At 55.9% G+C, this 138,075-nt stretch overlaps 6 protein-coding genes across 13 annotated transcripts; 3 read left to right on the top strand and 3 right to left on the bottom strand.

Moving 5' to 3' along the window:
* Positions 1-1,839: 1,839 nt before the first annotated feature.
* On the top strand, positions 1,840-26,006 carry ATAT1 (alpha tubulin acetyltransferase 1). 4 transcript variants are annotated; one of them, XM_073311166.2, is made up of 12 exons: positions 1,840-2,003; positions 4,709-4,769; positions 5,141-5,232; positions 7,559-7,619; positions 8,344-8,457; positions 10,077-10,178; positions 10,783-10,828; positions 15,415-15,486; positions 16,878-17,097; positions 23,750-23,862; positions 24,308-24,353; positions 24,732-26,006. In XM_073311166.2, the coding sequence occupies exons 1-12, from the start codon at positions 1,894-1,896 to the stop codon at positions 25,066-25,068; spliced, it is 1,374 nt and encodes a 457-aa protein (XP_073167267.2). In that variant the 5' UTR covers positions 1,840-1,893; the 3' UTR covers positions 25,069-26,006. The 4 variants fall into 4 exon arrangements, with proteins under 4 accessions (XP_073167267.2, XP_073167268.2, XP_073167271.2 ...); XM_073311167.2 differs by lacking the exon at positions 23,750-23,862 and having other exon boundaries at positions 24,732-24,898; XM_073311170.2 differs by lacking the exons at positions 23,750-23,862; positions 24,308-24,353; positions 24,732-26,006 and adding exons at positions 12,874-12,919; positions 19,310-22,562 and having other exon boundaries at positions 15,392-15,486.
* A 4,152-nt stretch (positions 26,007-30,158) lies between these two features.
* Positions 30,159-39,509, top strand: C14H6orf136 (chromosome 14 C6orf136 homolog). Of its 2 annotated transcripts, XM_073311154.2 has the most exons (6): positions 30,166-30,974; positions 32,116-32,625; positions 33,529-33,617; positions 34,045-34,245; positions 35,246-35,315; positions 35,448-39,509. In XM_073311154.2, exons 1-6 carry the CDS (start codon positions 30,408-30,410, stop codon positions 35,646-35,648), a joined length of 1,638 nt encoding a protein of 545 aa, XP_073167255.2. In that variant the 5' UTR covers positions 30,166-30,407; the 3' UTR covers positions 35,649-39,509. The 2 variants fall into 2 exon arrangements, with proteins under 2 accessions (XP_073167254.2, XP_073167255.2); XM_073311153.2 differs by having other exon boundaries at positions 30,159-30,974; positions 35,246-39,509.
* On the bottom strand, positions 36,512-49,022 carry DHX16 (DEAH-box helicase 16). 4 transcript variants are annotated; one of them, XM_073311116.2, is made up of 20 exons: positions 48,747-49,022; positions 47,835-48,076; positions 47,558-47,714; positions 46,909-46,965; positions 46,283-46,537; positions 45,169-45,393; positions 44,425-44,613; positions 43,891-44,001; positions 43,225-43,340; positions 42,862-43,072; positions 42,165-42,263; positions 41,920-42,072; positions 41,112-41,252; positions 40,581-40,743; positions 38,917-39,035; positions 38,553-38,620; positions 38,169-38,331; positions 37,574-37,735; positions 37,322-37,495; positions 36,512-36,777 (listed from the first exon to the last, which is right to left on the bottom strand). In XM_073311116.2, the coding sequence occupies exons 1-20, from the start codon at positions 48,945-48,947 to the stop codon at positions 36,649-36,651; spliced, it is 3,135 nt and encodes a 1,044-aa protein (XP_073167217.1). In that variant the 5' UTR covers positions 48,948-49,022; the 3' UTR covers positions 36,512-36,648. The 4 variants fall into 4 exon arrangements, 3 of the variants coding, with proteins under 3 accessions (XP_073167217.1, XP_073167219.1, XP_073167218.1); XR_012154856.2 differs by lacking the exons at positions 36,512-36,777; positions 37,322-37,495; positions 38,553-38,620 and having other exon boundaries at positions 37,650-37,735; XM_073311117.2 differs by lacking the exons at positions 36,512-36,777; positions 37,322-37,495; positions 37,574-37,735; positions 38,553-38,620 and having other exon boundaries at positions 38,163-38,331.
* Positions 49,023-52,313: 3,291 nt separating this feature from the next.
* PPP1R18 (protein phosphatase 1 regulatory subunit 18) lies at positions 52,314-75,055 on the bottom strand. Its single transcript, XM_073311131.1, has 4 exons — positions 74,390-75,055; positions 71,089-73,731; positions 53,864-54,071; positions 52,314-53,148 (listed from the first exon to the last, which is right to left on the bottom strand). Exons 2-4 carry the CDS (start codon positions 73,141-73,143, stop codon positions 53,129-53,131), a joined length of 2,283 nt encoding a protein of 760 aa, XP_073167232.1. The 5' UTR covers positions 73,144-73,731; positions 74,390-75,055; the 3' UTR covers positions 52,314-53,128.
* Positions 75,056-78,539: 3,484 nt separating this feature from the next.
* NRM (nurim) lies at positions 78,540-82,345 on the bottom strand. Its single transcript, XM_073311203.2, has 4 exons — positions 81,947-82,345; positions 80,776-80,978; positions 80,420-80,596; positions 78,540-80,173 (listed from the first exon to the last, which is right to left on the bottom strand). The coding sequence occupies exons 1-4, from the start codon at positions 82,068-82,070 to the stop codon at positions 79,853-79,855; spliced, it is 825 nt and encodes a 274-aa protein (XP_073167304.1). The 5' UTR covers positions 82,071-82,345; the 3' UTR covers positions 78,540-79,852.
* Positions 82,346-91,479: 9,134 nt separating this feature from the next.
* LOC140897911 (uncharacterized) lies at positions 91,480-96,389 on the top strand. The gene is made up of 2 exons (XM_073311187.2): positions 91,480-91,596; positions 94,340-96,389. The coding sequence occupies exons 1-2, from the start codon at positions 91,518-91,520 to the stop codon at positions 95,542-95,544; spliced, it is 1,284 nt and encodes a 427-aa protein (XP_073167288.2). The 5' UTR covers positions 91,480-91,517; the 3' UTR covers positions 95,545-96,389.
* The last annotated feature ends 41,686 nt before the right edge of the window (positions 96,390-138,075 follow it).

Here is a 138,075-nt window from a genome sequence, read left to right on the forward strand (position 1 = left end):
CACGCCTGCCTGCCTGTTCACAGATATGTAGCCTGCCTACAGGGCACCTATCCACAGTTGCCTCAACTGAGATCAGGGCCCTGTTGTGCCGGGCGCTGCCCAGACACACAGCGAGAGACAGTCGCTGCCTGAAAGCTCTTGCAGGCTGAACAGAAGAGGTAGAGGAAGGCTCATCCCCATTTTACAGATAGGGAACCTGAGGCTTCTAAAGGTACAAGGGCTTGCCCAGAGAGTCTGTCAGAGTTGGGAATTGAACCCCAATCTCGAGTCCCCAGCCTGCAGCTCCCCTCTGCTGTCATAGTGTTGCCTGTCCTAACCCCCTCAGTGGGCTAGGGAACCCCTTCTATCAGGGTTCTCCCTTTCCATGCCAGATGCTCCCATAAATCCTAGGCAGCTGGGATCCCAGATGCCACAGTGATGGCCATAGTATAAAATAGGAGATGGGTCAGAAAAGTCTTTTGGGGGGGTGGCCTATAGAGACTCCCATTCTGTGGTACTGAGCTCCCTCTTGCAGCCTGATCTGGGGGCTATGCTCTCTTTAGGGATGGGGACAGTGGTGTTGCCATGATATTCCCCCTGCCCTGGTCACTGCAGCCTATCCTGAAGTGGGGGAATCTATCTGTGGGTGGGAGGGGAGGTCCCCACAATTGCCTCTTCCCCTTCCCCAACCACCGTGGTTGACAGGAGGTGCCCTCTTCTTTAATTGTGAGGGGTGGAATGGCTGGCCCTTTACAATATTCCTCCCTCATCCTGGTGACCAGCCCGGAGGTGGGGGTGTCCCCCAGGATTGGATGGGTCACCTCTATAATACACCCTTGGATGAAACAGATCAGGGTTGGGAGTGGAAGGTCTGTTACTGAGGGACCAGTGTTATTATGGGGGAGACAGACTGAGGGGGCCCTTCCACTGGGAGATCCAGACTAAGAGTGTCTCATCATTTGAGGGGATGTCAGACTGTTATAAGTGGCTCTCCAATATTGGGGGACTAGACTGTAAGGGGGTTCTTACGGGGGGTGGCAGGTTGGGGGAGGTGCTTATGGTAGCGGATAGTCCTTGGGGTTCCCTGTGATGGGGGAGCCATTGTTTTGGGGGTCTTGTATAATGGTGGGACCAGATGGGGGGGGTTCCTATGGAGTGAGGGGGAAGGCAGAATGAGGAGGGCAGTCCAGGGGGTCCCTATCATAGGTTAGGCAGCTTCAGGGAGCAGAAGGACTTGTTTATTGGGAGGATCCCTATGATGGAGACCAGATTAGGGTGTCCTGTCCATTGGAGGAGGCAGAGGTAGTTCCTTATCTGAGCCAGATTAAATGGGTCCTCTCATTAGAAGGGTGAGCCTTTGGAGTTGGGGGAGTCCCCTAAATTGCCGATCATAAATTGGTGGGCCCCTCTATTTGGAGGGCAGCCTATGGGAAGCCCCCTTTAATGGGAGGCAGATTAGGTGGATCCCGTAGTTTGAGGGTGATGAGGCTTTGGGTGCTCCTGGATATTGGGCGGACTTGGATTTGGGGGACAGCTATTGGGATCTTATGATGCCCTGGGGCAAAAATGATGAGCACCCCTTACCCATCAGGGTCTGGGGCAGGGGTGATGGGCACTTATTACTCATCATGCTCTGGGACAAGGATCAGAAATTGCCCGTCGTGCCTTCGGGCAGGAGTGAGAGGCGCCCATGGCCCTTTTTGGGGGGAGGGAGCAGAGTGAGAGAGGGGGCGGAGCAAGCTCAAGCCCGTGGTTGCTAGGGAGGCCCGGTTGCTAGGGGCGGGACCAGGCGTGGGACGCTTGCCACGGAAGCGGGGCGTCGCTAGGGGGCGGGGCGCGCGTTGCTAGACGGGCGCCGCGCGCCGGAGGACGGGGCGGGGGGGGCGAGCAGCAGGACCCGGATGCCGGCGGGCGATGGAGTTCCCTTTCGATGTGGACGCGCTGCTTGGGGAGCGGGTCACGGCGGTGGACCAGCACCTCCAGCCGCCGGGCCGCCGGGGGCCCGGCTACACCGCGGCCCACAGGTAACCATGGCAACGGCCTGGCACCCCGCCCGGCGCGGGGCCGCTCAGGGGTCATGGCAGCCGGCACGGGGGGGGCCCTAGGGCACGATGGGTAACGGGTGCCCATCACCCCTGCCCCAGGGCACCTTGGGTAAGGGGAGGGCCCTGCCCCGGGGGACCCTGCCCCAGGGCACCACGGGTAACGGGTGCCCATCACCCCTGCCCCAGGGCACGATGGGTAAGGGCGGGACCCTGCCCCAGAGCACCTTGGGTAGTGGGTGCCCATTACCTCTGCCCCAGGGCACGATGGGTAAGGATGGGACCCTGCCCCAGGGCACCATGGGTAACAGGAGGTGTCTCCTGCCTCAGGACATGATAGGTACCGGGAGGATCCCATAGGTAATGGGTGCCCATCACCCCGCCCCAGGGCATGAGAGGTGCTCCTTCCCCAGTGTGTGGTGGGAAGGGGATGCCTGTCACCACTGCCCCAAAACTGCAGCCAGGACGTGGTGTTGTCACTTATCCCGACTAATGGCACTGGAGTAGGGGTGTAGATGGGGGCCCTGCACCAGGCAGCAGGTGAGGGTTTGCCATAGCGCTCTCCCCATGCACAGTTGGGGTCAGTCCTTAGCTTCCCCCTGGTCAGCCTGTGTCCAGGCTTTGCCAGGCTGGCTTTCGCTGGATTTAGAGCACCCCAGAGTGTCCAACTGAGGGCGGCACCAGGGTGGAGTTGTTTTGGAGAGCCTGGGTCCGTTAGGATCATTGGCATTTCCCCCCCATTTGGTTCCTCTGGAGTCTTCCACAATGGTGTTTTGGGGATATAGGAGGCAAAGACTCCAGGGATGATGGGTAATAGCTATTCTCTGCCCTGGGGTGTGATGGGTAATAGCTATCCCTCATTGTTGCCCCCAGATATGATGGGTATTAGGCACCCTTGTCCTGGGGAATGATGGGTAATAGCTGTTCATGTGATTGGACTTTGGTGCAGCTGGGTAAAAGGGGCATGCTGGGTAAATTGCACCACCTGTGCTGGGTATAATCTGCCACCCCTTGCCTGTGGAACATGCTGGGTAATTGCCACCACTTCCTCACGAAGTCACTTCTTTAAATGGCCTCTGGAGTGTTTTGCTGACTTTTGAACTATGGGGCGGAGGTAGAGGAAGGGCCAGAACCCCACATATTGTAAACTACAACCCACAGTTCCACTAGTGAGCCATGGGCCTTGCATCTCCAGGTGGCCACGTATCTGCACAGCAGTGCCATGTATCTGTGCCACAGTGTACCTGGAGTGATGTAACCCTGGCTATGGAAGAGTGTGGTCCCTCCCAGTGAAGGACTGAGAAACATAGGCTGGGGATTGGGGTGTGTGGGGCACTCCTGGGTTCCATTCCCAGCTCAAGAAGGGGAGTGGGCTCTAGTGGGTTAGAGTGAGGGGGAGGGGGGGCTGGGAGTCAGGACTCCTGGGTTCTAGCTCCAGCTCAGGGTGGGTTGGGGGCGGAGTGGGGTCTAGTGGTTAGAGCAGGGGGGACTGGGGATCAGGACTGCTGGGTCCTATCCCTGGCTCTGGGTGGGGAGTGAAGTCTAGTGGTTAGAGCGGGGGGCTGGAGGTCAGGATTCCTGGGTTCTGTCCCTGACTCTGGGAGGGGAGTGGGTCTAGTGGGCTAGAACTAGGGTGATCAGATGTCCCGATTTTATAGGGACAGTCACAATTTTGAGGTCTTTTTCTTATATAGGCTCCTATTACCCCCCACCTCCTGTCCCTATTTTTCACACTTGCTGTTTGGTCACCTTAGCTAGAACAGATCTTGGTGTTTAGTTGTAAACAGCGGGGGAAGGAGTAACAGAATTCAGCAGAAGGCAAAACTCCGTTGGATTCCATCAACTCCAGCCCCAGACGGGCTGGGCAGCATTGATCCCTACATTCTATTTCTCCAGGCCTTTGTCCAGACCGAGGTCAAAATATCTTCAGTGCTCACACTCTGCCCTCCTCCCTTGGAGAGACACTTGCATAGGCTCAAAGATCTGCCCAGCGCTAGGGGATGGGCCCTGATACCCAGTTGGAGAGGCCCTCCCCATCCCTCTTAGCTCCCCCCTCCATCCTCTAAAGAATCCTCCTCCCTTCAGACACTCACTGTTAGACAGTTTTTGCACTGGGAGCTGGGGAGAGGCTGTCAGCAACATACAGCCGATTAAATCTTTCCTCTCTGCTGCTGCTGCTTCGTGTCTGCATTGCCTAATGGACTGCACCAGAGTGCAGTGGGTTGTGAGAGTCCCTCACGATCCCCTGAGGCCCTTCCATTGTGGCTTACATGGGGTTTTTATGTTAAAGGACTGAGGGGGTGGGCTGGTGGGGAGAGCAGGTGGCCAGGGCATTACAGCCACCCTTCCAGGGGTTCTACCCCCAGCTGGGAGAGGGGTGGGGTCCAGTGGGTTCATGAGAGGGCTGGGAGCCAGGGCTCCTGGGTTCTATTCCAGCTCTGGGAGGGGAGTGGGGGTAGTCTTAAGCAGAGGAGGCTGGTAGCTGGAGAACAATAAGGTATGGTCTTGCTGATGTTTTTCCATGTGAATGCGTCTCAGACACAGCCTGACCTCCTGCGGCCCTCCCACCCCGTATGGCATTTAGGGGCTCAGACCCCTTTCCCTCAGCAAAGGTTGGGCACAGTCCCTCCTTCTGTGGGTGGCTCAGACTCCAGCGAGTCCTAACTCCTTTGCTCTCCTCTGCTCAGGGTGGATCTGCAGCAGCAGCTCATGACCATCATAGACGAGATGGGCAAGGCCTCGGCCAAGGTAAGGCAGAGTTTGGAAACCGAGGAGTTAATGGCACGTGGGATGGGATTAGGCTCTGGGGTGGGGGGAAATAGGGGTACCAGGGTCAGCCAGATGTGAGCTCTTCCACCCTTGTTTACCCCGCCCTGTTATTTGAAGATGAAGGCTCATCAGTGAGCTAGAAAATGGGTGAGCTCAGGAGAGTGGCGAATGGGACAGGGCGGGGGCTTTACCCTCTAGGGGGCGCTGACTTCGACGTGGCCCCAGGGCAGGGTACAGGCTGGCTTAGAGGGCCAGGAGGCACTGGGTCCGATCCAGGGCTGAGCTGTGGTAGTTCTCCTCCCCAGCACAGCTTTGCCCTCTGCTCCAGCTCACCCCAAATCTGTTTCTAGGCCCAGAACCTGCCGGCCCCAATTACCAGTGCCTCGCGGATGCAGACAAACCACCACGTTCTCTACATCCTGAAGGACAATGAAGTGAAGACGTGAGTCCCTTTGCGACCCGGGTTTGGTTCCCGAGCCATCCCTGTGGAGAAGGGCACGTCATTCTGCATCAGACCAGTGGGCTGTTCTGGTTTATTAGCTGGCCTCCCCAGATCAGACCCATGGGCCCATCTAGCCTGGTATCCTGCCTTCCCAGATCAAACCATTGGCACAATCTAGCCCAGTATCCCACCTCCATTGATCAGACTGATGAGCCCATCTAGCCTGGTATCCTGCCTCCTTGCATGAGACCCATGGGCCCATCTAGCCCGATATCCTGCCTCTCTGCATCAGACTCATGGGCTCATCTACCCCAGTATCCTCATCAGCGCAATGAACACTTTGGTTCTGCCCCTCACAGCAACTAGTGCTGGGTACTTCTGAGAAAGTTATAAACTTCCCCCAATGCTCCCCACTGGGCAGTACCCTCAGATGATGAGAGATTCCTTCTTGGCCCCCACCCCCTTCCTCAGGTGGGCATCAACTCCTGTCCTGAAGCCTGAGGATTGGATGTGTCTACACCTGTCTGCTCCCCTACCTGCCTCATTCCATAAGCGCCGACTCTGTGGGTGCTCCAGGGCAGGAGCTCCCACAGGGAAAAATTGGTGGGTGTTCTGCACCCACCGGCAGCTCCCCGCCCCCCTGCCCTCCTCCATCACCCCCATCACCTCCGCCTCCTCCCCTGAGCACGCCGCGTGCCCGCTGTAATGATGCTGGTTCTGGTGGGATCCAACTGAGAGTGCCAATTCAGGACAAATTGCTTAAAGCAAGGCAGTAACAGCCCAAGGCTGGGGTTTTTCCACCTCTAAGGCAAACCAAACCAGCCAGACAGAGAGGACTTTGGTTTTTCCCCACTGGCTAACCACAAGTCACACAAGAAATTCCCTTGGACGCTCCAGTTTCCTAGTATCACCACCAGTGCCACTCGTTAGGGAGATAAATGATTATGGAAACCAATACCCCAGTAAAAGAAAAAAGGTTCTCTCGATCCCAAAGGACCAAGCCCCAGACCTAGGTCAATATACAAATCAGATCTTACCCACAAATCACACTGTTGCCAATCCTTTTAGAATCTAAAGGTTTATTCATAAAAGGAAAAAGATATAGATGAGAGCTAGAATTGGTTAAATGGAATCAATGACACACAGTTATGGCAAAGTCCTTGGTTCAGGCTTGCAGCAGTGGTAGAATAAACTGCAGGTTCAAATCAAGTCTCTGGAGTACATCCACAGCTGGGATGGGTCTTTCAGTCCTTGGTTCAAAGCTTCAGTGTAGCAAAGTTCCTCCCGAGGTATGAAGCAGGCCTGAAGACAAGACGGAGGAGCTGCAGCAGCTTTTTATATTCTCTTGCCATGTGGTCTTTCTTTCTTTGTCCTAAAGACAAGCTGTCCATCACATGGCCTGGAAAAACCTCAGAGTTCTGTCCATAGGCATGTCCCTGCATACCTTGCTAAGTCACCAAGGTGTGTCTGCCTTCTCTCAAAGGGTCTGTTGTATAGCTGATGGTCTTTAATGGGCCATCAAGCAGGCTAGGCAGAGCTGACACCAACTTGTCTGGGGTGTCACCCAGAAGAATAGCATAAGTTTGAAATATAGACAGTATAGAGCCAATATTCATAACTTTAACTACAAAAATGATACACACATATAGACAGCATAATCATAACCAGCAAACCATAACCTTGTCTGAGACACCTTATTTGACCCCCTTTATACAAGCTTTGGTGCCACTACAGGACCCTGGTTGCAACAATGATCTATACGGTCCCAGTTCATGTCAATAACGTCACACCTGCTTTTTCCCCCTAGCTCCCAGCACTTGCGCTGCAAAACAGGTGTTCTGCGCAGCTGGGAGGGAGGGGGGAGGAGGGGGAATGTGGCATGCTTGGGGAAGAGGTGGAGCTGGGGCGGGGATTTGGGGAAGGGATCCAATAGCGGCAGGGAGGGGGCGGAGTTGGGGCGGGGACTTTGGGGAAAGGGTTGGAGTGAGGGCGGGGGAGGGCGAGCACCCACCGGTGCCAGGGAAAGTTGGCGCCTATGCCTCATTCAGCTCTTTGACAGGGTAATGTCCTGCAGCAGTGAGTTTCACAGGTTCTCATTCCCTCCCCCTCTACATTCACCATACCATAGATATTGGAGGATTAGATGGGACCTTCGCTCACCTGTCCATGGCTCCTCTGACCCTATGAAGCTGGTACCATAGAGACTAGAGGAACTTCATGCACAGAGAGGACAATCGTGGCTTCCCATCAGTGTGTGTCTCCTCTGTCTCCTCTCTCCCAACTTGATGCCTTCGCTAATGTCCCCTCTTTTCCTCCCCCATTGCAGAGCAGGGAAAGGGGCCATAATCGGCTTCCTCAAGGTCGGCTACAAGAAGCTCTTCCTGCTGGTGAGTTGCTGTAATGCAGCTCTGAACTGGAGACCCAATAGGAGATGCGCTCCCCTCTCAGTCAGCGCTGACCCAATGCTCCAGTGCGGCACTAGGGGGTGCTATGCTGCACGAAGCAGAGTGGATGGCTCAGTAGGGGGCACTGTCCCCTCACAGTCTGTGCTAACCTCAGTGGTGTGCTGTCTAACTGGCCTTTTGTGTTCCATTCACATTGCGATCCTTGTTACTTGGATCAATTTCAGCATCAGGGGAAAAACCTCTGTTGGAAAAGTTTCACCCAGCTTTAATCAGGACTCCTGGGTTCTATCCCTGGCTCTGGGAAGAGAGTGGGTTCTAGTGGGTTAGAATGGGGCGTGGGTGGGGGCTGGGAGTCAGGACTCCTGGGTTCTATCCCTGGCTCTGTGGAGGGAGTTGGGGTCTAGTGGGTTCGGCGGGAGCTAGGAGTCAGGACTCCTGGGTTCTAACCCTGGCTCTGGGAGGGGAGTGGGTTCTAGTGGGTTAGAATGGGGGGGGGGTCGGGCGGGGGGGGCTGGGAGTCAGGACTCCTGGGTTCTATCCCTGGCTCTGGGAGGAGAGTGGGGTCTAGTGGGTTAGAGCAGGGGTGTCCATGAGCCAGGACTCCCAGGTTCCCTGACTTTTCAGGGCAGGTCACCTATTCTGGGGGCCCCCTGGTTATTCAGCACTGCCTGCATATTCCCTCCCTCTTCCCGCCCCCCCTTCCCAGGATCGCCATGGGGCTCACAACGAGGTGGAGCCGCTGTGCGTGCTGGACTTCTATATCCATGAGTCGCTGCAGAGGCACGGCTATGGCAAGGAGCTCTTCCAGTGCATGTTACAGGTGAGAGCAGGGGCCCAAGGGAATTGCTCTGTCTGGGAGGGTCCCTCTCACCCCTTTCCTGCCTCCCTACCATGCCGGGTGGGAGGGTTTGGGGATCACCCAGACCAGTGAGGGGGTCTGGCACCACCTGCCTTGTAAATTCAGGTGCCATCATGCCCATACGGCTCGGAGCTCTGATTCCAGGCATAAAGGTCTCACCCTGGCTTCCACCAACCTAGTTACTCCTTGCAAGGTGGCCCCATTAGCCCAAGTCGTCATGTCGTCCCCGTCCCCCCCAAAAAAAACCTGTCTCTCTGAATTACCCCCCCCCCTTCCCCCCCCAAAGGGGTGAAATCTGCCCCCAGTTATCAGTTCCCTTTGTCGCACAGGCTGCATCCTAGAGCCCGGCTTGGAGGAGAAATAAGGGGAAAAGTTGATTGAATAGAGAAATCGCAGTGCCAAAGGGGAAATAGTGAGGGAAAGCCAACGTGGATGAGCTCCGCGGAAAATAAAGACGCTGTCTCAGGCTTCACGCTTCTCTGTTAGCCAAATTCCCTTTCCTGATGCCAGTTACCTGAACGGTTTCCCAGCACGCCCTCTGTTCTAGTGGGCCACAGACAGCACCCTCCTTAGATGCCAGCCCTGGACAGCCTTCACTTCCTCAAGCCTTCTTCCCTTTGGACAGGCTTTATGGGTTTCATGTTCCCCCCGCCCAGACTGTGGGAATTTACAGAGTGCGGGAAACTCCCTCCTCACCTAGTTTTCCAAGACTGGGGTTTTCTTGTCAGTTTCAGTGTTTTTCCATTAACTCCAGTAATCCCCCATGAGCTTTCCCTGGGCAGGCCAATGCTTGGTGCCCCTGCCTGCCTGATTGCTTCACACCCCTGTCGGGAGGTGATGCTGTAGTTGAATCCTGGTTACAGTTACAATGTTCTGAACATACGTGCATATGGTCATCACCAGAGCCTGTACACAGATTTCCTCATGGCCACAAAGTTCAGGTCACTACAAGCTTTCATTAAAGACCACCCTTGACATATATTGATATACAGTAATATTGTCCACAACCAATTGATTCAGTCACTTATTCTGGCGGGTTCAAACCCCCTGTTCTCCCCTTGGGGTGTCTGGATCCTGACTGTCACAATGCGTGACCCCATTGATTCATCTGGACCTGTATTCCCACATCTTTGGGGGACCCCATTGGTCCATCTGAGCCTGGATTCCAGACCAGTGGTCGGTCTGGTATCCGGAGTCTGTGACCAGGCCTGAGGCTGCTGGGAAGTGGCCAGTTAGAGGTGGTGGTTTTGACCAGGAACTGGGTTTGTGCTCACCAACTGCTTTCACATGTGGGCCAACAGATGGGAACAACCTTCAGCAGCTACTGACCTGGAGCTGGAGTGGAATTGGTGCCCCCTAGAGGCGAAAGGCCCTGTGTCCCATTCCCTGCCCCCCTGACCCAGCCAGACTCCCAACCAGGGACCAGATTGGAGCTGTGAATTTGGTAGGGCCCCACCCATTCCCCACCCCCTGCGCCAGCCAGTCCCTTAGCTGAAGATGTTGCTTGTACCGTGGGTGTGTTTAATCTTGACCCTGTGACCTTGACTAGTCCCCGATTGTGTCTCCTCTCCGGCTGTCAGCGTGAGCGAGTGCAGCCCCACCAGCTGGCCGTGGATCGCCCCTCGGAGAAACTCCTCTGCTTCCTCCACAAGCATTACAACCTCCAGGGGACCATCCCCCAGGTGAGTCGCACCCTCTGGCTCCTCCCATCATCCTCCGGGGGTGAGGGACGGATACACCCCATTGTGCCGTTGGGGCGGCGGAGGGCATGTACTGAGTGATTTATCAGGAGCAGCTACTTTCTCAGCTGCCAGCCATGCCAGGGAGCTGCAGAGGAGAAGGCTCTTGCCACGTTGGAGGGCCAGAGGGGCTGATTCTCAGCTCCCCCGCTCCTGGGCTTGGATGTGGCTTCAGGCCACCTTTGTCCTCCTGGAGCAGCAGGGGCCTGAGCATGACTGGGCAGGGCAAAGAGGAGGCTGGCGAAGGGCAGGCATATGAGGGTATCGGGGGGGAGGGGGAGCTGGCTGGTGCTAGGGGAATGGGGGTGGGGGAGGCTGGCACTGGGGAGTAAAGGAAGGGAGGAGGGGGGACTGGTGCTGGGGCACAATGGGGTTGGCGGGGAGTTAGGGGAGGAGCTGTCTCTGGGGCGGAATGGGGGCAGCGGGGATGGGGAAGGCGGCTGGTACTGGGGTGTTGGGGGCTGGCGCCAGGCGGGGGAGTGGGAGTGGGGGCAGGAGGCGTCAGAGGCAGGAGTTTCTCATCGTCCATGGCCTTCGCTTCTCCCAGGTGAACAACTTTGTGATCTTCGAGGGCTTCTTTGCTGACCAGCACGGTGAGTGGCCTGGCCGTGGGTGGCCCTCCCTCTCCGTCAGCAGGGGGCGCTCCCCTAACATGTAGCCCATACCCTGCCCAGGGACATCCCTGAGTCACAGCCGCCAGCTGGGGGCTGCTTTGATGGCAGCTGCAAAGCCCAGCCTGCCCCCTAGGGGTCAGCGTCAGTCCTGCTACCCCATTGCATAGGCAGGGCTACCCCAGAGGCCTGGGGTTTAGACCAGGGGCTAAGACAACAAATCTGGAGGGCAAGTGGCAGCCCCGAGGGGGTAGCAAACACCCCTAATCGGAGCGATAACAGCACCACTCAGTCCTGCTTTCTGCCTGGTGGGTCCTGTCTTTCCACTGCCTTGTGGGGCTTCAGGCCTGAAGCAAAAGAGGGAGGTGGTCTTCACCCCTTCCCGGCCAGCTGGGCCAGCTAGCCTGGGTGGCGAGCAAACGGGAAACAAAAATTGGGGTTTGGCCCCTTTAAGGCCAGGTGCATTCTGGGAGTTGTAGTCCCCCAAGAAGGAGCTACAGCTAGACTTGCGGGGAAGGAACAGGACCTCTGCTGTATCCTGCTTCTCACCCGGACAAAGGGCAGAATGGGAAACTGAGGCACCGAGCAGTGAAGTGACTCACCCAGCAGGCCAGGTGGCAGTGCAGGGAATAGAATCCAGGTGTCCTGTGTCCCGGCCCACTGCTCTAACCCTTAGGCAACCCTGCCTGTGTTTGAATCCTGTTAAGCTCCAGGCCTCAGGACTCTCCCGTGTCCGTGAGTTCCACAGGCTCATGCTGACTTCATTCATATCAGTGGGATTTAACCCTTTGTGCTGCCTTCGTCTCCTCCTCCCGCTGCTGATCGTCCCAGAGCTGCGGTGGAGGGGTGGGGGGCAGTGTTACCGAATGCCTCTGGAACTTAACCTCGCCCTTTTTTCCCCCTCATGCTCGGGCCCATCTCATATAGAGAGCTGGTGCATTCTTAGCATGCCTAGATCCTCCCTGCCTGAGGTTCCTGGCCCCCATGCTGCCATGCCTTCCGTTGCCCTGGGGGTGGCATTCTCTCTAAGCAGCATCAATGCAGTAAGGAACTCGTACCTCTCCCTGAGTGTCTCCTCCCCTGCATCTCGCCCTGAACCCCACACAGAAGCCCACTCTTCTCCTCTGTCCTGTGATGACCCCCCGAACCTCGGCTGATCTGACCCCATCTTGTCAGCTTCCCTACCGCCGCTTCGGCACCTCCATGTGCAGAGCAAGTGGCACATTACAGCTTGTTGCTGTCTACATGGCACGTTCATCTCTGTGCAGATTGACAGGCTGTTACCTCATGCAAGCATTATTTCAACCACAGCTGTAACGCAGCCACCTCTGGGGTGGGCCGCGGCAGCTCCTTAACAGCCAGGCAGCAAGATTTCACAGAGATCCTCAGCCTAGTACTGAAATGCAGCCACTTCTGGGTGGGGCAGCTGATGAACAGCCATGCAACAGCACCACCCAGAGATGGCTTAACCAGCGCTGAAATGCTGCCACCTCTGGGGTGGGGCAATTGGATAACAGCCACGCAGGAACACAGGGATTGCTCACCTACCACTGACCCGTGTTGGGGGTGGGGCATAGCAGCTGTTTAATACTCATACCAGAGCATAAGGCCAGATATGACGAATACAGTTACTAGCAGCTGTTTGGGACAGGAAGTGAAGAAGAATTTTTCTTCAGTTACTCCATTAAAAGTGTAGGAAAGCTCGTGGAAGTGGGACTAGGAGGAGAAGAATGAAGAATGAGTGCCTGATTGAATGTGAGTGATTGGCACCTTGAAAGGACACTGGGTCAGCACTTACTGACTATGGGTCAGCACTTACTGAGGGGAGTGCGCCCCCTACTGAGCCCCCACCCTGCTCCCTGCAGCACAGCACCCCCTAGTGCTGCTCTGGGGCATTGGGGTCAGCACAGCACTCCCTCCTGAGCCCCCACCCTGCTCCCTACAGCACAGCACCCTCTAGTGCCACACCGGGGCATGGGGGTTGAGTCTTCCACCCTCCCATCATTCATCCAGTACCATGCTCTGAGCGCCAACCTATAGCAGCATCAGGAGCAGGCTGGCCAATGCAGCAGCGCTCTGTCGCCCTCTTGAGGCAACTCAACCACACCACGCCCTGCCGCCCTAATCCATTCTGTGCCAGGGTTGAAAGCCGTCACTGAAAGGCAGCATGCGGGATCGAGCTCTGCAATTTGCCCTGCTTTGCGGGGAGGGGACGCTACGTTCCAAGCCGGGGACTTGCAGAGACCGATTGAATCAGCGTCCCTATCTAGACGCCTTTATCCCTGTCACACGATTTCCATTCCCTTGTGTTTTCAAAAGCCTGCCCAGCTGGAACAAAGAGAGTCCTTTGTCTCCCACATGCATCGAGCGGGGAGCTCGGGACAGCTGCCATCTCCTACTGGTTACACCCCCAGGCCATCATATCAAATGGCCTCTGATTTCCAGCCCCTTGGTCATGGGCTGCCTGACTCCAGACACCTCCAGCCTGGCTCTCAGAGGTGCTGATCACGCACAATGCCACTCATAGACAGTGGGAAATGTGGATCCTTGGGCAAATCACTTTAGCTGAGCACAGAGAAGGTGAAGGGGTGACTTGATCCTAGGTTGACCAGATGGCAAGCATGAAAAATCAGGACACTTCTTTTTCGGGGGCGACGGATAGAGTTGCCTATTTAAGACAGAGCCCCTAATCTTGGGACATCTGGTCAGCCTACTTGATCACTGTCTAGCAGTACCTGCATGGGGAAGAGAAATCTGATAGTAGGGGGTTCTTCAGTCTAGCACAGGGGTTCTCAAACTTTTTTTGCTGGGCCCCCCTTTGAAAATATTTCAGGCTGTGCCAACCCACCTCACTCTTGGTACCAGACATAGCTTTCGCAACATGAGTGCAGATCCCTACAAAGCTAAGTAACCGTACTATGCCCCCCCCTTACTTCTGTGCTGCTGCTGCTGGCGGCGCTGCCTTTAGAGCTGGGTGCCTGGCCAGCTGCAGTCACTTTCTGGCCGCTCAGCATGGTACGGTATTGCCACCCTTACTTCTGTGCTGCTGCTGATGGCAGTGCTGCCTTCAGAACTGTGTGGCCGGAGAGCGACAGCAGCTGGCCGGGCACCCAGCTCTGAAGACAAGGAAAAATGACGAGCAAGAGAAAATTACGGACATTTGTTTGTATTTCAAAAATCCACCCAGACGGAGCTTGGAGGACCAAAAAGAAGGTCATATCTGGGAAAACTCAGACGTTTGGTCACCCTATAATTTGTGTGATCTCGCGACTGCCCTACAATAGTCTTGAGATCCCCTTTTGTGTTGGGACCCCCAGTTTGAGAAACGCTGGTCTAGCAGACAGAGGTCTAACGAGATTCAACGGCTGGAAGATTGAGACTGGTATATTTTTACCAGTGAAGGGTATTAATGGTTGGCCCAGCTGTGCTGTGCTGGATTCTCCATCACTGGAGATTTTAAAATCAAGAACGGGTCTTTTTTTTTTCCCCATAAAAGATCTGCTCTGGTTCAACCAGGGATCAATCCAGAGCCGTTCTGTGGTCTGGCTTATCCTGGAGCTCAGATTACAAGTGTCCCATCTGCCTTTAAAATCTAGAAAGCGGATCCTAGGCGACAGGGGCCCAAATATGCAAGGGAGACTACAGTCAGAGGCTGCTCTTGGATAGGTTGGCCCAAGCGTCTCTGAAAACAGGGAGCATCTCTCTGTTCTGGGTTTGGACAGCTGCTGAGCAGTGACTGGGTGGTAGGGGAATGCAGATATAATAGCGACGAATGTTGCTTCTGCTCCAACTGGACCCCTCCTGGTAGAAATGCTAATGCCTCATGGGGCCGCATCCCATTCAGTGATGGGTTGGTGCCCTACACGCTGCTTTGTAGGGCTTTGCCGAGTCTAGCAATCAGTGTTTCAAGCACTAGGGTACCTGCCCCTTTCTTCCATGGTGGGGCAGCTGGGGAACAGCTGCATATTAGCGCTGCACAGGGATTGCTCGTCAGACACTGAGATGCAACCGCCTCTGGGGAGGGGCAGGAAGGGAACAGCTGCACAGTGATGCTGCACAAGGATTGCTCATCCAGGGATGAAATGCAGCCATCTCTGGGGTGCGGTAGTTGGAGAACAGATGCACAGCAACTTGGCACAGGGATCAATCAGCCAGTGCTGAGATGCAGCCACCTCTGGGATGGGGTGCAGCATCCATTTAACGGCGAACAGCAACAGTGCATGTTTTGGAAAGGAAAGGAAACCTACAGGGTGTGGTGCTTAGAGAGGCAGTACAATGCAATCAGCCATAGTGAGATTGGGCCAGGACCCTGGGGTGCGTTTGCTGCAGTAGCGCCTACTAGCCCAGGCACAGCCCAGGACCCCGTTGTGCTTGGCACTGTACAGACCCAGACCAAAGCGACCGGCCCTGCCCCGAAGAGCTGGCAATCAAAGTTAGGCCAGGAGTGCTCCGGTGAGCCCAGGACGGGTTTGAAACCTCCAGCTCTGGGATGTGGTAGTTACGATCTGGGCCAACCCCTTCTGGCCTCTGCCTTTCTGGGACTGACCTTTCTCACCCTCTCCCTGCAGCTCCGGTGAGGAAGTTGCCTCCAAAACGTGCTGAGGAGGAGATAAAACCCTACTCTCTGACAGACCGAGAGTGTAAGAGACCCGTTGTGCCGGCCCAGGGTGGGGGGCAGGGACTGGGACATGGGGCCTTTCCCCTCTAGGGGGCGCTGGCTCTGATCCAGCCTGTGGATGGGGGACTGGCTGGCTGGGGAATGAGACACAGGGCCTTTCCCCTGTAGGGGGTGCCGACTCTGATCCAGCCCGGGGGGAGGGGCGGAGCAGTCTGGTTGGCTCAGGGGGTGGGGAATGGGATGGGGGCGCTGGCTGTGATCCAGCCTGTGGATGGGGGACTGGCTGGCTCAGGAGTATCCCCACCTAGGATGTGCCCCTCTGCCCCCAAACAATCCTAGGAGGTTTGGTGTGGCGCCCCAGTGGCTGAGAAGAGGCAGCACTTGGCTGTAATGAACATCAAAGGGGGGTTGAGACTGCTGGACCCTGTGGGCCCTTAACCTGACTAACCCAGCCTGCACTGCCTAGTGTCACCACACAGGGACTCAGCAGGGCTGTGACAGGGGGTCCCCTGAAATGAGGCTGCTGGCTCGTGTGGTTTTCAGTATGGCCCTCCGTTTGCTTTGACTGGAATGGGGGCTAGAATGATTCCCCTTTCCCTTCTGCCCCCAGCCCAGCTGCTGCACTGCCCACTCCCCTTCTGCTTCCTTCTTTGCTTCCCTCACCCAGCGCACCCCCCGAGGGTTCTTTACTGCCCTGCACAATGATCGCACTGCACCCACCAATCAGCCGTCAACCACACTGCCCTCTCCAGGAGCCGCTCCCACAGCTGTTGTGGGGGAAGCCACCTCCCCTCTGATGGGGAAGGGCAGATCCCCACCCCCCACTTTGCAGAGAGGACAGAATGGACCCCCCCCCCCACACACACACACTGCTAGCTGGAGGGGTTCATCCCATTGCTACCGCCACACAGCATAGGCAGATGGACTGGACTGTCCGTATTATGTTCTATCAATCTTATCTAGCCTCCATCATCATAGGATCTGAGCACCTCACAGTAGCCCTGGGAAGCAGGGCCCTGCTATTAGCTGCCTTCTGCAAATGGGGAAACTGAGGCACATGGCGGCTAAGTGACTTTCCCAAGGTCATTCAGGGAGTTTGGGGCAGAACCGGGAATAGATCCTGGGTTTGCCGAGGCCCAGACAAGCACCCTTACCACTGGGCCATCCCTAGACAAGAGAGGCTGAGAGCTGGAAAACAACCTGGGCCCGTCTTTCTTAACGTGCCCCTTTGTCACACATCTTGGACCTCTCTAGCAACAGGAGGCCCCAGAACTCTATGACTTTGCAAGGTTCACTCCCTTCCCCTTTGTTAATCCAGGATCCCCAGGGCCCCCAGGCTGTACCTGGGTTAGGAAGGGGGGTGGGGGGCACAGAGCAGGGCCAGAGGGCCTGATCCTGGGCATCTCCCTTCAGTCCTGAAGGAGGAGGTGGAGCCACCCTGGCCCTTCAACCAGTCGCACTCGCTGACCCGCTCCAGCAGCCTGGGGAACTCGCCGGTTCGCACCTGCCTCAAGCCCTTCCTCAACGAGCAGGAGCTGCTGCGGAACCTGCGCCTCTGCCCCCCGCATGCGGCCGCCCACCACCTGCTCAACGGCGAGCCGGGCGGGCCGGCCGCCCAGAGGCGAAGAACCAGGTACGGGACGGGGGACGTTGCCACTCTAACCCTGATGGACCCAGCCAGCATTGCGCCTAGGAGCCTGGGCCCTTTTACGGAGGGCATCCTGCTGGGTAGTGCCCGGTCACAGGGATCTGGGCGGCATCCGATTACAGGTGGTTTCCATTAGCGGGGATCTTGGCTGCTGGGCAGCACCTGCTCCTGGGGATTTGGGATCTGAGCTGCCAGGCGGTGTGCGGTTCTGGAGATCTGGGTCGCAGGGCTGTTGGATGGCATCCAATCCCATGAGATCTTGAGGATCCAGAACACAGGCTGGCCTCTGATCCTACAGATCTTGGATCTGGGCTGCTGGTTGACGTCTGGTCCTGGCAATCTGGGGGATGTGGGTGCAGGGTGGTATCTTCTCACTCAGCCAAGAACCAGAGGAGAGAGCAGGTAAGGGGAAGCATGACCCTCTTCCTCATTCTCCTGGTCCTATGTTTTGAACTGCGTTAATGCACAGCTGCTCAGCTCTGTCCCCTCCCGCAGTTACCCGGAGAGGGCAGCTGCAGACTGGATGTGGGGCCTCCCTGCTCTGGGCCAGACTCAGTGGGGCTGTGAATGAGGGGGAGTTGCTCAGCACTGGGGAGGTGGAAGCAGCTGTTGCGTCGTTTGGCGAGCCCTGGCTGGACCACCTGCATTGCACGCTTATCCTGATCATCCACGTCTTGCACGTCCACCCCAAGTGCTGCCTTGGGGGGGAGTTGGCCTTATTTTGCACAAACTGCCAGCCCTCGGTTTGTGCGCCCATGCCAAACTTTTCCCCTTCTCCGGGCTGCACACGCTGCCGCTGAGGCCCAGATCCCCACCCACTAGCGTCGCATATTCGCTCTAGTAGCAAGTCAGTGCAGATTGTCCTCGATTTGCACTGGCCAGGTGTCAAACTGGTGCTGTTTCCCCTGCTTCCGCACGTCCGCATTGAGTGCTAGATTGGTGCCTCCCGTTCGCAGCGAGTCCCAGATCGGTGCAAGGTGCACTAGTTTTGTGGGTGAGTGCCGGATCCGTGCAAGGAGACCACCTTTTGTATGTTCCCACCGAGCGCTGCACTGGCCCATGTTATACTCATGTTGCACACTGTGGTGTGGGATCTGTGCAGACCATACTGATTTTGCATGCCAGGTTGGAGCCATGTGATTTTGCACACTTATGTTGCACACCACCATGTTGCATCCATGCAAATTGCTCTGATTTTGCTTGCTCACCCTTTGCAGGTCAGGTGTTGGATTTGTGTGAGCTGCACTGTTTTTACATGCTCACTGTTTGCACACACACATGTTGGATCTCTGCATACCTCACTGATTTTGCATGCTCACTTGTTGCACATTCAGATGCTGGATGTGTGCGAGATGCATTGATTTTGCACACTCAGAGGTTGGATTTGTGTGAGCCAGTCTGAATTTGCACACTCAACCTTTGCAAGCTCAGATGTTGGACTAGCCAACTAGTTTTGCACACCCACCCTTTGCACACCAGCATGTTGGACCTGTGTGAGCCATACCACTTTTCCATACTTGTGCTTTGCACACCAGGTTGGATCCACATCAGCTATGCTGCTTTTGCATGCTTGTGTTGCACACGATAGTGTTGGGTCCATGCAAAGTTTTCTGATTTTGCACACTCACACTTTGCCTGCTCAGCGTGTTGGATCCATGAGGGGTGCACTGATTTTGCAGGTTCACCATTTACATGGCCGGGGCCAGCTCAATGCAACCCCCACTGGTTTTGTACGCTCATGATTTGTACCCACAGCTGGATCCATGCAAGCTGCACTAACTTTTGCACACTCATGCTTTGCATACCCAGGTCTGGATCAGTGCAAGCCACGCTCCGAGCTGCTCTCACTTGACACCACTGCCAGCCAGTTCAGCTCTGGGCTAGTCACCCAGCTTTGTCCCTTGCCCCCTGCTTTCCAGCCAGTTGAGGGTGTGGGGGGGTCATTCCCACTTTTTCCTGCGCTGCTGAATTTGGCCCAGCAGAACCAACACCTGGTGCCTTTAGCCATTCCCACTGCGCCCCCAGAACCACACAGTAGCTCAGGAGACCAGGCGGGATAAGAACCAGAAGTCACCAGCCATCTCTTTTTGGGTGAGGGGGGGAAAGGGATCTTGCTTGGTCACATTTCCCCCAGCCTGCCTGGGATCTAACCTGTCTTCTCTCTGTCTTTCTCTCTGCCCCCTCCTCCCCATCCCAGCTCCCTCACCCGCTCGGAAAAAAACAGCTATTGACGTCGCCGCTGTGTCCCCCACCCCCGCCCCGGCTTGGTCGTCCATTTGTGTCTTGAGATCTCAGGCGGCGAGAGGGGGGGTTTCAGCCCCATCGTTCCTCCACAGCCCTTTTTTATAGGCTTCGGTGGGGCTGGCGCAGATGCTGGGTTATTTCCGGGGCTCAGTGGGTGTTTTTCCTGGGCTGCTTGTTTTTCTATGGAATGATCCTAAAACTCCCTCCGAAGAGGGATCCGGTCCCATTAGCACGGTAGTTCCCCCCCACCCCCTTTTTTTAAATATGCATATGTTGTACTTTGGATCCAAAGCTCTCAGAGGTTTACAGTGGGAAATCTGGTTCTGATCATCCCTCCCGTGCCGGATCTCGAAATGGGATCTGCTGCTTGGTGCCAGATCAGATCCTCCCCTTGTGTTTGTCTGTAGGTGGATTTAAAGAAAAGGATCCACTGCAAATTGGCAACTGCAGACTCAGAAATAGGACCCCCTTGTTTGTCTTGGGATCTAACTGGGATCCACTATAGATTGCCAGTGGACTTAAACTAGATCTCGTCAATCCACTCTAGAACCAGGTCCCCTTGCGTGTCATCGTTGCTGGGTCTACTTGCAGATCACCAGTGGCTGACTTAAGGATAGAATCCATGTGTATTCCTTAGTGGGTGGATCTAAAAGCAATCCACTAATTTGCTGACTTAAAGGGATCCCTTTATTTTTCTCAGTGGCTGGATCTAAAAAGGATAATAAAATACTAATCTCATCATCATAAAAAGGATCCCCTTATGTTTCTCGGTAGATCTAAGTGGGATCCAGTGTGCGTGGAGTCTAGAGCAAGGTGCCCCTTGTGGTTCATGCTTGCTGGGTTTAAAGGATCTACTGCTGATCACCAATTACTGGTTATGTTTCTTAATTGGTGGATCTAAAAGGGATCAGCTGCAGGTCACCAATTCCTGGTTTTAAAATGAGATCCCATGTGATTTGCAGTCGGTAGATTTAAAAAGATCCACTCTGGCCCACTAACAGAAGACTCTGAAATAAAGTCCCTTTGTCTTGTGTGGTTGCTGGATCTAAAAGGGATTTGCTGCCGATTACCAGTTGCTGGCTTCAAAATATGACACGTTCCTTGTTTCCCAGTGGCTGGATCTAAAAGAGATCCAGTGCAGATCACCAGTACTGACTCCAGAATAAGATCTGCTTCTCTATTCTCTTGAGTAGGTTAGAAAGGGATCTACTTCATGCTGCCAACCACTGAAACCAAACTAAGATTGAGTTGCATTCTTTGACTGGTGCATCTGAAAAGGGGCCTGCCTTAGCAACACCCAAAACCGACAGGCTACTGGGTCCTCCAAAGGTGATCTACTACATGTTGCCAATTGCTAAATCCAACAAATAGAGTCCGCCCCCAGCTTCCTGATTGCCTGGGTTGCCACATGGCTCCATTACAAATGCCTCCTAAAAAGGTTGTCTACAAATTGCCAATGGCTAGAGCCTCAGGAGGGATCCACTGTTGACTGCCAGATCCCTCCGAGGGGTCCCTTCAGCTGACAGATCCATGGTAGAGATCTACAGAGGATGTGGCCAGTACCCAGATGCCCCCAAAGGGAACCACTGTTAATGACTTCTCAGTTGCTTTTGCTCCCGTTCCCCTGAAGGCGTCACAGCTGTTCATGGGCAGAGGAGTCTAATGGGTTAAAGCAGCGGGGCCTGGGAGCCAGGACTCCTGGGTTCTATCCCCAGTTCTGAGAGCTGAGGAGGGGCCTAGCAGGTTACAACAGGGGAGCTGGGAGTAAGGAATCTTGGGTTCTATCCCCAGCTCTGGGAGGGCAGTGGGGCCAAGTGGGTTAAAGTAGGACGGCTGGGAGTAGAGATCCCTGAGTCTCTTCACAAACTCGCTATGTGAAACTGGGCAAGTCCTTTCACCACTCTGTGCCTCAGTTTCCCCATCTGTAAAAAAGTATAAAATTAGGGCATCTCCCAGGGATGTCATGAGGCTTAATGAAAGTGTTAATTAGTTAATAATTATTAACACTGGAAAACTTTGGTTCAAAACCTCCCTGCCCTGAATCTGGTGCAGTTATTTTTAAATTATATTAAAACCTGAAGGCCCAGCTGAGATCAGGGCCCTGTTGTGCCAAGCACTGCACAGACACACAGGGAGAGACAGTCCCTGCCCTAGCTGAGATCAGGTCCCCGTTGTGCCCTGCCCCAAAGAACTGACAATCAGACCAGGCATATAAGGGAAGGATTGTTCTCTCCATTTTACAGATGGGGAAACTGAGGCCAGAGAAATTCATGCCTAGATCCTCAAAGGTATTTGTAGATACCTGTGATGAAGTGGGAATGTTCTATGGTAGTTATATGAGACGTCTGTATGCCTCAGTTTCCCCATACTCCGTGCTTCCCGTCAATACTGTGACAATGGCAGCCTTTTTGAAACAAGGTAACCATTGGTTAGTCACCCTGCACACGGCAGCTGGCGGTTCTTAGGTCAGCGTGGAGGAAAGAAGGTTCAAGCACAGCAAACTCCATGATCAGGCTCTGTCTCTCAGGCCGACCTCCTTCCTCCGCTCCCAGCTTCCCCCCCCGGAAGCCAGAACTCCTCCCCCACCTGTCACTCGTTTGTTCTGGGCTTTTTGCTCAGCTTCCTGGCAGAGTGGCAGGGAAATCCATGAGGCCCTGGAGCTCGGTCGCTGGCCCCCTTATTATTCTGGGTCAGTTCCTTCAGGGCTCTCGGCTCCACCCAGGCAGGGAGGGGACCCCCACCTATGTCTCTTAGCCTGCCGTGAGTGCAAATTTAAATCAGTGTTCCTCCTCTGGGTACCAGTGCCACATGCAGGGGAAACTGAGGCACACAGGCCTCCATACAAATACGACAGAAAGTCCCCTCTCCGTCACAATGCCCACTGAACTCACTGTTACGCACCTAGATACCTGGGAGGATCTGCATCTCCAGGACTTGCCGAAGGTCACACCCGCTCAGTGGTAGAGCTGGAAACTGAGCCCAGAGCTCCTCGTTCCCAGCCCAGGGTCTTGTCCACCAGCCTTCGAGCGCACAGCTAGCTCACTGGGTTGACAATGTCTTTCTTTGATCTCTGCCCCCGTTTGTCCCTTCCCAGCTGCCCAGGGCTCTGAGCTGCCTTCGGTCGTTAGCGTTCAATGCGGGAACGTGAGCTTTTGTTTACATTTCAATAAAGTTTGGAGATTTTTTTTATTATTATTCAAAACGTTCCATGGAAGCTTTTGTCGTTTATTGTTGCACCGCAGGGGCCGAGGGCAGCTGCACTGCTCTGCCCGTCTCAGCTCTGGAACCATCTTATGGAGCTGTGCCATCAGGAGGGGAGTGGGGTCTAGTGGTTAGGGTAGGGAGGGCTGGGAGCCAGGTCACCTGGGTTCTATCCCCATCTCTGGGAGAGGAGTGGGGTCTAGTGGTTAGAACTGGGTGGGGGTCAGAGTCAGGACTTCTGGGTTCTATCCCTGGCTCTGGGAGGGGAGTTGGGTTTAGTGGTTAGAGCAGGGGGGGCTGAGAGCCAAGACTCCTGGGTTCTATGCCCAGCTCTGGGAAGGGAGTTGGGTCTTGCGGATTGAATCTCATCGATCCCTGCAGGTATGCAGCACATTGCCGAGGGTGGGTCTGTCTGGGGGTACAGAACCACTAGTGGTTGCCTAGCCAGCCCCTTTCACCAGCTACTGGGTACCCTGAATAATAAGCTAAGCGCAGCAGTTTGATTGAACCCCTCCTGAAGGTCTGCGCAGAACCAGCCAGGGTCCCTTGGTGCTGCCTGGCTCTGGAGTATAAACCAGGATGGGTTTGCCAGGCGCTGTCCTCGCTGCTTTGTATCAGCTGGGATCCTCTCAGGCCAGTAGACTGATCACTTACATGGCTACCATCTTGCACCTCCAAGGATCCCAGAGTGATTTCCACCTCTACTGAAATGCAGCCACCTCTGGGGTGGGGCAGCTGGAGAACAGCCGCAGAGGGACTCTGCAGCCATTTAGGACAGGAAGTGAAGTGGGTCAGTGGATCCTGTAGGGGGAAAGGGCACGGAGGTGAAATGCAGGTGTCAGAGTTGGGATTTGGACAGGGTCCTGTGCAAAGCAGGCCTTTCAAGATCACGAGGGTTGTCAGGAACAAGGGCATCGAGATCAGGACTGAGTGCAAGGGGGAGTGCCCCAGGCCGAGCTGCCATCCTGTTCCCTTCAGCACGGTGCGGGCCAGGGTGTCAGCACCACCTGTGAGGGGAGAGTGCCCCCTGCTGAACCCCCCACCTTAATTCCATTCCATCACGTTGTCTGTGCTCCCGTCCCATGAGACTCCATGCCATGTCTGCCCTCCCAGCTTGGCATCCCCCCCACCCCTCACCTTCCACCTCCTCCTCATCACGCCCCACCCCCGTCTCCTCCCCTCTTTCCTCCAGGAGGAGCGCTGTGGGGCAGGACGGCCTTGTGGCTCAGCGGAGTTCCTACAGCCGCTACGGGAACCCTGCCCCATTGCCTGACGGGGTGGCCGGCGGCGCTGAGAGGAGAGCGGGTGAGTGGGGTGGGCGCAGGGCCCCACCCCGAGCTGGACTGGGGTTTCCACCTCTCACTGTGGGCGGGGTTGGGTGTGTCTGGGCTGGGATCGGTTCTTGGCATCCTGGCAGGTGGACATCTTGCTGCTCTCGCCCATTGCCTCGAAGCCCAGCACTCAGGCTGCAGCTGCCCCCAGAGTCTGGCAGTTCAGGGGGTCCTGTCCTAGCCCCCTGGAGCCAGCTGGAGTCCTGCCACATCTTCGCTGGTCTCCTCTTGCTGATCCTCTATCCCTCACCCTGCTGCACTGGGCATTGGGGTCAGCACTGACTGCCAGGTGCACTGAGCCCCCCACTTCCTCCCTGCTCCCTGCAGTCCCGAGGTGGCGAGGGTTGGGGGGACTGGGAGCGACTATCAGGGACGTTACAAGAATTGCTGCTCACTCCCCATTTTGCTCCTTGACCCAGAGAGCAGCCGAGAGCCACTAAGGAGACTCCAGGACTCAGAAGGCCGGTAAGATTCGTGCTTCCGCTGCCTGCCTCTGGGACACCTCCAGGACACCCTCTACCTCCACAACCTGCTCTCCCCCCACTTCTAGGACCCCATCATGACCCCCCTCCAACCCACATTCCCCACACCACCTGCCTCCCCTCTGCTGGGATCCCTCCCCGGGCACCCCATGCCACCAGCACCCCAACTTCTCGGACTCCTCTGTGATCCTTCCTCCTCTGGCTTTTGTTCCTCACATGGCCCACCTCCCTCGTTGCTGGGAGCCCTCCCCTCCCCCGATCCTTGGCTTGTGCTCCCCACGTCTACCCCCCACCACACTCTAGCAGTATTCGAGGGGACACCCCCCCGGCACTGACTGGTGCCTCCCTCTCTCTACGTCAGGTTGGACAGCACAATGATCACCAGCCAGGACACATCACATCCAGCTCCCCTACCCCAGCCAAGTGGGACGGTCCGTTACTCTGAGGGCACCTCCCTTCCCACTGAGCCGGCCCTGACAGACAGGACTAAGGACCCAGGCGTCCGGGCGGCCCCGGAGTCAAAGCCCTCTGGCCTAGGAGATCCTGTGGACTGCCTCCCTCCACGGCCCAGCAACAGGTGGTACGACCCAGCCGGGGTGCCATGGGGGAAGCAGCCATCTTGGACGGTAGCGGGAGTGTCACGGGATGCCCAATGGATCCGCTACAAGCAGGAGTATCGCAACACCAGGCCCTGGTGAGCAGGGGGGCAGCTAGCACTAAGCCAGCATGGCTGCAGAACCCCACACCTACGGGCCCATCTAGCCCGGTATCCTGGCTCCTCCCTGCTGGGACCAATGGGCCCATGTCGCTTGATATCCCAGTATAAGCTTGATCTTCTACTGGCTGGCATGATTCCCCTGAAATTCTACCTGGTCCATCCCAGCCCTTGGTGGCTTTGGTCTGGAAAGTTTATGAAGGGGTGTCACATGAGGTTTTGGAGAGAGAAAAGGAGGCCCCTTGCCCAGGCACCAGCCTCCTTCCCCTCTCCCCCGTGGTGTTTTCACAGGGGTGGTTGGCAAGGAGAGAGGAGCCAGGGAGGGGGGTCACTGCATGGAGGGCTCAGAGCTGGAGACATCAGGGAGCTGGGCAGTGGGAAATGTTCTTTCTAAACTCATGTTTGGATGGGAAATTGGGTTTTCGACGAGATGGAATTGTTCCGTGAAAAGTGACTGCACCTTGTGGGGAATTTCCATTCCCTCCCCCCAACACCTCAAAAAAACCTGAAAATATTTCAGTTCTGCAAGGCTGCCACAGTGCCTCATGGGTGTTGTAGTTCAGTTTACTTCTGTCCCCATTGTTGACTATGGACCAGGCTCCCTGGCTGGACTATGCCTCCGATGATGCATCTGCCTCTCTTCCCCAAGAGACTGTGGTGAATCATGGGAGATGTAGTCCTATTAGGAAGCCCAACCTAGGGAAGAACCTGGGGGCATGAGACACCTGAACTACGATTCCCATTATGCAGCATGACCAGGGGCTCCCATGATGCAACCGCCTTCCCTCTCGAAGAGCTCACGGTTAAGGCTGCGTGTCTGTCATGGTCATGGAGGTCATGGAAGTCACAGTGTCTTTTGCAGTGGCCTGTGTTGCTGGCTCAGGGGCTGCCCTTGGCCAGCAGCAGTTTGGGTGTGGGAGAGGGCTCAGGGCTGGGTCAGGGGGTTGGGTTGCGGCACTTATCTCGGGTGGGGGGACTCCCCAAAAGCAGCCAGGATGTTCCTCCAGCTCCTCGGCAGAGGGGCCAGGGGGCTCTGCACGCCACCCCTGCTTGCAGGCACCACCTCTGCCGCTCCCACTGGCTGCAGTTCCCGGCCAATGGGAGCTGCAGAGCCAGAGCTTGTGGCAGGTGCAGCACATGGAGCCCCCTGCCCTTCCTTCCCCCTTGCAGCTGCAGGGACATGCAGGCTACTTCCGGGGAGCTGCGCGGAGCCAGGTAGGGAGCCTGCCAGCCCTTCCAACCCCCGGGGCACCAGCGAGGATCCCAGGCTGTGCGCTGTCACCCACCCACCCCAGCACCCATGTGGGTCCCAAGCCACGCCACCAGCACCTCCAGTGCCCCCGGATCGCCCCCCCGCAAAGCACCTGCAGAGCCCCGGCCCAAATTTTAGTTAGGGTTATAGTACAGGTCATGGACAGGTCACAGATAGTAAATAAAAATACATGGCCCGTGACCTGTCCATGGCTTTTACTAAAAATACCCATGTCCAAAAGCTAGCCGTATTCATGGTACGTCATGGGAGATGTGTACACTGGCGGCCTAGCCTACAGCAGAATAACCCTTCTGAATGGCAACTCCCATGATGCATCTCCCTGAGAGACTGGTGCATCATAGGAGATGTAGTCCAACCAGGTAGCTGGGCCTAAAGACACCCGAACTACAACTCCCATGAGGCACTGTAACAGCTTGTCCAAATCAAAATATTTCACTTTTCAGACTAAATGTTTCCTATTTGAACTTTTGCTGAAAGATTGAATGTTTTCACAGGGAACTGCCTCTCTCCCCCACCCCCCTCATTTTCCAACTAATTCTGGGTCAAATTCTGCCATGGGTCATAGCGGAGAACCCAACTGCCCTGCCCAAGATACATTCCTATGGGGGTGGGACATCTATGGGGAGGAGCTCCCCCTGCCTTCCTGCTCTCTGTCTTTCATCCCTCATCTAGACACCATCATTCATCTCTTTCTCCGTCTCTCTCTCTCCTCCAAGCCTCTCAATGCCCCCCCCCAGCCCGCTCCCAGACCCCCCACTCCCTGGCTGCTCCTTGTGGGGCATTAGAGTCAACATTAATGGAGAGGGGTGGGGCCAGAGATGGAAGGGGCGGGGTCAATGGAAGGTTCTCAGGATAGGGGCTATGACCCTGACCAGACAGCAGAGAGCCACTGCCTCTTTCCATGGTGCTGTGGATTCCAGGCAGAAAGGAGTGGGATCCCAGTACAGAAAAGGCCAAGCCCCAGTAGGTTGTTTGCATATCCTGGTTATTTAGTGCCATGGGGGTTTTACATTTCCCATCCCGCCGGTTCTGGCCTCTGCACCTGTACGATGGTTTTAACAGCGGCAGGGTGTCGGGCCTTTTAAAGAGAATGAAGTAAACAAACCCGTGAGCAGATGGATCTGCAACCGTCCCCCATGATGAGTGAGAGATCTTGTTATTAACCTGAAGCACAAGCACCCACTAACTTCATTAAGCATGTGCTCGCTGCTTCTTGCTTGCAGCATCGTAACGGTTTGATTAAAGCAATTACGGGCAGGATCCTGAGAATGGGATCAGGCAAAAACCCTGGCAGAGTCTTCAAGAGTGGCTTTGAACAGGCACTTGACACAGGATTTGAGTTAGAAGATGGTATTGATGGATTTCTTCAGAGCAGGAGTTGAGTGGCATTGTGTGCCAAGGAGCACTTTTTTAGAGGACTGGGATTTTGTGCAGTTTTAGGTTTCTCGCTAACTATTTTGGTCATTTTCAGGTATTTGCTATTTTAATAGATACCTGTATTATCAGATGAAGCCATGATTTATGGGCAAGCATGCCATTAAAAAAAGAATTTCAGGTCAGAAATCAGCTCTTTTTAAAAAAAATTAAACGGTGTCACGGACTCACAGGACTCGTGCTCTCTCTCGGCTCTGTACAGTCCCTGGGAGGAACCCCCTACAGTGTGACAGCCCTTCTTGGGGGTCCACTCTCTCTCGGGGGTTAAGCCGTAGGCCCCTCCACCTCCTGGAAGCACACCTCTCTGAGCCTTCAGCATGCCTGTCTCTCACTGTGGGCCCCCTCAAGGAGTCCACTCACTCTGGACACCTGGGGCCTCCCCACCCAGAAGGAATAATGGATGCATAAGGATGCATCCCTGATCTCCAGCCTGCAGTGACTCTCAGCCAGCATAAAACAGGAGGGTTTACTGAGCGTCTGAACACAGCATAGGAAACTCTCAGGGCCTTCCTCAGCACAGTTCATCTCTGTCTCTCCTGCATCCTGGTGGCTCTGGCTGCTCTCTCCCCAGTCCAGAAGCCCCCTCCTTCCAGCCGACCATCCTATATCATCTCCCCCAACAGCTCCTCCCCTATCCTTTGTCTTCGGTCCCAGACAAACAGGTTGCCTGGGCCTCCTCTCTTCTGACCTTTGTTCCCCACTGGCTGGAACCAGTGGAGTCAGGCACTGGGGTCCTCTCTCCTTAGCCCTTTGTCCTCCCACTGGCCAGAACTGGCTGACTGCCAAGCTGGAGTGGTCCTCCTGGTCACCAGTCGCTAGGATCTCCCATCTCCAGGCAGTTGTATGGGGTCTCAACTGCTAGGCAAGGTCACACCTGGTCCTCTGTAACAACAACCCCCCCTCTCCCACCACTTTGTTAAGCACACAGGGAAACTGAGACCCACACAGTATTCATGCAAAACTCTTAAGAAAATCCCCCACTTCATCACACAGATGTGGTGTGTGTGATTGTGTGTCCCTGATGCTCCATGCTGGAGGGACTGAGACCTGCTCTCTCTCTCTCTCTCTCTCTCTGTGTGTGCACGCGTGCACCAACTGCAGTGTTATTATTGTTTATTAATTGTATTGTGGTGTCACCCCATCGGGCCAGGTTGCACACGCACATGATGGAAAGACAGCCCCTGCCCCGAAGGGGTCACCACCCAAGTCTATGATGCAACAGCCAACCCGGGGGGCTGGGACAGGCAGTGCAAGATGATAGTGAAAAGATGGTGATCAGTCTGATACAGGCAGCTGTCACAACACAGAAGGCACTTGGCTGTTCCCATGGCTCTGCAGGGAGTTGAGGGGGAGGATGGCAGGGTGGAGGGGTAGGAGCGTGAGCTGTGGTGCTGGGGGTTCTGTCTGTGGTCTGCGGACAGAGAGAAGCTACTGTTAGGGCCGCATCCTGCAATTATTTTAATCCTCCTCCTTGGTGGGGGTTTAAGGCCATGTGTTTGTACAGCGCCTGGCACAGGCAAGTCATGGGTTATGAAAGGAAACCCAGGATGCTGCCACAATATATGAAGACTACATTAATTATTATAATGATGAGTGGGAGTCTCGTTCCCAGAGGGGGCCCGGTCACGGAGTGTGGGGGAGTCAGGGCCCTGCACCCACCACTTCCTGGCTTACTTCTCAGCCAGCTAATAAAACAGAAGGTTTATTAGATGATAGGAACACAGTCAAAACAGAGCTTGTAGGTACAGAAAACAGGCCCCCTCAGTCAGGTCCATCTTCGGGGGTAGGGAGGCCAGACCCAAGTTCTGGGCCTCCCCCTGTCTCCCCAGCCAGCTCCAAACTGAAACTCCCTCCAGCAGTCTCACGCCCCGGCTCCTCCTCCAGCCTTTGTCCAGTTTCCTGGGCAGAAGGTATCACCTGGCCCCAACCCCCTCCTGAGCTCAGGTTACGAAGGGCCAGCCTTTACGGGCTGGCCCTCCAGTATCATCCCTCAGTGAAGTCACACCCTTATCTCCCATCACCATCTAGTATTAATGCAGACGGTAAACTAATAAAACTCCCGTGCAACATTATCAGGATAATACTCCCTATGCTGCCACAGGCCCCTCCTCAGGGAGGGGGACCACACATGGGTGGGATTCAACTCCCAGGCCACCCATAGGGAGACCTGGGGGAAGGATGGAATGAGATCTACAGCAGCAGCCAGTTGAGGCTCCTCCCTCCCCCTCCAATGAAGTCCCGCCCACCATGAGTTAAGCTCCACCCCATGGGCTAAACCCCTCCCTCCAATGAGGCCCCACCTCTGAGTGGTCCTGCCCCAACTAAGCCCCTCCCTCTTTGGGAGGTAAGCCCCGCCCTCTAATGTGGCCCCTCCCTTTGTGTGTTTTAAGCCCCTCACTCCAATGAGGCTCCACCTCTGAGTGGCCCATGCCCTGCCCCAAATGAGCCCCTCCCCCTTTGGGAGGTAAGACTGCCCGCCGATGTGGCCCCGCCCACTGAGCCAGTTAAGCCCCTCCCACCAATATGTCCCCTCCCCTATTATGGCTAATCTTCCCCCCTGCATGGATTAAATCCCTCCTCCTAGCTGAGGCGCCTTGCGGTGACCACTGTCTCTAATGCGCATGCGTACAAGCCCGCACTTTCCTCCCCTTTTCCGCCTGGGAGGTGTCAGTGCGGACGCGCAAATCTTTTGGACGCCCAGCTTCCTTCGTGCGCATGTGCTGATCTGCTCATGCGCAGGCGCCAGCAGGACAGCCAACGGGTTTTGTTTTTTTTTAATCAGCCCCCCCTCCGTGCGCATGCGCTATCTGGTCGCCGGACGGTCACCTTCCCGGCGCGAGGAAGAACCGCTCTCCTGCCCCGGCGCGTGCGTAGTGCGGAGAGACCGCTGCGTGGGCGGGGCGGCGCGTGCGCATGGCGCCTTTCCGGACGCTCGGGCTTTTCTGTGCGCCTGTGCGCCGCGCCCGTTGGTGGCGGCGGCGCGTGCGCAGTGGTCTCGCCGGCTGAGCGGAGCGAGGGAGCAGCCGGGGCCGCCCCGCGTGTCCGCCATGTACCAGCGGAGCCGAGCCGTGGCCGGGCGCCTGGGCCCCGCCGCCCGCTGCTGGGGGCCGGGCTGCCGCTGGGGCGGGGCCCGGTGGGGACAGGGCGAGTCCCCGCGCTGCGGCTACCGGGCTCGGCAGCAAGTGAGTGACGGACGGGGCGGGGCCAAAGGCGGGGGGCGGGGCCAAAGGCGGGGGGCGGGGCCAAAGGCGGGGGGCGGGGCTAGGGACGGCCTGAGGTCAGGGGGCGGGGCTGCGATGCTGGGGTGAGGAGGGGGCGCAGGGCAGGGCTGGGGCGGCCTAGGCTGGGGCGACGGAGGGTACATGGGCTGGGGGCTGGGTCTATATAGGACGCATTGGCTGGGCGCTGTGTCTGTGGAGGATGATTGGGCGGAGGGGTGCGTGGGCTGTGGGATACAGGATGCATAACTGGGAACTGGGAGTGCATAGGCTGGGGAGTGCAGGGGAGAGCAGAGTGCAGAAGTTGGGGGCTGGGGGGGGGGTGCCAAGGCTGGGGGCTGGGGGTTTGGAGGATGCTTGGTCTGTGGGGCTGTAGGGGACTGGGGGGGTTGCGTGGGCTTGGAGAGGTGGAGGGTCTGGGGTTTGTGCGTGGGCTGAGGGATGCAGAGGTTGAGGACTGCAGAGTGCAGAAGCTGGGACCTGGGTGGGGGGCAGGGTGCAGAGGCTGAGGTTAGTCATTGCATGTGGTGAGGGATGCAGAATGCATGGTTGGGGCCTGGGGGTGCAGAGAACTGCAGACTTTAGGGGATGCAGGGCTGTGGTGGGTGCAGGGGCTGGGACTGTAGGGTGATGTGGAGGGGCATAAGACCTGGGGGTTGGGGTGGGAGCCAGAGGAGTGGAGGGGCAGTGGTGGTGACTTTGAGTGTTGAGGATACAAGGGTAAGGTCTGTGGTTTGGCTGGGAATGTGGGAAGCAGGGTTGTGAAATCCATTCCTCTCTAGATTAGAGCTAGAGCTCTAGAGAGAGCTAAAGGTATAAATGTTTTCACTCTTTCCCCCCTGGTTATGTGTTGGCCCCACCCCAGGATTTTGGGGAGGGTTTGGGGGTGCACGTGAGATTGTTCAGTAGGGGATCACACTGGAAGAGAGGGAGATTGTCTATCTTGGGGGTAGGGAAAGGGGATGTGGAGCCTTTTCCCTCTTGGAAGCGCTGGCTCCAATCTGCCCCCAGGTCAGGGGCACTGGGAGATGGGGTCCTTACAAGGGAAAGGTCCCAACAGAATCTCTGAGTGGTGTCAGTCCCTCTAATCCCTTCTCCCTTCCAGGACCTGGTCTCCTGCTGTGAGAAGGCCCCCCAGGCGCTGGGCCCACCCATGGCCCTGAAGTTCCACTTGACACTGGTGGAGCAGCAGGTGGAAGCTGCCAGGACTTTGCTGTTGCCCCCGCCAGGGGCCGACCTGGTGGGTGGTACTTTCCCGAGTGCATCGGAGCAGAAGCTGAGCCTGCACGAGCTGCTGCAGGGTCTGGAGCAGGGGCTCCCCTGCCGGCCTGCTGCCCTCTCCCCTCTGGAGGGCATGGAGGCCTCTGTCACCACAGTGGATGGGCAGCGGGAGGACGATATCACTGTGCAGGAGGGCACTGGCTTGGACAGCTCCTCCCTGGACTCTCTGTACAGCCTGTTTTACGGCAAGCCCTGCTGGATGCCCTGCCAGGCCCTCGCCCCCTTCCAGGCCACTGCTGGCACAGCCAACAATGCCACCTCTGGCTCACCTGGGAACCATGACCCCAGCATGGAGGAGCACCTGGCTGTCATGTATGAGAAGCTGCAGCATGAGGTACGCCACGGCCCGGATGCCTGTCCCCTGCCTTTCCGGTGGGTGGGCTGCCTGGATCCTCCACCCCTCATTCCCTGTTCTCCCCTGCCTGCGTGCCTGGCTTCTCCGTCCCTCGTTTCCCCTGCCTGCTGCCCGGATGCCTGGGTTTTCTTCCCATCTCTGCTGGACACTTTTCCTGCTAGCATTTGCCAGCCCCAGGCCTGTAGGGCGGCTCCTATTTCTGTTCCTCCTTACACAGCTGAACCTTCCAGCCATCTGGGCTCTCCATAGCAGCACCATGTGACCTGCCGGCTGCTTTGAGGGGTCACACAGCTGCAAGGGTCCTCTGAGCTCAGCCTGAATGAGGAACTGGCAGGAGCCTTGCACTCCAGGCTAGGGAGACCCCTTCCCTCCTGGGGGCAAAGGGAATCCATTGTTGGGGCAGAGAGGGCATTCCTGGCAGGGTAACCCCTCCCCATGCAGCACCCCCTGCCAATCTGCTTCAGCCCTGCACTTCAACATGTGCCCTTTAGGGGGCAGAGGAGAGCGCACATCAGTCCCTGGCCTGTCTGCTGAGGCTGCTAGAGGGGGTCGGCTAGGGCGGCTTTCCTATACACAGGCCCCATGTGCCACTGTGGGATCTTAACTCTGTCAGAGCATCCCCTGAACCAGCCAGTAGGGGGCATCTTGCCAGGGTAGGAGTATGGCATGATCACTTGTATTACAGTAACACCTAGAAGGCCCACCCGATCAAAGGGAGGATTATTCTCCCCATGGTCCGGGGAACCGATGCCCAGAGATTCGTGTCTTGCCCAACAGCACAATGAGTCGGTGGTTGAGCTGGGACTCGAACCTGGCTCTCCTGGCTCCCCGCCTGGTGCCTTCCCGTGGCCCACCTTCACTCTCCCCCTCGTCCTCCCGCAGCTGCCGCATTTCTTCCTGAAGGTACCTGACTACGGGATCTACTCCCAGGACGTGGAGTTTGTCAACGAGATCCTGCACTTGAGAACTCGGTCAGTGCCAAGTTGGGGGTGGGCTGTGGACCAAGCCTCTCGTCTTGGGGGTTGGGTGGCAGGTGGGATCAGCCCATTTTTTCCCATGGGGGGGGAGTGGAGGTTAGGGGCTGTGCTACCACCCTTGCCGTGGGGGAGTGGTGGGACCGTCCCACTTTCCCTTGGGAGGGAGGATTGACTCAGTTCCTCCCACGGAGGAAGGATGTTGGGGTGGCAGGGAGACGAGACTATGGCCCTCTGAGAAGGGTTAGGCCTGTCCCACTCTTGTCCTGGGGGCGGGTGGGACCGGCCCATTCTTCCCACGGGCTGGGAGGGCTTGGACTGGCCCATGTTTCACTTGGCCCAGGGGTGGGTGCCACATTGGGATCCCCTCAATCCGGAGGCCCCAGCCTTAGCCTGACGGCCCTCCCCCTCCCCCCCCCACCAGGGGCCGAGCCATGTACCAGCTGGCACTGACCCTGTGCCGCCTCGTGGCCTGGAACTACTTCGCCAACATGCGGCTGGAGGTGCTGAAGCTGACGCAGCACCCCGAGAACTGGAGCATCCAGGCCCGCTGGCGCATCACGGGGCTCCCCTTCCACGTCCTCATGCTGCGCTTCTACAAGAGGGACAAGAGAGAGCTGTACAGGTGAGAGCCCGGCTTGGGACTCTGCCCCCAGCCTCCCTCAGTGGGTGTGGTGGGCATGGCTTGGCTGGGGGGGCTGTTGTACAGTGCGCCCTGCTCCTCTCTCAGTTCTCATGAGCTGTGCAGCCACTCCTGGGAACTGCCCTTTCTCCTTCCCTGCTGGGCTTTGCAGGGCCATGACCTCCCTGAGCCAGGGCTAGGGCCTGTTTAACCTCAGCACAAAGCAATGCCCCTGCTGACCTCAGAGATGGGGGAACTTCCCAACCCCAAGGACTGCTCCCCTGGCTAATGGGGTCTTCCCCGGCTGCTCCCAGTGTGTGTGGGGTATTCTCTCTGCCTCCCAGAGCCACTGCCTCTGAGCTGCTTGAAGCCCTAGGATTTGGTATTCCCATGGACTAAGTCCCAGCATCCTCCTCTCCTACCCCCCCCCCCCCATGGCCCATAGAGCAGAGGTTCTCAAACCGGAGGGCAGGCCCTTTTGGGGGGGGAGTTATAGGTGGGGGAAAAAGGCCTTACTGCACATGTTTTATCCACAGCAGTGAGTAACTAGCAAAGCTGATTCAGTGGTTCTCAAGTTGTGGCCCACTTGCGGCCCACATGACATCCTTAGGGCCATAGAGGTAGTACTGGATGCGGCCCACACTGGTAAATAGGTTGAGAACCACTGCTCCAGACATATCAGGCCCTCAGCTGGCGCTGTGCATTGTGACAGATTTCTGTTCAGCTCGCTGCCATCTGTATGTTAACTCGTTTGCTACAAGGTGGCATGCACGTTTAATTGTCAGCATGGGCCACAATCGCAGGTTTGCATTTGCTCTTATTACAATGGATCGTTGGCTCATTTGTGCAACAGATACAAAAACCTCAAGTGACAAGGCGTGATCACAAAAGTTTTGAGAACAGCTGCCTTAGAGATGCAGTGCCCCCCACCCAACCAGGCCCAGAACCTCCCCGGTAAGCCTTGCACTAGAGCTGACTGTCCTTTATTCTACTCCACTTCCAGGACCTATGATGCCTATTCCACTTTCTTCTTGGACTCCAGAGGGCTGATCCGCTGTCACCGGATAGACAAGGTGAGTGCCGGGGCAGGTGGCTTTGCTGTCTCTGGGAGCAGAGCCAGGGCACTACTGTGCAGGGTCCTGGCAGATGACCCACAAAAACAGCTGCCCCAGTGTTTAATGCCTGCCCATCTCCCCTCCATGCAGCTGATGCCATCCCAGCCGCCTGTGGCCAAGGTGAAGAAGCTGCTGGTGGCCGCCCTGGTTGGCTTGGGCCTGTTGGAACACAGACCTTCCCTGCAGCTGCTCTTATCTGCCCTGGCTGGCAAACAGCAGGGGGGTGCCAGCGGGCTACAGGGACAGCTGAGCCAGCCCCAGAGGAAGCCAGGCTCAGCCTGGATGTTGTGACTCTTGTGAGCTGATGTTGCCTCGAGGCACAAAGCCCAGCCCACTGCATGGTCTGTGCCCTGCTCCCTCCTTGCCAAGCACTGTAAAGAACCACTTGTAACTTAAACTGTACATAATAAAGCCCTGTGGAGAGATGGCTGGGCTGGGGCCAGCTGGGGGGGCATCTAGGCCTGGAGAGAGCAGGTGCTGTGGAGTCATAGGGAAGCTGTGGGACACCAGCATCTCGGTAGTGAATGGGGGAGCTGGAATTCAACACATAGGGAGGGCTCATGGCTGAGGAAGCACCTGGGGTGAGAATGGGGCCTGTTTAATCCCACTACAAAGCAATGCTCCCTGCTGACCCCAGAGACAAGGCAACTTCCTTGCCCCTAGGGCTACCCCTCCCCTGGTGGGATCTTCCCACATGGGTGGGAGAAAAGGGTTGACTGCTGAGAGCACATGGCAACCCCCTGCTGGGTGCCTCTTACAGTAGCCCCAACACAGCTGTAAACTCCTTGACCCCACTCCCCTCAGGGCCCAGGAGTCCTGATTCCCACCCCCCACTGGAAAATTACAAACAAGCTCAAACCTCTGCAGAGAGCAACCCCCTGGCAACGATAGAGCCTGGGGGGCTGACAACAGCTGCCCTCAGGTGAATTCCAGGGCCATGGGGAGAGAGAACCCACCAGTGGGGCAACGAGGCAGCAGGAAACTCACAGGCAAGCACAGGGCTCAACTGTCATTTGTGACGGGCAGCCTGGGTAGGGTGTCCATTAAAAGCTGGAAGTCCTCTTGCCTTAAACTTACACCGCACCAAGAAGCCAGGTGGTCTCCCAAGGGTGGCCCAGCTCTGAGCGTGAGGAGGGGAGACGACCAGGTCTGGCTTAATTAAAAAATCGCTTTGTTTCTGCTGCCCTCCTTGGGCAGAAAATGCTATACAGCTGTACAGAGTCCATAGAAAGGGGATAGTTTCCCCCCAAATAACCCAGTCCTGGGGGGCCAGCTTTGGCCTCCAGGGCCTCTAGCCCAGCTCCTCCCGTGTCTTGCCCATTTTCTTGGGCAGCTTCTTAGCAGAGGCATCCTCCAACTCCTTCGCCTTATAGTAATGAGGGGCCACCTCCAGCAGCCATGTGCTGTCAATCTCTATGACCTGCAGGAGGGAGACAAGGGGTCAGCAAGTGCCCCCTTTGGTGCAGCGCCCCCTAGTGGACGAGGGTACAACCAGAGGGAGCTGGGCAGTAGTCCAAAATGCCAGGACTAGCCCTTTAAATAAATCTGAGACTTCATTAGTGTAAAAGAGGTGGAGCTTTTAGCCCAACTCTGCCCTCAGCAGGAAGTGGAAGGGGCTAACACTGATCAGAGGTCCCACAGCAGGGGCTACCCCTCTTCAGTGTGTCCCCTCCCCAGAGGACAGAACAGGAAGGGGACCCTCTGGTGGCTGGAGGGTAGGGTGCAGCAATACTAAGTATAGGGCTGGCTTCCCCAGCCATCCTGTATGGCCCCAGCTGGAGTAAGCTCTACCCAAGCCCTGCTGCCCATGGTCTCTCCTTGGCACCATCGTACCAGGGCTATAAGCCCCTCCCCTCTAGGCCCAGGCTGGGGAAGCATCCCACAATGTTTTGGGCTACCCCACTCCAGGCTCCTGCCCCGGAGACGGGAGGCCCAGCATGTCCCACTGCGGCCAGCAGGTGTACCTGTCTCATGAACTCTTTGGTGGTGAAGACCAGTTCGTGGTAGATGAGCCAGCGGGGCTGCTCCTCGAAGAGGCAGCTGTTGGGGTGGACGAAGACAGTCTGCTGGTGCTTGACCGTCTTGTAGCCGGTGCGGGTCAGGCGGGCCGTGTGGTAGAAGAAGCCAGCGGTGATGGCCTGGGAAGGAGAGCAGGGAGGGTCAGCGAGGGTCAGGGAAGGTGAAGGTGGGGCAGGGAAGGTGAGGGTGGGGGCTACCTTGCGGATGGGAACATAGTCTCCCTCGCTGGAGGTGAGGTCCACCTCGATGCGCTCCATCAGCCCCTCCAGCTGCTCCCGCACGTCCCGCGCCCGCCTCATGGAGCGGAACTGGATGAAGTTCTCGTAGCACCACTGCATGGAGAAAGCGCTCTCCACCCACTGGGGGTGGGGTGGGGGTCAGAGGCAGCTGTGAGCCTGGGCTCCCTGCAGGGTGTACCCCGCTGGCTAGGGCAGCTCAGAGACCCTGTACCGTAACCCAGGACAGGGACTGGATTGGAACCAGTGCCCCCACAGGGAGAGGGGGCCCATATCACATTCCCCTCCAGGCTGGGGCTGGATTGGAGCCAGCACACCCAGTGAATGGGTAGAGGAGGAGAAGGCCCTGTGTCGCATTCCCTACCCCTGTGCCAGCCAGTCCCCTGGACCACGAGGGGAGCCAGTGCCCCCTATGGGGGAGGGGGGAAGACCCATCTCCCATTCCCCATCCCCGGGCCAGCCAGTCTCCCACCCTGGGGCTGGATTGGAGTTGGTACCACCTAGGGGGAAAAGGGTCTGTCCCCCAGTCCCTCGTGTTCATTCCCTGCCCCCTCACCTGGGTGTAGACGTTAAGCAACACCAGGTGGTCCCCGCCAGGCAGGAAGAAGTTCATGCGGGCGTTGTCAGCATGCACCACCTTGTCCTTGGGCCGGTAGAAGATGGAGTTGTTGACAGACAGCATGGCCGCGATGGAGAGGATCTGCTCTGAGCACTTGTACCTACAGAGCCCCGTGGGGGAGGCAGCGTTAGAGAGCAGGGTGGCCCTACCCCCAGAGAGCTGACTAGAATGGGGCTTGGGAAACGTGGCCCTTCAGGGTCCTAAGGCAGCTGGTGAGCCCGGGGCGGGTTGCGGCCCAGCACCTGAGCCTGGGTTGAGGTGAGTGAGGAGTTGGGGATGGGGGACACTAGAGATTTTGGAGAAGAGGAAAGGGGGACTCACTGCTCCGAGGCCAGGATCATCTTGGACAGCATGGGGTCCACGGGCAGCTCTGCCATCTTCCGGCCCAGCTGGGAGAGAGACGGCCATTAGAGACTGGTTCCCCCACCCGCTGTCCCATCTGCTGGCCACCCTGGATCAGACCCAGGGACCCATCTAGCTCTGCCTTTCTCTCCCCAAGACAGCCAAGACGTCCCCATGCTGCAGCTCACTGGTCAGCATTATCCCAGAGGGACAGGTGTGTGTGATTATTCCTTCCTGACCCCCAGGCATGAGGCTCAGATCCTGCCCTGGAGCATGGGGGTGTCCTAGGTCCCAACATGCAAAGGTGCCCCAGCCGTGGGAGGATCCCCCCCACCCCCCTTACCTTGGTGAGCTCCCCGAGGTGGTTGAGCGCGCCCAGGGCATACAGCTGCTCCAGAGCCAGCACCAGGGTCTCATGGGGTGGTGGGTCCATGAAGTCAAAGTGGATGAGGTCATTGATGCCTGTGGGGGGAGAGGGGGCAGGCAGGTGGGCTGGATTTAAATCCGCAAGCAGGAAACCTCAATTGAAATCACCGCTCTGCCTCTTGTTTTGCATTGGTACTTTGTAGTTATTTGCCTAAAGCCAGGCTGATCCTCACTGGTTGAGAACTGTTAGAACATGCCGGTTTGCATCCCCAGCTGGCCCTCACAGTAAGGGGGCGCTTCTTTTTGCAAGCCAGGACACACTAGATTGATACACCTTTATCTAAGCAATTAGAAGCTTCACTTCCATTAGGATTCTTCATTTTTACATTATTTATGATGTTAGAAAATGGCAAAGGACGCATCTCCAGTTGATGAACTGTTTACCTGTGATGTGTGTCAAGCAGCATTTTGGGATGGAAATTGGAATTGAATTTTGGTATAAAAACCAGCATTGTAAAGCTGTCTGAAATGTGCTGGAGCCGTAAGAAATAAATGTTTATTTAAATGTTATTTGCACTTAGAACTAACCGATTTGTTAACTAAAAGGAAGTACTGTGTTAGTGAATTGAACTGATTGTTTCCAGTGCCCGTAGGCGTCACGACTTTAGAACTAATAGATCTCATCCTCACACACCTGGATTTTAATCCATGGATGGGAAGAGGAAACCACCACCTCACCCAGAGGCCACCAAACTGTGGGGCATGCCCCGCGAGGGGGATGTGAAGGAACATTGGCCGGGTGCAGCGGGGCCCAGGCCAGCCCCCACAGGGCATAGGGAGGGAGCTTCACCCAGCCCCTCCCCTCCCCCAGCTCTTCTCTGGTCCCACCCCCAGCTGTGTCTCTGGCCTCATTCCTAGCCTCAGCACAGCTCTGCTCCTGGCACCGGGCCGGGCTGCCAGCTCCCACTGCAGCCCGGCTACGGCTCGGCTCCGCTCCTGCCCCCAACCTCAGCCTTGGCCCGCCTCAGCCTTGGCCCATCTGCAGCCCCACTCCTAGCCCCAGACCCACCCCAAGTGCAGCCCCAGCCCCCTTTTCCCTGTCCGCGTCCCAGCTCCTTGGGGGATTGGGGGGCGCACGACCCGCAAAAGTTTGGGTCCGCTGACCTAAATATTTAACTTGGAACGGCCTAGTCATTAGACTGAATCCCATGAACAAGGTGAAATGATGACAATATTCTCTCTGCCCCTGCAAAAGATGCTAGAGCCGGCTTAGCACGTCAGCGCTCTCAGGTGCTCAGCCAGAGACGGCCACGAATGCAGCGGTGTAACTGCTTTTAAAAATTCAGCCAGTGTGCGCTGCTGGGCTGTTAACATAATTTACGCTCAGCAAAGCAGCGGATGAGATGAAGCTGAGGCCTTAACCCAGGCTGTCAACCCTGCAGATTTAATGTTAAATAGGTGATTTCTGAAAATCAACCAACATTTCATTTAAATGAAATGGAACAGATTCAAACAAAAACAAACATGATTTTTATCCTTCTTGGGGCAAGCTCCACCCCTCTGGGACCTACTCACCCCTAGCAGGCCCCACCTCCCTGGGACCTTCCCGTCCCCCCCCACCCCAACAGGTTCTCTCCTCACCCAGACTCTTAAGCAGCAGCACCACGTTGCCCAGGTTGGTCCTCTGGATCTCAGGCACCGTGGTCTCCTCCATCTCGTTCTTGTAGGCCCAGGCAGTGTAGAGGCGGAAGCATTTCCCGGCAGCCACGCGCCCGGCCCGCCCAGCTCGCTGGTTGGCGGAGGCCTGGGGAGGGGGAGACAGGTGTGAGATGAGAGCATGTGCGGGAAGATACAGGACCCTCTGACCCCATGTGAAACCCTGTAACCTGGGGCTCAGCCAGGCCCTATCATCATAACATGGGAAATGGGGAGGAGAGAGGGATGGCCTGTATCTGGAGCAGGTGTTGGGGCTGTGGAGAAGTCCCCATACCCGGGAGCAGGGCGTGACAATCAGGGACTCCAGGCTGGGGTTGGCGCTGTACCCCGAGGGGGGCGGTTAGCAGGACAGGGGGGTCCCATACCCAGGAGCAGGGCGTGATGATCAGGGACTCCAGGCTGGGGCGGGCGCTGTACCCCAAGGGGGATGGTTAGCGGGGCGGGGGGGTCCCATACCCGGGAGCAGGGCGTGACGATCAGGGACTCCATGCCGGTGCGGGCATTGTAGCTCTTCTGTTTGCAGAACCCTGGGTCGATGACGTAGATGATCCCGTCAATAGTCAGCGAGGTCTCTGCGATGTTAGTTGCCACGACGACCTTTGAGGGGTGGAGAGACACCTCATCAGCTGGGGCGGGTGGGAGAAGGGGTCAGGCAGGCCAGGCCTACAGGACACCCCCTAGGGTCCCCCCTTGCAGCAGGCTGGGCCCCTGGGCCTGTCAGTCAGTCACAGCGGCTGAGCAGCGATTGTGGGGGAGGAGCGTATGCACCCAAGCACAGCCCCCTCCAGAACTCCTCCTCTTTATAGTCCTGCCCTTTCAAAAACTCCTCCCTAAACTACTAAGCTCCCCCCTTGCTGCCCCAACCCCTGAAGCCACATGTCCAGAGCTGTAAGCCCCACCCACTCAGCCATCTACCCCATGTAGCCATGCCCACGAAGCACTAAGCCCCTCCTATAAACCCAGCTACCCTTGAAGTCACGCCCCCAAAGAGCTAAATCCCATCCCCTAAGCAATCTACCCACAAAACCACACCCCCAGGCCTCTAAGCTCCTCCCACAAGCTCATCTGCCCCAAAAGCCATGCTCCCAGACCACTAAATCAGCTACTCCTGAAGCCATGCCCCAGAGCTCACAGCCCCTCCCCATAGGCCATGCCCAAGCCCATCTGTCCCCCTGAAGCCCTGCCCCAGGGGTGTAAGCACCTCCCCTGCATCCCTACACTCCCAAGCCCCAACCCTAGAGCTCCAAGCCCCCCCCCACCTCACCTTCCGGGCCCCGGGCGGGGTGGGCTCGAAGATCTTGGCCTGCATGTCGGAGGGCAGGTTGGCGTAGATGGGCAGCACCAGCAGCTCGGAGATCTTGGACCCCAGACGGCGGCAGCGTTCCTGCAGCATCTCGCAGCAGGCCTCAATCTCCTCCTGCAGGGGGCGGAGCCAAAGTTGGGGGTGGGGGGTTCAGACACTGCAGGGGTCAGGTCAGGCCCTGTAGGGGGGCGGGGTGAGGCACTTACCTGGCCAGTGAGGAAGACCAGGATGTCACCGGGGGCCTGGGTGACATGGATCTGCAGCACCGACACCACGCAGGCCTCCAGGTAATCAGCCTCGGGGGCCTAGAGAGGGGTCAGAGCTCAGCTCCCGCCACTTCCTGCCCCACGGCACGACTGGAGCCTTTCTCACCCCACTCCCTCAACATTCGGACACTGCTCCCCAGGCCCCACCCTCCAGCCGGCACCTGGAGCCCTCCTCTCTGGGTCTGATTGGCCCCCTGGCTGCCTGCCTGCCTCATGTATGCCCCACATCCAGATCTCTCCGTACCGCCCCCTGCAGACCATGCTGCCATGCTCCTGACCCACCTCCTCCTGGCCATGCTGCCCCCTCCTAGCCACACCTTCCACCCCCAGCATCCCCTTAACAGTCCCCCCCATGCCTTCCCTTGGGTCACGCCTCCCCTCCTCCCAGCCTCACCTCCAGGGTCCCATTCCCCATCGCCCTCTCCTGGCCACGCCTCCCCGCTAGGTCATGCTTCCCCTCCCCACAATACTCCCCCCATCCCTCCTGCTCCTGGCCACAATCTTCTCTATTCTTCCCCAGAACCCCTCCACCCACAACGATCCCGCCAAAACACCCCCATCCCTTAGGGCCTTCGCGCGGCCAGCGATCGCGCCATGCTGCCCCCGAGGGGTCCCCCATCCTCCCCCACACCCAGACCTTGGTGTAGAAGATGTCCACGGGGAAACGGCGCCCGGGGATGCGGAAGATGGGCGCGTCGTCGAAGAAGGTGGAGAAGCGCTCGGTGTCCAGGGTGGCGCTGGCGATCAGCACCTTGAGCGCCGGGCGGAACCGTGCGATGTCCTTGATCAGGCCGAACAGGATGTCGGTGTGGAGGGTGCGCTCGTGGGCCTCGTCTATGATGATCACGCTGCGGGAGAAGGAGAGGGGGGTGTGAGTGCGTGAGAAACGGCCCTGCTCCCCGTAGCACAGCGCCCCCCTAGCGCCGCACTGCAGCCAGTACTGACTGCCGGAGGAAAGCGTCCCAGCCCTGCCCCCCCGTCGCCCCCCAGCAAGGCTCACCTGTAGCTGGAGAGGTCGGGCTCGGTCAGGAACTCCCGCAGCAGCATGCCATCCGTCATGTACTTGAGCAGCGTGCGCTCCGACGTGCAGTCCTCAAAGCGGATGCTGTAGCCCACCTGCCAGGCGGGAGGGATTAGCCCGAGCTCCCGCAAAACCACTGGCCAACACCAACGCAGGGTGGCTGGCACCTGTCGGCCAATGAGAGCGCTCCATGGTCCCGCTCGGGGCACTGTTTTACAGTGAGCTTCTTCTGCCGCAGTCAGCTCCAAGGGAGGCCCGGCTTTGACCGCATGGAGAACCGAAGAGAGACAAGGAGACCGCCCGCATCTTGGGGGGGGGTGTGTGCGCGTGTGGGGCTCCCTGCTGGTCTGGTGTGGGAGGGGTCAGAGGAATGGACTCAGTTAATTGTAGTCGCAAGGAAAGGGACAAGGGCCTTTCCCCTCCATGGGGCATCAGCTCCCAGCTGGTCCAAGGGCACGGGGACTAGCTGGCTCAGGGGAGTGAGAAATGGGACACAGGACCTTTCCCTGATCCAGCCCCAGGGCAAGGGGACTGGCTGGCTGGCCAAGGTTGTGGGGAAAAGGACACGGGGCCTGTCCTCTCTAAGGGGGCTGCCTCCGGCTCAGGCAGGCGGGGAAGGGGATAACGAACCCACCAGTCACATACCTCGTTACCAAGCTTAACTCCCATTTCCTGGGACACTCTGGCCGCGACGCTCATGGCTGCCACTCGTCTGGGTTGAGTGCAGCCAATCTTCATCCCCTTCTCCGTATAACCCTGACAAAGGAAACGAGAAGGTCCAGGGACTGGATGGAAATTCCCCGGGAGCAGCTGCCGCAGCAGAAATGCAGCTGCTTCTGGGGTGGGGCAGACGGATAACAGCCTCACCGTCACGCTGCACAGGGATTGCTCACCTGGTGTGGAGATGCAGCTACCTCTGGGGAAGGGTGCAGCTGGGGTCAGCACTGACTGTGAGGGGAGAACATCCCCTGCTGAACCTCCCATCCCCCTCAGTGGCACAGCACCACCTAGTGCCTCCCCACTGCACTGCAGTCAGCACTGATCATGGGGAAACAGCGCCCCCTACTGAACCTCCCAGCCTGCTCCCTGCAGCACAGCGCCCCCTAGCACTGGGGTTAGCACTAACTAGGAGAGGAGAGCTCCCCCCCACTCCCAGCTCCCATCCTGCCACGCGGTTACCTCCTCGTACAGGTACTGGGGGATCTGTGTGGTCTTTCCGGAGCCCGTCTCCCCCTCGATGATGAGGATCTGGTGCTCGGCGATGGCCGCCAGCAGGTCCTGGCGGTAGGGGTAGACGGGCAGGCTGCGCCGCACCTCCTGCATGGACAGCTTCCGCCGCGCCGCCTCCGACAGCTCCGACTTCTCCTCCTGAGCAAGGGGCCGGGACACCGTCAGCTCAGCCACCCGTCCCTCCACCCGGGCTGGGGGACAGCTGCTGGATCTCCAGATGGGAGACAAACCCATAGAGTTCTCGGTCCTCCCGGTGCCAGAGAGGACCAGGAGACACCCTCTTGGGGGCAGAAGGGAGCTAAGCACCGTGCCATGTTCAGCTCTCAGCCTCCCTTGTTCAGACAGTGGGTGGAGGGAAGGGGTTTGGGATGGGGATGCCTGCCTTGCTGCGGGGCTGGGCTGAGACCTGGTGACTTGTTACATCTAGATGGGAATGATCCTTCTATGCCTCACCCCCCAAACCAGCCAATCCCCCCAGCTGGGGCTGGATTGGAGGGGACTCCCCCTAGATGGGAAGGGCCCCATGTCCCATTCCAAGGCCCCCAGCGTGGGGCTGGATCAGAGCCAGCAATCCCTAGAGGGGAAATGCCCCATGTCCAATTCCCCCCCCCCCCGAGCCAGCCAGTCCCCTGCCCTAGGGCTGGATCAGAGTTGGCGCCCCCTACAGGGGAAGGCCCAGCCCCCATCTCTCACCTTGCCCTGGGCCGTGCCCTGCATGTGCACAGCGCTGACGAAGTGGATCATCTCATCCTCCTCCAGCACAAACTCGTAGTCCTTGCAGGGGTGGCGCTGGCTGGCGTCACGGGCCCCGAAGCGCAGGGCAGCCGCCCCGATGTGCTCCTCCTCCCAGCGCCGCTGCTCGTCCCGCGGTGTGGCGCGCTCATCTGCCACCGGCTCCTCGTAGCGGTCGGGGATCTTCTGCCGGGGGAGGGGTGGGCGGGAGAGGCAGGGGTTGAGTCATGGCACAGGGGACAACTGCGGGGGCAGGGCCAGGGAGAGCCCATCTCTGGGGAAAATCTGACATCCGTGCGTGGTCTGGGGGTCAGCATTCAAGGGTCACCCCGAGACTGGGGCGGGGCAGGGCAGGAGGGGTCACAGCCCAAGCTGCAGGGGGTCCAGATTTGAGTCCCCACCACAATCCTTCCCCTTGCAACAGCCTGAAACTGGCCCTTCCTTGGGGAACCCCCCCACCAGTTCAGTACAACCAGCCCCAAGGGGGAGATGTTTCCCACCCTAGCATGATGCTGGCCCAGCCAGCCATGCTGCTAAGGCCAACCCTCCCTCCTCCCAACAAGGGGACCACCCCAGAGAATGCCCACAGGGCACGGACCCCTCACCCTGCCAGGTCCTAACCCCCTTCCTTCACCCCCAGGGGACATTCTCAAGTGGGTCGCGCTCCCATGTCCTGCTGCAGGGGCTGCCATGCGCCCGCTATCCCCCTCCTTCCATCTCCCCAGCCTCTGGGCAAGGACACCTGCCCCTCTCCCTCCCTCCGCCGCCATCTTTCTACGGGGCTACCCCCTGCAGATCACATGCCTCACTGGCCCCTATGCAGGGTACTACCAGGAAGACCCCTCTCTGGTAGCATGGCCAACCACCCCCAACCACCAATTCCCCAGCCCCATGGACAGGTACTTTGCTGCTGCTCCCCTCACCCCAAGATGGGCACCTTGTGCTGGCTCCCCCCCCACACTAGGTACCTTGCCACAGCTCCCCCAGAGTGCTCCCCTGCCATGCTCTCCCTCAGAGAGTGCCCCCCGCGTTGGGTACCTTCCCACAGCTCCTCCTCTCTCCCTGCAGTGGGTACCTTGCCGCGGCTTTCCTCAGGCATGTAGTAACGGCTGCTCTTCTCCAGCTTCTCCTGCTCGCCCGCCCGCTTGTAGTCCTTGGCCAGGTCGCGCACCCGGCGTTTGTACTCCAGCTCTCGCCGCTCGGCCGCCGTCAGCTCCAGCTCCGAGAACAGGTGCTCCTCATCCACAATCTCCGCCTCCAGGTCCTCCAGCTTGTCCCGCTCCCGCTTGGCCAGGTACTCCCAGCGCGACTTCTTCCGCAGCTCTGGGATCTGGGGGGGATGGAGAGGGGCTAAGGGCACCAGCTGGGAAGCCAGCACCCCTGGGTTCCAGCCCCAGCTCTGGGAAGGGACTGGGGTCTAATGGGTAAAGCAGGGGGGGGCTGGGAGCCAGGGCTCCTGGGTTCTATCCCCAGCTCTGGGAGAAGATGAGGGTCAAGTGGGTCAGAGCAGGGTGGCTGGGAGCCAGGACTCCCAGGTTCTATCCCCAGCAGGGAGTAAGGGCCTGGGCCAGATGGGCCCTACCGATCTGATCTGGCGGGCGTGGCAAGCTCAGAGGAATGCTGAGCTAGATGGGTCTGTACAGCTCCGATCAGCCAGAAGACGAGACAGAGATACAGTAGGAGAAATACAAAGCCCCTCACCATGGTTTTCTTGTCCTCTTCCGCCATCTTCAGTCGCTTCTGCGCCTCTTCGTAGGCCTGCGCCCAGCATCAGGAGGGGGGAGAGACACTGATCAGGTTGTGTGGACAGTCTTTCCCCTCCCCCACAGCTGGCCCCTCTCTGGAGCAGGCCAGGCTACAGACAGACTCCCTAGCGGAAAGGGCCCAGGAATTTCCAGGAGGGGCTCCCCAGCTTGCTGATAAACTTGGAATCTTCTCCTCCTCCCCACAAATCCCTGCCCTCCGGCTCTGCTCCCTCCAGCGCTTGTGGGGTTCACCATCACCCCTTCAGGGAAGAAATCTAGCGGTCAGAGCACAACACGGGAGAGGCAGGTGGCATCGGGGACTCAGGAAAGGATCCTAGCAATTGGGGGGGGGGGGTGAAATCCTGGGATAGGATCCTGGAAGTGGGTGGGGTGGGTCAGAAGTGGGATCCTAAGACTGTGGCAATGCAGGGGGAGCTTCAGAGCAGAGAGGAATCCCGGCAGCGGGTGGGGACGCATCCTGGCAGAGGGAGGTAGGGGGCTAGAGAGGGATCCCAGTTGTAGGACATATGGGGTGGGCTCAGGAAGGGACCCAGCTGCAGGGGAGGGGTGGGGGACAGATGCTGGCCGCAGAGACAGGCTCTGACCTTCTTGTCCGAACGCTCCAGGATGTTCCTGGTCTTCTCCTTGTCCTTGCGCTTGACCCGTTCGGCAAAGGCGTCGCGCTCCTCCAGGTCCTGCAGACGCTCTCGCTCACTGCGGTCCCATTCATCCTCTGAGTCCTTCCCCTCCAGGGATGGCTCCCTGCATCCGGGGAAGGGTAAGACACCACAGTCAGGGCATTAGCCAGCTCCAGGGCCCCCCAGCGCAGGGGACTGACCCCCCGCACCACCCCCTGGGATCCCCTGTGGAGGCTACACTCACGGCTCCCGCTCTGCTTCGTTCTCCTCCTCCGACGCCTCCTCCTGCTTCCGGCGTAGGTGTTTGCGTCGCTTCTTGTGCTTCCTCTGCTCGGGCCGGCGCTTGGAGCCCGGGGCAGCCCCCCCATCCCCCTCCTCCTCCTCGCTGTCCTCCAGCAGCTGGTACGAGCGGTTCTTCTGCTGCATGGCCAGGGCCTCTCGCTCGGCCACCCGGGCCGGACGCTCCTGGGGGGCCGAACGTGGGATCTGAGAGTGAGAGGAGAGATGGGGATTAGAAACACTGCACAGTCAGAGCACCCTCAACGGCCCTGAGCCCTCTCCATAAGCTCCTCCCTTTAGAGCACAGGTCCCGCCCCTGCAACTAGCTCCTCCCCCTTCACAAAGGCTCTTCCCACTTTCACCCCTTCCCTGCTAATCCTTCCCCTTCCCACATGGTCCCCACTCCAGTAACCCCTCCCTACATCCTCCTCTTCCTCCCTCCACCTCCACGCAGAGGCCTCACTCCTCTGCTCCTGCTCCCTTTGTTCACAGGCCCTTTGCCTGCAGCCCCACTAACCCCACTCCCTCCCCTAGGCAGCCTCCATGTGTCCCTCCTCTCCCCAGTGCCTTTAGCCCCTCGCCTGAGGCCCCCTTCCCGGCCCTTCCCCCTCCAGTTTGGCTCCACCCCCTCAGCCCCACTGGCCCCGCCCCCTCCAAGTTTGGCTCCCCCCCCCCATTGTGGACCCTCCCCACTCAGCCCCACTGGCACCTGCCCTCCAGTTTGGCCCCTGTCGCTCAACCCCTCCCCAATCAGTGTGTCCCCTCCCCCCTCAGCCCCATTAGCCCCGCCCCCTCCATGGTTGTCCCTCCTCCTCGGTCCACCAGCCCCTCCCACTCCGGTTGGACCCGCCCCCTCCTCCCCCCCAGCCCCGCCCACCTGTTCCCACAGGCGCTGGGCGAAGGCGCGCACGGCCGGCTCGCTCACGCGCAGGGTCTCGGTCTCCTCCAGGCGGTTCAGCAGCTCGTCGGGGCTGCGGCTGCGCCGGGCCAGGCCGAGCAGGAACCCGACCACGTGCCGCTCGCTCAGCCCCAGCAGCGCGTGCAGCTCCCCCGACACCCAGCGCTCCAGCCCCGCCATCCTCCTCCGCCTGCCTACCCAGCCGGGCCGCCGTACCCCCCCCGCCGGCCGCTTCCGGGCCACGTGACCAAACACTTCCGGGGCGAAGGGGCCGATACAGTGCGCCGGCGCCGAGCCGGAATGAGGCACCTGCGCTCCGCCCTTTACCGTAATGACCAATATACGGACGGTTGACAGCTATACCCAAGCCCTGGCGGCTACCGTAATTAACAGAATAGCAACCGCAAGGGAAGAGCTCTGGTCGTAATTACAGGAACATGAGCCTCCCCTTTTGCGGCCGACACCTTACCGTAATGACGGAAATATGAGCCTCTCCTTCTTAGGGCGGGCTCCTTACCGTAATTACAGGAATACCAATTGCTCATTCTCTAGCTGGTTTCGCTACTGTAATTACATGAATAGGAGCCGATGAAGTGAGCTGCAGCTCACGAAAGCTTATTCTTAAATAAATTGGTTAGTCTCTAAGGTGCCACAAGTCCTCCTGTTCTTTGTGCGGATACAGCCTAACACGGCTGCTACTCTGAAACCGGGCTCCCTAGTAATCGCACCACGTGAGATGCACCCCGCCACCTGTCTGTTGACAGTAATTACAGGAGCTTGTGTCCCACCCCCGTTTTCAACTTGCACTGTCACTGTGGATATACGCACCCCACCCCAGGGTTGGGCATTTTACCGTAATTACCATCATACCAGCTGCAGCCATGAGCACAGCCCAATTTGGGTCCTCATAGTAATTTGGTGGGGAGGCACTGCACAGAGAATCCAGGTCTTTACCATAAGTGCAGGTATATGAGTCACAAACCCAAGCTAGGAAGGTACTATAATTAGCAATCTATGATCCACAGGTGCAATTTTGGTCTTCACTGTAATTACTGTAATATAAGCTGCAGCACCAATTCAGGTCTGTACCATAAGTAACAATGTATGGGCTCTAGCATGGATCTGTACCATAATTAACAAAGAACAGATTACATCCAGAATGGGGTTTGCACCAGGGTCCATGCAACAGCACCAAGGGCTTTGAGTCAATCCTCTACCATAATTACTGGTTTATGAGCCTCAGCTCCTATTGGGACCTGTACCATAATTCTGGTGTAGGCTGCACCCTCACCTTGGCTCTTCACTATAACCGCCAGCTTATGAGCCACAACTCCAGTCTATGGTCTGCACCATATAACCTGTACAAGAGCAGCAGCCCTGGTTCTGTTTTCCTTCTTAATTGTTTTATGAGCTGCAGCTGTACTCAGGCCCTCACTGTAATTATACCTACAGACGTGCCACCTCTCATTAAGCTCTTTACCCCAACCAACCACCCTTGCACAAGCCAACATTATTACAATTATGAGCTGCTGCCCTATTTTGGTTCCTTACTATAACTAGATGTGTATCCGCCACATCCATGATTCGGCTCTTTAACATAATTAACTGCGTATGAGTCAGTTTCCTGCTTCCCTCCTTACTGTTACTGCAGTTACAAACCTATGAGCTGGCTCCTCAGCTGATATTGTACTGTATTTACTAGCATATGAATCAACTTCCTGACTAGGCTTTTTACCAGATATACAGACAAATCAGCTTCCTATCTGATTCTTTACCTTATTTCCGGCCATGAGTCAACCCTATTTCTAGGGTTCTGTTAGTCACATTCTTTAGTAGGCACTTTACCATGTTTCCAGGCATACAACCTGTCTCCCTAACTGGCTCCGTACCCTATTTAACAGTGTGTGAGTTGCCTTCCAAAGTAGGATCTTCACAGTTTTTACAGACCTGGCTCATATCTGTATTTCCAGGCGTATGAGTTAATTTCCCACCTGTTGTTTCATTGTCTCCAGCTTAACCCCGGCGGCCAGCGAACATTCATTCTCACCATAGGCCCGTCTCGGTGCTGTTCTTTGATGGGTCGCTGTAGAGAGGGTGGAAGGGTTGACTGGCCTTGGAGGATTTGATCTTTGCAACACTAGCAGGGATTTCAGCCCTGGGGCTGCAGCACTGCAGTGCAGAGCTCTGACAGCTGGGAGTCAGGGAGACATGGAATGGGAGGCAGAGCAACACCCACATCCCTGGGGGTGTGGGGGATACATCGTCTTCCATAGTTCAGAGCTCTGACCGCTGAGGGTGAGCAGGCAAGACAAGAGCGGGGGCTCCTGCATCCTCAATGCCTCACCACTAGGGGGAGCAAGATGGGGAATGGGAGTTAGGGCACCCACAGGGCAGAGCTGCCACCACCAGGGGACACACAGGACCTGACAGTGCCAACCCTCATCCCCAAGGGGTGCATGGGAGGTCCTGGCAGTGCCCACAGCTCATTCCCAGGGGGTGCGTGGGAGCCAGGTCCTGGCAGCACCCACCCCTCCCAGACTGCGTGGGCCATAGACGACAGGAGGGCGGCTTCACGTGCAACATCTGTTTTATTATTATAATATATATATAAAAAAACACTATTGGAACTGGCCGGATGCAGCCTCCCTCCCCCTGCCAGAGCTCAGACGCAACATCAGTGCCTCCTGCTCAGAGCAGGGTGGGAGTTAAATGGGCGTGTGGGGGGGGGGGCTGATGCCTCATTGAACCCCACTCCCCTGTGACCACACGTCTGCCCCTGCTCCCTGGGCAGGGGGAGGAGCCTGCCGCACTTGTTCATTCACTCGCACCCTTGGTCCCGGGTGAGGATGCGGCTGCTCCTCCCAGTGCAAAGGAAAATGAATTAATAATAACGAGAACGAACTAAACTCACAGAGGAGGAGCTCATCCATCCATCCGTGCCCCACCCTCCGCACTCATCCCATTCCTCGTTCCCTCCATCCTCATTCTTGTCCCCACACATCCAATTCCACTGTCCCTCCATTCCCACGCCTGCCCATCAGAGGCTCTGAATGTCACGACCCCCCTCCCCCACCCATAAAAGATGGTGAGATTGCTCCACCTACACAGGAAGTGGGATGGCTAAAACAGGAAGTCACACCGTTGACCCGCCCTCCACTTCAGTCACCTCCTCCCCCCATCTCCAGTCACAGCTGGTCCCTCCCCAATTCCTGATTGGCTCCACCTCCCACCTCCCACCCCCAAACCGCCTACTGCCCCACTCCCCACCAAACACAACTAGTCCTGCCTGAAGTACATAAAAATGGTCCCATCTGTAACTAGCTCCAGAACACTTGCAAATGGCCCACCCACCCCTGCAAAGTAGCAATTTGCCCCACTCTCCAAATACTGACTGGCTTTGCCCCATTCTCAACTGGCTCCACCCCAGTCACAGATTGCCCCGCCCTCCGATAGTGATCCGCTCCTCTGCAATTATGACTGGACCCTATCAAGTAACAAAGTGACCCCTCCCCTCTCTTCCCCAATAAACCCCACCCCCACCCCCTCCTAAACTACAATCCCCTTAACTCTGACCACCCTGGCAGCATTATTAGGAAGTAAAAATTGGAAAACAAAAGTTCTCCCTTCTGGATGATGCCCCCTAGAAAAAGGATTCAAGAGTTACAAAAAATGCATGTGTGTATGGTGGGGGGTTGGTTTTCTTTGCCACCTCCCACCCATAATTATCCCATTCATACCCATCTTCGGGAGGGGATGTGACCTTTAACCTTTGGCTGAAGGTAGACCAGGTGACCTCTTGGTGGCAATAAAGTCCATGGGGTTTAGAGCGCCCCTCGCTGGCTGCAGTGGGAATGGGCTCTCCCAGCACAGTCCACATGGTTCAGAGAGACCCCCCGCTGGCTGCGGTGAGAATGGGCTCTCCCAGCAAAGTCCACCTGGTGCAGAGCGCCCCCAGTGGAAATGGGCTCTCCCAGCAAAGTCCATGTGGTGCAGAGCATCCCCTGCTGGCTGCAGTGGGAATGGGCTCTCCCAGCACAGTCCAGGTGGTGCAGAGCATCCCCTGCTGGCTGCAGTGGGAATGGGCTCTCCCAGCACAGTCCAGGTGGTGCAGAGCGCCCCCTGCTGGCTGCAGTGGGTTTGTTCCTGAAGGCTCTCTGGACCTTAGGGGAGCAGTCAAATGGGAGGGTGGCTGCTCTAGCCTAGGCACAGCCAGGGAAACTGCAGCCGAGCTCCCTCCAGTCCTTGTTCTTGCTGGGATTTTACTGGAAGACGAAACAGAAGGGGCCAGTCGGGACCCAGTCATGGCAGGGCACCTTCTGCACCCGCCCCGTCTCCCCACCATGAGTGGGGGTTCTGCGGGGTTACCGCCTGCAGGATTCATCTGCCAGAAGAAAGAGAAGGGGAAAATGAGTAGGGAACGGGAGAGGGGGAAACCCAGCAGGGACATACAGGGGAACAGAACCCAGCAGTCCTGGCTCCCAGGCCCCCTGCTCTAACCCACTAGACCCCCCCAACACCCACCCCCCGAGCTGGGTGTTGTAAGCATAGCAGCAGTGCCTGATGGATGTTGGAGGAGGGGGAAGGGCATGTGCCTGGCCTTCCTGCGGGGGGCGGGGGGGACAGTGGGGGCCGGGGTAGGGAGCAATTGGCAAGAGCCGTCTCAATTGGAAAGGGCAGGATGCATCTGCGCCAGGGCTTGCTGGAGGCCAGTGGGCCGACACCCTTGAGCTTCCCCCATCTGGCCACTAGATGGAGCCCCAATGCCCATGGCTGGCAAAGCAAGAGGTTTTCCCACGGGTGGGGACCTGGCAGCAGCTGTTTCATAATCACTTTCCCAGAATGTTTCATCACCACCCAAGCCGCTCCCTGCAGCACAGCGCCCCCTAGTGCTGCACCGGGGCATTGGGGCCAGCACTGACTGCCAGGGGAGAGCACCCCCTGCTGAACCTCCAACCCTGCTCCCTGCAGCACAGCGCCCTCTAGTGCTGCAGTGGGGTATTGGGGCCAGTGCTGACTGCCAGGGGAGCGCACCCTCTACTGAGACCCACACCCCGCTTCCTGAAGCCCAGCGCCCCCTACTGCTCGCCGAGACTCACCCACGATGAGGGATTTGGTCCTGAGCACACCCGGCAGGCCGCGATGGAGAAGCAGCAGCTCCTCCTCTTCCTCATCATCCTCCCCGTGGGGGCTGGCAGAGGCCAGCACGTCCGACTCCTCAGGGGGCCCAAACTCCTCCAGCAGGGACCCCTCGGATGGGTACTGGAAGGTGCGCTCCAGCTGGCTCTCACTGAACGAGATCTTCAACTGCAGGGGAAGGGGCAGAAGGATCAGACCAATGGGCCCATCTAGCCCTGTATCCCGCCTCCGCCCCCTGCCACACTGGATTAGCTTTACATCCCCGCCCCCCATTTAAGCGTGACTCTACAATAACTTATCAGTGCCCAGGGTCTTAGATCCTGCACCAGTGGATGAGTCCACAGCACAAAGAGACCCTACAAAAACAAACCAGTGGATGGCTCCCCAGAGCACATGAGAGACCCTAAAATCATGATTAGTGTGCTGGGTCCCAGCGCCCACTCAAAAACTCTTCAGTAACCCCTGTGCCTATCCCCAGGGCTGAAAGACCCTACAATAAGAAACCGTGGCACTCAGCCCTACAGCTGAGACTCTGCAATGTCAAACCACTGTCTGCATCCCCAGTGCTGACCTGAGACCCTACAATAACAAAACAGTATGTGCATCTTCCATACCAAAAGAACCTATAATAACAACCAGCGACACATAGCCTGAACCCTGACGAGAGACCCTGTAACAACACTGCATGCAGATTCCCACTGCTGACTCGATGCCTTACGATAACAAATCTGTGTTCATATCCCCAGTGCTAAAAGACCTTGCAATAATAAACCTCCACACACAGTCTTAGCAACTACAAGAGACTCTACAATAATAAACCACTGCATGCACCCCCACTACTTACTAGAGGCCCTAAAATAACAAACCAACGTGCACATATCCCCACTGCCAAGAGACCCTACAATAACAAACCACAGCACGCAGTCCAAGTAACGCCAAGAGACCCTACAATAACAAACCACAGCACGCAGTCCAAGTAACGCCAAGAGACCCTACAATAACAAACCACAGCACGCAGTCCAAGTAACGCCAAGAGACCCTACAATAACAAACCACAGCACGCAGTCCAAGTAACGCCAAGAGACCCTACAATAACAAACCACAGCACGCAGTCCAAGTAACGCCAAGAGACCCTACAATAACAAACCACAGCACGCAGTCCAAGTAACGCCAAGAGACCCTACAATAACAAACCACAGCACGCAGTCCAAGTAACGCCAAGAGACCCTACAATAACAAACCACAGCACGCAGTCCAAGTAACGCCAAGAGACCCTACAATAACAAACCACAGCACGCAGTCCAAGTAACGCCAAGAGACCCTACAATAACAAACCACAGCACGCAGTCCAAGTAACGCCAAGAGACCCTACAATAACAAACCACAGCACGCAGTCCAAGTAACGCCAAGAGACCCTACAATAACAAACCACAGCACGCAGTCCAAGTAACGCCAAGAGACCCTACAATAACAAACCACAGCACGCAGTCCAAGTAACGCCAAGAGACCCTACAATAACAAACCACAGCACGCAGCCCAGGCAGGTAATGCCAAGAAGCCCTACAATAACAAACCACAGCATGCAGTCCAAGTAACGCCAAGAGACCCTACAATAACAAACCACAGCATGCAGCCCAGGCAGGTAATGCCAAGAGACCCTACAATAACAAACCACAGCATGCAGCCCAGGCAGGTAATGCCAAGAAGCCCTACAATAACAAACCACAGCACGCAGCCCAGGCAGGTAATGCCAAGAAGCTCTACAATAACATACCACAGCATGCAGTCCAAATAATGCCAAGAGACCCTACAATAACAAACCACAGCACGCAGTCCAAATAATGCCAAGAGACCCTACAATAACAAACCACAGCACGCAGCCCAGGCAGGTAATGCCAAGAAGCTCTACAATAACATACCACAGCACGCAGTCCAAATAATGCCAAGAGACCCTATAATAACAACAGTCCTCCCAGGCAGAAGCTCTCTGGGGACCCTCTGAGGACAGTGTGGCCATGGCAGTCCCACTTTGGCTAAGCCTCTGGTGGAGGGCAGCCAGGAATCTGCCCCCGCCCGCACCCCAGCTGGGCACAGAGCAGAAGCCCTGGCAGGAGATAAACCCTGCAGGAAATGAGATTAGATATCCCTCCTGCAGAGAAAGATGATTCCCCAAGGGCAAGAGCATCTACCTTGACCTGCAGCTAGGCTGGGCCACAAATAGCGCAGAGGAAGGAGCAGGGGCCAGGCAGAGATGGGAGGGGGAGCCCTGCGTACAACAGTGGGATGCAGCCACCTCTGGGGTGGGGCAGCAGGGGAACAGCCACACAGCGGCATAGAGGGGGAGGCGAAGGGGAATCCTGTGTCCAGTTGTAACCACGGGGCAGGGGATTTCAGGAAGGCAGACTGGACATGGGTTGTGGGGGGATCTGGCCAGGACACTGGGGTTCATGCCCCAACTCGGGAGGAAAGTGCCAGGGGAGATTTAATGACTGGGCCTGATCAGGGCTGCCATGTTCTATGCAATCCAGAAGTGGCACAGCGCCCCCTAGTGCCGCCCTCGGGTATTGGGGTGAGCACCAGCAACAGTGCCACCTACTGAGCCCTCATCCTGCTCCCTGCAGGACAGCGCCCCCTAGGGCTGCACTGGGGTATTGGGGGCAGCACCGACTGTGACGGGACAGTGCCACCTACCGAGCCCTCATCCTGCTCCCCGCAGGACAGCGCCCCCTAGGGCCGCACTGGGGTATTGGGGGCAGCACCGACAGCCCCATCCCAACTTCCAGTAGTGTCCCAGTCCAGCCCAGCCCCAACCCCTCCTGCTTAGCATGATTCTAGTTTTAGCCCCTCCCCCACTCCGTTTGGTGACTTGGGGGGGGGTGTATCTTTGATCTTATCTGTTCCCGAATTGGTTCCCATGGGAATTAATCCCCCGCTAATCGCAATTAACTGAAGTCTATTAACGAGCTGGGGGGGAGGGGGAAGAGGGGTCACGAGGCCGGTCTGGGGAAATTGAGGGTGAGGATCAGGGCCATAATAGCTTCATGGATGCTCATTGGAGGTAGTGAGGGATGGAAGAAGGGCCAGAGGAGAGGTAGAGAGGCAAGTGGAAGGCCAGGGCCAGGCTGAGAGGGGAAACACCAGCATGGAAAAGAAGGCAATGTGAGAGGGGAGATGAAAGATTGCATGGGAAAGACAGGCACCTGGAAATCCAGGAAGGGAGTGACAGTGGCATGGGAGGAAAAGAGGGAGTGAGACCATGGCGGAGGGGAGGAGAGGAAAGTCCTGACAGAGAAGAAGAACAGAAGGAGAAAACTGGGGAGTGGAAGAGAGAGAAGCAGAGGAGGGGGAGAGAGGGAATGTGTGACTAAAGGGGGTGGAAGGGCAAAGAAAAGAGAAGGAGGAAGTCAGGGAGGGAGGTAGAGAAAGGAAGAGGGGAATGAGACAGGAGGAAAAGAGGAATGAAGGACAGAACAGGCAGGATCCAAGAAAAGAACAGAAGGAGAAAATCTGTGAGAGGAAGGAACAGGGGAATGAAACAGGAAAAAGGAGAGAGGAAACAGGGGTGAGGAGTGGATGAACGGGACAGGTCCAAGAAAGAACAGAATGAGAGAATAGAGGAGGGAGGGGAACATGCCAGAGTCCTACAGAGACTGACAAGATGGAAGAGGTCGAGGAGGAGGAGGAGAAATGAAGGGAAAGAGAGGGGAGAGACTGGGCGATGGAATGAAAAAGACAGTCAGCGAGAGAAAGAGAGGAGGAAGAAGGGAGTGAGAAAAAGGAGAAATGAAATATGTCTCTCTGCATCTTTCTGCGGCTCCTCCCTTGTGACTCTCACATCCCGCCCTTTCCCTCCCCACTCTCTGGCTTCATCTCTCCTCCTTAGTCTCTCTCACGCTCCCCCATTCTCTCTCCCTGCCCCACCCCCCACAGCTGCCGGGCCCCACCCCTCCCGTCCCCGTCCCCCCCCAGCTCTGGAATGTGCCTGAGTCACTCGCTCCGCTGCCTGGCTCCTAAATAAGGAGTGAACAGGCCTGGTTTGGCCAGGAGGGGGAGGGGAGGCCGGGAATCCAGCTGCCGTCCCAACTCTGCACAGCTGTGCCAAGAGCCTCCCAACTCCGCTCCGGCGTCCAGGACTACCTCCATCAGCGTGCCTGCTCTCCCCCCTGCCCCCAGAGCCCTGAAGGGGGGAGCAGAAACCGAACCCCATATCTACAGACCCCCGCCCAAGGCCACGGCCCTCCAGGCTGAGCTATGACCCTCCAGAAATGGCCTCAAATCTCCACACCGGGCTCACAACCTTTCAGACTGGGCCCACGGCCCTCCAGAAATGGCCATGAATCTCCAGACAGGACCCAAGAGCCTTTGGACATGGCCCCTGTCCCTGCTGACTGGATCCCACAGCCTTCCAGAAAGAGCCATGATCCTCCAGACTGGGTCCACGGCCCTCCAGAAACAGCCATGAATCTCCAGACATGACCCAAGACCCTCTAGACTTGGCCCACGTCCCTCCAGACTGGATCACACAGCCCTCCAGAAATGGCAATCTATCTCCAGCCTGGGCCAACAACCTTCCAGAAATGGCCATGAATATCCAGATATGGCCCACCGACCCTCCAGGCCACCAACGCTCTAGATCCAGTGGCATCTCCAATGCTTTCTCCAGATCACTTGTCTGGAGGAACCTTCACCCCTGGCTGCCCCCATCCCCTACCATCCAGACCTCCCTGTTGTTTTCCTCACAGCCCTTTCTCTCTGCCTGAGAGCTGAGGAAGGATAGATGGATAGGCTGGACTCTTGGTGGCCCCTTGGAGCTGTAGCCTGAAGCCCAGGGCACTATCCCAGGGGCTCTCCTGAGCTCCGGACTCTGTGAACTGCAGTGTTGGAGAAGGTCCGGTATCCTTTCCCTGACCAGATCCCTCAATGTCTCTGTGGAGCACAGACGACAGCCCAGGGACTGCCTTGCCAGAGAGAGACTGTCTGGCCTGCTGGGGAGAATAGATGGCAAAACACACCAGCTAGATGCCTGGCCACACTATCTATATCCAAGCGTCCCTCTATGCATCCATAGTTCTGTCCATCCTTCCATCATTAGCGATATCCATCTATCCATTGTCAGATCATCTTCGGCTTTATCCATCCATCCATGGCAAGCTCTTTCTATCTCTCCATCCTCAGCTGCATATACATATCCATCCCTTCATCACCAGATCTACCTCTGCATCCATCCTCAGATCTATCTATCTATCTATTCTCAGCTCAACCCATCCACTCATCTATCCATTCTCATATCTCTCTCTATTTCCCTATCCTTGGCTCCATCCACCCATCACGAGATCTATCTATAGATCTCTCTATCTATCCATCCCCAGCTGTACCCAAGACACAGAGAAACGAAGGACTAGCTGAGTGCAACCCGCCAGGCCAGTGGCCAAGCGAGGAATAGAAACCAGGGGCCCCAAGTCCCACTTCAGGGCTCTATCCACTAGAAACAGAACTCCCCCCCCAACCCGCCCCGGCCAGAGCCCCAGTCTAGCCTGCAGACCTGTCCCGCTCAGAGACCTGCAGTAAACGAAGGGCTAAGCAACCCCAGCCTGCCTTAGGTGGCGCTGGAGTGATTGTGGGTAGGGATCCCTGACTGGATTCCCACCCCCTGTTATTCCCACGTGGGGGAGCCATATTTACCCCTTCATCATCCGTTCCAATCACCCCCACCCCAATCTCTATTGAGTGGGTGGGGTGTGTAGGAGTCCCTCTTGTCTCCCTTGGTGATAGTCCCCTAAATCCAGGAGTCCTCAAGCCATTCTCCGCTTCTCTGCTGACAGCTCCCAACCCGCTAAGGGGAGCTGGCCCTGATTTGGGGCATCTGGCTGGCTCAGGGGCATGGGGAACAGGCAATGGGGCCTTCCCCCTCTAGGGGGCACCGGTTCCAATTGGAGAGGCAGGCTGGGCGCTGTTTCTGTCCCTCAATAGCCCAGGCAGGACCTTTGGGCCCTGGCCAGATCGGAATTAGCTCAGATAAGAGAGGGGCTATTTGGGGAATCGCCTCTAAAGCTCTTATACCAAATGGCATTAACGCAGGCCGGGCTCACGGCACTGTGGGGCGGCCTGAAGGGCTGGATTTGCGGCTCCACAGTTCTTTGCTTATCCCATAATATCCACCGAGTGCCCTTTATCCTGTCCTGGCCTGGTTCATAAGGTGTCAAAGTGGGTGGGAAAGGGTTAATCACATGTGTTTGGTGGGTGGGGAGGTGGGACGACTCAGGCACAAGAAAGGGTTGATGGCAAAGCTGGGGATGGGACCCAGGAGTCCTGACTCCCAGCTCCCCGCCCCCCGCACCGAGCTCTAACCACTAGACCCCACTCTCCTCCCAAAACTGGGGATGGGACCCAGGAGTCCTGACTCCCAGCTCCCCGCCCCCCGCACCGAGCTCTAACCACTAGACCCCACTCTCCTCCCAAAACGGGGGATGGGACCCAGGAGTCCTGACTCCAACCCAGCCCTGCCCCCACCAGCTGCTGCTTTCGCTCTGCACAGCACTAACCACTTCCTAAGCGGGTGCAAGCTGCCCGAGGCTTTGGCTGACACAGGCCTCAATCTCCCCGCCCTTTTCCGTCCCACACGTTCCCACACGTTCCCCACTTCCTGTTTTCAACAAGGCTGCAGCACTGCGGGAAGACGGGGCAGGACTGGCAGCCCCAGGGGCCTCTGGGTAATGCCCACAGCGAGTGCGGGGCAGCCCAGTTAAGCTCCCACCATGCAAACACACCTTGTTCCCTGCCCATGGGCCGCAGCCCTGCCCCTGCAGGGATCCTCTCTAGGGGGCAGAGGGGAGTTGGGGCTCTGGGGCCCGTTCAGCCCTCGGTTTCCCTGCTGAGGCTGCCAGCACTGGGGAGGGGCAGGTTGGGATGGGGGGCGCATGCCGTGCTGGGGGCTGGGCTGAGATCGAAATATTTGCTGCATCCAGACAGGAATGATCAACTCCAGAACCAGCGCCCCCTAGAGGGGGGGAAAGGCCCCCTGGGTCAGTGCCCGCCCCCTGGGGCCAGATGGGAGCCGGCGCCCCCTAGAGGGGAAAGGCCCCATGCCTCAGTCCCTGGAGCCAGATTTCAGAGGAACAGCCGTGTTAGTCTGTATTCGCAAAAAGAAAAGGAGGACTTGTGGCACCTTGGAGACTAACCAATTTATTTGATGCATCCGATGAAGTGAGCTGCAGCTCACGAAAGCTGATGCTCAGATAAATTGGTTAGTCTCTAAGGGGCCACAAGTCCCCCTTTTCTTTTTCCCTGGAGCCAGACGTCCATGATTACGAGGGCGAAATGAAGCCAAGATCCATGCAGGGCGTGTGGCTCTGGGCCAGGAGCTGAGGCTAGGGGTGTGAGGGCACCAGCGGCCCGCTCCTGGGAAGCCTTGGGGTGGGATTATAGGCGCATCGGCTCTGGGGGAGATGAAGGGTTAAAGTGCCCCCCCCCCACATCTACAGTGACCATGGCAACCTCGTCAACGCTGACCTCAGTGCTTTTAATGACTTCCTCTGGAAAAACCTGCCGGGTGGCTTCTGCCAATGGGAGCCGGCCCCCTCCCCCATCACACCCTGCTTGCCCCTTTCACCCCTCCCCCCCACACCCTGCCTGCCCCCTTTCACCCCACCCCATTACACCCCTTCCTTCCCCACGCCATCCCTTGCCCATTCATACTCCTTCCTTCTCCCACTTTTACCCCTCCACACCCATTCCTTTCCCTAACCCGCCACCCGTGATCCAGCGTCCTGGAGGCTGCAGGGGTGAGCCTAGGGCTGTAGGGCTGGTCTGAGACCCAGCACAGACCTGCTCCCTGGGTCCTTCTGCACCGACAGCGGCTTCCCCTTTCCCCCAAAGACACAGATAGTCTGTCTGCGGCTGTCTCTCTCACGTGCACAGCCTCTGGGGGCCTATGTCTTCCTCTCAGGCTCCCGCTCGCTTTTTCTTTCTCTCTCTCTTTGTGTCTTGCGCTCCTCTCCCAGAGCCGGGGCTAGAACCCAGGAGTCCTGACTCCCAGCCCCCCTGCTCTAACCCACTCAACTCCTACTCCCCTCCCAGAGCCAGGGATCAAACCCAGGAGTCCTGACTCCCAGCCCCCCTGCTCTAACCCACTCAACTCCTACTCCCCTCCCAGAGCCAGGGATCAAACCCAGGAGTCCTGACTCCCAGCCCCCCTGCTCTAACCCACTCAACTCCTACTCCCCTCCCAGAGCCAGGGATCAAACCCAGGAGTCCTGACTCCCAGCCCCCCTGCTCTAACCCACTCAACTCCTACTCCCCTCCCAGAGCCAGGGATCAAACCCAGGAGGTCCTGACATCCCAGATCCTAGTGTTCTAACCCTCTAGACCCCGCTCCCCTCCCAGGGCTGGGGATAGAACCCAGGAGTCCTGCTTGCCATCCTCCCCCTGCTTTAACTGCTCGGGAAGCGTCCCTCCCTCACCAGAGGCAGCTGCATTTCAGCAGGCAGAAGAGGCTGTAGGAGGGCAGGGAGATGATGCCCAAATGAGAATGTGCCCCGGAGCCCTGTCTGAGTGACTCTCCAGTTCTGAGCTCAGTAGGGAGGGATCCCAGCCCTGGCATCCCCTGCACACTCACCCCATGCCCCTGCTCCCGGCTCTCGGCAGTTTGCAGGAGCACGCCGGGGAAGGACAAAGGGATTCGGAGAGGCAGGCAAGGCCCTGGGGCCTAGACAAGAGCCACCCCAGACTCCCCAGCGTGGGGTGAGGAACAAGGCTCATGTCACCAGGCCTGAGCCCAGTCATTGACCAGTGGACCACCAGGGCTATGGGCCTCCATGAGAATGGGGAACAGGGGGTGGCAGGAGCTATGGTCCTGAATGAGCTATTGGGGATGGGGGAGGTGCAGTCCAGGGAAGAAAGAGAGCACAGATAGCAAGCCCAGTTGGATGGAGAGAGGAATATTGTGGGAGAGAAGGGGTTGGATAGATAGATAAACAGATAGATAGATTTATGTCTGATTTATATACAATGAATTGAAATCTCTTACTGTCCTTCAGTTCAGCTCCACCCACTAGACCCCACTCCCCTCCCACAGCCAGAAACAGAACCCAGGAGTCCTGGCTCCCAGCCCCACCCCACCTCAATACACTAGACACCCCCCCTCCCCTCTCAGAACTGGGGTCAGAACCCAGGAGTCCTGGCTCCCAGCCCCTGCTGCTGTAACCCACTAGACCCCATTGCTCTCCCAGAGCTGCAGACAGAACCCAGGAGTCCTGGCTCCCAGCCCCACCCACCTCAATCCACTAGACCCACCCCTCCCTTCTCAGGACTGGGGACAGAACCCAGGAGTCCTGGCTCCCAGCCCCCCCTGCTGTAACCCACTAGACCCCATGCCCCTCTCAGAGCTGGGGATACCCCCCAATCCTCCCCATCACAACCCTCTAAGCCTGCCCTCTCCCCCATCAGAGATGTATCACCACATCTCCCCTTAGCCTAGCTAAGCTGGTTGGACTTAGTCTTTCTCTCTCGCGGCTCGAGGGAGCCCCATGGCCAGTCTCTGAGCTGCTAGCCCTAGTGGTCACCCTGCCCCCACCCCAGGTCTCCACAGGTCAGGGTAAAGGGAGGCAGAAGCTGAGTGCATGGCCCTCAGCAGCTGAGGTCAGCAGGGCTTCCTCTGCTGGGTGGAGTGAGGGCTCAGCCCCAGGGTAGAGCGTGAAGGAGGGAGGGACAAAGCAAGCAAGCAAGCTGGCCCCATCTCTCCGGGCAGAAGGGCCGCTGCCTGCGTGGGAGGGATAAGCCGGGCGGAGATCCCAGCCACCCGGCTGCTCCAGACCCTCTGGAAGATAAAGAGCTGTTTGTGGTGAAAGGTCCGTTTGTGATGAAAAACCGGAGCAGGAATCTGCCCTCGAGGGGGTCACGAAAGGACCGCGCAGAAGGACGGCGCCGGGCCTGGGGCAGAGGGTGCTTGTCCTGGGGAAGGCGAACTGACCCGACTCGGTACAGATGTTGGAAGGTCCTAGAGCAACAGGCGCCCCTGCTGCGTTCTAGAGTGGCAGGGCCCCCCGCAGCCCCATGTTCTGGAGCTGCAACTAACCCCCTTTGCTGCATGCTAGAGCCACAGGCCTCTCCACAACCCCATGTTTTAGAGCTTCAGCTCACACCCCCACCTCTGCGTTCTAGAGCGACAGCCCCCCCTCCCCCCGGCCCCGTGTTCTAGATCTTCAGCTCACCTCCCTCCACACCCTTTCAGAGTGACAGGCCTCTCCGCTGTCTCCGAGTTCTAATGCCCGTGTTCTAGAGTGCCATCCCCAACCTCATCTTCCAGAGCTTCAACACCTCCCTTTCACTGCCTGTCAGAGCAACAAGCCTTCTCACTGCACTCCCGTGTGCCAGGTCCTGTAACCCAGAGAGACAACCCCCCCCCCATGTTGTAGAGCTTCAGCTCACCTCCCTTCTCTGCATTTTAGAGCAACAGGCCCCCACAACCCCCTGTTCCAGAGCTTCAACTCTCTGCCCAATCACCGCATGGCAGAGAAATAGTGCCCTCCACTATATTCCAGAGCAACAGCCCGCCCCTCTCATGCAGGCTGCCATCCTTCCCGTGTGTTGTACAGGACCAGACACCTCCAAAGCTTTCTAGAGCAACAGCCACTACGTTATAGAGCCCTCTCCACATCTTCTAGAGAGGCAGCCTGACCCCACCACACGCTCTGAAGATGCAACTTGCTGTCTGTTCAATGCATTCTAGAGCAACCCCCCTCCTCCGCTGCACACCAGGCTGACACATAGTGCGTTCTCGAGTGCTCAGCTGCCTTGTCCCATGTTCTAGAGCTTCCACTCTGATTTAGAGCAACAGGCCCCCCCATGCATTCCAGTGCAACAGGCCCTGCATTCTAGACCAACAATTACCGCCAATGCATTCTAGAGCGGCACGCGCAGCTGTCTTCTGGAACATCACAGCCTGTGTTCAAGAACAGTTGTTACTGCTGGAGTAGCGATCATCGCTGTGTTCCAGCCCTGTTTTGTCGAGTAATTAGCCACTGGGTATTCTGGAGCGTCAGTCGCCACACACTTCTAGAGTAATATTAAGCGCCAGAGTGTTCTAGAACAACTGTCGCCAGAGTATTCTAGAGCTACAGATAAGGCCCTGGTGCTGCAAGTGCCAGCACTGGGCTCCATTGCAGGGTCATGGCTGATCACAATAGTCTGGAGTGAAAACCACGACAGCATTCTAGAGTAACACTCCCCACTTGTATTCTGGAGTAACAGTCCCTGCTGCAGCACGACAGGATGCTGGAGCCATAAACAATGAGGCCCAGCCCCTGTAAATGGAGGTCGCTCTGTCGAAGTCAGCATAGGAAATGGAGCCCAGGATTCTAGAGCAGACCAGCATCAGGGGGCGCTAGACTAGAGCATTAAAGGGCCAAGGCAAATGGTGGCATGGGAGTGAGCAGGTAGGAGGGGGTTATCTTGGCTGGGTCACCATGGGGGCACCTACCCCTAGAGCATGTAGGTTTGTGCAATGAGTCTTTGCCATTGCTCCTAAAAGGGGAAAGATCGGGAGTTAGATAAAGAAACAAACACATATGGGATGAGGTAGAGAGATGGGTGACATGGGGACTGGATGGGCGGGGGGGGGGGTGTATAGGGACTGGATGGATGGAGGGGGATTTATGGGGATTGGATGATGCCCATAGGGGATGGATGGATGCATTAGAGAGATGGATAGACAGATGCATATGGTGATTAGATGGATAGACAGTTGTGTATGTGGATTCAAGAGAGAGAAAGACAGAGAAAGTGAGAGACATGAGCACAGGCAGATGGATGATATACAGACTGACTAGCTAAAATAGGATCCTATTTTTAAAAAGTATATTGACTACTTTAGAGCAAAGCTGTATTTATCTGGCAAGCATTACCATAGAGAGTACTGTAGTAGTTTAATACTACTGTGATCTGATACTGTAGACTACACTAAAATTAGTCTCAGTATTTATGAGTACTTACCATACAACACTGTAGTATTTTAACAGTATTGAGATCCATTACTTTCCCACCCTTTCAGTACTTCAAAGTATTTTTTAAAGTAATTGCTATGCAACACTGAAAAAATGTAACAGTATTTTGATCTATTCACTGGGACACCATAAAATTCGAAATCACTTACTATAGAATACTGCAGTATTTTAACAGTATCTTGACATAGCCCTGTAGGATATGCTAGCTCTTTGCAGTAATTTGGGACATTACTGCAGTAATTTAACCGTCTGTTAATCTAGAATACCCTGGTGCTTTACAGAGGTAAGGTGGGGGAGGTAATATATTTTATTGGACCAACTTCTGTTGGTGAGAGAGACAAATTAGTCCAATACCAGATATTACCTCATCCACCTTGTCCCTCTAATATCCTGGGACTGACCTGGCTACAATGACACTGTTGCTTTTACAAGTGATTTAATGTAATGCTATAGTAATTTAACAGTACCATTATTACTCTAGTATTTTACTGTATTTACTATGGAACATCAAAGTAATTTGAGAGAGGTAATTAAGAAAAAGCAGAAAGCATATAGGGAGTGGAAGAAGGGAGGGATCAGTAAGGAAAGCTACCTTATTGAGGTCAGAATATGTAGGGATAAAGTGAGACAGGCTAAAAGTCAAGTAGAGTTGGACCTTGCAAAGGGAATTAAAACCAATAGTAAAAGGTTCTATAGTCATATAAATAGGAAGAAAACAAAGAAAGAAGAAGTGGGACCGCTAAAAACTGAGGATGGAGTGGAGGTCAAGGATAATCTAGGCATGGCCCAATATCTAAACAAATACTTTGCCTCAGTCTTTAATAAGACTAAAGAGGATCTTAGGGATAATGGTAGCATGATAAATGGGAATGAGGATATGGAGGTAGACATCACCATATCTGAGGTAGAAGCGAAACTCAAACAGCTTAATGGGGCTAAATCGGGGGGCCCAGATAATCTTCATCCAAGAATATTAAAAGAATTGGCACAAGAAATTGCAAGCCCATTAGCAAGAATTTTTAATGAATCTGTAAATTCAGGGGTTGTACCATATGATTGGAGAATTGCTAACATAGTTCCTATTTTTAAGAAAGGGAAAAAAAGTGATCCAAGTAATTATAGGCCTGTTAGTTTGACATCTGTAGTATGCAAGGTCTTGGAAAAAATTTTGAAGGAGAAGGTAGTTAAGGACATTGAAGTCAATGGTAAATGGGACAAAATACAACATGGTTTTACAAAAGGTAGATCGTGCCAAACCAACTTGATTTCCTTCTTTGAGAGAGTAACAGATTTTTTAGATAAAGGAAACGCAGTGGATCTAATTTATTTAGATTTTAGTAAGGCGTTTGATACTGTGCCACATGGGGAATTATTAGTTAAATTGGATAAGATGGGCATCAATAGGAAAATTGAAAGGTGGATAGGGAATTGGTTAAAGGGGAGACTACAACGGGTCCTACTGAAAGGTGAACTGTCAAGTTGGAGGGAGGTTACCAGTGGAGTTCCTCAAGGATCAGTTTTGGGACCAATCTTATTTAATCTTTTTATTACTGACCTGGGCACAAAAAGTGGGAGTGTGCTAATAAAGTTTGCAGATGATACAAAGCTGGGAGGTATTGCTAATTTAGAGAAGGACAGGGATACCCTACAGGAGGATCTGGATGACCTTGTAAACTGGAGTAATAGGAATAGGATGAAATTTAATAGTGAGAAGTGTAAGGTCATGCATTTAGGGATTAATAACAAGAATTTTAGTTATAAGCTAGGGACGCATCAACTAGAAGTAACGGAGGAGGAAAAGGACCTTGGAGTATTGGTTGATCATAGGTTGACTATGAGCTGCCAATGTGATATGGCTGTGAAAAAAGCTAATGTCGTCTTGGGATGCATCAGGAGAGGTATTTCCAGTAGGGATAAGGAGGTTTTAGTACCGTTATATAAGGCACTGGTGAGACCTCACCTGGAATACTGTGTGCAGTTCTGGTCTCCCATGTTTAAGAAGGATGAATTCAAACTGGAACAGGTACAGAGAAGGGCTACTAGGATGATCCGAGGAATGGAAAACTTGTCTTATGAAAGGAGACTCAGGGAGCTTGGCTTGTTTAGCCTAACTAAAAGAAGGTTGAGGGGAGATATGATTGCTCTCTATAAATATATCAGAGGGATAAATACCAGAGAGGGAGAGGAATTATTTAAACTCAGTACCAATGTGGACACAAGAACAAATGGATATAAACTGGCCACTAGGAAATTTAGATTAGAAATTAGACGAAGGTTTCTAACCATCAGAGGAGTGAAGTTTTGGAATAGCCTTCCGAGGGAAGTGGTGGGGGCAAAAGATCTATCTTGCTTTAAGATTAAACTCGATAAGTTTATGGAGGAGATGGTATGATGGGATAACATGGTTTTGGTAATTAAATATTCATGGTAAATAGGCCCAATGGCCTGTGATGGGTTTTTAGATGGGGTAAGATCCAAGTTACCCGGGAAAGAATTTTCTGTAGTATCTGGCTGATGAATCTTGCCCATATGCTCAGGGTTTAGCTGATCGCCATATTTGGGGTCGGGAAGGAATTTTCCTCCAGGGCAGATTGGAAGGCCCTGGAGGTTTTTCGCCTTCCTCTGTAGCATGGGGCATGGGTCACTTGCTGGAGGATTCTCTGCTCCTTGAGGTCTTCAAACTACAATTTGAGGACTTCAATAGCACAGATATAGGTGTGAGGTCTTTTTTAGGAGTGGTGGGTGAAGTTCTGTGGCCTGCATTGTGCAGGAGGTCAGACTAGATGATCATAATGGTCCCTTCTGACCTAAATATCTATGAATCTATGAATCTATGAATAATTTAGCGGTATTGTCATCTGTTACTCTGGAATACGCTAGTACTTTGCAGTAATGTTGAGTAACTCCACAGCAATTTAACAACACTGTGATGTTACTCTAGCACTCTGTAGTAATTTGAGCAATACTGCAGCCATTGAAGAGTCATACAGCTTAGCACTGTAGAATACTCTTGCCCTTTATTGTATTTACTATATAATATGGTGATTTAGCAACCTGTTACTCCAAAGTACTCCAGTGTTTTTGAAGTAATTTTGAGCAATGCTGCAGCAATTTAAGAGTAGTGTGATGTTATTATTCTCGAGCAGTCTAGTAGTTTGCAGTGTCTTTGCGCAATGGTGCATCTAACGTTATTATAGCCCCTTGCTTTGGTATTTAACGTATTCACTATAGAATACCAGAGTAATGTAATCGTATTTTGATCCGTTACTCTCGAGTACTCTAATAGTCTGCAGTATGTTTGAGCTGCTAATCCAACAGTGCTATAGCCTCTTACTCTAAAATGATACCATATTTACTATATAATACTAGAGCAATTTAAAAGTAGTTCCCTGTTACGCTCAAGTACACTATAGTCTGTAGTAATTTTGAGCAGTCTAATGGTATTATGGCCCATTACTCTAGTATTTTTACTGTATGATACTATTACACTAGACCCCATATTACTCACATACTATATTTATTTACTATATAATACCAGTTCAAGATGGTATTGTGATCGGTTCCTCTCAAATACTCTAGTATTTCAAAGCAGTTACTCCAGGATCCTCAAGTTTTTTTCTTTAATGAACATTACACGGTAGAAAGATTTTTCCAGCTGCCTCCTTGGGCTCTGTAGCCAGTGCTAGTGGGTCTGCCCCCCAGGCACACATTCATATCACTGGGGGCATTTTTAGTGCCAGGAGGCTGGGCAGAGAGACTCTGGCTGCATGCTGTTGACGTTCAGCCACAAAGTTTAGCCAGGGATGCCTCTTGCCTAGCGACTGTCCCTGCTAAATGATCCCCTTATGAGGCAAAGAACAGACCAGCCACTGTGTGCATCTGGCCAGGGGCAACCCCAGACCCCGGCACGGGTCACATGTGTGAAAAGGCTTTTGTGGATCACCCCATTCCCTCCCGGTGCCCCCTCCCCACCTGGCCCCTGCCACTGTGTCCCTAGCCTGGCACTGGCAGGGATCCCCGGTGAGAGGGAAAGAGGGGGCTTCGAGGCCCATCCAGCCCTCAGCCTCTCTACTGAGGCTGCCAGAGACTTTGGGCCAACAGGGAAGTGGCCTGGGGCCGAACAAACTCATTTCACATTGGGGCTGTGGAATGGGAGTGACAGAGTGGGGCTGGATCGGCGTCTCTAGAGGGGAGAGGCCCTGTGAGCCATTCCCCATACCCCTGAGCCAGCCAATCCCCCGCTGAGGCCAGATCAGAGCCAGTGCCCCACGAGATGGGAAGGGCCCCATATCCCATTACACTCCCTCCCCAAGCCAGCCAGTGCCCCTGCCCTGGGGCCAGATTGAAACTGGCATCCCCTATAGGGGAACGGTCCCATATCCTGCCCCTCCACCCCCCATAAACCAGCTACAAACTCAAGCCAGGTTACTCCAAAAGGAACTGGCTGGCTCAGAGGGGTGGGGAATGGGATATGGGGCCTTTCCCCTCTAGGGGGCGCCGGCTCCCAGCCAAACCTGGAGGAATTGGAATCAACCACCCTATTTCCACAGTCCGTCCCCCGCCTTTCCTGCTCTAGCACCATGAGAACAGGGTGGGGATGTTCCTGGACCACATCCTTGTGGCTCCCATGACAACCCCGGCCTCCACCACGTGCCCTATATCCCTGGCCCACGAGGGCCAGAGACGCTGCCCAATGGGAGCTGGGCCCGGGCGGGAGGGCAGAGGTCAACCATGGCTAACAGCCCCACGGCTGGGGTTGGCGTCCCCACGTTGAGCCCTGTGTTAGGCACCTGAAGGAGGAGGAGAAGGAATGAGGGGAGGAGAGAAGGAGGGATGAAAAGAGGGAGGGAAAAGCGGGAGAGAAGCAAAAGGAAGAGAGAATGTGGACAAGGGTGAAGGACTGAGCAGAGGAGGGAGAAAGAAAGAGGAGGAATGAAGGAGAGCAAAACAAAGAAAGAGTAAAAAGGGAAAGAGTGAGAGACGCTGAGGCCGGGAAAGAATGAAACAGCCGAGAGCGGGAGCGAACGAAAGGGAGGGAAGGAAAGAAAGAGCGAAAGAACGGATAAAAACGCTGAGAGGCGGGAGAGTGAAAAGCGAGAGCACGAAGCAGAGAAAACAAAAGAGAGCGGGGGAAAGGAGGAACGCCAGAGAGCGAGCGAAGGAGGGAGTGAGGAGTGCGCTGGTACCTTTTTGCGGTGGGGGTCATTCTTGGCCAGGCAGGATTTCGACAGGGACAGGTAGCCCCCGATCACCTGGATCTCCTCCGCCGTCGGGTAGCGCTTCTTCAGTGGCGCGCCAGCCGCCTTCTCGGGCGCCGCGGGGCCCCCCTCGCCCTCCACGCCGTTCTCCACGGCCGGCGCCGGCGCCTTGCGGGGATTGATGGTGATGGTGTTGCCACTCCGGCGCTGCACGGCCGGGTGGGGCAGGGCAGAGGGGCCCCCCAGCTCCCGGGGCCCCCGGCCCCCGCGCCTCATAGCCTCCCCCTCGGCCGGCTCCTCGGTGCTGGCCGGGAGGGGAAGCTGCTCGCGGCTAGGGGAGGAGGAGGAGGAAGTGGAGGCCGGAGCAGCGGCAGCCTTTGGAGGAGAAGTGCTGGTTTCCTGCCGAGCCTCACCGGGGTCTGGGGGAGGGGAGGCGGCCGCCCGGCGCGGCACCACCACGAAGGAGTTGCGCGAGTGCAGACGCAGGCTGGCCACGGCTTTGGCCTGGGCCTCGGCATCCAAGATGGTGTCGGCAGGCGGGCCTGAGGATGAGGCGTCTCCGTTGTCTGCTCTACCCCCACTGACTGGAGAGGCGACCTCTCTGCCCGGTGGGCCCGGTATCACCGCACCCGAGCCAATGCCAGCACCGTCACGCCTCTCCGGTGAGGCGGCTTCTCTGGCTTGTAGGCCCGATCCCACCGCCAACGCACCGCTGCCAAGCCTGGCTCCCCTCTCCGGTGAGGCGGCTTCTCTGGCTTGTAGGCCCGATCCCATGGCCAACGCACCGCCGCCAAGCCTGGCTCCCCTCTCCGGTGAGGCGGCTTCTCTGCCTCGCGGTCCTGGTGCCATGACATTGCCATCACCCCTAGTTCCCCTTTCTGGTGAGGCGGCCTCCGTGCCTTGAGGCCCTGGCACCATGGCCAATGTGTTTCCACAGTGCCAGGCTCCCCTGTCCGGTGAATTAGCCTCCCTGCTCCGAGGGCCCGGCACCACCAGGCCAGGGCTGCCACCGTCAAGCCTGGCTCCCCTCTCTGGTGAGGCGGCCTCCCTGCCCCACGCTTTGCTGGTGGGGGAGCGCCTCGGAGGGCTCTCTGGCCAGGCCTCGGACCTGGCTTCAAATTGGCTGCGGTAGGAAGCCACGGTGAAGGGAGGTGGCGAGGGGGCCAGGCCTGGCAGGTCGCGGGGAGGGCTGGGTGTGCCACTACGGCGCTGGGCCGAGCCGGGTGGTTTCCTTGCCGCCAGGGGGCGTTCGTAGGAGCCATCGGCGAGGTTCTCGGTGCTGAGGGACCTGAGTGGGTGAGGGGGTGGGTCCTCCTGGCCGAAGCGGCTTAGCAACTTGCTGACACGCCCGCGGCGTTGCTCCGGGACCCCCAGCTGGCAATCGGCCTCGCCGTGGCTTTGGCCGAAGGAGTTGAGGTCTTCCACGCTGCGGCTGAGGGCCGATTTGACAATGAAGACTTCGCCGGCCCGGATCTCGGTCACGCTCCCGCCGCGCCGGGCCAGCAGCTCGTTCAGGGACTCCACGCTGCCGGATTTGGCCTCGGCCCGCCGCTCGGCCCCCGGCGGCGCCGCTCCCGGCACCGACTCGATGATGATGACGTTGTCGGCCCGTAGGGTCCTCACCCCGGGGCGCTGGCTGTACAGCTCCATCAACTGCTTGGCCTTGGCACCAGCCGGCTCGGCCTCCGGCGCCGCCGTCTCTTTGCGCCGCTTCTCCAGCTGGATGAAGGGATTCTGGTGCACCGGGCCAATCTTCTCCTGCAGCACGGCGCTCTCCTCCTGGCCCATCCCGGAGCTGGGCAGCCCCACCACAGCTGAGGGGGGCCCTGCTCCGCCGCCACCGCCCTCCGGGTCCGAGAAAGAGGCGCCGGAGCCCTGCTTGGCGCGGCGGCGTTCGATGATCTCCCGCTTCCAGGCTGGCATCTTGGCCATGCGGTCCTGCTGCTCCCGCTCTCTACGTCGCGCCTCTTCCTCTTCCTTCCGCTTCCTCTCCAGCAGCTGCAGCTTCCACTCCGGCAGGGCTGGTGCCTGAGCCGACGCCATCCTTGCCCCGGGGCTGTGGGGGGCAGGGAGGGAAGTGGGGATGGGGGGAAGGGAGAGAGAGGGGGGCAGGGAAGGAGAGATGGAGGGAGAGGTGGAATAGATGATAGTTTGAGAGGATGAAAGGGAGGGATAGAGAAAGTGTCAGGGAAGGAGGGATGGAAGAAGAGGGGGAATGGAGGGAGAGTTTAAGAGGATGAAAGGGAGGGATAGAGTGAAGGTCAGGGAAGGAGGGATGGAAGAAGAGGGGGAATGGAGGGAGAGTTTAAGAGGATGAAAGGGAAGGATAGAGAGAGTGTCAGGGAAGGAAGGAGAGTTTAAGAGGAGGAGGAGAGAGAAAAAGGGGCAGAAATGAAGGAATAGTTTACGAGGAGGAAGGTAAGGCCGGAGGAAGGGAGGGATAGAGAGTCAGGGAACGAGGACTAGTGGGAAGCAAGGATAGAGAAAGAATGGAAGAAGGATAGAGGGGTCTGAGGAAAGAAGAAACGAGGAAGTGGGAGAAAGGAGGGATAGAGAGAGAGAGGCAGGGAAGGAGGGATAGCGGAGCCGGCAGAGGAATCAAGGGGCTCCCTGCTCTCCCCCGCCCCTGCTCTGGAGGAAGAGAAAGAAAGAAAAAAAAAAAGGAAAAGATGAAAAAAATCCCCAAAGTTCCGCCTGTGTCAGCCTGGCGATTTCCGGAGGGGGCGGGCACTGCTCGCCCCACCCGCCGGGCTGACAGCCCCGCACGCGGCTGGGAATCCTGGCCCCCCATGGAACCCAGGAGTCCGGGGAGGGGGAAGGGACAACCTGGGTGGGCAATGGAACCCAGGCGTCCGGGTGTGGGGGAGGGAACCCAGGAGTCCAGGGGATGGGGGGCGGTGGGGGGATGGCTCAAACCGGGTGGAGGGTGGAACCCAGGAGTCCGGGGGGAAACCCAGGAGTCCGGGAGGATGGCTTAGGTTTGGTGGACAATGGAACCCAGGGGTCCGAGCAAGGGAGTGTAAATCTTGGAGGGAAGAGATATATATTACCCCACAGAGAGCTCAAATCTTGATGGCTCAGAGGAACCCAGGTGTCCGGGCACAGACGGGTGTGTCGGGGGAGGGGGGAACTTTTTGGTGGGGGTGGGTGGAAATTACCCTGGACTCCAAACCTCGATGGCTCAGGCAAGCTGGGCAATGGGACCCAGGCGTCCGGATGGGGGAGGGAGCTGGAATGAAGCCTGTCAATCAGCATGGAGAGGGAGAGAGAGAAGGGGTAGAATAATTACCCCGGAGGAAAGTAGCGGAACCCAGGCGTCCGGGCGGCGAAAAGGCGGCTCCTTTCGGCGCGGGAGGGTTCTAATTCTCTGCGGGCTCCTCAGAACCCAGGCGTCCGGGCGAGGCGTGCGGGGGAGGGGAAGGTTCCAAACCTCCTTTTGTCAGCGACGATCCAGCGCAGTGGGGACCCAGGCGTCCGGGCAAAGAGATCTCAGACTCCTATTGTCAGCGTCAGATTGCGGGTAGAAATCTCGGTAGGACCCAGGCGTCCAGGCAAGGAGCTCGCAGGCTCCTATTGTCAGCGTATTGGAGGGGTGGGGGGGATCAGTGGGACCCCGGCATTCGGGCAAGGATCACAATGTGTGTGTGTGGGGGGGGTGTATGAGATCGACACCTCGGAGGGACCCAGGCGTCCGGGGGAATTTCCCGGCTCTCAGCGGCGGCTTCTCACGGCCCCATGCGGCTCCCCTCCCCCAGTCTGGTGGCGCCCTCCTCCGAGCCTTCCCTTGGGGGGTGGGGGGCCGATCCGCAGCCCCGCTTGGGGGGCCGGGGCGGGGGAAGCGCTGGCAGGAGGCAGCGGGGCCCTAGGGAGAAATCGCTGCTGGCCCAGCCGCTGAGCCGCCCGCAGAGCCGTAATCCCCGCCTGGCTCATCCCCCCAAAGCCTGGGAGAGGAGCGAGATGCGGTGGGGGGGGGTGGAGGAGGGGCAGGGGGGGAAGCTGTGGGGGGTGTCTTTGTGTATAAACAGAAGGGGACGAGGACACAATGCGAGGGGAGGGGCTTTGGTAGCAGAGTTGGGGGGGGTTGGAGTGTGTGTGTTGGGGGGAGGGTCGGATCTGGACAGATGGGGGAAGGGGGAGGTTATGGGGTTGGGGGCGGGCTCTCAGGAGAGGGGGGCATTGAGGGAGTCTGGGGGAAGGGGTGGGGTCAATGAGGAGGGGGCTTTCGGGGAGGGGAGGGTGTGTGGAGTGGGGGGAACAGGGGGTGGGTCTGGGATGGGGAAGGGTGTGTGCGATGGAGGGGTCAGGGTCTGTGAGATGGGGGGATCAGGGGGTGGGGCTGGGGGAGGGTGTGTGGGTGGAGGATCGGGGGTGGGGCTGGGATGGGAGAGGGTGTGTGAGGCGGGGGGATCAGGGGGTGGGTCTGGGGTGGGGAGGGTGTATGGGTTGGGGGGATCAGGGGGTGGGGCTGGGATGGGGAGGTTGTGTGGATTGGGGGGATCAGGGGGTGGGGCTGGGATGGGGGTGTTCTTTGTGAGGAGCTCCTAGGTTCTCTAGAGGCACAGGGGGCAGTTTTTGATCTGGGAATGTCCCCCTATTTGCATGGGGCTATGGGGGGGCACAATGATTTGAGGATTTTGGCTTGATCCCCAGAACCTCTAAGCACCCAGGGGATTTCAAGCAATTTCTCTGTGGATCTAGGGGTACAGATTAGAATAATAGAATCATAGAATATCAGGGTTGGAAGGGACCTCAGGAGGTCATCTAGTCCAACCCCCTGCTCAGAGCAGGACCAATCCCCCATAGTTGCCCCAGATCCCTAAATGACCCCCTCAAGGATTGAACTCACAACCCTGGATTTAGCAGGCCAATGCTCAAACCACTGAGCTATCCCTCCCCACCAGATAGGGGCTTTTGGGGGGCAGAATTTGGGTTGTCAGGGCTTGGGGGGTGCAGGATTGCAGAAGATTGGGGGTGCATCCTTGTTCAGGTCAAGATGCTGGCTCCAGTCTGGGCTCCCCCCGACACTCCCAGCCCTGACCCACCCAGCACCACTTAATCCCTCTCCAATCCCCCTCCAGAACTAGGCTCTCCCAACCTGAGTTCCCAGGCGGTTATTATTGTAGGGTCTCCTCCCCTCTGGGGCTGGGTGGGCCAGTTTGTTATTGCAGGGCAGCTGGCGAGCACGGGGACAACACACAGCAGTGTGTGATTGTGGAGCCCCTTGCATTCACAAGGGCAGTGCAGGAAGGTTGGTTATTGTAGGGCTTCCTGTGGGTGTTTGCTGATTTGTTGTTGTAGGGTAACTAACAAACACTGGTGCTGCTGGGCCGACCAGTTTGTTATTGTAGGGTCTCTCAGGCGTACTGGGGGTTGCTCATTATTCTAGGCTCACCCAGTAGCCCTGGGAAGGACACTAGTTTGTTTTGGTAGGGTCTCTCATCACCTGGACAGGTTTCAGAGTAGCAGCCGTGTTAGTCTGTATCCCCAAAAAGAAAAGGAGGACTTGTGGCACCTTAGAGACTAACAAATTTATTTGAGCATGCTTCCGATGGAGTGAGCTGTAGCTCACGAAAGCTTATGCTCAAATAAATTTGTTAGTCTTTAAGGTGCCAGAAGTCCTCCTGTTCTTTCAACACCTGGAGTGATTTTTAATACACCACCACCCCCTGGTGGTCTGTTCGAGAGACTGCACCTTCTGGTTCCCTTCCCTGGGTTCCTACAGAGACAGCCCCAAGGTCTCGTCGGCTTAACTGGGACAAGAGGCAGGAGCCAACCTCTCTAGGTGAGGCGAAGGGTGCCTCTTTCAAGAGAGCCCACCAAAAGCAAGTCAGTTCTGTAAACCTAGCTGCAGGGTAAAATAAATAGCGCCAAGCCCTTCCGCTGGGATGCAGCCACCTCTGGGGAGGGGCAGCTGGGGAACAGCCTCGCAGCGACATTGCATGGGGCTCACTCCCCCAGCCTTGAGATGCAGCCACCTCTGGGGAGGGGCAGCTGGGGAACAGCACCCAGCGGAGCTGTACAACACTTTAGGAGGGGACTTCTGTGGCCAGTTAAAGTTGCAAAGCGCAGCGGGGTTTAGGCCTAAGGACTAGAATAAGATACGTGGGAATTAGGCCAGGACAATGGGGTTACCACCCCACCTCTTGGGAAAAGGGATCAAGGGACGTTTACCAACTTCCTCCAGCACAGCACCCCCTAGTGCTGCACTAGGGCATTGGTATCAGTGGTGAGTGCCAGGGGACAGTGCCCCTTTTCAAGACCACCCCCCCCCCCGGCTCCCTGCAGCACCTTGTTCCGGTGCTAACCCCGCCTGACCCTTCAGATCAGACAAGAGCCTTAGCTGAGGCGGCCCCCAGCTGTCTGCTCCGTCTAATCCAGCAGGAATGCATGACGCACACATGCCGGTAGATCTATGTCATAGCCACAGTCCCCTGCATCGGCCCTTGGAACAGGGCCTGGATTCTCCCCAGCCAGCCCAGCATTCAGCCCCCTGCCTGTCTCGCTAAGAGCAACCTTGGGGTGCAGATGTCAAACCCCACCTCGCTCCTGGGAGGGGGGGGAACGGAAGCATTGCCATAGAGCAGTGGATTTCAACTTTTTTTTTCCCCCCATTTGCGACCCCCCCAAAAAAATTTCAAATGGCAGTGTGGACCCTCCCCGGAAATCTTAAACATAGTCTGCAGAACCCCAGGGGTCCGTTGAAAACCGCTGTTATATAGCAACTCTGCGTCTCTCATGCAGAGATGCAATGCAATGGCCAGTGCGCCTGCACCAACACCACCCCCTGGTGGTGAGACAGTGAAATGCTATGGCTCGTGTGCCGGCACCAACGCTGCCCCCTAGTGGGGAGAGAATGAAATGCTACGGCCCGCGTGCTTGTACCAACACGGCTCCCGACTGGAGAGATGTGGTATAATGCAATGACGAGGGTGCACCCAGCACACTGCCCCCTGCTGGGGAAATGTAATGCAATGCCATGGCAAGGGCGCATGTACCAACATCACTCCCTAGCAGGGAGCATCATAACTGCTTGCTTGTCGGTCAGGGGCTCTTGTCCATCTGCAGAGCAGCGATTATTTTCCCTTAGCTGCAGGATGGTGTTTCTGGAGTGGGCGGAGCAGTTCTCTTCCCAGCACTGCCGAGCTCCCAACAGCCAAGACGAGAAGCATGCATAGGGCACCCCAGACTTGTTACAGCACCGTCTGTTTCACAGCTAGGGACACAGCGGCAAAGACAAGTGACTCGCCGTGTCAAGTGGAGAGTGGCTGAACTGGGGATAGAACCCGGGAGCCCCGGCTCCCAGCCCGCTCCTTGCTCTAACCACTAGACCCCATTCCCCTCCCAGAGCTGGGGGGAGAACCCGGGAGGCAGACAAGTGTGTAAAAGAAGCAACAACTTGTATTTAAAAAAAAATTGTTTTCTCAGATAGCACAAAAATCAAAGATACAAAAATACTTTATCAGCTTCGGGTTAAGATCAACACATTAAAAAAACCCAGCACTTAAAAATAAAGGTTCCTGGTTAAGGCATTGGTGTAAGGCTGGGGTCCCCTCCCAGAGCCAGGAATAGAACCCAGGAGTCCTGACTCCCAGTTTCATGCCCAGCCCAGAGCGGTCGCAGCCTCCTGCATCAGAACAGAGAAACCATAAAACACGAGACTTGGAGACCAAGTGTCTCAGGTCTGATCCAAAGCCCAGCCAGATCTTCCCATTGACTCCCATGGGCTTTAGATCCAGCTCTAAGTCCAGTTAAAATCTCCCCCTGCTGAGACACAAAGACTGGGGTTCTGGGGACAGAAGAAGCCGCTCCCTCAGCCCCCATCCCTAATGTGCCTCAATTCAGACCTCTGATAATTACTGAGGCCGCCGCAAGGGGGCGCAGAGGTGCCTAAAGTGAATGGTTGGGGCCAGGATCCCCATCAGTTTGATTCATAGGGCGCAGGTAGATGGGAATGGCTTTTGGTTACTAGCGAACGGAACCGGAACCGGTGTCCCAAGAGGAGAAAGGCCCGGTATCCCATGCCTCAATCCCCTGAGCCAGCCAGTTTCCCTGCCCTGGCTGGATTGGAGCTGGCGCCCCCTAGAGGGGAAAGGGCCCATGTCCCATTTACCACACCCCTGAACTGGCCGCTCCCCGATAAAGCATCTGTCCCAGTGTGTTACTAAATTAAGCACAGATTTATCATCATTTTGTTTAAAAAAAAAAAAAACATTTTCAGAGAATCTTTTTGCAGCCACAACTGCGGATTGAAACAAAACACACTGGGTAAAGCAGCCGGGTAAAAGCCAGGGGTCCTGACTCCAAGCCCCAACCCAGCCCTCTGACCATGAGACTCCCCTTCCCTCTCAGAGCTAGGGACAGAACCTAGGAGTCCTGACTCCCAGCTTCCCCTGTTCTAACCCACTAGATCACATGCCCCTCCCAGAGCTGGGGCTCGAACCCAGGAGTCCTGACTCTCAGCTTCCACCCTGCTGTAACCACTAGACCCCACTCCCATCCCAGAACTGGGAATAGAACTTAAGACCCTAGGAGAGGAGACTGGGCTCTAATGGTTAGAGCAGGGAGCCAGGACTCCTGGGCTCTACCCCCTGTCTCTGGGAGGGAGTGGAGCCTCGTGGTTAGAGGAGGGACTGGGTTGGTTTGCAAGCAGCTGCGCATGTTAGGCACTCAGAAGTGATAATCCTACAGTAACTAATGCAGGGTTTTTGACCTAAGGGCATCAGTGCATGGCAGAGACCCAGGCCCTGGCCCCTCAGCTCTCCTTGCCAGTCGCAGGGCCATTGTGGGCCAGCAGGTCCCCATAGGCCGCCTCCTCGCGAGAGAAGACCAGGAATTTCTTGTCGAGCTGGGCACGCAGGTAGAGGTAGTCCTGCTGGTCTAGGCTGTGCCCGCAGCTCAGGTAGGTGGTGAAGAGGCCAGCCAGCAGGAGGCGATCCAGAGACAGGCAGGGCACGGCCCAAAGCACCAGCAAGAACTCCAGGTAGACAGGGTGGCGAAGGTGGGAATAGAGCCGCACGGCCCGCACGGACTTCAGCGCCAATGGGTCCCCCATGCCCAGGCAGTGGTAATAAACCTGGGGGGCAGGAGGAGAGGTTAAGGGCAGAGTTGAGACACCCCCCAGATCTGAGGCTGGATTGGAGCCGGCGCCCCCTAGAGGGAAAAGGTCCCGTGTCCCATTCCCCATCCCCTGAGCCAGCCAGTCCCCCAGCCTGGGGCTGGATCAGAGCCGGCGCCCCCTAGAGGGGAAAGGCCCCTGTCCCATTCCTCATCCCCCGAGCCAGGCAATCCCCCTGCCCGGGTTGCAAGGAGACCGAGGTACCTGTTTGACTCCCATGAGCTCAGCATAGTCGAAGATGAGGGTGACGCTGAAGATAACCAACCAGGCGATGAAGTGCAGGATGAAGCAGATGAGCGGGACCCAGGTGTCCCAGGGCTCCGTGCAGGCGTTCCAGAGCAGGGGGCCATGCCGGACGGGTTGCCAGTACCGCATCAGCAGCTGTGGGGGTGTCCCATTAGAAATAGTTCTGAAAAAGCCCCCTCTCCTCCCCAGCCCCAACCTGCAGCCCCCTGCTATTCCAGCCCTGGGCTACCCCCAGCCCCCTGCTATCTCAGCCGTGGGCTCCCCCACAGCTGTGCCGGTGCCCCTCACGCCCGACCCGCAGCCCCTGGTGGTACCTGGAGGGCCAGGGCAGTGCAGAAGACGTAGAAGGATCTCTGCAGCACCCCGAAGCAGCTGGTGGTCCAGCGCTTGACCAGCGCGGTGGCCATGAGGCTATGCTGCAGCACGAAGAGTGCCACCAGGCCCAGGTCCATGGCTAGGGGCCACAGCACCCCGGGGTCCCGCAGGGCAGCCCCCCACTCCACGCTGGGGGTGGCCTCTGCAAAGGGGAAGATGGGGATTAATGGGGGGCAGAACGTACCGAGCGAGGAGTCACCCATTTGGCTCCCGCATAGGGCTCTGCTCCCTCTCCCACACCCAGTTCCCTCTTTGCTCCCCAGCTCCCAACCTTGGCCTGATCCCCAGCAGGGCCCATGTCCCACCCTGACCGCCCTCCCCTCATAGCTCCCCCCAATCCCGTCTTGTCACCATTCTCCACTTACCCACCCCAAACTCACTCCCCCTCTCACTGGGCCCCTCCCAACCCCCTGATTGGGATGGATTTCCCCCAGGATCCACCCCACCTTGAGGGGCTTCCCTCGGGGTGTCCTCTGTTTATCCACTCCCACCCCGGGTCTCCCCTCCTAACCCTCTCCCGCCCTGGGTCGACTCTAGGGATCCGCCTCCCCCCAGTCTCTCCTACCGACCCCCCAGTCTCCCTCTAGGTCTCTCCTACCAACCCCTTCTGCCCCAAGGCCTCCTCTAGGGCTCCCCCTCCCTTCTGAACCCTCTCCTGCCCTGGGTCTTCTCTAGGGCTCCCCCTCCCTTTCCAACCCCCTCCCGCCCTGGGTCTTCTCTAGGGATCTGCCTCCCCCCAGTCTCTCCTACCAACCCCCTCTGCCCCCGGGCCTCCTCTCGGGCTCCCGCTCCCTTCCCAACCCCCTCCGGTCTCCCCCTAGGTTTCTCTTACCAACCCCCTCCACCCCAAGGCCTCCTCTAGGGCTCCCCCTCCCTGGGTCTCCTCTGGATTCCCCCTCCCCTGCCAACCTCCGGGGTCCCCGCTAGGTCTGGTCTCCCCCCACCCAACCCCCTACCCCCAAGTTTCTCCCTAGGTCTCTCCTCTCAACCCCCCCCCCGCCATCTCTCCCCCCAGCTCCATCCCCCGGCACCTCCCTCCTCTTCCTCCTCCTCCTCTCCCCTTCCCTTCCCTTCTGCCCCGGGTCCCCCCCCGGCCCCGGCCCCACGCACCCGGCCGGCCCCCGCCGGGCAGCACGGCGCGCAGCGAGGCGAAGCGGATCAGCTCCACGCCGGTGCCGAAGGTGAAGAGGAAGCTGCCCAGGGCCGGGACCAGCAGCAGCAGCGAGGCCGCCATGGCAAGCAGGGAGCCGGGGCGGGGCCTCCGCTTCTCCCGCCGCCCGGTGAGTCCCGCCCCGGCCCGGGGAGGGGCTTCCCCCGGGAACCTCCCCAGTGACCCGCCAGGCAGCGGAGGGGCTTCCCCGGGATTCCCCTCCCCAATGATCCGCCCCGGCCGGGGGAGGGGTTTCCCCTGGGATCCCCGCCTCAGTGACCCGCCCCGGCGGGGGGAGGGGTTTCCCCTGGGATCCCCGCCCCAGTGCCCCGGCCCGGGGTGGGGGGTTTCCCCTGGGATCCCCGCCCCAGTGACCCGCCCCGGCTCGGGGTGGGGGGTTTCCCCTGGGATCCCCGCCCCAGTGACCCGCCCCGGCGGGGGGAGGGGTTTCCCCTGGGATCCCCGCCCCAGTGACCCGCCCCGGCGGGGGGAGGGGTTTCCCCTGGGATCCCCGCCCCAGTGACCCGCCCCGGCTCGGGGTGGGGGGTTTCCCCTGGGATCCCCGCCCCAGTGACCCGCCCCGGCGGGGGGAGGGGTTTCCCCTGGGATCCCCTCCCCAGTGATCCGCCCCGGCTCGGGGTGGGGGGTTTCCCCAGGGATCCGCCTCCCCAGTGACCCGCCCCGGCGGGGGGAGGGGTTTCCCCTGGGATCCCCTCCCCAGTGATCCGCCCCGGCTCGGGGTGGGGGGTTTCCCCAGGGATCCGCCTCCCCAGTGACCCGCCCCGGCGGGGGGAGGGGTTTCCCCTGGGATCCCCTCCCCAGTGACTCGCCCCGGCCGGGGAGGGGTTTCCCCTGGGATCCCCGCCCCAGCTCGGGGTGGGGGGGTTTCCCCAGGGATCCGCCTCCCCAGTGACCCGCCCCGGGCGAGGGAAGAGTTTCCCCAGGGATCCCCTCCCCAGTGACCCTCCTCTAGGGGGAAGGGGCTTCCTGGGATTTCCCCCATCCCACCTCCAGTGAGTCAGTGACCTGCCCTCAGGGAAGGGCTTCCCCCAGGAATCCCTGTTCCCTAGGCTTCCCAAGGCTCAAAGGGAATCTCCCTCCTCTTGGGAATTTGCCTCTTTCTGAGCTCCCCCACCCCGAGTAGGCAGGTTTCCCTTTTGATCCCTCCAAAAAAGCCCCTCCCCCATGACATTCTCCATCCTTCCCTCTCCTTTAGGGGGAGCCAGGCGTCTCTCCCCAGGCCCCACCCACTGCCCCTCTCTGGGATTCTTATGGGGCCCCCTCTTCCCAGAGATCTCCTTGCACTGGGGACCCCCTCCAGAGATTCCCCATCAAGCCCACCCGCCTGCTCATCCCTCCAGAGCATTACCCCCAAGTCCCCCACTACTTGGGACTCCCTTAAAGATTCCCCACCGTCTCCTGACCCATGGGGATATATCAGGGATACCCCAGATCAATGCACCCCCAGATCAACCCACACAGCCCTGTCCAAGGAAGGGCTGCCTTCCCATCCATCCCCATATTGTCCCAGCCCCGCTGCATCCCTGGGCTCCCCCTCATCACCCCCAGGCCCTGCTGCATCCCCTCCCCATGGCCCCAAGCTCCCTTCCACCCCTCGCATGCCAGGCCAAGTCTCAAGAATCCCCACTTTGAAGCTATTTAAACCTTCCCATTGCAGTTTGATTTGGGCTAATGGCACCGTGATTTTAACCAGGTCTTAAGCTAACAGGCTCACCTCTTCTCCAGGGAGGCACTGCTCTCCTGAATCACAGCTCTTCTGCCTAGGGAGATCCGAGAGCACAGATGTCTAGCCCATTTTTATTAAACTCTCTGTCTCCCTCCCGGAGGTCAGAGCTGGCAAAATTAGCCACAGCTCCCTCTGCTGCCCCTAAAGTCTTTGAATCCAGGGTAGTTACATTAACCTAGGCGGGCTGAGGATTGAACGTGGGAGCCTCATACTCTGCCTTTTTCATGTGATCAAGGGGACCACATGAGTAATGCTTTCCGGGGCCCACTCTTGGGCTGGGGTCCTGGGATGAGGTGTTCACCCCACATTAGCCCTGAAGGGGTTAAGGTGGCTCAGACTGGGCCTATTAACCATATAGGCCACATTCGGGGGGGGGGGAGGGAGGAGGGGGGAGAGCCAGGGCCTGATAGAAGCTTATGGATGGTGAAGCAGACTGAGCTTGTATAAAGCCAGGAAGTTTGCAACAGAAGGGGGCAGCAGGGACAGTCTACAATCACTCTCCAGGTACGGAGAGGTAGGTAGGAGGAAAAGTCCTTGGCTCCCAGCCTGTGGGAACGGTTCACCCAGAGGCATTGCCAGCAAGAAAGTCTGTGGAAGGAAGGCAGAGTAGAACGAAGCCCAGGGAAAGAGCAGTATGGGGATGCCAGACTAGGCAAAAGCTACTCCCCAGATCTAGCTGCAGGGAGGTCCCCCAGTGGCGAGGGTACCCCATTACAGGCCTGATAATTAGGGTTTACTGGGGAGGTGTGGACTGTTCTCCCCCACTCTGTTCCTTATTTCCAGGCACAAACCAGGGACCCGGTCCTACTCCAGGTTTTTGCCCTTCTCTTTCTGGCTTGCACTCCCTGCATAGCGTGGCTTGCACGTACAAGTCAGCAATCTGCAGCTGTTTTAGGAGCCTTCTCCCAGCGGCTCACACTTCTTCGATGCAGACATCAAAGGATTTGAGGAGGTATAGTCCCCAGTGTAATGTGAAACCTCTTTAACAGGGAATTTAAAAACATCCTATCACAGTTTCACTTACAGCCATGTCATTACACCCCTGTAATGCTTTAGTCACCAGCTGGGAGAGCAAAACAGCCAGGCTCCATCCCTCAGGGATGTTCTGGACGCTGCAGATCCTTTCAAAGGTGGTCAAATTGTTGTCAGCACCATCACTTGCTCTGTAACTAGGTCACGGTTTGTCCCCTCCATGTGGTCCTACCCATGAGAGGAGTGAAGTTCTGGAACAGCCTTCCAAGGGCAGCAGTGGAGGCAAAAGACCTATCTGGCTTCAAGACTAAGCTTGATAAGTTTATGGAGGGGATGGTATGATGGGATAGCCTAATTTTGGCAATGAATTGATCTTTGATTATTAGCGGTAAATAGGCCCAATGACCTGTGATGGGATGTTAGATGGGGTGGGATCTGAGTTTCTACAGAGAATTCTTTCCTGGGTGTCTGGCTGGTGAGTCTTGCCCATGTGCTCAGGGTTCAGCTGATCGCCATATTTGGGGTTGGGAAGGAAATTTCCTCCAGGGCAGATTGGCAGAGGGCCTGGGGGTTTTTTGCCTTCCTCTGCAGCGTGAGACATGGGTCACTTGCTGGAGGATTCTCTGCACCTCGAAGTCTTTAAACCACGAGTTGAGGACTTCAATAGCTCAGACATAGGTTAGGGGTTTGTCACAGGAGTGGGTGGGTGAGATTCCATGGCCTGCGTTGTGCAGGAGGTCAGACTAGACGATTCTAATGGTCCCTTCTGACCTTAAAGTCTATGAGTCCTGGCATAGGCGGAGTACTTGGCTCTCCGACGCGTTGCGTTTACTGCCACCTGTTTCTGCTTCTCAGCTTCCAACTTTTGCGTCCCAGCCTCCAGGGCTCTCTGGTGTGTGGCTTCTAGGGCTGCCCACTTCCCGACCTCTGGCTCGATTTCCTTTTCCTTCTCTGCTATCTCCAGCCTTTTGGACCAGTCCGCCTGTACCTTATCGTGCTTCACGACCAAAAAGTCTCATTTCCTCAGTCATGGGTGGTGGGTACAATAGGCCAGGGGAGGCTAAGCCTCCCCTGGTGCAGCAACCACCTCCCACTGCTGGACGCCTGGTGGCCCTGCTCATAGGTGCTGACCCTGGGGGTGTTCCGGGGCTGGAGCACCCATGGAAAAAAAATAGTTATCTCCTCCCCCCTCCCTCCAGTGCCTCCTGCCCGCTGGCGGCCCTGTCAATCAGCTCCTCCCCCTCCCCCCCCACCGCCTCCCGCCTGCCACTGATCAGCTGAAGAGGCGGAGTGAAGGTGGGGTGCGCTCGGGGGAGGGGCAGAGCAGGGGTGGAGTGAGGGTGGGCCCTTGGAGGAAGGGCTGGAGGGGGGTGAGGCCTGGGGCAGAGCGGGGGTGGAGCACCCCTGGGGAAATCAGAAAGTCGGTGCCATTGGCCCCACCTGCGTTCTGCCTCTTCCCCTCCCTGCTGTGCCCCTTCCCCGAGGTCCCCTCGCCCGCCGCTGCCTGGTGAGTCCCTCCCTCCTCTCCTCTCCTCCACTCCACCCCCCCCCATCGCTGGAGGTCCCCATCATGGACCGCGTCCCTCCACCCCTCTCCCCCATGAGACTCCCCTGCTGGGCCTGGGAGCAGGGCCACAGTTCGGGGGCGGGGGCACGGACAGGGGTAAGGGGGCAGAGGCTGGGGCTGGGAACGAAGCTGCAATCAGAGGCCAAGGCTGGGGGCAAGGCCGGGGGTGGTGTTGGGAGTGGAACTGAGCTAGAGCAGAGCTGGGGATGGAGTGGGGCTGGGTGGTGCTCCCATCTCGCCCTTCATGGGGACTGGCCCGGGCCCCGCTGCGCCCTCCCCTCCCCCCCCCCGAATGTTCCTCCATGCGCCCTTAAGGGGGCATGCCCCACCGTTTGGGGACCTGGTCTAGAGATACTGGAGAGGATGCGTGGGCCCATTGGAAACAAATGGTTGCCTCTCAAACAATACCATACCATGCTTTCCAGAGACGAAACCCTGCCAGGTTGCTTTGTTGATGCAGAGTTTAAAACCATATGTTCAGTGTATTCATACCTAACTCCTTTCATGGTTCCTGTATGTGCATTTCCCACTGATAACCATGACAAGGGTGACCCCAGCTTTCACTGAAGACCTCACATGATACTCTTTGGTGATCCAGAATGGACATATCAGAATTGGTTTCAGAGTAACAGCCGTGTTAGTCTGTATTCGCAAAAAGAAAAGGAGTACTTGTGGCACCTTAGAGACTAACCAATTTATTTGAGCATGAGCTTTCGTGAGCTACAGCTCACTTCATCAGATGCATACTGTGGAAACTGCAGCAGACTTTATTTATACACAGAGAATATGAAACAATACCTCCTCCCACCCCACTGTCCTGCTGGTAATAGCTTATCTAAAGTGATCATCAGGTGGGCCATTTCCAGCACAAATCCAGGTTTTCTCACCCTCCACCCCCCCACACAAATTCACTCTCCTGCTGGTGATAGCCCATCCAAAGTGACAACTCTTTACACAATGTGCATGATAATAAAGTTGGGCCATTTCCTGCACAAATCCAGGTTCTCTCACCCCCTCACCCCCCTCCCAAAAACCACACACACAAACTCACTATCCTGCTGGTAATAGCTCATCCAAAGTGACCATTCTCCCTACAATGTGCATAATTAAGGTGGGCCATTTCCAGCACAAATCCAGGTTTTCTCACCCTCCCACCCCCATACACACACAAACTCACTCTCCTGCTGGTAATAGCTCATCCAAACTGACCACTCTCCAAGTTTAAATCCAAGTTAAACCAGAACATCTGGGGGGGGGGGGGGTAGGAAAAAACAAGAGGAAATAGGCTACCTTGCATAATGACTTAGCCACTCCCAGTCTCTATTTAAGCCTAAATTAATAGTATCCAATTTGCAAATGAATTCCAATTCAGCAGTTTCTCGCTGGAGTCTGGATTTGAAGTTTTTTTGTTTTAAGATAGCGACCTTCATGTCTGTGATTGCGTGACCAGAGAGATTGAAGTGTTCTCCGACTGGCTTATGAATGTTGTAATTCTTGACATCTGATTTGTGTCCATTTATTCTTTTACGTAGAGACTGTCCAGTTTGACCAATGTACATGGCAGAGGGTCATTGCTGGCACATGATGGCATATATCACATTGGTGGATGTGCAGGTATACGAGCCTCTGATTGTGTGGCTGATGTTATTAGGCCCCTGGCCAGCTGGCCTGAATGGGTTCTGGGGGTCACACCTCTGTGATGCTAAGAATTTCCCAAGGCCGGAGGGCAAGGAGCTTCCTGGTATCTAGCAGTGGATTTCAGCTGGCTTGGTCAGTGTACCCCAACTCATTGGCATCACCCGCTTGCCTCCCCCACCCATTGCTCCTGGCTTCTGCTGCCTCCCTGGACTCCCCACCCCATCCCCAGCACCCCGGGGCCCTGCTGCCACCCCCACATTGTCCCGACTGACTCCCTGAGTGCCCTTCTGCGCACCCCAGGCAGGCTAGTTCAGACTCGTACCTGAGCTGGTAACGGGGAGGAAGGGACGGATTCAGCCGGCTTCCCAGTGCTGCCAGCCTGGTCTCGCTTCCCTGCTCTAGGTGTCACCTAGTGGGGCTCAAGGGGAGTGTTTCCCAGGTGCGTTCCCCTCACCTCACTCCCACCCTAGTAGAAATATGGGGGTGGGTGGGCATGTGATCCCTGCGTCCCCTCTGTGAGGAGTGACAGATGTTTTAAAGTCTGCATTTGAACCAACAGGTCTGTCCAGGTCTTGAATACAAATGAAGCCGTGACAATGGAATTGCAACGTACATACGTGGCAAACAAGCATCAAAGCTCACAAGCGCTAGCTGGGGACTCACCTTGTCCAGATCACCAGGAATGGTGTATTTGCTTGTCTGACCAGCCTGGTCACCAGGCAGAGACAACAGATCAGCGAAACCATCCAGGAGAGCGCGTGGGGAAAGGTGACCACTTAACGATCTCGACTGGGGATGGAGTCTGGCACCCGCCTCTTGAAACAGGAGCAATAAACTTTGAGAGAGATGCTTTATAGAGGAGTACAATGGGAGAGGCAGAGAACCCCAGAGTTATCCATCCCTAGACGGAGGTCAGAGCTCTTGCATACTGTTGGGTCCTTCAGCCAAGGGGTGTGTGTGTGAAGTTTCTGGGAACAAAAGAGTCGTAAGAAATCTACCTTGAACCAAGCCTGTAGCTTGTTAAGTTACGCCTTAGCCATTAGAAAGTGTATTTTATTTTTGTTTGTTTGTGACTGTGACACAGGGCCAGAAAGGGTTACACAACTAGAAAGCTCATGCTCAAATAAATTGGTTAGTCTCTAAGGTGCCACAAGTCCTCCTTTTCTTTTTGCGAATACAGACTAACACGGCTGCTACTCTGAAACAACTAGCAGGCTAATTGACACAGATTCAACCTCATTAGAGACCGTTAACAGATAATGTTCGTGTTTTTGTGTGGTTTCATATATATTGTTAGGGATTAACAGTGTAACCAGATGGTTCCTGTCTATCACTGTATTCTGTTCATTCAGAGATCAAAAGGGGATGTTAACATTTAGAACTGTGAAGGTAGTTGTATTCGCAAAAAGAAAAGGGGGACTCGTGGCACCTTAGAGACTAACCAATTTATTTGAGCATGAGCTTTCGTGAGCTACAGCTCACTTCATCAGATGCATAAAGTGGAAAATGAAGTGATAGCATTGTCTTGATTTCTCTTTGAAGTATATAGCAAATCGCCTGCAAATGATGGGAGACAGGCGATTGCCTTATGTTAATCCATGGAGCTAAATACTGATGATGTTTAGGAAATAGGAGGGTACTTCAGAGACACTGTTGTTCACCCAAGGACTGCATGTGGTCAAGAAAATGTATAAAGGGCTTTTGGGACCTGATCCTGTATGTTCTGGGGTTGTGCCCTTCCACTATCAGCAGACACAGGTCGTCTCTGGAGTGGTTCTCAATCAGGGGTACGTGTCCCCTGGGGGTACGCAGCGGTCTTCCATTGGGTATATCAACTCATCTAGATATTTGCCTAATTTTACAACAGGCTACATAAAAAGCATGAGTACGGTCAGTACAAACTAAAATTTCATCCAGACACTGGCTTGTTTATACCGCTCCATACGCGGAAATGGAAGTACGAGCTTTATATTCCCAACGATTTATTTTATAATCCTATGGTAAAAATGAGAAAGTCACCAATTTTCAGTAATAGTGGCTGTGGCACTTTTGTTGAGAGCCGCTGGCCTGGAGAGCGTCATTTCCGGCATGTACACACAAGTCCTCACCTGTTCTCCATACGTACGTCTCCACGGTGGTTCGGATGGCCAGTGTGACACAGGCTTTCGTTAGAGAATTACGTGATATTCTCAAGTGGAATGGACGGGTCACTCCTATGCACCTCTATGCCTGCTGCCAGTTGGCATCTGGAAGTCCTTGGGTCACACCTCCCACCACCCCTCCCCACAGTATGAGGGGCACCCCTGACGTTCCCTCCCCTGCCCCCAGGAGGGCTGGTTTGTCCCCTCTCCATGCTAATCTACCACACTGTGAATTCCCCCTCCTGGAGATGGGGCCCTGTCATTGCTCAGCATTAGGTGTTCAGTGCCTAGGACAGTGGGGTCCTCATTCCTGACTGGGTGTCCCTAAGCTTAAACCAATGGGCTAGGACTCAGGAGATCTGGGTTCAATTCCCAGCTGTGCTACTGACCCCCTGGTCTGACCTAGAGCAAGTCACTGCATCTTTCTGAGCCTCAGTTTTCTACCTGTAATAATGATCCTTCTCTTGTCTACGTAGACTGAAGGGTCTTTGTGACAGGGACTGTGTGTCTGCCACAATGGGGCTCTGATCTCAGCTGGGGCAGGGACTGTCTCTCGTTGTGTGTCTGTGAAGTGCCCGGCACCGTGGGGCCCTGATATAACAGGACTGATATTATTTTGCCGTTGCTACTTATTAAGGAGCAACACCACTATTAAACAATGATGCTGAAGGGACTTTGCGGTATAAAGGGCAGCCAGGGGATCTGGTACGTTTCACCCTGCCTCAGCCCCATCTCCCCTGGAGTTTCTATCCCATCCTCCACTCAGAATGTGGCTCCACGGGCTTTAAGGGGTTAACTCCACAGTGCTCCCCCCTCCAAGCTCCCCCGTCCCCTCATGTAAGCCCCAGATGGCTCCCAGCTCCTGATCTCCTCAGTTCTGCCTCCATGCTCCCCATGTCACCCCCACTACCAAAATCCTCTGATCCCCCCATTCCACGGCACCCACCCGTTTCCACTCCTCGTTTCCCAAACAGCCCCTGCCACCCATCTGCCCCCCTACCAGAATCCCTCCGTGATCCCTTCCTTCCCAGCCTGTGTTCCCCACCCTGCCTGTCCCTCCACTGCAGGGACCCCTGCCCTGACCCCCTCCCAGCCTGTAACCCCCTCCATGTCACCCACCTCCCCTACTGCTGAGACCCCTCCCAGCTTCCCCTTCCCTATGCCACCCTCCTCCTCAGTGGCCCGGATCCCTTCCTGACCCCTGCCACACAACACCTGGTTCCCAACTCCGGGCACCCCGTAGCTGGCTGGTTTCCCAAGGGTTAACAAAATTGCAGTGACGACACTGGGCGAGCATCCTGTCTGGGAGCTCTGGGATGACCCTGCCCAGCCCCAGTCCCAGGTGAGAGGCGGGGTTTGGGAGCAAGCGGTATAAATCCCAGAGCTTGGAGCCGGGACGGTGCAGCTCGCTTTACCCCAGCCAGCAGAGACGAGGTCAGCCACTGCTGCCCCCAAAGGCCTCCAGGATGGTTTCCGGCGGCGGCGGACAGTCGCCCCTTGGCGTGACTCCCATGATTCTCCTGGTTCTGTGTCTCCATCTCCCAGGTAGGTCCTGGGCCTCCCTGGGGGTTAAAGGCCGTCCGCTGTGCCTTTGGCTTCCATGGCTCGGAGGGGCTGCCACTGGTTGTGATGTCAGTGACGGCTGCGATGGGGTGGTGGGGTGGTGTCGGCTGGGGAGAACAAGCCGGGTGGGAGGTTGCAATGGGGGTGGTGCGGAGAATGCAGAGGGAGAGGCGGGCAGTGTGGGGGGTGCAGGCTGGGGGCGAATTGGGTAGGGAACCCAGAAAGAGCAGAGGTGGGTGGTATCGGGAACGCGGGCTGGAGAGGGGTTTTTTTTGAAGAGGTATCCCAGTAGAGGGGGAGATGGATGGGGTGGGGAGAGTAGGCCGGGATGGCAGATGCAGGAGGCATCCCAGCAGAGGGGGAGGTGCGTGGGGTGGGGAGCTCTTATGGGACTCGGGGAAGGATCCTGGAAGCAGAGGGGATAGATCAGCCCTGGACCTGAGCAGAAATTCCTGGTGGAGTCAGCCTGTCCTCATTAGCTTGTTTATAAAGTGCGGGAGTGAGTCAGAAAGAAGCAGGTGGGGCGGCTGGGGGTTATTAATTCCAGGTTGACTAGTTTTTATGACTGTTTTGATCTTCAGCCTAATAATCATGAAACTCCTCAACACCCAGTGACTTCAAAAGCTCTCTCTCACACACACACCCAGTACGTGCCTGGTAATTTCGCTTGCTGCCAGGCTCTCCTAATGAGCAAGGATACAGAAACTAGGAATAGAGCCCAGGAATCCTGACTCCCAGCTCCCCGCCCCCCCCCCCCCGCTGTAACCACTAGACTTTACTTCCCTCCCAGAGCTGGGACTAGAACCCAGGAGTTCTCACTCCCAGCCCTCCTGCTCTAACTGCTAGACCCTACTCCTCTTCCATGAAAGGTGCAGTGCTGTCACAGGGTGCCCAGGTGGGGACACACAATAGGGATTACCTTTGCACTAAGGGCATGGGGTCTGTTGAAGTCAATGGAAAGACATCCTCTTCCTCATTGACTTCAGTGGACTGGGAAGTCACCTATTACATTGCCCCTAGTGGTAGTCCCCTATCCCCTGCACCAATTAACAGGAGATGGACAATATTATAGCAGAGCACCAACCCTGCTCTAATTAAGGTTGAGATCAACTTTCCCTTTAAAGGCAGACTCTTCTAAAACCTGCAGGGTTATGTGGATTGCCTTGCAATTCGGTGGGTCTTCTCTGGTGAACACTCACTGTCATACCAGGTCCTCTGCCCTCAAGGGAAGCTGATGTGATTCAACTCCTGGCATAATACCACGGCACTGAGATACATTTATAGTGATGACAGCAATAATTTTATTATCGAAGGTACAAGTGATAGCGGGGAAAGACAATGGAAACAAAACAGGGTGCATATAAAACATAACCAGCTTTCTAGAGACTAGCCTTCACTTAGCCGGCTAACTTTGAAAGTGATCTCACCCCAGACAACGCAGCCTGTCACCCAAAGTTGGCTGCGATCCCGTTTTCATGAATGTAACCGCACTGCCTGCTGATTTCTTAGGTGCCAGATAAAGGGGGGTCTTCCTTGCCTTCTGTCAAAGTCAGATTCAGGACTCACATAATTTGTCAGACCACTCTGTTTATTAGCAAAGCGCTTCGCTAATGCACCCAGACGTGAGCCCCTCTCTGAGGCTCAAGATAACTTATTTGTACAGCTAAGCCAAAGCCAATTTAACATAAGAGACAAAAGAAAGCAGAAACTGACAAATATACATGCATATCTCATTTGCATACTAACGTTTACCAATCTCCTAGCTCAGTAGGAGCTCTAAGTTAATCAGTTTGAGGACCCATTGTCTCACACTCCTTAATGTTTCTCTTCCTGACAACTATATTTCAACAAACCCTTCAAGTAGCATTTCTTTAATGAATTATAATTTCAATATAATTCATTCTACTTTCACACTTCCTTTTATAGCCCCTAAAGTTTGTCATCTGTCCCTAGAGTCAGGAACACCCTCCCTGTAGCTTATTCTACGGTGTGCTACGTGCCTGTTGATTTCACATCCCCTCAGCTGAGTTGATATGTAAATGAGGCTTCTACTGGGTTGGCTTACAATGCTTCGTTTACATGCCGACCCAGAGATATTTGTCCGGCAGAAAACCTCTTTGTCATCCCTGCCTCGATACAGATGGTCGGAACAGATTTTCAGTACACAGATGTAATTCCTCGCATAGGAGCTGTACAGACATTTCACAACGATATTAATCACCAGCATGATCCCAGCTGTCACTTATGATCTCAGGTGGTGTTCTTTGGTGGACCAGAATGTACATGTCGAGATCAGGCTATTTGTGTAACCCAGGTGGCACTGGGGGTTTGTTAAGGCCACACCTACTGCTGACACAATACTACCCAATGCCGTGCTGACTTGAAGGGGGCTGGTGCACCTCTTCCTTTGCTCACAGACCAGAGTCAGGGAAAGGGGCTCACGGCAGCCCCCGCCACTGATCTCCTCGTTTCACAATCACAACTCTGCCGATCTGCTCCATCAAATCCCTCCACCATTCGATAACCAGAATGCAGAGGCTCTTGCCACCTCCGGGGGGGGGGCAGAGTTAAGGTTGTGGGGGGTATTTATCTTAACTCCGTATTTCCTGATTTTAAGAAGCGTTAGTGTGGCTGAACTTGCCTTTGTGGAAGGGCACCCAGGCAGACTGAGTGCTGTGTTAATCAAGGGTTGTGCCAGTGAATAACCTCTCCGCCTCTCTTGTAGGCTCGGCGTCCAAGTGCATCCCACGGCTGGAGGAGCCAGCGCTGGAACCGCTACCAGCTGGCGTGGACCCCTACATGCAGCCAGCGGGGATCCTGCAGCCCCAGGTCCGCCCACAGGGGCAGGGGGTTGGTAACGAGCCTGGGGTATATGGAGGAACTGATTCTGGATCGTATGGAGGACCTGGGCCCGGATCGTATGGGATAGATGGGCCCGGGGCCTATGGAGGAGCCGGGACTGGATCCTACGGAGGAACCGGGACTGGATCACATGAAGGACCTGGGCCCGGATCGTATGGGATAGATGGGCCCGGGGCCTATGGAGGAGCCGGGACTGGATCCTACGGAGGAACTGGGACTGGATCACATGAAGGACCTAGGCCCGGATCGTATGGGATAGATGGGCCCGGGGCCTATGGAGGAGCCGGGACTGGATCCTACGGAGGAACCGGGACTGGATCACATGAAGGACCTGGGCCCGGATCGTATGGGATAGATGGGCCCGGGGCCTATGGAGGAGCCGGGACTGGATCCTACGGAGGAACCGGGACTGGATCACATGAAGGACCTGGGCCCGGATCGTATGGGATAGATGGGCCCGGGGCCTATGGAGGAGCCGGGACTGGATCCTACGGAGGAACCGGGACTGGATCACATGAAGGACCTGGGCCCGGATCGTATGGGATAGATGGGCCCGGGGCCTATGGAGGAGCCGGGACTGGATCCTACGGAGGAACCGGGACTGGATCACATGAAGGACCTGGGCCCGGATCGTATGGGATAGATGGACCCGGGGCCTATGGAGGAACCGGGACTGGATCCTATGGAGGAACCGGATGTGCACCGTACGAAGCAGCCGGAACTGGGTCACAGGAACAACCTGGGCCCGGATCATATGGAATAAATGGCCCCGGAACCTATGAAGGAGCCAGGCCGGCTATATCAGTGGGGTGCTCCCCAACACAGCATGGGATGCCGGGTGCTGGCTATGCGGTTGGCTCAGGCAGGCCATCTGGGCACTTCCGGCCAGTCTATAAGGACCCCAGCATCCCCTATGTGCCGAGCCTCTCGGAGCTGCCCAACCATGCAGGACGCGTGATGTCGTCCATGCCCAGGGTCTCTGCTGACAATGGTGTTGGAGGGGGAGCAGGAACAGGAGATGTGTCAATGCCGAGCTCTTCCAATCCCATGCTGCCCAACGGCCCTTAATCCACAGGGCGTGAGGAGCGAGCTGGTGAGGTTTAGCAGCTAAGGCAGGAGGAGGGCAGGACGCCTGGGTTCTGTCCCCAGCTGTGGGGGGTATGGTTTAGGAGTGAGAGCAAGGGAATGGGACTCAGGACACCTGGGTTCTATCTCCAGCTGTAGGAGAAGAGTGGGGTGTAGGGGTTAGAGTTGGGGCGGGCCAGGACTCCTGGGTTCTATCCCCAGCTCTTGGTGGGGAGTGGGGTCTAGCCATTAGAGCAAGAGAATGGGGGCTTTTATCCCAGCTCTGGGGGGAATGGGGTCTAGTGGTTAGAGCAGGGTGGGAATGGGGATGATGACTCCTGGGTTCTGTCCCAGCTCTGTGAGTAGGGTCTAGTGGTTAGAGTGGGAGGGGGAATGCGGGCCAGGCCTCCTGGGTACTAGCCGAGCTCTGTGAAGGGAGTGGAGTCTAGTGGTTTGGGGTGGGGGGTGGCTGGGAGTCTGTACTCATGGGGTCTATCCCCCACTCTCCTGTCATGCCCCTGACTGGGCCACTCCATTGTTGTGTGCTTCAGTTTCTCCCATTGTGTTCCAAGACCTTTTGCTCAATGCTTAGTTGTGGACGGGAGTAAGCGCTTATTGCCCTCCCTGTGTAAATTCCCCACCCCCATCCCCTCATCCACCATTTCCCTGATCTCTCCCCACCCAACCTGGATCACTTCACCCCTCCACCCCCCAACCACGTCTCCTTCCCATATGGTCAGTGATCTCAAGGCCTTTGTATTGCTGGGATGCCTGGGTGGGGGTGAAGAGGATGGCTGCATCTCTCTCTGCTCCTCGTTTCTGATGCTCTAAATGCTTCCAATAAAATCCTTGCTCTGCTAGGTCATTTGGCTTATTTCCTCCCTGCGGAGCGAGTTCGGGGCAGGAGCCAGGCAGCGCTGGGAGCTCAGAGCAGGGACGGGATGGCCAGCAGCGGCGCACACTCCCCCCGACCTCGCTTCCCGGCATTGCCTGCTGGAGACAGAGGGGAGCTCGGTCACTGGAGCCCATCCACGACGCTCGACGGACACTGCCAGCAGGTTCCTTCTGATGTGAGCGTCTGCAAAGAACAGTGCTGAGAACCCACCCACTTGTTTCACCCATGGGGGTGAAAACCAGATTGGAACTGGCGCCCCCTAGAGGGGAAAGGCTCCGTGTCCCATTCCCTGCCCCTTGAACCATCCAGTCCCCCACCCTGGGGCCCAGTTGGAGCTGGGACCCCCTAGGGGGAAAGGCTCCCTGTCCCATTCCTGGCCCCCCTGAGCCAGCCAGTCCCTCTGCCTTAGGGCTGGATCAGAGCTGGGACCCCCTAGGGAGAAAGGCTCCGTGTCCCATTCCCCGTCCCCCTGAACCATCCAGTCCCCCACCCTGGGGCCCAATTGGAGCTGGGACCCCCTAGGGGGAAAGGCTCTGTGTCCCATTACCCGCCCCCCTGAGCCAGACAGTCCTCCAGCTTTGGGGCTGGATCAGAGCTGGGACCCCCTAGGGGGAAAGGCCCCGTGTCCCAGTCCCATGAGCCAGCTGCTCCCTCCACCCTGGGGATGGACTGGAGACTCTGCCCCCCCTCCTCTCCAGGCGAGACCATGGGCAGCGTTGGCATCAAGATGTAACACGGTTGCAAAAAAAGCGAACATCGCTCTGGGATGTATGAGCAGGCGTGCAGTAAGCAGGACACGAGATGTAATTCTTCCGCTCCACTCCGCGCTGATACGGCCTCAACCGGAGTGTTGTGTCCAGTTCTGGGCGCCACATTTCCGAAAAGATGTGGCCAAACTGGAGAAAATCCGGAGAAGGGCAACAAAAATGATGAAAGGTTTAGAAAACACGACCTATGAGGGAAGATTGAAAACACTGGGTTTATTTAGTCTGGAGAAGAGCAGACTGAGAGGGGACATGATACCCGCTTTCAAGTACATAAAAGGTTGTTACAAGGAGGAGGGAGGTAAATCGTTCTCCTTAACCTCTGAGGACAGGACAAGACGCAATGGGCTTAATTTGCAGCAAGGGAGGTTTAGGTTGGACATTAGTGGGGAGGGATAGCTCAGTGGTTTGAGCATTGGCCTGCTAAACCCAACATTGTGAGTTCAATCCTTGAGGGGGCCATTTAGGGATCTGGGGCAAAAATTGGGGCTTGGTCCTGCTTTGAGCAGGGGGTTGGACTAGATGACCTCCTGAGGTCCCTTCCAACCCTGATATTCTATGATTAGGGAAAACTTCCTAACTGTCAGGGTGGTTAAGCACTGGAATAAATTGCCTAGGGAAGGGAATCTCCATCATTGGAGATTTTAAAAAGCAGGTTGGACAAATCTGCCAGGGGTGGTCTAGATAATACTTAGTCCTGCCATGAGTGCCAGGGACTGGACGAGATGACCTCTCGAGGTCCCTTCCAGTCCTATGATGCTATAATTCTAAGATGGGCTGGGCTGGCGGGCAGAACAATCACCTCATCTGACACTCCAGTGTCAGATAGACCAGGGCGTCCCCCCCGAGATTCCTCCTGGCTCACCTCCGCACCCACCCCAGGCCCCACGTCTCTTGTGGAAGACAGAAACGTCTGAGTCTCCAACATCTAACCAGGGCTGAGCTCACCCCATGCGAAAGGGGACGCAAGCTGTCTGACGGCTGCCTATGTCGCGGGGGCTTGATTTGGAAGGGGGGTGGGGTGGGAGGAGGGAGGTGGGATGGCTGCAGTGGGGAATAGGCCATCAGGAGTTTGGGGACACTGGCCTGGGGTGGCAGGCGGGGGAGGGGGAAGGACGGCAGGGGACAGGGCTACCAAGACGAGCGACCCGATCCACTGAGCCCAAACAGTGCGGGGAGCCCCCTGCTCAGCAGCTAACAGGGTTGGGTTGGGGGAAGAGGTTTCCTGGAGCCACGGCTGGAGAAGAGAGCGTCCCCCACCCCCGGAGCCTAGCCCGGAGAGAGGGGCTTTGTACTGGCCTCGAGACGGGGAGTTCAAAGCCTAGCCCCAGAGCAGGGCCGGCCTCTGGAAAAACCGCACCCTGGGCGAACTTGTATTTTAACGCCCCTGCCCCCCGCTGCCTCCAGGGGCCAGGGGCGGCAGAGGCTTCCAAAAAGTAGGGGGGCCAGGGACTCCGCCCCCTTCATGGCCCCGCCCATGCCCCTCCTCTGACCCCCGGGGCCACGCCCCCGGCCAAGACGGAAGCCAGAGCCAGGCTGGGGAGCCTGGGCCCCTCCACCTGCCAAGGCTGGGGGGAGCCTGAGAGTAGCCCCCAGCCCATGTCCCCACCCGCCAGGCCCTTCCCCCAGGGCAGGTGGAGGGTCCACGGCTCCCCACAGCTGCCTGGGCTCCTCGGCAGGGCTCTGCCGGCAGGGCCAGGGGGCGGGGCCTCGGGGAAGAGGAGAGGTGGGGGTGGGGCCTGTGGTGAAATGTGGACGGGCCATGGCCCCCTGGTTCCCCCTGTTCCGGCACCCCTGCCCTGGGCTCCCCACCCGCCCCATCACCCCTGCCATCTCCCCAGGCTCCCCACCCATCCCCCCATTGCCCTGGCCCCCGCTGCCTTCTCTGCCCCACCCCACATCCCCCCAGCCCCTGCTGCCTCCTTGGGCCCCACTGCCTCCCGCCCTCATTGCCCTGAGCTCCCTTCTGCAGCCTTGCACCCCAGCCTTGCCCCGCTCCTTCTCTCTTGACCACGGCGCCCTCGGCCGTCACCCACCCCTGCCCCAGAGACATCAATGGGGCACGTCATCCTGCCGTGGTGCGGCTGGGGATTTCCGCTCCGCCCGCCCCCAGTGACTCCAGCAGGGGAAGACGCTTAGAGCACCGCAGCAAACGCACAGGGGACACTGGTCGTCCTCCGACCCACCCACGCTTCTGTTCGGGTTACAGGCTGCCATGCACCGCACTGCCCCTGGGGGGGGGGCGCTTATTAGGGTTAGAGGCTGCCCTGCACCAGGTGGCCACAAGGCCTAGGGCCTGGGGTGCCCAGTCAAGTCTCTATTCCGGCAAATAAGCACTTACGGGTTTCCCAGCCAGGTTTTGTTAGTGGCTCTCCTTGGACCCCCCTATACTGGTTCCCTGCCCAGCCGCTGCTGCTCCCCTACAAACCCCATGCAGACTGGCACCAGTTGTGATCTCTGGGGGCGGCCTGTTTCATGGGCGGCTCTGCCCACGCTTCCTGGGGCTCCCACCCCACAATAGAGCCTGGCCGTCCCCTGGCTCAGGACCTTTCCTCTTACAGGGGCAGGGGAAAGGGAGCATGCAGTAGGGAGGGGCTGATGGGAGATGCAGTCACTCGCTTTGCAGGTCCATCACCCTGGGAAGCGAGAATGGGGCAATGGGATTTCAGAGCCATGGAGTGGGTTTGTGGGGAGGTGAGCAGACTCGGGAGAGAGAGAGATGTTCAGCTGGCAAGGGTCAATGGAGGTGACCCCCAGCCCCCCTGCTCTAACCCACTAGACCCCACTCCCCTCCCAGAGCTGGGGACAGAACCCAGGAGTCCTGACTCCCAGTCTCCCCTGGTCTAACCACTAGCCCCCACTCCCCTCCCAGAGCTGGGGACAGAACCCAGGAGTCCTGACTCCCAGTCTCCCCTGCTCTAACCACTAGCCCCCACTCCCCTCCCAGAGCTGGGGACAGAACCCAGGAGTCCTGACTCCCAGTCTCCCCTGCTCTTACCACTAGCCCCCACTCCCCTCCCAGAGCTGGGGACAGAACCCAGGAGTCCTGACTCTTCCGTCTGCTACCACTAGATTGTGCTGCCTCCCAAGAGATGTGAGTGCCCGAGCGTGCTCCTAAATCACAGGAAAGACGCCGGTTCAATGACACCGGTGTGGCAGATCTGTGACCCTAACGCAGGGATCCATTAATTCAGTCCGTCACCTGCACAGAGCAGGTCTGATTCCCTCACGCAAGGGCCAGACCACACACACGACTGGCTGACCTGCCTCTGCGCAGAACTATTTGTCTCGCCCCCGTCCCCGATTCGCAACGAAATATCCGCCCTGCTCCGAGCCTGAGCGACCGGTCTCTCTGCTCCTTCCACCCCCACGGTCCCGAATCGCTGTGGCCCGGCGAGGTGCAAACCCGGATTGGCTGGGGTCATGCGGCTGCAGCCGGGCGACCCGGGCGGAGCCACCCAGCCCAGCGGGTTTCCGGCTGGATCCGAGGCCTCGCACCAGGGAGCAGCCGTTGCAGTAACTGTACCCAGGGGCTGGAGCCGTTCCCCTGCTGCAGCCCGTGACAGCAGAGGTTTGCAGAGATGCAGAGCTGGCACCTGCCAAACAAAGCAGGATTTATTTCCCCCCCCAGGGGTACGAAGCACTCAGGCGGGTGGGTTAAGGGGGGGGGGGGGGCTGGGAGGAAACGCCCAAGCCCAACTTTTTTGCGCTGAAAAATGCCGATTTGGGTGTGAGGCGGGCGTGGGTCCGATTTTTAAGCCTGGCTACTAGCGACGGGGGGTGGGGTGGGGGGGGCAGGGAACCGGTGACTGAGTCACTCCCAAGTCGGGGGGTGGGGGTCGGGAGATGGACACTGCGGCTGTCGTGGGATTTTGAGACAGGGGTAGAGAAATCCCCCCCCTGTGAGGTCCATCTAGTCTGGTCTCTGACAGTGACTGACAGGGGCATAGACACACAGAGAGACAGTCCCTGCCCCGGCTGAGATCAGGGCCCCGTTGGGCCGGGCGCTGCCCAGACACACAGGGAGAGACAGTCCCTGCCCCGGCTGAGATCAGGACCCCATTGTGCCGGGCGCTGCCCAGACACACGGCAAGAGACAGTCCCTGCCCCGGCTGAGATCAGGGCCCCGTTGGGCCGGGCGCTGCCCAGACACACAGCAAGAGACAGTCCTGCCCCGGCTGAGATCAGGGTCCCATTGTGCTGGGCGCTGCCCAGACACACAGCGAGAGACAGTCGCAGTCAGGGCCGTCCTTAGGCACACGTAGCATACGCCTAGGGAATCCGAAAGTTTGGGGCACCACTGGGACCATAGGCGCCAGCTTCTCATCTTGCCGGGGGGTGCTCAACCTCCTGCTCTGCTCCAGGCCCCACCCCCACTTCACCCCTTCCCCTAAGCTCTCCCCCCACCTCTTTCTGCTCCTGCTCCACCTCTTTCCTGCCTCCTCCCCCAAGCAGGCCCCGTCCCCTCTCCTGCGCGAATCAGCTGTTCGTGGTGCTCCAGAAGCGCTAGGAGGGAGTGGGAGGAGTTGGTAAGCGCGGGGGCAGGCGAGTATGCGTAGGGCCCCATAAATCCTAAGGACAGCCCTGGTCCCAGTCCAAAAAAGCTCATGGTCTAAGCAGTGAGGCATAGTGGCCTCAGCACTGGATGGTGACTCTGGACACCTGCATTCTATTGCTGGCCTGGCCTTGGGCCTGCTTGAGGACCTTCCCCAAGTCACTCCTCCTCTCTGTGCCTTAACTTCCCCATCTTTGACAAGAGGGGGAGGCTATTTACCTCCTTTGTGAGTCCGTGAGTCCCCGTGCTCTTCGAGAGCTGGCTATCATTACAAATGAAGGGTTATGACTGCCTTTTCACAGACAGCGAAACCGAGGCACGGAGCGAGAGACACGGTGACTTGCCCAAGGTCACACAGCGAGTCTGAAACTGATCTGGAAACTGCCCCTGGATCTCCTCAGTCCCAGCCCAGTGCATGAACTAGAAGAGTTACATTCCAGTGTGAGTGCTCACTGCTTTCGGTAAACCTGCCCCTGAGAATTGCGCCATCTCCTTAGGCTGTGCAACTTTCATTCTGCAGGAAACATCCAGTGAGCTTTACCTTAATCATTAACCCACTTCTGGAATGGAGAAACTGAGTCACAGACTGAGGAAGTGCCATATCCAGGAGAAGGGGATTAGAACCCAGGTCTTTGATTATGGAAGATAACCGAAGCTATGTAGGAACACGAGAGTAGAGGAGGCTGTTATTGATGCTTTTAGGCCAGCTCTGTATTCCCTCTCCCCACTTTGTTATTATGTGTTATTTATTTATCAGCTGTCTAGTGGGGTCCTACAGGGGTCAGTCCTCGGTCTTGTACTAGTCAATATTTTCATTAATGACTTGCATAAGGGAGTGGAGTGTATGTCTTATAAAATTCGCCAAGCTGGGAGGGGTGGCAAGCACTTTGGTGATCAGGATTAGAACGGAAGATGACCATGCTCAATTGGAGAATTGTTCTGAAATCAACTAGATGAAATTCAATAAAGACAAGTGCAAAGGGAAAAACAAAGGCTCAAGAACAAGGCGGGGCATAACGGACTGTCCACCTCACAGTGTCCATCGGCAGTACGGCCGAAAAGGATCTGGGGGTTCGAGTGGACCAAAAACTGAACACGAGTCCGTGTGATGCCGCTGTGAAAAAGGCTAATATCTTTCTGGGGTGTATTAACAGAAATGTTGTATGGGAGACCTGGGAGGATATTGTCCCATTCTGTTTGGCATGGGTGAGGCCTCAGCTGGAGTACTGTGTCCAGCTTTGGGCACCATACTTCAAGAAAGCTGTGGACAAGCTGGAGAGAGTCCAGAGGAGAGCAACAAAAAGGACAAAAGGTTTAGAAAACCTGCCCTATGAGGAAAAGTGAAAAACCTGGGTGTGTTTTGACTTGAGAAAAGAAGACCGAGCGAATATCTGAAGGGCTGTTACAAAGAGGACGGTGATCAATTGTTCCCCGTGTCCACCGAGGGCAGCAAAAGAAGTAACAGGCCTAATCTGCAGCAAGGGAAGATTTAGGTTCGATATTAGGGAAAACTCTCTAACTCTCAGGGGAGTTAAGCACAGGAACAAGTTATCAAGGGAAGATGTGGAAGCCCCGTCATCTGTGTTTTTTTCAAACAGGTTGGACAAACACCTCTCAGGGACAGTCTAGGTTTATTTACTTGGTCCTGCCTCAGTGCAGAGGCTAGATGAGGGGACCTCTTGCAGTCCCTTCCAGCCCTGTATTTCTATGATTCTTTATTGGGAACCTTACTGAAATCAGGGCCCCGCGGTGTCAGGCGCTGTACAGACACACAGCGAGAGACAGTCCCTGCCTCAGCTGAGATCAGGGCCCTGTTGTGCTGGGTGCTGCCCAGACACACAGCGAGAGACAGTCCCTGCTCCAGCTGAGATCAGGGCTCCGTGGTGCCAGGCGTTGCCCAGACACACAGCGAGAGACAGTCCCTGCCCCAGCTGAGATCAGGGCCCCGTTGTGCCGGGCGCTGCACAGACACACAGCAAGAGACAGTCCCTGCCCCAGCTGAGATCAGGGCCCCGTGGTGCCGGGCGCTGCCCAGACACACAGCGAGAGACAGTCCCTGCCCCAGCTGAGATCAGGGCCCCGTGGTGCCGGGCGCTGCCCAGATACACAGCGAGAGACAGTTCCTGCCCCAGCTGAGATCAGAGCCCCGTGGTGCCGGGCGCTGCACAGACACACAGCGAGAGACAGTCCCTGCCCCAGCTGAGATCAGGGCCCCGTGGTGCCGGGCGCTGCCCAGACACACAGCGAGAGACAGTCCCTGCCCCAGCTGAGATCAGGGCCCCGTGGTGCCGGGCGCTGCCCAGACACACAGCGAGAGACAGTCCCTGCTCCAAAGTGCTCACAGCCAAAACAGACAAAAGAGAGAGGTAATATAATCTTGCTTTTACACATGGGGAATTTAGGCACAAAGAGATTAAGGGTACATCTGCTCTACCCATATCACAGCTGTGCCCGCATGGCCCCATGTGGGCAGACGCCTACAGAAGGGGTTTTTCTGCTGGTGTAGGAGCCCCAGCACCCCAGACGAAGTAATCTGTGGATGGGAGCCCTCTTCCGTTGTCATAGCTGCGTCTGCACTGGGGTCACATTGGCATACCTACGTCAGCCAGGGGTGTGTTTGTTTCACAGCCCCGACAAACACAGCGTTGCTGCTATAACTTTGTACTGTAGTCCACGCTCCTCCCAGAGCCTCCTGCACACCATGGAACAGCTGATCCACAGTGGGCTGGAGGGGTGGGTGGGGGAGCTTGGCTTCCATGGGTGCTCCAGCCCACAGAGTCGGCGCCTAGGTATGAAACACAGGACAAAGATCAGCAGGGGTGGTGGTGGTTTAAATCAGGAAACACACATGGCTGGGAAGCACCAGACAGGAGAGAAGCCAAACCAAGGAAGGAGACTCCAGGATGGAGAAGCACCCCAGGATGTAGAAGCCTGAATGAGCCAGGAGACCCTTCCTGAGCCCATATGGTCCCCAGAGGTTCCCAAGGGATGGGGGAGCTAGGGAAGGGTTCTGGGGTCAGGACGGTGGTTGTGTTCTGTGTGATCTGTCCTTGCTTGTGTTTTATGTGACTAAGTATCAAAGATCAGCAGTGTTAGGCTCTGTGCAACGTGCCCCTGTGTGTGTTATCTGCTTCACAGGTGCCATGTGCCACTGACGAGCGCAAAAGGGTAACCCAGAAGGCCCATGGATGGAGTCCCAGGAGAAGGTGTGTCTCCGCGATGGTGCGGTGGGGGGAGTCTGAAGGGCCAGCACTCAGCCCAGAGGCTAGGCAGCTGGACAGCAGGTTCCAGATCTCAGGAGGGAGAGCTAGACAAAGAGTTTGTGTCAAGACTGGGACGGTGGCTGCACCCTTCAAATACCTGGGGACCCAGCGGCTGGGTCCTTTCACAGCAGTCTGGTGGGCAGCTGGCAGGGGATACCTTGTTGGATCTGTGACACCCATTCCCCTCCCAAGGCTGTGAGGCACCTTGCTACCTGAGTGAGAGGAAATCTTGTTTGTGCCTTGCTGGGGGTCAGCTCCCCAGCTCCACCTGCAATGAGCGACACAAGAACTCTCTTCCAGGCCTTGCCATCGCTCTGCCAGTTAGCGACTGCCACTGCAGCTTAGTGTCCTCTGGGAGTGTCTGGCCGCTGGGCACACGTGGTATTCACAGATTCGCCATTTCCAAAGAAGCGGCACGCACATCCCAGCTGATCTGTTCCACCTCCGCTCACCGCTCCACTTCACGCACAGCGCTGAGACGTGTTTGTGATGTTACACTCCATTATGTTTTATGGAAATACGATGTAAATGGAATATGCTTTATGCAAAAGGTCTCTTGTAAGGGATCATTACAAAGGTTATAACCTACTGAATATATTCCTCCTATTTTTATGCATGTATCATTTTTGTATCTGAAGCTAGAAATGAGAAGTATAACTCTGAGGCCCTATTGTAATTATGCAAAGAGTGGGCCATTAATGGTGGTTTAGAATCTTGATGGCTCCCTTTGACTAGGACAATTGGTTGTAAATGGCTCTGTTTACTTGAAACGTTGCTGTGTATGTGTGTGCCAGCCTGTGGGTAATGAAGAATGAGGTCTCACAGGACATGTGACCAGGTCATATGATACTGGAATACACCTTAAATCTGATACTTTTCCATTTAGAAGGAGGGGTGGGGACCCAGAGAGACAAAAGATTCCCGCCTTGTCCCAAAAGGGGGTGGAGCAGGACAAAGCGGGTCCAAGTCATGAGAAAGCCCCTGCTTACCACCTAAGATGCCTGCTGGAACTGCCAAGAACTGTACTGGGGAAAGGATTGGGCCCAGACTAGGAAGGAGTCTAGTCTGTGAAAGAAGCTTATTGGAACATCTCTGAGAGTGAGATTTACCTGTAATCAGTTTCTTAATGTATTAGACTTGGACTTGTTTCAGAGTGGTAGCCGTGTTAGTCTATATCAGCAAAAAGAACGAGGAGTACTTGTGGCACCTTAGAGACTAACAAATTTATTAGGGCACAAGTTTTCGAAAGCTTATCCCCTAATAAATTTGTTAGGCTTAGACTTTTGTTTTTTGGTTTATTTTGCTTGGTAAATTACTTTGTTCTGTCTGTTATTACTTGGAACCACTTAAATCCTACTTTTTATACTTAATAAAATCACTTTTCTTTATTAATATACTGAGAGTAAGTGATTAATACCTGGGGGAGCAAACAGCTGGGCATATCTCCCTATCAGTGTTATAGAGGGCGGACAATTTATGAGTTTACCCTGTAGAAGCTTTATACAGAGTAAAACGGATTTATTTGGGGTTTGGATCCCATTGGGAGCTGGGTGTCTGGGTGCTGGAGACAGGTGACCTGCTGAGCAGTTTTTGGTTAAAGTCTGCAGCGTTGCAGGCGTGGCCCAGACCTGGGTGTGTGTTGCAGCAGGCTGGCACATCTGGCTCAACAAGGCAGGGTTCTGGAGTCCCAAGCTCGTAGGGAAAACGGGCTCAGAGGTAATTTCAGCACATCAGGTGACAGTTCCAAGGGGGTCTCTGTGACCGAACCCGTCACAGTGTTGATAGTGGAATCCCCCATAAGTTTGCTTAACAAACCCAGAGATTCAAGGAGTAGCAAGTAGACGTTGCGGGAACAAATGGTTCCATAGAAAATGAAATCAAAACATGCATTCTACAGCCTAGGCTGAATTAACTAGATACTCTCCTGTCCGGTAGAGTAACGCTGACCCCAAATCCCTGCAGCTGGCTGCGACCGCCCCTTCATGAGACATGCATGCTCTCAGCTTGCGTCCTTGCTGAAGGACCCTGGGGGTTTCCTTGCACCCCAAGATATGCCAGACGAACCCTTTGTCTGTCTTCAGAAACAGGATACTGCCCTGCTGTTTGTTTCATCCTGTAAGTTTCTTCTCTTGTATATTTCACAAGCTTTCATTCTGCCCCTGACTCAGTATGCAACCAGACATACATTATAGAATCAGGATACACATGCGGTCAGCCAGGGAATGAGGTGTCTCTAATTTCCTGCCTGGAAGGAACATTTCCAAGGAATGTCTTGGAAAGAGAAGAGTCTTCCAAGGAAGGTTACTTTCCGGTAACCTTTTTGAACCCCATGACCGTAAGAACATAATTTTCAGTCTTGATACATAACTCCTTCAATATGATCCATACGGATATCTCACAAGGATTATGATAACCAGGGGGCTTCTGGCTCTTGGGTCGATCTCACGTGCCATCTGTCAGTGAAGTGTTATACATATATCTAATGCAGGAGGTCCCTGTACAACCCGATGTGCCCCTCGTGTCGAGTGCGAGTTGGTAGTACCGGGGCCCTGGGCACAAGTATCTGTAACCATTAAACCATCTTTTCCCCGGAAGAAAAAATAAACAGAGCCCTCCTCTGCAAGACTCGCATCCACAACCAATGTTACTAGCAGCCTGGAGTCAATGGGGCCAGAGCTCCAGCTGGTGTGAATGGGGCTTAGCTCCACTGAAGTCAATGAATCCATATTCCCAGCTGGTGTGAATTGGCCATAGCTCCATAGGGGTCAATGAATCCCTATCCCCAGCTAGTGTCAATTTACTTCAGTGGAGCTATGCAACTTATAGGAACTAAGGATCCATGGCTGTAATTTCCTTCTACTCAAACAATGCCATCAATTGTGTGTGTTGGTAGGATATGTCATGCTCCAGTTGCCAAGACCTGTTAGGAAACAGGGTTTAGTCCCTTTATATAGTCAATTCCCTTGCAGCAGTAGGTACAACATTAGGGTGAGATTTTGATCTCAGTGACCCCAGTGTAAATCTGGAGTGACCCCACTGACACCAACATAAGAACATTACAATGGCCCTAGTGGTTTAGACCAAAGGTCCATCCAGCCCACAATCCTGTCTTCCGACAGTGGCCAGTGCCAGGTGCCCCAAGGGAATGAACAGAACCGGGAATCATCAAGTGATGCATCCCCTGTCACCCATTCCCAGCTTCTGGCAAACAGAGGCTAGGGACACCGTCCCTGCCCATCCTGGCTAATAACCATTGATGGACCTATCCTCCATGAATTTATCTAGTTCTTTTTGAACCCCGTTATAGTCTTGGCCTTCATAACATCCTCTGGCAAAGAGTTCCACAGGTTGACGGTGTGTTATGTGAAGAAAATACTTCTGTTTGTTTTAAACCTGCTGCCTATTCATTTCATTTGGTGACCCCTAGTTCTTGTGTTATGAGAAGGAGTAAATGACACTTCCTTATTTACTTTCTCCACACCAGTCATGATTTTATAGACCTCTATCATATCTCCCCTTAGTGTCTCTTTTCCAAGCTGAAAAGTCCCAGTTTTATTAATCTCTCCTTATACGGAAGCCGTTCCGTACCCCTAATCATTTTTGTTGTCCTTTTCTGAACCTTTTCCAATTTCAATATATCTTTTTGGAGATGGGGCGACCACATCTGTACCCGATATTCCAGATGTGGGAGTACCATGGATTTATATAGAGGCAACATGATATTTTCTGTCATATTATCTATCCCTTTTCTAATGATTCCCAACGGAATTAGATTCTGATCTTAGTGATCATGGTGTACATCTGGAGTTACCCCACTGACACCAATGGAATTCGATTCTGATCTTAAGTGACCCTGGTGTGGATAATTTGGAGTGATGCCAGTGGCAGATGCATCTTGGATGGTCAGAATGGGCCAAGAATATGGGTTAGCAGAGGCCAGCCGGAGCTGACCCAAGATAAGTCCATAGTGTGAATGAATGAAAGTAGAACACAGAGTTCATGGATGGGGGCTAGCTACAATTCTCCCACCAGGGAAGTGAGGAAGACCAGGGCTGGCACCTTTATGGGATGTGATCAGGGTGGGTCCAGCTGGGTACATGGATCAGCAGATGGGTTGAGAGCTAGGGAGAGCGAATGGGAGGATGGCAAAGTAGCTGAGAAGCAGCCAGACCTTCAACAAGGGGTCTTAGCTGGTGGGAATGGAGAGGAGCAGGTGGACTCTGGAGAGCACGTGGTGGAGAGCCTGCTCCTTGGCCAAGTGGAGCTCTTGTCTGTCCTTGGCTGTAACTGACTTGCCGAACTGCCCAAGCCTGTAGACGTGCTGGGACTCATCCCAATCCACGCTCACCTTAGCCTTATTATGTAGCTCGCATAGGACAGCAGGGATGGGAATGTGGGCGGTTGCCTGGGGCCCTCTCATCTCACTCCCGTCTTCCACTGCAGATCCAGAAAGCTGTGGGAGTGGCTCATGGGACAACACCTGGGCGATGTGTGGGAGATGCCACAGGGCTATTGGCTCATGACTAGGAGCCAGGACTCCTGGCTTCTACTGATGAGTCTGGGAGGGGAGCGGGGTCTAGTGGGTTAGCACTGCAGGGGCTGAGAGGCACAACGCCTGGGTTCTCTTCCTGGGCTCACTGGATGACATGGGACCAGGCACTTCCCTTTGTTGGACTTCCTTTCCCTATGTGTGTTAGGTAAGGCCGATGATGCCTAGCTAACGCCCATAACAGTTATTATTAATGGGTATGAACAATAATAACTCTCACGTGTGACACACTGTAAACAGATCCTGCCCTGTAGAGACAGAGATGGGGACACTCGGAGTCCTTTAGCTTGACTCTTCCCTTGTGTCCTTTTTGCCTTGTCTCTTCCCCGTGTCAGAAAGAGAACCCAGGCGTCCTGCCTCTCACTCTCCCTGGGCTAATGACTAGAATTCACTCCCTTCACTGAGCTGGAGACAGAGTTTTGATCCTCAGGCCCCCTTGTGACAATTAAGCTTCCCTCCCCTCCCGCAGCCGGAACCCAGGAGTCCTGACTCCCAGCTCTTCTCTGCTCTAACCACTGGACCCCACTCCCCTCCCAGAGCTGCAAACTGAACCCAGGAGTCCTGACACCCAGCCCTTTGCTGTAACCACTAGACCCCACTCCCCATTCCTGTCCACCCCTCCCTAAACAGTGCCCCCATTTAGAGTCAATCATAGTGCTTACAGTAGATGGTTGGATGTTGGCAGACCAAAGTGCTGGGTTCTATCCCTGCTCTGAAAGGGGAGGGGAGGCTAGTGGTTAGAGCAGGGGGGGCTGAGAGCCAGGACTCCTGGGTTCCATCCCCAGGTCTGGGAGGGAAGAGGGGTGTACTGGTTAGAGCAGGAGGGGCTGGGAGCCAGGACACCTGGGTTCCATTCCCAGCTCTGGGAGGGGAGTGGGGTCAAGTAATTAGAGCGGGGGGGGGGAGGGGGAAGGGGGCTGGGAGCCAGGACTCCTGGGTTCCATGCCCAGCTCTGGGAGGGAAGCAGGGTGTAGTGGTTACAACTCAGGGGCCCTGTTTTCTGTGGTGGTTTCATCACCCCTATCCCCGCTTGACGCATTGCCTGCCTGTAGGAGGCAGCTCCCCAAATATCCTGTCTGGCTCTGTCGAAACAGAGAGAGACTCTCCCAGCAACCAGCTTCCTACACGCCCCAACCTGGGAACCCATGGCCCTGCCCCGTGCAGCTGGGGATAAAAGCCATCCCCTTGAGCAAGGCTGCAGACACCTCTGGCCCGTGCTGCACAGCATCCCGGGGATAGCTACAGCTACCTGGCTCCCCGCGAGATACCTGGCGAGATGCAGCTGCAGCAGGGATGGGTCCCACTCGGGCTGAAATTAACCATCCTACTGGCACTGTGCCTGCATCTGCCAGGTAGGTACCTGCCCGTGGGAAAGGCAGATCTGGGGGGATCCCTGGGCAAAGTTATTTGGGGGGCACTGCTGATTAGGCAGGTGGCTGAACAGAGAGGGATATTTTGGGGTGTCATTGGGAGGAGATTGGTTAGAGCAGGGGGGGCTGGGAGTCAGGACTCCTGGGTTCTATCCCCTGCTCTGGGTGGGGAGTGGGGTCTAATGGTTAGAGCCGGGGCGGGGGGAGTGGGAGTCAGGACACCTGGGTTCCATCCCCAGCCCTGGGAGGGAAGAGGGGTGTAGTGGTTAGGGCGGGGCGGGGCGGGGAACCAGGACACCTGGGTTCCATTCCCAGCTCTGGGAGGGAAGCAGGGTGTAGTGGTTAGAGCAGGGGAGGCTGGGAACCAGGACTCCTGGGTTCTATCCACTGCTCTGGGTGGGGAGTAGGGTCTAGTGGTTAGAGTCAGAGGGACTGCAAATCAGGGGTCCTCTATTCTAACAGGTTGGGACATTCTGGTGTGCCGGACACTGATCAGGGAGCTGGTTAGCACTGAATGGTGTTTTGGGTTGCCAGCGGGGTCGAAAAACTGGGTCAGCAGCTTTGTGTGTTTGTGTGTGGGGGGGTGAGGAGCTTGAGATATTTTGGGGTGTCACTGGCCTGCTAGCACTGGATAAATAGCTACAGTGAATCATAGATGGGGTGCATATCTGGGGGTGTCTCCTGGGTTCAGATATTAGCAAGGGAGCTGAGTGTAGGAGAGGCTGACCCGGGAGAAATAGTGTGGGGCGTCAAGGAGACAAATAGTAGTTGAGCAACTGGGCGGGGTGTATTCTGAGGTGACGCACCGCAGGGAGGGATATTTTAGGAGGCAGGTTCGTGTGCTGGGAGGTACCTAGCCGGCCGGGACATCTGGGATGTCAGTAGGGTACAAACATTAGGGAGAGGGTATGGACTCTGGGGAGCGGGCGGTGGGGTGGCGAAGGGGTGTGTGTGAGATAATCTTGGGGTGTCTGAGGAGCAGGATTTAAGGATTTTAGCAGGGCTCGTTCCCATTGGCAGAGACAGTGCCATGTTGCTGGAGGGAATGTCTCCAACAGCCGGTGTTGTAGCAAGGTACATCTGAGGGCTGGCAGCAGGCGTTTGATATCTCCTTCCCTGATCCGGATGCAGGAAGGAAGGCAAATAGCCATGCCAATGTGACAGGACTGGGAGGAGATGCTAATACCAGCAAGGGAAAATAACCCGAAGGAATTCAGCAAGGGGGGAATCACTGAAGGGGATTTGAGGCAGCTAATACAGCTAGGGGAATAATTCCACTGGCGGCAGAAACCTTGGCAAGCAGGAGCGGCCGGGAGAGAACAAGTGTAGCAAGGAAAGTAAGGCATGGCGGGCCTGGAATGTTATTATTAACACACACATTTATTAGGTAGAGCTTACGGCCCAGCCAAGGTTTGTAGATTCATAGATTCCCAGGCCGGAAGGGACCATTATAATAATATAGCCTGACCGCCTGGGTAACCGAGGCTAGAGAAACTGCCCTCAAATAATTCCTCGAACAGATCTGTTAGAAAAAACATCTATAATTCTCCAGAGCAGGGGAAGCATCCCTATGCCTTACCTAGCAAATACCTGCACCTGTAGGCTACGCCTCTTGAGATACAGACTGTCAGTGATGGGACAAGGTTCTCATGGTTAATTACTCGCACCGTTAAAAATGTACACCATATTCCCCATCTGATTTTGTCTAGCTTCAACATCCAGCCATCGGATGGTGTTAGACCTTTCTCTGCTAGGCTGAAGAGCCCATGGATTAAATATTTGTTCCCCACAGACTGCGATTAACTCACCCTTTTGCCTTCTCTTGGTTAAGCTAAATAGATGGAGCTCTTTCCCTGCAAGGCAGGTTTTCTAAACCTTTAATCATTCTCGTGGCTCTTCTCTGACCCCACCCCAATTTACCAACATCCTTCTTGGCCTGTGGCCACTAGAACTGGGCACAGGATTCCAGCAGCAGTCGCCCCAGTGCCAAATATAGAGGTAAAATAACCTCTCGGATTCTATGCGAGATTCCCTTGTTTATGCATCCCAGGGTTGCATTAGCTGTTTGGGCCACAATGTCACACTGAGAGCCGGGCCCATCGTGCCAGGAGCTGTACAAACACAGAATCATAGCTAGAACCTGCCCCAAACATGACGTTAATAACCTAAGTACCTTTGAAGAGTTGGGCCGTCCAATCTTATCGGACAACCTTGTCTCCCCCTTGTGGTCTCTCTAGGTGTGACACCCAGGAGCTTTCAGCTTCCCGAAGGAGGAAACCTGGGTCGGTCCCGGCGACAGGCCGACGACGATCCAGAGCCTAGTTCCTCGGAGGAGGAGGTGATGGAATTCTTTGAGCCCCTGCTCCGGATCTTACAAGGAATCCCAATTCCTACGCTGTCCTCCTCGACTGACATATGGTCCTGGCTCCCTGCCCTGCAGAATCTGCTAGACCCAAAAAATCAGACCTCCATTCCTGGGCCAACAGCACAACCAGAGAAGCCCACGGCTGACTCAACACCAGCACCTAAGACATCTGCTTCTCCCAGGGCAGCAGCACTGAAGCTGCCTGTCTCCATCCAGCCCGTGGTACCTAAAATCCCCTTCACTGCCCAGCCGCCTCGTCTGGAGTTCCCCGTCTCCATCCAGCCCCGGGCATCAGAGCTGGCTAGCTCTGTCCAGCCAGCCACAGATGAGCTGGTTTCATCTCCAGATGAAGAGAGCTGCTAATGGGGCAGGGAGTCAAGACTCCTGCGTTCTATCCCCAGCTTTGGGAGTCGAATGGGGTCTAGCGGGTTACGGTGGTGGAAGCTGGGAGCCAGGACTCCTGAGTTCTGTCCCCAGCTCTGGGAGAGGCCTTGGGGGCGGGGGGCGTCTAGTGGATTAGAGTGGGGGCAAGGGTGGGAGTCATAGAATCATAGAATATCAGGGTTGGAAGGGACCTCAGGAGGTCATCTAGTCCAACCCCCTGCTCAAAAGCAGGACCCATCCCCAATTAAATCAGGACGCTTGGGTTCTTTCCCTACCTCTGATAGGGGATTGAGAGCTAGTTATTAGCCCCTGGTTCGGGTCTTACAAGAAATCTCAGCTCCTATAGTGCCCTCCCCAGAAGCCGTATCGTCCTGGCTCCCTGCCCCACAGAATCTGCTAAAGCCAAGACTTCTGGGTTCCATCCCTAGCTTTGCCACTCCCGCCCCAGCCCATGCTCCGTGCCTCAGTTTCCCCCTTTAGTGACTCCCCGGTGCCTCTGAGCGCCCGGCCAGGATTTGCTGTGAGGCTGCTGTAGAACTAGTGCCGGTGCCTGAGGGTTTCCTGGGTACCAGCTCCTGAAATGTGCTCTCAATAAAAGACCTGAACCATAGACATGGCTCCTGTTGTTGCTATGGGTGAATCTGGGGCCAAACCAGCCTCCCCTGGAACCCAGCCTCTGGGGGTGGGTGTGGAGGTGGGGGTGGGGGTGGGGGGGGCACCTGTCCCAGGGAGCTCTACCCGATGCCTGTTGTGCTGTAGCCTTACACCTGCAGGGACCCACTCTTGTGGGGTAGATGGGAGCTCCATCCGCCATTCACTCCTTGGCTCATCCGGCAGCTGCGATGGGGAGACCCCTCCCTCTAGGAAGGGGGAAGTCACCCGCTCCTTTAATACAAGCCAAGGACCCACGCTCGTTTACTGCTGAGCTGGGCTGAGCCGGGCCCACACTGGAGCTGGTTGGGCCTAGAGGGGCAAGGGCCCCTATTCCATTCCCCAGCCCCCTACACCAGCCAGCCCCCCCTGCCTTGTTGCCAGATTGGACCTGCCGTCCCCCTAGAGATGTGAAGTGCCCCATATCCTATTACACAATCCCTTGAGCCAGCCAGTCCCTCCAACCTGGGTCTGGATCAGGGCTGGCGTCCCCTAGAGATGGGTGTCCCCATTCTGCCACCCAGCCTGGCAAGTATCACTATTTCATAGGTTGCAGGTCTAAAATGAATAGGCAGCAGGTTTAAAACAAACAAAAGGAAGTATTTCGTCACACAATGCACGGTTAACCTGTGGAACTCATTGCCAGGGGATGTTGTGAAGGCCAAGACTATAAAAGGTTCAAAAATCAACTAGATAAGTTCCTGGAGGACAGGAATATCAATGGCTATTAGCAAAGATGCTTGGGGATGCAAGCCCATGCATTGGGCATCCCTAGTCTCTGCTTGCCAGAACCTGGGAATGGATGACAGGACGGATCACTCCACAAATACCTGTTCTGTTCATATCACTTGGAGCATCTGGCATTAGCCACTGTTGAAAGACAGGCCATTGGGTTAGACTGACCATTAGTCTGACCCAGTATGTCCGTTCTTATATTTGTATGGCCTATCCCACATCTATGCATTTTGAGATAGGGTGAGATAGCTGTCCATAGCAGGCACCATTCTCCAATAAAATGTATTAACCCCAGCTGACTCCCCGCTTTGCCCCATCCATCAAACCCAGTATCCCCTCCACTCATTGGCAGGCCAAGAGGATAGGCTTGAAACAGACCAGAGGATACTACCATGACCCCTGCCATTTAACAGAGCTGTTGGGTACTGACCGGTGACCAGCATCTGCTGCCAGAGCTGCCGGAGTGATTCTGCCAGCACAGAATCATGTTGCAGCTGTTCTGTACTTAAGCTGCCCCTGACAAAGAGGTGACCACACGGGCTTAGCCAGGGTGTGCACGTTTGACACAAACAGTGAGAGTATTAGAGCCCCGCTGGGCCTGGGATCTGCAAACTGTGGTTTGGGGAAGGGATGACCTTGAACTGTGCAGTTATTTCGGAATGAAACTCTGTGTACACACACACACACACACAGAGATACAAGGCCTCTGGGTGCTACTGCCATACACACACATTGGACTGTTCCCTTCAGCGGGAGAAAGAAACTCTTTCCACCCCCTACAAGTGAGAGGGGGAAGAGCTAGGTGTGCTGGGATTGATTTGCATAAATTATAATTTTGCCCCGGTGCATTTCTGCACAGCTATTTAACCTGTGTGGTTGTGGTTCGTATGTGCTCTGCGTTCTGGAGCAATGTTAAATGGTTCACATAACTGTATTTTTCAAAGGGAAAATGGGTTAGGAAAGAGATACCCTTCGGACAGAGGGTCTCCCTTAGCAGTTAATGAGAGGCTTGGCATTGGGTAGTGATCCCCACCCTAGCACTGCAAAAATAAAGTATTTAGTTAATAGGAAAGACCATGTGGTATTATGCAGCACTGATATCAGCAGGTTGTCGGGCTTAGGCACTGGAGGGGTACTGGGTGTGGGCTCTCCCTGAGTATCAGGGACCTGACAGGGGTTGTACATGCTGAAACCTCCTTTTGTGGGGGTGTCTGGAGAATCCAAGAAGGGAGAAGAGTTACCCAGATATACCTCAAAGCAGCTGGGATGTCACTGTGGCCAGAAAGGCTCATAGCAGGCAGCGCCAGCTGACAATGCCCCCAGAGTTTATCTGCATAGCCCAGGGGTGGCCAACCTGTGGCTCTTCGGAAGTTAATATTCGGCTCCTTGTATAAGCCCCAACTCCGGGACTGGAGCTACCGGCACCAACTTTCCAGTGTGCCGGGGGGTGCTCGCTGCTGAACCCCTGGATCAGCTACAGGCCCTGCACTCCCCCCCGGCGAGCCTCCTATGCCCTCACTCCTCCCCTGCCCGCCCCCCCACCCCCGAGCCTCCTGCATGCCACAAAACAGCTGACCGGGAGGTGCAGGAAGGGATGGGGAGGTGCTGATCGGCAGGGCTGCCAGTGGGCGGGAGGTGCTGGGAGCGGGGTGGGGGAGCTGATGGGGGCTGCTGATGTGTTACTGTGGCTCTTTGGCAATGTACATTGGTAAATTCTGGCTCCTTCTCAGGCTCACGTTGGCCACCCCTGGCATAGACAGTCACCCTCCCCAGAGCCATCCACTTTTGCCCAGATCTACCTATCTATCTATACAAGATGGGAGTAGGTTACAGGTGGAGTGAAAACCTCCCTGAGATTGATGGGTGTGAATGCACCCTTCAATTAACATAACTGTAAGGAGAAGCCCCCACCGAGGACAAAAGGTATGAGTGAACTGCCCCCACCCCAAGAGTTTTTGCTAAGTATTATTTTTTGTGTGGGGGGGTGTGTTAGAGAGAGAGAGAGAGAGAAAGTGTGTGTGTTATGAGGTGGATTACAGGTTGAGTGAAAACCTCCCTGAGATTGATGGGTGTGAATGCACCCTTCAATTAACATAACTGTAAGGAGAGAGTGTGTGTTTATGTGAGAGAGAGAGTGAGAGAGAGAGTTTGTGTTATAATGTCACAATATCACTCCCCCCCGTACCCATGGGACCCCTGGGTAAGCAGTTTAGCCTTGCACGTTGCTAGCACATGTATGTGTAGTGATGTGTATTGTGGGAAGGGTTAAGGTGTGAGTGTGGCGTGAAAGGTTCCTTTGCAGGTTGTGAGAGGCCGGAGAGGGAGGAAGAGAGAAGGGAATGGGTTAACTCGATGCTCCAGCTAGGTCCGAAGATAAGACGCTGACTCCAGCCCAAGGTCACGGCACACAACTGACTCTCGGCCACCTGCCAAGGAAGACGGGGGCCTGGATTCCAACCTCGACCAGCCGTGGGAACAAAGCAGTAAACTGAACAAGACTGCAGGAGAGTGCGAAAAGCTAGTGAGACAGTGAAGGCCAGCGAGGGGGAAAACAACCGTTTCACGTCCCTGAAGCCGGTGTGGTTTGGGAAAGCTGAGGAAGCCACGGAAGGCCCCATTGGACTGGTACAGAGAGCACGGGGGACAGAGGTCCCTGAACGAAATGCCCCCAAAAGACCCCAGGACTTAAAAACCGCCTGAGAGCTGAAGCAAGGCAGAGATCAACAGCAGACCCTGGGCACAGGACAGAACTCTCGTCCACCCTTCCTCCTCCTCTTCTTACGTTACACCCAGGCTTGGCCAGCGTTGGGTTGTGCGTGTGTGAGTATGAAAGTGGGTTAGGGAGCGGGCACTAATGCTTTCTTCCTTCCTCTGAGTGACATGGGGCGCACCCCTCACTCACCGCTGTTATTTTTATTAATAAAATTTAGTCACTTGGTGTGCTCCTTCATCTCCTCCCCTAACGATCCTGCAGCCTCAGCCTGATCACCTGATGCCTCAGGAAGATTGGCAACATAAATTTGTCACATTTTTGGTGGAGAATTGCTGGGGGGGGCCCTGCAGAGCGCACCAACTTGTCTGCCCTTGTATTTCATGGTTGCTCTGCCCGGCACGGTTGGTATTTCATGTTGAGGATTTTATGCTTAAAGGTGTGCCCCACCCTCAGTCATAGCATGATTGAGAACTGGAGGGAAGTTTAGCATTCCTCTCTCCACCCCGGTCAGCGGGGGAAGGGTGCAGGTGGGTCTACCCCCGGCCATGGAAGTGCCAGGCAATAGGAGGAGGATTTAGGGATCCTCGCTCCAAGCGAAAGGAAAAATCCTCGGTGCATACACCCTCAGCTGTAGCATGCCTGAGTATAAGAGGAGAACTTAGGGTTTCTCGCTCTGCTCGGGAGGGGCTTTGTATTTGTTGTATGGACCCTTGGTGGTACTAGACCGAGAAATACGGAGGGAGGCTTAGTGTCCCTCCTTCCGGCCCAGGGGGGCGAACATTGTAAGCCCCGGTGCCGGCGTGGTCAGCGGAGGGCCCCAGAATAGCTAGGGACAGCTCTGTCAGAGACACAGGACTTTGTATATAAGCAAACCTGCATCAAAGAAATGCCTGGCTACCACCAATTTCCCCTCCCAGCTGGAACATTCAGAGGCCCCCAAACTTTGACTAGTTGTCCCGGCCAAAAGGCGAACAGGAATAGATATATTAGAGCATAGATGGACACATGGGAGCATAGATAGGTCAATGCTCCAGCATCTATCCATTCATCTTCCTGTGCTCCACTCACTCTATGCCCAGATCTATCGCTGTCCATCTGTGTTCACCTTTATATATTTATCCATCTGTCTATGCTCTGCTGTATCTACGCCCAGCTCTATCTATCTAGGCTCCTTTTGTAGTAGTAGGATTTTATATTTCTATTTCATATAGTTGAGAATGAAGGCTAAGGAATAATAACGTAGCATGTATTAAATGGATTGGTGTATGATTTGATCATATCCCGCGCCGCCCTTTTTGAACGGCAGAAAGGAATGGCCTAATGGGCCATTGGTAGAGATGCCAGAATTTGTGTCGGGGCTGATTTCAAGGCCGTGACAGACCTTTGAGGGTCACCACTTTGCTGTAGGTTTAGCATTTTAAAATAAGTAAATGAAGGCCATGATTGTTTTCTTTTGCATCGCGACTTGATGTTCCTGTTCACAATGTTCTGCGTGAATTAATTTTGTTTTGGGTGTGAATGAGGAATGTGAGTGTTAAGAGATAAGTGTGAAGGCCATCGCTGAACCCGATGGTCTAGGGAGGAACCAAAGACAGACGCAAGGGCGCCAGGAGGCTGCAACTCGCCCCAATGGAAATGTCAGAGGAGGGCAGATTGACGACACTAAAGATGAGACAGGCATCTATCAATGGGGACAAGATAGCTGTGATCAAAACCAGCATGGGGTAACTCCCTGAGGAACTTGAGGAAAGAACAAGAAAAAGGATGAGAAGGAGAATTTAAGAAAACAAGCACTCGTCAAACAACAATTGATTATAGCATGACCGTGCAAAACTCATTGGTCCCAGTGAAGGAAAATCATTATATAAACAGGGTGCCTTGCAATGAAACTTTGGGTTCGTCCTGCCAAGACTTCCCCGCAGCATCGTGTCGCGACCAACAGAACCCGGCTCTTCCCTACCCGTAATCAACCTAGCTGGCCACTAGGTTGATCCGGACTCTGGACTGGTAATTATAACATCGACTGGCGGGACAGTGTGTGTGCGTGAGTGTGACTGAATGCATATGCTAATTGTTGTATCTTCAGTAAACACGGCGTATTTTGCCTTTTCCCCTGAAAAAGATCCCATGACCTTATAAGCATAAAACTCTCTGCACATCCGCCTGTCTACACCCAGCTCTGTCCAACCACCTACGCTCTCTCTGCTTCGCCTGTGCTAGAACAAGCTCTTCCGGGCGGGGCTGATAAAGCACCAAAGAGCTTAGCACCCCTATTAATTGGCTGATGTTCCCGAGGGAACTCAGCAAGATCAGCCCTTTTCTAAGGGGAGACTCGGCTTAGGTCGCTTCTCCCAGGTGAAACAGTGTCAGTGGGAATAGAGCCCAAGAGTCCTCAGCCCCAGTCGTGCTCTAACTACTAGACCCCACTCCCCTGCCACAGAATCCAGGAGTCCTAGGGCCCAGTGCTTTCACTACTAGCCCCCAGTCCTCTCCCAGAGGTGGGGAGAGAACCCAGGAGTCCTGGTTCCCAGCCTGCATTGCTCTATCTACCAGACCCTGCTTTGCTCCCAGACCACCTCTTCCTAGCTAGGCGACATCGATGTACCTGGCAAACGAGAGTCAATGGGACCCACTCCAGTGGGGCGGGGGCAGCCCCGTCTCTGAGGCAGGGACCCTGGCAGGCTGTCAAACCTCTCAGGGAGCCACCTGGGTGGGAAGTGGCGGAACCGGAGAGGCAGGTGCTTCCTGGCCTAGTGCCCGTTCCCACCTGCTGCACAAGGATTGGCCAGTTGCCGCGGTCCTGAGCCGAGCCCCAGGGGCAGCGGTCAGCACAGCCAGAAGGGAGAGAGCACCAAAGGCTGAGTGAGAGGCAGCTAGCAGGGACCAAGGCAGGGGAAAAGCAGCTAAACCTTCCATGTGCATCTGGGAGGAGGGGAGAGTCAGCAGCCCTGGTGGGAGGGGAGAAGTGCATAGTGGTTAGAACAGAGGGGGCTGGGAGTCAGGGCTCCTGGATCCGTTTCCTGTTCTAGGAGGGGAATGGGGTCTAGAGCAAGGAGGGGACTGGGAGTCAGGACTCCTGGGTTCTCTTGCTACCTTGTGGGGTTGGGGTCCAGTGCTTAGAGCCAGGGAATCAGAACTCCTGGGTTCACAGTTCCACCAGTGCTGATAGTCTCCTGATGTACCTAGGTCTAGCTTCAGAAGTACTGAGGCTCCTAACTTCCACTGAACCCTGTGGGAGTTAGGAAACCTGTCTGGAGTGGTCCACAACTGTGAGTGCCAACCTACGGGCAGACTGTCCAATACAGGGCAGACACCCCACACTAGTGGTACGGCCTATGATTAGATTTCACCAACCCAGTAATAAATGAAACACTATAACAGACTTACCACGGAGTCCCAGACAGTCCCCTTAGGGTCTCCAGTCTATCTTGCCACCCAGGCAAGCTGGACTGAGTGCTAATTGGTTGCTGTACACCAAAGATCACAAAAGATTCAGGTTGCTCCCAGTCCCCAGAGGCCAGTCACTTACCCCAGGTCAATCTGGACCTCAGATCTCACACCAAAGACAACGCTTGTAGCCAGTCCGACAGTAAACTAACTAAGGATTTATTAACCAAGAAACAAAATGAACAAGTTACTACAAGGTGATAGCAAGCAAACCTCCATACACCAAATGAGATACAGTCTGTGCGTGGTTCTAAAAGGTGACCGAGTTGTAGTAATCTGTCAGCTCTTGGAGCCATTGTGGATCGTTCTCTGGAAACACCCACTCCATGTGCAGCGGCAGTGAAAAAAGTGAACAGAATGTCAGGAATCATGGGGAAAAGGATGGAGAACAAGACAGAAAATATCATGTTGTCTCTATATAAATCCATGGTACGCCCACATCTTGAATACTGTGTGCAGATCTGACCGCCCCATCTCCAAAAAGATATACTGGAATTGGAAAAGGTTCAGAGAAGGGCAACAAAAATGATTAGGGGTATGGAACAGCTTCCATGTGAGGAGAGATTAATAAGACTGGGACTTTTCAGCTTGGAAAAGAGACGACTAACGGGGGATATGATAGAGGTCTATAAAATTGTGACTAGCATGGAGAAAGTAAATCAGGAAGTGTTATTACTCCGTCTCTTAACACAAGAGCTAGGGGTCACCCAGCAAAAGTAATAGGCAGCAGGTTTAAGACAAACAAAAGGAAGTATTTCTTCACACAACGCTCAGTCAGCCTATGGAACTCCTTGCCAGAGGATGTTGTGAAGGCCAAGACTATAACAGGGTTCAAAAAAGAACTAGATAAGTTCATGGAGGACAGGTCCATCAATGACTATTAGCCAGGATGGTCAGTGACACAAAACCAAAACCAAGCTCTGAATGTCTTTTAGGACTGAACCATGTTGACCTTCGGGATCTCTGCTTCTGTTTTGAAGCTCCGACCTTCTGAGAATCCAAACAGCAAAAGAGATGCAAATTTCTCTTGTTCACGATCTTTATTTCCTCCTTCCAGAATTCAAGTTGATGGGATGAGCCCTTTTGCACAAGGCCTCTTTATGGGTGCGAAGGCGCAATTAACAAAGCCTTTGTACTGTGATCATAGAATCGTAGAATATCAGGGTTGGAAGGGACCTTGGGACGTCATCTAGTCCAACCCCCTGCTCAAAGCAGGACCAATCCCCAACTAAATCATCCCAGCCAGGGCTGATGTCCCACAATAGCCCATTTTAGCTTTGATAGACTTCTTAATGAACAGCAGCCAATCCCTTCTGGAAGAGCAACAGTTTCAAGGCATTTTTTTTTTACCAATATGAAGCAAAAACTTAAATATTACCTCATAGCATGGGATAAAGCTGTTACAAGTGAGATTAGTGCAGGCAGCAACATGCAAGCATTTCATAACCTCTAAACACTAAACCCATTGTCATAAGTTCAATACCCATGGCAGCCAGACTAACACAAAGGTGAAACAGGCCGGTTTCCAGCAAAGAATTTGTCAGGGCTCAGCTGTGCAAAAGCTGGCACCTGGTTTGCCAGCATCACCAGTCTAGAGCCCCGGCACGGAGAGCAGGGTCTTGTGTGGAATTTCCTAGCTCCTCATTTCTTTGCTGAGTCAAGGTAAAATCGGCCAGAACTCCGGGCGTTTCATCCCAAGAAGCACATGCTAGTTCAGCAGGCTCTGCCCTCGTCCCAGCTGGTGCAAACAGCCTGCAGAGCTGATACTCATGCAACCCTCGTTTGCAAACAGACTTACGGCGCCGCTGACGTGAGCTGAGTTGGCTCCTTCCAGGAGATGGACCGTCAGCGGGGCTCTTCCCACTGGAATCCATTTCACCGGAACAACTCCTAACCTGCAAAGGCACTCACTTGCAATGCCTCCTCCTGCAGCCAGGAGGCGGCGGATCCCTCCCCATCTCTTTCACCTATCAGCAGCACCTTGGCCAGGAAGGAGCTGTGTTTGCAAAGCACAGTTCCCATCCCAGCTCCGAGGATTTAAGAGAGAGGGACGTACCACTCCGGAGCCCCCACTCCCTTTGCGACAGACCATTGTGCCTTCTGACTCCCTGCCCCCAGCCTTAATGCTTGTACCTGGAGGTCGTTATTTTTAAGGCCAGAGCGACTTTTAACTAACCTAGTCTGACCTCCTCTATACCCCAGGCTGGAGAATTCCACCTAGTTATCTGAATGGAGCCCAATAATTTGGGTTTGACGTCTGTTGTCTGCCTTGTGCATTTCTACCCACCGAGCAGCCCTCTGGCGCCCCATAGCTGTGCGATTTTTAGTGTATTTCTTAGCGCACCGGATCCTGGTTCCTTGCAAGAAGAAGTCAGTTTCTGGCCCACGTGGTTGCAGAGAACAGCCTGGAAATGTGAGACCAGTGCAGGTTAACGGCTCACAAAGCAGAAGGCAATGAAAAAGAGCCCAATTAAAAACAAAATCTTGTGTTTTTTTAAGCCAATCTCCTGGTTTTTAGGGGCCTGGTTCATGATTTTTGAATGCTTGAGGTTGGCACCTACACCATAACCTCAGCTGGACAAATTCCACAGCGGGGGGTCACGTCCCAGCTGGAATGTGACACTCATCCCACCGCTCACACCAGTGTAATTATTACCGCAGCTCAGCGCTGGGGTACACCAGATTTCTGTGGTACTCAGCAGTGGATCAGGTATGCAAGCTGTGGCAGAGCTCCTCCTGCTGGACACTCACTAGGCTATTCACTGGGTCCCACCACATTGAACCCATGTGCTGTAAGCTTCCTTTTGTCTGAGTCGGATGCTGCATTCTCTCTCTCCTTGGGCTCTCTGGAACATTTAGTGGACAAAGTCTCTATCTGTTACCTCTTCATGGACATGGGACGCTGTGACCCGGCTGCCCTAGGTCCCCAGTACCTCTCCTGACTCCCCCAGACTGCTTAATACATTAAGCATATCCTTTCTCCCAGAGCTCCAACCTTCTGGGTGCTCTGCGTTTACAGCTCTCCTTTTCGGGGACACCTGACAGTGAAAGCAAACAGGCACACAGGACTGGCAAAGGTTTCTAAACACAGTTTACTTTACATTACACAGGAGATATGCAGATCCAGACCAAAAAACCCACATAGTCATCTACAGGTGTTTCCCTGCCTCAGTTTACTCACCCCTTTGGTGCATGCTGTGGGCTTGGGTGGGAGTCCTCTGGTATATCCAGGGACCTTCTCCTGCAGTTCCTGGACTCTCTCCTCCAATCCCCTTTGCCAGATGACCCCCTATATCAGCCTCACCAGGTGCTCAAAGTCAAATTCATGCAGATTCCCCAAATGTCATAGAGGCACTGAAGGCTCATAACCACTCAGGCATATGACTAAAGCGAAGGGGTATTTCACTACAGCTGCTGGAAGGTCACCAATACAAGTTATTAGGCTCCATGCAGGAATAACTGGGTACAATTCTCTGGCCTGGGTCATGCAGGGGGTCAGAAATAGGGCTGTCCAACCCTTTCAGTGATGTGGGCCACAAGCCCAGTTGTGGCCCCAGACAGAAACAAAATGGCGTCCTCCATAGATGTGGTGTGACCTACATATGAGGTCATGCCACGAGGACGCCATTTTGTAGAGCAAGTCTGCGGTGGGATGGAGGCATTCAGGGGCCAGACAGAATCATCTATCAGGCCAGAACCAGCCCACGGGCCAGCAGCTATAGAGAAGCCCTCCCAATTGACAGACGAGAATAACCGCACCTTTTCCGGTGCCTGATTGGCTCGTAGGGTGACCAGATGTCCTGGTTTTATAGCGATAGTTCCAATATTAGGGGCTTTCTCTTCTATCGGCACCTATTACCCCCCGCTCCCATCTCGATTTTTCCCACATGCTATCGGGTCACTCTACCTATGTGTGACTCAAAGACCATGGAAGCTGTAGCAGTTAAACCAACTAGAAATGACTTGTGGTGAGACCCAGAAAACTGACAGTCAAATGGGACAAAATGCCTGTCACCGCAGGAAATCCAGAACAGCTAGATTTCTCCCCAATCTCTAACTTGTCTGCCTTGTGAATCAGACCTACAGCTCCCCATATGAGCATAGTTTGTCTTGTCCCACTGGAATGGCTAATATCTAGCCTTGGCCGAACTTGTTTTTTATTTATATTTTTTATAATTTCAAGTGACAATCTAGACGTTTAAGCATTTTTTTAGATTTTTATTGATTTACACTTTCACAGTTGTGGGAAATTATGGGAGGCCAGTCAGATGATAATTCCTTAATGACAGTAGACATTGGGGTTCAAAGACGTTAAAGCTTTACAACCATTAAGACATTCTTGCAATTGTCACCATCACACATCAAAATATACCCAGTGAATTTCCCTCCATCAAACTCTAATATGTGCTCAAGCAGGATTTTTTCTTATTTTGCCTAATTTCGATCATTATGGATGGAAACTGGTTTGTGCCTGTGGGGTGAAGTCAATGTTTACCAGTAAAAGTCTTCCCCTTCAAGCCTCCTCATATCCCACGATAAGCCCTGAAAGGGGAAGGTATTAGATATAAAAGCAGAGACTGTGAGAACTAAGAACTATAAAGGAATGTTTGTTTCTTTGTCTAAATGATGGTTGCACTATAGAAGTGCTATGAATTGTATGGCACCAGAAGGAAAAGGAATCTGACATCGGGAACTCCTGGGTCATCACGAAAGATAGTACAGTAGCAGCGAACCAGGTCTGACTCTGGAATATTAAGAGCAATTTCTTAAAGGGCAGAGAGGAGACCCAATCAAGACTAAAAGTGAAATATACAATCCATACTAAAAGCACCAAACCTATCTGTTATACATGGGCACCATCTGGTGGATACTGGCAGAAGCAGCAGAAAAACGAGAGTTGAAATCTGAGCACTGGCTGGCCAGTAAAAGATGACTGCCTCACCAAGGGACCTGAAACAGGGCATATAAACTTAGGGGACCTCAGGTTTGCTGCACCCCTATGACCCAGCCTCTCCACGCCTCCAGGGTTACAGGACTGGGAAGCGCTGATAGAATTAATGAAGAAGCTGCAGAATGCAGATGTGCTAACGGATCAGACCAGTTTGGTGAACTGGTCCCTCCTCCAGGGTTTCAGGACTAAGAAGAAGTGGCGAGATTTCATTTCAGAGACTGTATTCTTTCAGTTCTTGTACAAGTAATCTCGTTGAGTCTACACTTTTTAGCAAGATCTCAAGTAACTACACCTTGGATTTTAACTAACTGATGGCATATACACGCTCTCCTTTCTATGCCCAGGCAAGCTGGCTTAAGAGAGATTTAAAATAATAACTTTAATCAATTGCTTTTGATATTTTAAATGTCTCCCTTCCATACCAAACTGTTCAAATATCAGAACCCACACTCTGAGAGGTGCCTCTAGCCTTATTCCTTGGAGTAATCCCAGAAGTGTGATAAATACATTAGAAGTACAGGAGAACCTAAGAGTTACCACACCAGAGTTACGAACTGACCCGTCAACCGCACACCTCACTTGGAACCAGAAGTACGCAATCAGGCAGCAGCAGAAAGACAAAATAAAATAAAATAAAATAAAAGCAAATACAGGACACCTGCTGTCCTGATTTGAGACTGTCCAAAGTAAAATGGGACCTGAAAAGAACCTAGCGTTGTATTAGTAAGCAAATGCTCCCTGGACTCAGTCACAAAGGGCTTATCCGATTAGATTCCATTCCAATATTGGCCATAATACGTAACAAAGTGGCAAATCTAGTTTGTTAGAACGCAGCTTTAAAATCGAGCTGGCACCTCAGAAAATTCATAAAATGAACTTACAACATAGCCCGTGCCCTGGGACGGATGCCCACCATGGGGAGGGGCGAGGGGAATGGTGGATTGAAGCTGGGATTTACCAGGTCCCAGTCCACGGAGCCGGGAAACTTTTCCTTACCATACACGTGCAGCAAATCAGACTCCACCCAGGAGGGGGCAGTGTGACACCGACTCCATTCAGTTTGGCACGTAACAATTCTCAGCTCTTATACAGCTCATGGTGAGATGACTGCAAGGCACTCAGGAGTCTGTGGGAAGGTGAAACACACAAATCCACTTTCTTTGGGAAAACCAGACAAACGGCTACTTGCATAATAACCTGAAATTAGCCAAAAAACCCTGCGGTGCAGGTGGGGTTTGGCCAGCCCCATGATCTCTTAATTGCCTGCCTAGGTGACGGCATGATCCCCACATGCCTGCCCTTACTTCTGAACCCGATGGGCTTGGAGGGGGAGGCTCCTCTGCCCATGCTGCCCACTGCAGTCCACACCACAAGCCCAGTCTAAGCTGCAGCTGCTCCCCATGGCAGGTCTGGTTGGAGGAATCCATTGAGGGAAGCGTGCAGAAGCTGGTGGAGACTCAGACAGAGCCGAAGACGCTGAGATGTGAGGATGCCGTTGGACCGGACAGCGTCCCAGTTGAGACATTTCAAGCATGAGGCCACTAGGGAGTGGTGGTGATGATGAAAACTTCTTTAACTTAATCCTCTAAACTGGAAAAAATGCCCGACGACTACAGGAAGGGAACACGGGTCTCCATCTTCAAGCGTAAAGGGGATTGCAAGAAGGCAGTAATTACTGACCCATCACGTTAACGAGTCACACAATGAAAAGGCCGCAAAGAATGACAGAAAATGACAACCTGTTTGGGATTGGGTCACTAAATCCAATAATAGTTGCAGCGTTTGCAGGCCGAATGTTGCGGGAGAAGTACAGGGAGAAGCGCGTGGAATTGCATTTTCGTGCGGGCCCCTAGAGAAGACTTCTGCCTGAGGTCCTACAGCGTGGATAAGGTGGGGTCCTGCAGTTGCGAAATCTGCCGGAGACACGTGCTCAGAGGGTCCTGGATGCGTCTGAGGTTAGCACAACCGCTGTGAGAACCATCGTGCATCAAGGATCAGTCTTGAGCCGGGATAGACCAAGGCTCATGGCTCTTTCACGTGTCTCCTGCGGCTCTTACACACCTGGGGGCTCTTTTGGGTAATGTTGATTGGTACTTTGCATGGGCGGCGTGTGACTCACCCATCTGGGGAGGCTAGCCCCCGGCCCCGCCCCTCCTGCCATAGGCCCCACCCCTTCCCTACCCTCCTTCGGCCCCCTGCCCCGCAGGAGCCCCGAGTCCTTCACTGCAGCCTCTGCCCCCCCCCACCCTAGCCCCAGGCCACCCCTAGTTCTGGAGCGCCGAGATCCCAGCGCCCCAGGCCTAGAGTTCTGGGCAGCCGGAGCACTGGCCCCAGCCGCCTTGAGTCCCAGGCTGCAGGCAGTCCTGCCCTAGCCCGGGCCACGGGGTAAGAGCAGGAAGCAGGAGGGGGCCTTGGGGCGGAGCCCATCCGGGGCCACACCTGGCTGTTTGGAGAAGCTCAGCCTCCCTTGGCCTGTGACACCCGCCACCCGTGCTAATTTGGCTCCTGAACCACTGAGCTCTGAGTGGTTTTAATGGACCCCTTGATGCAGGGGAATGCGGGCAGGCTCCATGCAGGATGCTTTTTGCCGACGTGCTGCGAAGATAAATCCGGACTGGAAATGGGTCTAGCACGATGGAAGGCTGCAGTGGAAGCAAACGAATCCGCTGATCAGCAAAGCCGCGAGTTATCTGGGCCTGTGGTGCCCATGCTCCCCGCAGTGTTCAGGAACGTGGGCCCGGCTCTACCAATGTTATATTTTCAGAGCCATCCCGTCCATAGGACGGACTGGGGCGACCGCCCCGGGCCCTGCGCTTTGGGGGGCCCCGTGCTTCAGGGGGACGTGGGGTCCAAGGTGGTCCGGGGGTTAGCAGGGGGCTCAGCGCTGGCAACAGCTCCGCCCTGCCTCTTCCGGCCCCTGCTTCGTCCCCACCCCTCCCCCACTCCGCCCCTTCCCCCAAGGCCCTGCCCTGCCTCTTTCCAGTTTCTGCACCCTCACCCGAGAAACACCGGGAGCTGGTGGGGTGGGCCGGAGCAGAGCAGGGCGGGTTGGGGCCGAGTCACTCACTCCTGTCGGCGCCAGGACCCCTGCTAAATCCCCAGGCCGTCCTGGACCCCGCATTTCCCTGGAGCGCGGGGCCCCCCAAAGCGTGGGGACCGGGGCGGTTGCCCCAGTCCGTTCTATGGATGGGACGGCTCTGCTTGGACCCATTCTGGGCACCACCAAAAATTATACAAGCCTGGTGCCCATGCCGGTGAGAGGGACCACGAGCGGCCAGCAAAACTGGCTGGGGCAGAGCTGAAGTCTGCGTGACCCGTCGAGCCCCTCGGTTCAGCGTCGAGCTGTGTTGGGAAGGTGGGTGCGGATGTCAGGAGTTGCCTGGAGGGCGCATGGTGCCAATGCAAGGAGCTGGCGGGAGTTCTCTGCAAGGGGAACGTGTCGAGAACACGGAAGAGCAAAGTGGGATCATTCCAACGTCATGACGAAGGAGGGAAGAGAAGACCAATGACTTCATGCTGCTGAAATGAGGAGGGTGGACAAGACCTGGCAGGCGACGCATGATACAAGCCATGATGCAGGCAGCCTCCAGCACGAAAAAGCGTAGGGAGTACCAACTGCGGCGGCTGGTCACGTGAGACAACAAGACAAGGGACATGGTGGCTGGATACTACAAGATCTAGTAGTCGCAGCAGGACAAAGACCACGGGGGAAACCCAGGAAAAGGTGGGTCCAGATGCTGAAGGAGGACATGGAGAAAGCGGGTATCAGATAGGAACAGGCATTTGACAGGAATGCTTGGAGATGAAGAACAAGAGCTGTCAACTCTGATTAAAATGGCAGCATGCAGAGGGAACAAGGAGCTTCTTGCAAATTGATTCCTTTGAGCTTTGAAAGTGACAACAGGTCTCCTTATTATGTGTATTACAATAGCACACAGTCTCACTGAGATCAGGGCCCCCGTTGGGCCGGGCGCTGCCCAGACACACAGGGAGAGACAGTCCCTGCCCCAGCTGAGATCAGGGCCCCATTGTGCCGGGCGCTGCCCAGACACACAGGGAGAGACAGTCCCTGCCCCAAAGAGCTTAAAGAAGAGAAAGGGTGGGAAGGGCTACGGAGGCACAGAGCGAATAATGCACTTGCCCAAGCAGGTCTGTGGGAGAGCGGAGAACAGACACCTGGTGGAACAGTCACCTGGCAGGCTGGGGCAGATGTGATAGCATGGGATGGTAACCCCACAGAGTGCCTACTGCAGCCGGCAGGGGACCTCAGCACGGCCAGCCCAGCACTGAAGCATCACCACAACAGAGGCAGAAGAATTTAGCCTTTTATTTTATGTAAAGGGATTTAAATAAGGTACAAAGTCAAATGTCAGATTGGGGTAGGGTTAGATGTTAGTTAAGCAGAACATCGCACAATCAATGAACACGGAACTAAAATTATTGATGACAAGAAGTGATTTAAAAGCAACCCCCCACAGAGACAGCAAGCGCGGGAGCTAGTCTGGGCCAGGGATCACAGGAGGAAGAGCCATTTGAGCGTTAAAGTCGGGAACCGAAGAACAGGGGGGCCAATCAGGTGGAAGGCTCTCTGAACTAGCCCCTGTCCTGGGGGGCTGGGAATAGTTTCCTCCTACACTATAATGGGCTAAAACCCTCCCCAGATCCTGACTCAGCTGGAGATGTGACCAACATGGACTGGAGCGATGGTGGCGAGAACTCTGCTTCGGCAAAGGGACGGATCCACTGGGTGTCACCCCACCCTCCAGACCCTGCCCCACAGAGTGGGGGTGAACCTATAAGGGAGGCAGACGAGCCATTTTGGCGTTCCCCTAGTCTGGGCTGGGACTAGGGTGACCAGCTGTCCCGATTTTATAGGGACAGTCCTGCTATTTGGGGCTTTGTCTTATACAGGCGCCTATTACCCCCCACCCCACATCCCAACTTTTCACACTTGCTGTCCGGTCACCCTAGCTGGAACACACTGCATGACAAGCAATGCACACAGAACCCAGAGCCAAGGGGGAAACTGAGCGCGTGCTGCCCTCTGCTGGCCCCAGGAAGTCACCGCCCCTGGAAGTCACTTAAATAACGGCAGAGAGTCTCAGGTTTTTTACCCTGATTCCAGGAGCTGGCGCTTTAAGAAACACACTAAAAATTGTACAGGTAACAAGGTGCCAGAGGCCTGCTTGGTGGGTAGAAATGAACAGATCTGAGACCTGAAGATATGCTCACGTTACTGGGCTCCATGCAGAAATAAGGAAGTCAGAAGTCAGAATGGTCTGTCCCAAAGGGAGCGAGGGATCCCGAGTTCTCCCTCTCTTAATTCCTCAGGGCCGGGGGGAGCTGCAGTTTGCAACCTCAGCCCCTTCCATGCCCCTGTGCCGCTGAGAGGTGGTAGGGCAGGGGCGAGCGGTGCTGCCCCCTGGCTACAGGAGGAGGCATTGCAACTGAGGCTTTTGCATTGATCGTTCCCAGATTGGGGGAGGATGTGGTTAAACCTACGGCTGGTGGAGGAAACCTGTGGTCGGTCCTGGCTTATGTCTCCAGCATTGCGAGTCGGTTTTCAACCAGGGGTTTCGCAAGCATAGGCTTTACCGGCTGCTTGAGACAGCTGGGGTGGGGTCAGCTCTGCCTGAACGGGTGCGGGTTTCCTGGGATGAGACGGCTCGAGTTTGGGATGGCTCTGCTTTAACTCTGCGAAGAAATGAGGAACCCGGAGAGCAGAAATCCCACAAAAGATCCTGCTGTCAGCGCCAGGCCCAGAATGCACTGGTGGGACTGTTAATTCTTGGATCTAAGCCCTGGACCCCAACCCCCACGCATCAGGAAGAGAACCCAGGAGTCCTGATTCCCAGCCACGGCCTGCTCTATCCACTACGCCCCCACTTCCCACTCCCCTCCCAGAGCTGGGAATACACCCAGGAGTTCCTATCCCCCCTCAACCGGTATCTGTTCCCCTTTCCTTTGTTCCTGGACTTTTCCTCTTGCCCTACCCCATGGAGCCCAAAGGGACATTAGGTGACAGAACAAAAGCTCCTCCATCCCGAAAAGGGAAGGTTCAACGAATGGTTCTGGGAGGGGAGCGGGGTCTAGTGGTTAGAGTGATGGGGACGGGGCGCCAGGACTCCTGGGTTCTATCCCCAGCTCTGGGAAGGCAGTGGGGTCTGTTGGTTAGAGCTGAGGTGGGGGAAGCTGGTAGCCAGGCTTCCTGGCTTCAGCGTGGTTCCCGTGCGCTCTGGGTGTCCCGAAGTGCCCTCTGGAATAGGTCAGATACTTTGGTACAATTTGCAAACTCGTGGGTCCTCGCTGAGTGCTGAGTCAGGGAGTCAAAACTCCTGGCTTCTGTCCTGGTGAAGTCATCCTGGCTGTTGCAACCAGCTGGCATGCTGTTCAATGCCTGACTAAAACCCAGGCGTCCTGACACTATGCCCGGGTGTAACCCACTAGACACCATTCCTCTCCCTGAGCTAAGAATAGGAACCAGGAGTCCTGACTGTCAGCCCCCCCGCTCTAACCACTGGACTCCACCCCCCTCCCACAGCTGGGGATAGACCCTACGAGTCCTGGCTCCCAGCCCCCACTGCTCTAACCACTAGACCCCACTCCCCTCCCATTGGGGCTGCTGACTCTCTCCTCCTCCCAGCTGCATGTGGAAGGTTTGGCTGCTCGCCCCCCCCATCTTGGGCCCATCTAGGTGACTCAGCCTTTGGTGCTCTGGCCTGAGATGTTGTAAGGGGTGCGGTGACTCTCCCTCCTGGCTTTGCTGCCACTAGGAGCTCGGCACTGGGCCACTGTGCTGGGGCAGCCCACGGACAGGGCCTGCCTGGGGAACACCAGCTTGTCCTGTTCCTCTGCTCCTCGGGCTGGTATAAAAGCTGGCAGCTCCCTGACGGCTTCCACTGCCTTCCAGGCCCCTGCGTGCCTCAGAGACAGGGTGGCTCCTGCCCCATTGGCTCCCTTCTGCCAGGTACAGCGATGCCCCATTGTCCAGGCACCTAGCTAGGAAGGGGGTGGTATGGGGAGGTGGCCATCTAGGAGGGGAGTGGGGTCTAGAGCAACAGGGGCTGGGAGTCAGGACTTCTGGGTTCTCTCCCTAGCTCTGGGCAGGGAGTGGGGGCTAGTGGGTACAGCAGGGGGTGCTGGGAGGAGTCAGGACTCCAGCTCTGGGAGGGGTGGGGGTCTAGTGGGTAGAGCAGGGAAGGCATGGAGTCAGGACTAAAACGACCAGCATGGCTAAAACTACCAGTGCGGACGTGGCCACGTGGGCCCTCAACAACCCAAGTAGGACCCCAGGGTCCTGGGGGGCTTGTCCAGCCAGGGCTCTTTTTAGCTGTGCCAGCTAGATCAAAGCTCGCGTGGGGATGGCGGCCCCCCCCCAGCAGCCCTCACACCTCCCTTTGCAGTGTCACCTGAGGAAATCATCTTCCCCGAGTCCTGAGCAATTAGACGCTTTATCAGCCCTGGCCTGCGGAGCGTATTCCGGGACAGACGACAAGGCGGGTGGGGAGTGCGGACCGGAGACACACAGACAGAGCTGGCCGTGGAGAGACAGAGAAAAGGGATCGTGAATAGAGACAGCCGGTGTTAGTGAGAGCTGTGGAGAGCACAGATGGCTGGCTGGCTGGCTAGAACTGAAGCCAGACGGCTGAATGGATGGATAGAGAGGAGACGAGATATTCAGTGGAGCGTAGACAGACCAAAAAATAGATAAAGGCGAACAGCTATCGATGGACAGATAGATCTGGGCAGAGATGGACAACGTGGAGCACAGACTGATGCGTGGACAGCTGGTTGAGCATAGGTCTGTCTGTCTGTCCATGCTGTCTGGGGACAGAGAGAGAGATGGGAGGATAGACAGATAAAGTAGATAGATCAAGGTGCGGCTGGCTGGAAGGACAGCTGGATCTAGGGGAGGGTGAGTGGATAGAGTGATGATGGATAGGGGATGGGATAGTGGATAGGGGATGGGTGGTTAGCTAGCTAGATGGATCCAGGAAAGGGAGGGCGGCTACATGGATGTAGGGCAGTGTGTATGGATAGATGGAGCTAGGGGAGGGAGGGTGGATAGAGGGATGATGGATAGCTGGAGCTAGAGGCCGTCGATAAGCACAGCCGTCCATGTCGGCTGGTGACAGCTGTTAGGGGGCTCCTGGCCGTGGTGATGTCCCCAGCCAGGAGGGGCAGAGGAAGGTCTCAGCTAGTCTGAGCTTCACCTGGGTAACGTTCCCCCCTTCTGACTTCTCCAGGCACTGCCCCCATTGTGAGGCCTCAGCATGTCCCACCCCCGCCGCAGCCCTCACCCTCCCGAGGAGCCGGCGCCTGGTGTCCCTCCGATGCCGAAGCCCGACGATCCGCTGACCCCGGTGCCGCCCCGGCCTTGGCCCGTCGGACCTCCCAAGCCTCCCCATCCTTTGCCGCGGGGGCCGCTCATCCCGGGGAAGCCCTGGCCGGCAGGGCCTGCGGTGCCACCTGAGCCCGGCCACCCCGGATCTCCGGCTGGTCCGTCGCAGCCCCCGAAGCCTACAAGGCCTGAGGATCCTTGGCCCCTGCCCGGGCCACCCAAGCCACCGCTGCCTGACGACCCGTACCCGCCTGGGCCTGGCATGCCAGTCGCCCCGTGGCCACCTCTGCCTGAATGGGACGCTGCGGGGAAGCCCCCCGAGCGCCCCCCGGAGGCTGACTAGCTTCCTCCTCCGCCCAGAGCCCTCTAGCCCTTCTGAGGGCCTGCCCCATTCCCAGACCCACCAGCGCCTCTCATGCCAGACCTGGCCCCACTCAACAGCCCCTTCTGCTTGCTCCCCAGGGGGCTCTGAAGGGGTTGGGTGCCCCAGGGTGGGGCTTGGATCAGGACTGAGCTTTGGAGGTGACTGGCCAGAGGATCAGTGTCCACCAGCAGAAGTGCTGGACTGGGGTGTCCTCCAACTCACTGGTTAAGTGTTTGTCCATCTGTCCGTCTCCCTAGGCCCCAGTCGGCTGGTCTGTCTGTCCCTCTGTCTCCACAGACATCTATCTATCTATCTATCTATCTATCTATCTATCTATCTATCTATCCCCATACACCCCCTCTATCTATCTATCTATCTAGCCTCCCTTCTCCCCATCACTGCTTCTGCCCCCATTTCACAGGGACTGGTGTTTGTTCCCTCCTCTCCCCCATATCTTCCCTGCCCCCTGCTTTACCCCCATCTCCAGCTCTGCAGAAGCGGTGCCCATGTGACCTTGCACCGTCTGCGTTGTCATTGATGTGCCCACAGTAGGGACCCACCCATTGCCCGACAGCGGGGCTGCCATGTTACTGGGGGGGGGCAGGGTCTGGTTTTCCCCTATGTTGTTTGAAATAAGCTCTGATTAAAGTGTTTGCATGACAATTGTGGTGCCTGGTGTGATGTTAATCCGGTGCTGAGGAGAGGAGCTTGAAGGGGTTTGCGTGCTGTCTGGGAGGGGAGTGGGGTCTAGTGGTTGGAGTGGGGGGGTGCTGGGTGCCAGGACTCCTGGGTTCTATACCCAGCTCTGGGAAGGCAGTGGGGTCTAGTGGTTAGAGCAAGGTGGGGGCTGGGAGTCAGGACTCCTGGGTTCTAATCCCGCCGTTCACGCTGAGTCTGAACTTGGTCAACGGTAAGTCTGTGCACCAGCTTCCCCTTTGTGAAATTAGGGTAACGACCTGTCCGTATGCCGGTGGGGTGTGGCACTGACAAACGTATTAAAACACTTTGACCTCCGGGGGTGACTCGGCACCCGAAGGGAAATTTATATAGTCAAGTGTTTCCCCCTCTGTGGAGTTACAGGAGACAGCCTTGGGCTTTTACATAACCCTCTGTCGGAGCGGTTCCAACATCCCTGGCCCAGCCAGGAACAGAAGCCAGCTTGTGCTGCGTGGTGGTCGGGGTCATGGAGCTGATTAGTGCCAGGGACGGAGATAGGGAGCAGGGCTCAGTAGGGGGCGCTCTCTGGGGTGGAACATGGTGGCAGTATAACAGACACATCACAATGCACTACAGGGATCATTCACCTACCACTAACATGCAGCTGCCTCTGGGGTGGAACATGGTGGCAGTATAACAGGTACACAGCAATGCTGTAGAGGGATCATTCACCTAGCGCAAACATGCAGCTGACTCTGGGGTGGAACACAGTAGCAGTGTAACAGCTACAAAGCTGTGTTGCACAGGGGTCACTTACCCAGCACAGATCCCTTCCATGCTACCAAAACAAGCAAACAAGCGAGAAAGGTTGGTTAATACATTATCTCTCTCTATATATGTATATGTACACACAGAATTCAGACAATTGCTGGCCTATATTAATTAAATAATTGTTGGTATCTGTTCATTTTAGGCCACTTTTTACTGCTCTGCTGTAACTTCCGGATAGGCCTTAGCTCCTCTTGGTAAACTGAGGAGAGATTGAGTGTTTCCCTGCAAATTACTGCAGTCTGGCCAGGTTTTTTTTTTTGCCCACTCAATCCCGCCCACCACAGAGTACATTTTACCCATGCCCGCTATCATAGGAGCGGGTCCTGCGCGGGATCCCAGTTCTGCTGCAGGGGGCGCTAGCTGAGGGAAATTCTCCACGAGGTGGGGCCCAGAGGGGATCCTGGGGGGAGCTGAGCGTCCACATGCTCTCATTCCTATTGGGACCCTGGGTTCTCCCCCTGGCTCTGGGAGGGGAGTGGGGTCTAATTGGTTAGAGGGGGTGGGGCTGGGAGTCAGGAAATCTGGGTTCTTTCCCTGTCTGTGTGAGGGGAGTGGGGCCCTAGGAGTTGGGGGAGGGTTGGAAGTCAGGACTCCTGGATTTTATCTCCAGCTCTGGGATGATCTGGATTTGTGCCTGTGGTGACAGATTTCCTTTGGCTTAAAATAAAGATCACAGGTCTGCACCCCAGAGGCCACATCTGGTCGGCCCTGGATGCATTTGGGGGGCGACCCCCTTAGGAGATGTCCTCTCCCCATGTAGGGAGCTCTCCCCGTGGGAGGCTGTTACTTCACGGCAGTGGAGGTGGGGAGGGACGCTGGACGGAGGTTGGCATGGGGCAGACGGACTGTGGACAGCTGAGCTTAGAGGAGATGGCTCTGGAATGGGGAGAAGGAATTGTTATTATTAGCCTAGGAAGAGGTCAGGGGCTGCCCCAGAACAGCCTGGTATCTCCCCCCACTGCATCCAAGCCGACCAATGGGCCTATCTATCGTGGTATCTCTCCACTCCCTTCTGATGCCAGTTCAGATCAATGTCCCCCATCTAGTGTTATCATCACTAAGGATCTAGCCCTGGGTCCTCAACTGCCTGCTCTACCGGCTCCCATGAGGGGTTGCCAGTTTTGGCGGGACGCATTCCTGGAGGTTTCATCACAGGACCTACTCCTTAATTACAGCTGCAGCTTTAATTCCTGGAGACTCCAGGACAATCGGCCACCAGAGCTCCCGCCTGCTTGGCTCAGGGCTACCGGGCAATCTGACGGTGGGGAGGAAACAATGGGAACTCACATGGGGGAGGGGGGAAAAACCCCCGAAAACCAAGCAGCTGACTCCAATTAACCAATCCTCTCAAAGGCGGCTGGGAGGGGGCGGGGCATGGGGGTCTATATAAACCAGACCTAACTCATTCAGACCCACCTCCACCTCCGGGAACCTCCTGCAGCTCCAGGAAGCTACAGGGGTGCTTCCTTCCAAGCTCAGCTCTGAAGGCAGCACAGAAGTGAGGGTGGCAATCCCGTGCCCCCCCCTCCCCCCACAACTCCCTTTTGGGTCAGGACCTCAGGGTTACAACACTGTGAAATTTCAGATGTAAACATCTTAAACTGTGAAATTGACTAATTTTCAAATCCTATGCTGTGAAATTGACCAGAATGGATCTTGAATTTGGTAGGTCCCTAATTATGGAGCAAGAGATTTTGGG

The sequence above is a fragment of the Lepidochelys kempii genome, chromosome 14 (assembly GCF_965140285.1).
Source record: "Lepidochelys kempii isolate rLepKem1 chromosome 14, rLepKem1.hap1, whole genome shotgun sequence".
Classification (NCBI taxonomy): Eukaryota; Metazoa; Chordata; order Testudines; family Cheloniidae; genus Lepidochelys; species Lepidochelys kempii.

Excerpts from the sequence above, each read along its gene's own strand:
- ATAT1 (XM_073311166.2), top strand. The coding sequence starts at position 1,894 with ATGGAGTTCCCTTTCGATGTGGACGCGCTGCTTGGGGAGCGGGTCACG. Across the intron at positions 8,458-10,076 it reads TCTTCCAGTGCATGTTACAG|CGTGAGCGAGTGCAGCCCCA; the intron begins GTGAGAGCAGGG and ends TCCGGCTGTCAG. Across the intron at positions 10,179-10,782 it reads TCCAGGGGACCATCCCCCAG|GTGAACAACTTTGTGATCTT; the intron begins GTGAGTCGCACC and ends CGCTTCTCCCAG.
- C14H6orf136 (XM_073311153.2), top strand. The coding sequence starts at position 30,408 with ATGCGCATGCGTACAAGCCCGCACTTTCCTCCCCTTTTCCGCCTGGGA. Across the intron at positions 33,618-34,044 it reads ATCCTGCACTTGAGAACTCG|GGGCCGAGCCATGTACCAGC; the intron begins GTCAGTGCCAAG and ends CCCCCCCACCAG. Across the intron at positions 34,246-35,245 it reads GACAAGAGAGAGCTGTACAG|GACCTATGATGCCTATTCCA; the intron begins GTGAGAGCCCGG and ends CTCCACTTCCAG.
- DHX16 (XM_073311116.2), bottom strand. The coding sequence starts at position 48,947 with ATGGCGGGGCTGGAGCGCTGGGTGTCGGGGGAGCTGCACGCGCTGCTG. Across the intron at positions 47,715-47,834 it reads AACGAAGCAGAGCGGGAGCC|GGAGCCATCCCTGGAGGGGA; the intron begins GTGAGTGTAGCC and ends CCCCGGATGCAG. Across the intron at positions 36,778-37,321 it reads CCAAAGAGTTCATGAGACAG|GTCATAGAGATTGACAGCAC; the intron begins GTACACCTGCTG and ends TCCCTCCTGCAG.
- PPP1R18 (XM_073311131.1), bottom strand. The coding sequence starts at position 73,143 with ATGGCGTCGGCTCAGGCACCAGCCCTGCCGGAGTGGAAGCTGCAGCTG. Across the intron at positions 54,072-71,088 it reads ATGACCCCCACCGCAAAAAG|TTGAAGATCTCGTTCAGTGA; the intron begins GTACCAGCGCAC and ends CTTCCCCTGCAG. Across the intron at positions 53,149-53,863 it reads GACCAAATCCCTCATCGTGG|ATGAATCCTGCAGGCGGTAA; the intron begins GTGAGTCTCGGC and ends TTCTTCTGGCAG.
- NRM (XM_073311203.2), bottom strand. The coding sequence starts at position 82,070 with ATGGCGGCCTCGCTGCTGCTGCTGGTCCCGGCCCTGGGCAGCTTCCTC. Across the intron at positions 80,979-81,946 it reads GCCCGGCGGGGGCCGGCCGG|AGGCCACCCCCAGCGTGGAG; the intron begins GTGCGTGGGGCC and ends TCCCCTTTGCAG. Across the intron at positions 80,174-80,419 it reads AGCTCATGGGAGTCAAACAG|GTTTATTACCACTGCCTGGG; the intron begins GTACCTCGGTCT and ends CCTGCCCCCCAG.
- LOC140897911 (XM_073311187.2), top strand. The coding sequence starts at position 91,518 with ATGGTTTCCGGCGGCGGCGGACAGTCGCCCCTTGGCGTGACTCCCATG. Across the intron at positions 91,597-94,339 it reads TCTGTGTCTCCATCTCCCAG|GCTCGGCGTCCAAGTGCATC; the intron begins GTAGGTCCTGGG and ends CCTCTCTTGTAG.